The 141,883-nt window shown below is 37.0% G+C and overlaps 8 protein-coding genes, 1 long non-coding RNA gene, 8 other non-coding genes and 6 pseudogenes across 17 annotated transcripts; 10 read left to right on the top strand and 13 right to left on the bottom strand.

Moving 5' to 3' along the window:
• Positions 1–2,331: 2,331 nt before the first annotated feature.
• LOC113325898 lies at positions 2,332–4,793 on the top strand (annotated as a pseudogene).
• Positions 4,794–5,890: 1,097 nt separating this feature from the next.
• Positions 5,891–7,280, top strand: LOC113325899. The gene is made up of 5 exons (XR_003348157.1): positions 5,891–6,040; positions 6,168–6,237; positions 6,514–6,575; positions 6,673–6,731; positions 7,083–7,280. It is a non-coding gene; the product is annotated as an uncharacterized LOC113325899 (long non-coding RNA).
• A 346-nt stretch (positions 7,281–7,626) lies between these two features.
• Positions 7,627–8,322, bottom strand: LOC113325851. The gene has a single exon (XM_026573719.1). It carries the CDS (start codon positions 8,320–8,322, stop codon positions 7,627–7,629), a length of 696 nt encoding a protein of 231 aa, XP_026429504.1.
• An 18,360-nt stretch (positions 8,323–26,682) lies between these two features.
• LOC113325828 (uncharacterized tatC-like protein ymf16) lies at positions 26,683–29,641 on the top strand. The gene has a single exon (XM_026573696.1). The coding sequence runs from the start codon at positions 26,713–26,715 to the stop codon at positions 27,961–27,963; it is 1,251 nt and encodes a 416-aa protein (XP_026429481.1). The 5' UTR covers positions 26,683–26,712; the 3' UTR covers positions 27,964–29,641.
• Positions 29,642–30,414: 773 nt separating this feature from the next.
• On the bottom strand, positions 30,415–32,010 carry LOC113325840 (1-aminocyclopropane-1-carboxylate oxidase homolog 1-like). Its single transcript, XM_026573708.1, has 3 exons — positions 31,329–32,010; positions 30,917–31,238; positions 30,415–30,787 (listed from the first exon to the last, which is right to left on the bottom strand). The coding sequence occupies exons 1-3, from the start codon at positions 31,529–31,531 to the stop codon at positions 30,548–30,550; spliced, it is 765 nt and encodes a 254-aa protein (XP_026429493.1). The 5' UTR covers positions 31,532–32,010; the 3' UTR covers positions 30,415–30,547.
• Positions 32,011–61,799: 29,789 nt separating this feature from the next.
• Positions 61,800–65,025, top strand: LOC113325871 (annotated as a pseudogene).
• A 4,231-nt stretch (positions 65,026–69,256) lies between these two features.
• Positions 69,257–71,054, bottom strand: LOC113325870 (protein NEN4-like). The gene is made up of 5 exons (XM_026573736.1): positions 70,572–71,054; positions 70,147–70,193; positions 69,997–70,060; positions 69,692–69,871; positions 69,257–69,613 (listed from the first exon to the last, which is right to left on the bottom strand). Exons 1-5 carry the CDS (start codon positions 71,019–71,021, stop codon positions 69,572–69,574), a joined length of 783 nt encoding a protein of 260 aa, XP_026429521.1. The 5' UTR covers positions 71,022–71,054; the 3' UTR covers positions 69,257–69,571.
• Positions 71,055–72,612: 1,558 nt separating this feature from the next.
• On the bottom strand, positions 72,613–72,810 carry LOC113325911. Its single transcript, XR_003348165.1, has one exon. It is a non-coding gene; the product is annotated as a U2 spliceosomal RNA (small nuclear RNA).
• Positions 72,811–78,515: 5,705 nt separating this feature from the next.
• On the top strand, positions 78,516–78,618 carry LOC113325919. The gene has a single exon (XR_003348171.1). It is a non-coding gene; the product is annotated as a U6 spliceosomal RNA (small nuclear RNA).
• Positions 78,619–79,898: 1,280 nt separating this feature from the next.
• LOC113325906 lies at positions 79,899–80,062 on the bottom strand. The gene has a single exon (XR_003348161.1). It is a non-coding gene; the product is annotated as a U1 spliceosomal RNA (small nuclear RNA).
• Positions 80,063–80,925: 863 nt separating this feature from the next.
• Positions 80,926–81,106, bottom strand: LOC113325912 (annotated as a pseudogene).
• A 10,129-nt stretch (positions 81,107–91,235) lies between these two features.
• On the bottom strand, positions 91,236–92,171 carry LOC113325850 (protein NEN4-like). The gene is made up of 4 exons (XM_026573717.1): positions 92,125–92,171; positions 91,976–92,039; positions 91,671–91,850; positions 91,236–91,592 (listed from the first exon to the last, which is right to left on the bottom strand). The coding sequence occupies exons 1-4, from the start codon at positions 92,169–92,171 to the stop codon at positions 91,551–91,553; spliced, it is 333 nt and encodes a 110-aa protein (XP_026429502.1). The 3' UTR covers positions 91,236–91,550.
• A 110-nt stretch (positions 92,172–92,281) lies between these two features.
• Positions 92,282–93,028, bottom strand: LOC113325835 (protein NEN4-like). Its single transcript, XM_026573702.1, has one exon. The coding sequence runs from the start codon at positions 92,993–92,995 to the stop codon at positions 92,447–92,449; it is 549 nt and encodes a 182-aa protein (XP_026429487.1). The 5' UTR covers positions 92,996–93,028; the 3' UTR covers positions 92,282–92,446.
• Positions 93,029–94,583: 1,555 nt separating this feature from the next.
• Positions 94,584–94,781, bottom strand: LOC113325910. The gene has a single exon (XR_003348164.1). It is a non-coding gene; the product is annotated as a U2 spliceosomal RNA (small nuclear RNA).
• Positions 94,782–100,703: 5,922 nt separating this feature from the next.
• Positions 100,704–100,806, top strand: LOC113325921. The gene has a single exon (XR_003348173.1). It is a non-coding gene; the product is annotated as a U6 spliceosomal RNA (small nuclear RNA).
• Positions 100,807–101,914: 1,108 nt separating this feature from the next.
• Positions 101,915–102,049, bottom strand: LOC113325907 (annotated as a pseudogene).
• Positions 102,050–103,202: 1,153 nt separating this feature from the next.
• TRNAG-GCC lies at positions 103,203–103,273 on the top strand. The gene has a single exon. It is a non-coding gene; the product is annotated as a tRNA-Gly (tRNA).
• Positions 103,274–104,400: 1,127 nt separating this feature from the next.
• On the top strand, positions 104,401–104,503 carry LOC113325920. Its single transcript, XR_003348172.1, has one exon. It is a non-coding gene; the product is annotated as a U6 spliceosomal RNA (small nuclear RNA).
• Positions 104,504–105,610: 1,107 nt separating this feature from the next.
• Positions 105,611–105,745, bottom strand: LOC113325925 (annotated as a pseudogene).
• A 1,153-nt stretch (positions 105,746–106,898) lies between these two features.
• TRNAG-GCC lies at positions 106,899–106,969 on the top strand. Its single transcript has one exon. It is a non-coding gene; the product is annotated as a tRNA-Gly (tRNA).
• A 2,068-nt stretch (positions 106,970–109,037) lies between these two features.
• LOC113325913 lies at positions 109,038–109,203 on the bottom strand (annotated as a pseudogene).
• Positions 109,204–114,186: 4,983 nt separating this feature from the next.
• LOC113325849 lies at positions 114,187–115,980 on the top strand. Its single transcript, XM_026573716.1, has 3 exons — positions 114,187–114,211; positions 114,972–115,268; positions 115,348–115,980. Exons 2-3 carry the CDS (start codon positions 114,984–114,986, stop codon positions 115,978–115,980), a joined length of 918 nt encoding a protein of 305 aa, XP_026429501.1. The 5' UTR covers positions 114,187–114,211; positions 114,972–114,983.
• Positions 115,981–116,150: 170 nt separating this feature from the next.
• LOC113325847 lies at positions 116,151–120,703 on the bottom strand. Its single transcript, XM_026573715.1, has 7 exons — positions 120,687–120,703; positions 119,114–120,070; positions 118,776–119,033; positions 118,344–118,673; positions 117,929–118,272; positions 116,964–117,399; positions 116,151–116,573 (listed from the first exon to the last, which is right to left on the bottom strand). Exons 2-7 carry the CDS (start codon positions 120,068–120,070, stop codon positions 116,151–116,153), a joined length of 2,748 nt encoding a protein of 915 aa, XP_026429500.1. The 5' UTR covers positions 120,687–120,703.
• Positions 120,704–141,883: the final 21,180 nt, after the last annotated feature.

Here is a 141,883-nt window from a genome sequence, read left to right as displayed (position 1 = left end):
AAAAAAAAAAAAAAAAAAAACATCTGAAAAATAAAAAAGCTAACCTCGCCAAGACTATCAATAAATTTTTTTTTTATTATTATTCGAAAAATAAAGATGCAAACATGTTTGTATAACTAAATAGAACAACATACTAGCAAACCTAGAAAACACACTAAAACTATTAGTGTAACGTTTACTCGAACAGTTGGAAAGCATATATAATTTTATTATTTTGAATATGTAACAAAACTTTAATAAGTTTAGGTTGATTACATCTCATCCAAGACCAAGATTGGCTAGTACAGACGATAATTAAATCCATATTGATCTGAACAAACATGATAATCCGAAGAAAAAATAATCTGATAAATAAAAAAGTTAACCTCGCCAAAATTTTCTCTATATCTTAATTTTCTAACAAGCGACTAAATAAGGAAAAAAATATGAAAGTAGGGTTTGCATATTCTCATCCATGTATAGGAAAATCAAGAAAACCTACAACCTAGTTTTATAGGAAATTTTGTTTATCAAACTTATTACGCCGCCAAATTAATGGGATGTTCCTGCTGCAGAATATATATTTTTTAATTAAATAAAACCTTTGATCAAATCAATAATAAGATTACAGTCAGGCGAAGAGAAAAACAAAACAAAGAACTTGCACAAAACTAACAAGCAAAAGAAGCCTCACTCCGAATGAGATGAACAATACAAGCAGGATGAGAAGTAAACCACACATCTGACGAGTGGTTGGAAATTGCATATATTGTTAAGGAATAACCACATTGTAGGCCTTCTTTTTGATGTATTGAAACTCCACATAATTTTATTTACCCAACTACTTTCTAATTATGATAATAAAGCATTTTAAATTTTCTAAGGGAAAGGACTATCCCTGTACTTAAGAATTGACGATGGTCAAGGACTCCCCTTCAATGACAATATCCTTGAAACTTTTTCTATTAGGTAGTTTCTCTGCCAGTAAAGCCCCATAGGCCTCAGCCTCAACAACAAAAGTAAAGTTCATCATTTTATTCTGGCATCCTTGAAAACCAGCAACACTATCTTCTGCAACACTGGCGGACCTAGAATTTTTTTGATGAGGGGTCAAACACTAATATTTAAACTTGAGAGGGTCAAAGATTGAAATATCTAACTAATTAGCACATGGAAATCAAAAATGAGTGGGATCTGCTGACCCCACTTGAACCCACTGTGCGTCCGCCACTGTTCTGCAACAACAATACACGCAAACTCCTTCGGCCCTGCTGCTCCATCAAATTTGATCTAAACTTTGTTTGCAACAAGAGGCTCCCAAAATCCCTTTTGAGTCTATAAAGTGTCTATTTAGTATGGATCACCTCATTCTCATCACTAACAACTTCTGAGTTACACCAGTATATAGCTTCCTTGATGGCAATTTTTTATATCGAAAACTAGATTTTATCTGCTTCTTACAATTCAAACTAATCACCATATCTTTAGGTAATTGCTTTGTAATATCCGATTTTACTCTCACTTTAGCAAATTTACCCCATATCATCGTTGTTCGAGAATATGGTCAGGTGTACCTATACATTTCACGATGTTGAACACCATGGTCGGATTCATCAATCTCAAAGGAAACCCATAGACATGAATCCAAAAAATAAACAATCTTAAAATCATAATTTTTTGATTATCATGTTGACATCCTTCTATTAGCATTAGATATTCTTTGACAGACAAAGGAGAACCCCGACAGTAGCTTTTATATCCCAAATTAGAGAAAATTTGATATTGTAAAACCACCGCCCAGATTTGTTACGGTTGGAGCCTAGATGGTCTCCAAGCTTTCGATATCCCCTTATTGAAAAGAATAAATTGTATTCTTTACACGAGTTAAACTTCAGAAAAAGATTTTTATTACGTCATATATTAATTTCAGGTAAAGTATCATCGCCAACTTCATAATTATGAGTTTAAGGTTCTTCTATGATATTGTTCATCCTTAAAAGAATCCACTTAAAATCATTAGTACTATCAGATGTGGACGCCAGTGAATATAAAGATCAAAAGAACACATCCAAGAGTAGACAACCACCTCAAGGAACAAATACGATATCATAAAAGAAAGGAAAAGGAAGTGAGAAAAGAAGAAAAACAAAGAAGAATCACAAAGAAGTGATAAAAATAACACGAAGTCAAAGGAGCAACGACCAAAATTGACCATAAAATAATCAGTTGTTCTTGGGCACACCAAAGAAAGGTTTAAAATGCAAGTGTGCTGGATAAAGATTTTTCTTAATTTCTCATCTCACATTCAGGAAAAATGGTTGCAAACTTGTAATACAGGTTTAAAGATGTCTACAAGAGACTACCACAATGCCGCATATGATGCTGACCATACGACCCATAAGAGAAGCTCTAACTGATTTGGTCCTCGACAACGCAAAACTCACTAATATAATTTTTAGCTTAATTTGTGTCATCTTCCTCACTTGATTGCTAAGTTTTGAGACATCTCTCTCGCTTCACACATACTACTGACTGCATCAACAACAATCTTCGACAAACCCTAAAGTTTAATCCCCACAATTTCAGAATCCTAAATCCAATTGGTTGGTTTCACTACACAAGGAAAAAAAAGAAAAATTCCTCACATCAAATCCCATTCAAAATCCAAGTTCAGATCTCAATTTCTCAAGAGATTCAAAGAGACCCAAATCAGGTGCCTTCTTTTTCTTCTTCTACTTCTACATTATTCTCTTCTTTCTCATGTAGAAAAAAAAACACTAAAACCTAAAATAAGATGTGATTGTTAATTGATTGAAGGATAATTGTGCAAGATTGATTTTGGTAAGTGCCCAAATCCTAAACATTTCTTGGGTACTTAATAACATAGGGCAAGAGCTTATCTCCAAATCTAGAGAGACAAGAGTCTGAACTGTGCAACAAATATCACTTTGATCATCAAAATTTCAGCTCCTCTTTCTCTGTGTACGATGGATGAACATCAAAAAGGAATGCTATTAGAATGTGCATCAATATATCCAATTCCAAAAGGTGTGAAGATATCATATGGAACTGCTGGATTTAGAGCAGATGCATCAATTTTATCATCAACTGTATTTAAAGTTGGGATATTAGCAGCTCTAAGATCATTAAAAACCAAATCTGTTATTGGAATTATGATTACTGCTTCACATAATCAGATTTCAGATAATGGTGTTAAAATTGCTGATCCAAGTGGTGGTATGTTGACGCAAGAATGGGAACCTTTTGCTGATTTACTTGCTAATGCCCCCGATCCGCAAAATCTTGTCCAGTTGATCTGAGAGTTTGCGAAGAAAGAGAACATTTTATTTGGAGGAGATTATTCTGCAGAGGTTCTCTTGGGAAGAGACACGAGACCAAGTGGTGAATCTCTTCTTGAAGCTGCAAGACAAGGAATTAATTCTGTAGTTGGCGCCGTGGCTACCGATGTGGGAATTCTTACTACACCACAACTCCATTGGATGGTTCGGTATAGAAATATGGGCAAAAGTTCATTAGAAACTGATTATTTCAAACAACTCTCCAACTCTTTTAGGTGCCTAATGGATTATATCCCCGGGGAAATGACCGCGTCTGAGATGGATGAATTGATAGTAGATGGAGCTAATGGAGTAGGTGGAGAAAAACTTGAAGTGGTCAAGAATACTTTGAGCAATTTGGTAATTCAGGTCCGAAATTCGGGTAAGGAAGGAGAAGGTGTTCTAAACCATGGAGTTGGTGCTGATTTTGTGCAGAAGGAGAAGATTGTTCCATCTGGATTTGGTCAGGCTGATGTGGGAAAGAGGTCTGCAAGTTTAGATGGAGATGCTGATCGGTTTGTTTATTTCCGCGTGCTTCCTGGAAGTAACAACAAGATTGAACTTGTTGACGGAGATAAGATACTATCACTTTTTGCTTTATTCATGAAGCAGCAATTGACTGTTTTAAGCAAGGAAGATGATCGTCAGGTACACCTTGGCATTGTCCAGACAGCCTATGTAAACGGGGCGTCCACGGATTACCTTAAGAAGTTGGGTCTAGAAGTTGCACTTACCCCAACAGGTGTGAAATATTTGCATGAGAAGGCTTACGATTATGATATTGGAATATATTTTGAAGCAAATGGACATGGAACAATCTTGTTCTCTGCAAGTTTCTTATCTTGGTTGGAAACAAGAAATAAAGAGCTTGCTTGTACACCTGAAGGTTTAGAACAGCAACTTTCTGTTAAGAGGCTATTGGCAGTTAGTGAATTGATCAATCAGGCAGTTGGAGATGCTTTGAGTGGGGTGCTTCTGGTGGAGGTCATCTTACGGCATATGGGATGGTCAATCCAAAAGTGGAGTGAGCTTTATCAGGACCTACCCAGTAGGCAGCTTAAGGTTAAAGTCATGGACAGAACTGAGGTTACTACAGCAAATGCAGAAACTGAGGTAGTGAAACCTACAGGTCTTCAAGAAGCAATAAACTGTGAAGTTGCTAAGTACACTATGGGAAGGTCATTTGTACGGCCATCAGGTACTGAGGACGTCATACGTGTATATGCAGAGGCATCAACGCAAGAAGAAGCTGATAACTTGGCCAAATCTGTGGCCCAGCATGTCGATCGTTTTCTTGGATTTGGCAGCAGCTAATACGTAGGTGTATGAGGTATTTTCTGTACATTGACTAGTTTAACCATCCCAAGTTTGAGAGTTGTTTATCTTTGCTATTTGTAATTTGTTTTCGACAAAAAAAAAAAAAAGCTGTGCAAGATTTTTCTTCTGATTTATTGGACATTGGAGTAATATCCTAATTAGTAATTACCCTCCTGGCTGGAAGTTGAAAAGTGTTTCAAGTTTCTGCAGAGTTTTCTAGAGAATCTGTATTTGAGATTAGTAGTGGATGCATTGTGTTGCTGTCCAAGGCCGAAATTAGCGGCTAGGATAATTCAGCCCAAATCTTTTTTTCATTTCAGCCTACAAATTTACAAGCCATGCTGCAACTTCCCAGTTTTAATATTGCAAGTCCTGACTTTTGACTGATGGATAGTACAGTTTTGTTGAAAGCTATGGCTCAAGTTTATTTTGCATTGTTGTTGTGTTTAGTGTGAATACTTGATTTTTACTATTTCTTTTTTCAATTCTTTTCTATTTTAATTTCCATATTTATTTTTTGTTGGAACAAAAGAAAGATTTTATTGATAAAAACAGATTACATAGCATATACATATTTTGCATCTTCCAGCAGTAAAGGAATTACCACCGGAGGTAAACTGTCAAATCAAACCTGATTGAGTTTATCTACTCTAGCTAGTTTAGACAAAGCATCAGCTACTTTATTTCTCTCTTTTAGCTATTTCTCTCTCTTGTCATATAAGAACATTGCTATGAGATATTGTCTTTAAAACATAATCTAATATTTTAACTAAATTTAAAAGTCTCCATTTAATGGAGTAATCTTCATTGTTCACTGCATCAGCTACTACTTTGCGGTCTAGTTCAAACAGAACTCTTTCCAACTTCAACTCCTTTGCCCAGTTTACTGCTTTCCATTATCCCAGGCATTATGCTTGTTCTGCACTTTCCACAGACCTCAGCAAGGCTGCACAGGAACCGTCCCGTCCCATGGAACCGTACCGGAACCGCAGGAACCGTACCGGTACCGTCCCGGAACCGTGATCATACGGGACAGGTACAAGTACCAAAAACTGGTACCGTGCCTAGAGTAGGTACAAGTAACGGTTCTAGGCTATTCCCGTCCCGTCCCGTCTCGTAGTACCGAGGATCTGTATCCGTTGATTTTAGGATTAAATCCTGGCCGTTGATATTAGGGGTTATACCCTTTTCTTAGTCTCCATCGTATTCTCGGACATTCTCCTTGTTTCCTTCTCCTTCTTCCTTCTTCCCTCTCTCGTTTTTCAGTTTCCTCTCAGAGAAGAGAAGATGCCAAACTTTTAGTTTTGATTTCATTTCCATCATCATCATCTGTATAAGACTTCAGTATCCATTTACGTAAATGGATCTGCTCTAAAGAACTGTTTTTCTTTTGTATCAACAAAGAGGTGAAGAATCTGAAGATCGTTTAATCCTCTTTGTTCTTTGGTCTTTGTGTATATTTTTTTTGGGGTTTATGTACTCTGAAGAATAAGGTTCATGTTCTAATAGATTTCGTTTTGAATAATACTGCAGTTGGAAGTAGAGAACGGAGATTTGAGGTCATCTGTCAGTGATAATTCTTCAGTTGCTACTGAAAATCGAGGTAAGGTCATCTTTAATCTCTAGTTTTATGTTTTGGATTCACTTTTGGTTTTTATTTATTTTCGATTTTGATTTTGATTTTGTATGGAACTAAGAAATCATGATAAGCTTCAGTTATGTTTGGGTATGAATGAATTGAATTTTTTGTGAGAAACATATCTCAATTTCAGGCATTTCCATAAGTAAGTCCTTGTTATAATCTAAGGATGTGTAATTTCTTTTGAAATTGAAAGAATGATATACAACATGGTTATGTGAAATTGCTTTTGAAATCCAGATTAGCTTTCTGTAATTCCTTTGAATTTGTGGTGCTAACCAATAGTTTCTTTGAAGAAGACGGTGAGTTTCATTTCAAACCCTAGTTTCATTTACCTAATTTTACTTGTTTATCTCATCTCTCTTTTCTTCTCTAAGTGAGTTGTTGTGATTGTCACAGAATCCCGGCGCCAATTTCCTTCTAGTCGGAGTCTGATCGTGAATTTTCTACTCTATTAGGTATGTTAATATGTTATCTCGTTATTGTTCTTTACTGTAGTCTTGTTACTGTTTTTTCTTTTTCTGATTTTTTTAGTTTAATTTGTTCTAAATTGGTTGATTAATCAGTTAGGAAGAGAAATCTAGGTTACGAGTGAACCTAATTTATAGTGGATTGTTCGTAATTATGATATTTATTAAGTATTTGTGATGATTTTAGGTTTATTTACGGTCTATTGGTCATCTTTGGTTTGATCTCTTGTTGTGGAAAGATTATAGTTCTGACTCATTGTGTTACTCTTATCTGCACTAAGATGCAGGTGGCCCTGGCCCTGTTTTATTTAACACTTTAACTTTTGTTTTTCATTTCAGATGGATGCAAATACAACTCAAAGTGAAGCTTCAACTGAAATTAGTTCCTCTATTCACCCTACATCTGTACCTGCACCTTCTGCTGATACTCAGCAAGCTGCACAATCTGCTCCAACCGAAGCTAATTTAGAAGTTTAAAGATTTTTGTTAATGTATGAATTCAGGTCTTAAGACTCTTAAAAGTTAAAGTTTTTAAGCTTAGAACTTTCAAGTATTTTTGCTTTTTTTTTTACATAAGTAGATATGCTACGGGTAAAGAACCGGACCCGTCCCGTCCCGTCCCGAGTTAAACAGGTACAGGTCCCGTCCCGTCCCGTACTGCACAGGTACAGGTACAAGGTACAAAGTACAGGTACCGGCCATAGGGAGGTACAGGTACTGAGTTAGACAAAAATCCGTACCGTCCCGTCCCATGTGCAGCCCTAGACCTCAGATAGATAGTACTTGCTGCTCTCGGGGTACCTGCACAATTACGCAAAATTAGACCAATGCCACCTGTGTTATCCAAATTCTGGTATGAACCATCACAATTGAAGTAAGCATATTAAGGTGGAGGAATCCAATGAATGTTAGAACGATTCACTCTATGTAGTTCATTAGTTATAGGAGATATCTGTTTAGCATGTTCTTCAATATATAGTGAACTTCTTCTGGCAATCTTTTCTGGAGTAGATTGACTATTCTGAAAGAGCTTATCGCATCTCTCATTCCAAATGCACCAAGCCACTATGCATCTTATAATCAGTATTTGATCATTGATTAGTTTGCCATGAAAATCATCAAACCAATTACAGACCCAGTCACTGAGGTTGTTCAAGTTATTTGCAGTGGAGCCTAGAGTTGAGAACCAAACTGCCCTGGATAAACTGCAGTTAATAATGACGTGAGTTGATGTTTCCAAGTGTTGCTCACAGAAAGGACAAGATTTATCTTGGCCTGTTATAGAAGAACAAAGAACATCTCTTGTAGAAAGTAGTTCAGAGATGCATTTCCAGATGAATTGACGTATTCTTGGCAAGATAGGAAGCTTCCATAGAGTTTTGTGAATTTTCTGCATTCTTGGACCCACTGAGACATTAAGTTGTTTATCTGCAAACATTCTGCGATAGCAAGGCTTGACAGTGAACTTTCCGTTTTTCTCCAGTAAACAAATAAGCATGTCTTCTTGATTGATATGAATGGTAATATTCATAATTTCAACTACAATAGGCTGATCAAAAAGTTCCTCAAGTACTGTCATATCCCAAGACTGAATCTGCTGCAAATAATTGGTTTACATACTGAAAGAGATGGCTCGAAGTACATCCCTGTCTTTGCTGAGGAGGAGAAGGTAAATTTGGGATCCATCGATTTTTCCAGATAAGAATTTTCTTACCATCCCCTAGACTCCAACAACTGTGTTCTTTAATAAACTGCAACTCTAAACTGATGCTTCTCCAGGATTATGTGGTATTTGACTTCTTTTGTAAACTGAAAAGATCACCATCTTGATAATATTTGGCTTGAAGAGATTTTTCCATAATAGAATCTGAATCTGAGCAGGCCTTCCATGCAGATTTTGCAAGAAGAGCTCTATTAAAAGTGGTGAAAACTACAGGGAGACCCATTCTACAGATTTTCTACACCGTGAAACCCACGGACGGAAAAGTTCATGCGCGCACCCAATTTTCGTGAGAAAATTTCTCCCAAACCCACAATTTATAAAATTTGGTTTCTTCGTATATTTTCTTCTTCTTCTTCACGGGAATTTCTTCTTCAATTATTTTTCTTTTCTTCCTCCCAACTGTGACTTACGATCAATAATATTGATAGACAGTATAATCACATGAATATTGGAAACAATAGATGAATGAAATCGAAAGTTAGGGTTTGAGGTGATGTTCTGAGATGAATCGAGATCTTGTTGTTTGTTATTTCCGAAAGATGTATGAATGGGTGTTTTTTTTAATTAGGTATTATGATTGAGAAAATGAAGATTATACTGTCTATGCATAATGCATCATGCAGTCGAGAAAATGGATGCATAACCTGATATGCATCCAAAATACGGTTGCATAATGCATTATGCATCGAGAAAATTGTTGCATAATCTTTTATGCATCGAGAAAATGGATGCATAACCTGATATGCATCCTTAAATATGGCTGCATAACCAATCATGCATCAATTTTTTATGTACGCACTAAAATCAACCAAAACAATGGCTACATAACTCGTTATAGATGCATAACTTTGTTATGCAGTCGAGAAAATGGTTGCATAATTTGTTATGCGTCTGCATAATGTGTTATGCATCTTTTTTGGAGGCTGCATAATGAATATGTAGTCAGTTTTCAAAAATTTCCCTAAAACGATGATCACCTCCGATTTTTCGTGAAAAACAAAATTTGATATTGTTGTTTGTACTCGTTGTGTAGCTCTCTTAAAAAGATTTCCAACGATATAAAATTTGTTAAATTCCAAGGCGCGGTTTTTTAGATACGTTATATCGAAGTTGCGTTGCCAATTATACCTCTGAAAAATTAGGATGCATAACGAGTTATCCCTGAAAAATAATATGCATAACCCGTCATGCGGATGCATAAACCGTCATGCAGACATTTTTAATAATTTTGGATAATTATGGGTGTCACGGTATGTAAAATTAATTGTGGGCCTGACAATGAGAATACCTTTTTTTTTGGGTCTGCGCCTAATTTTCCCTTAAAAGTGTGCATATCTCTTAGACCAAGTCCACCATCTTCCTTTGGTTTTTGAACCCTTTGCCAAGTAATGACATGTTTGCCTTTATTAGTTTTTTTGTTATGCCAGAAAGCTTGCTGAGAAGAGTTCATTTTGTTGATAGTGTTATCTGGCAGTTTAAAGCTGGTCATATGATGAATGGGTGTTGCATTGGTGACATGCTTGATCATAAGAGTTCTTGTTGCTTCAAACATATTTCCAACATTCCATCTTGAGAGTCTGTGATCCATTTTGTCAACAAGGACTGAGAAAGGAATTTTCCTATTTCTGCCAATAAAGAAAGGGAGTCCCAAGTATTGCTCTTCTTTAATATTTAGCTGCCTGACTCTTAGAATACCACTCAAATCTTGACAGCTAGAAGGACTCATGTTTGAACTGAAGTAGACAGCATGACTTGCTGAAATTTATTAGTTTCCCTGAACAAGAGTTGAATTCCTCTATTACTTGTAATAACTTGTTAACTTGAGTAAGGTTTTCTTTGTAGAAAAGTAAGCAATCATCTGCAAAAAGTAGGTGGTTGATTTTTGGTGCAGACCTGGAGATCTTCATGCTTGTGAGCTGTTTTGTTGATTCACAATGAGCTAAATGTCTTGAGAAGGACTCCATAGCAAGAATGAACAAGTAAGGTGATAGGGGATCACCTTGGCGAATACCTCTAGTTGGATTAAAAGATTTAGTAGGTGAGTCATTAAACTGTATTTCAATCTGCGTGGTGCTGATACACTGAGAAACTAACTGACAGAATTTTTGACCAAAACCAAACTTGTCCAAAATATCCAACAAGAAGCTCCATTCCATCCTATCAAAGGATTTTGACATGTCCATTTTTAATGTTAAATGACCTCCTCTACCTTCTTTACGTTTCATAGCTTGCACAATTTCCTGAACAAGGCATATATTCTCAGATATTAACCTTCCTGACGCATAAGCTGCCTGGAAAGGAGAAATGATTCAAGAGATGTGCTTCTTCATTCTTAAAGCTAGAATCTTAGAGATTATCTTATAAACTATATTCCAGAGTGCAATTGGTCTATAATCTATGGTTTATGTGGAGTCTGAGTCTTTGGTATGAGACAAACTCTTGTATGGTTCAGCTGCTTAAGTAAGAAACCAGAATGGAAGAAAGACTTGATAATTTTGCAGACATCTTCCTTAATAGTGGACCATTGAGACTGGTAAAAACCTGGTGGAAATCCATCAGGACCAGGTGAAGTCCATGGATCCATAGACATGAGAGCTTGGTGTATTTCTTGATCTGAAGGAATTTCTTCAAGTTCAATGCTGTCCTCAGCAGTGATACAGTTTGGAATATGTTGCAGGAAATAGTAGCTACTTGTTGCAGAAGATGAAGACATGATTTTCTGGAAATGCGACTTGAGAAGATTCTCTAGAGACTCTCTAGTAGAACACCATGAGCTATCTGGAGCAAGAAGTGAGTCTATGCAAAATCTGGATCGTCTTCTGTTTGCTCTAATGTGAAAAAACTTTGTATTCTTGTCCGTATCATTGTAGAAGTGGTCCTTTGATTGATGTCTGTAAGAACTTGCTAGAACTTCATTTAATGCACTGATTTCCTTCTCAAGAATGATGACAGCATTAGTGTTACTACCATTAATATCTGAGGACTGGAGATGAGTCATATCTTCTTGTAACTGCAGAATTCTATTTTGAATATTCCCAAAAGTGGGCTTACTCCATTTTGAGAGAATATATCTAGTGTGAGACAGTTTATTAGCAAGAATAAATGCATTACAACCAGAAAAAGTACCAAGCATTTTCAATTTCTTTACTACAGTTTTCATGTTGTAACCAATGCTCAAAGAATTTTCAAGTTCTCCCAGCTATCCTATTAACTTTATAGAGATCTAACAAGATATGAGTGTGGTCTGAACCATTTTGGGGTAAATGGGTCAAGATAGAGTCAGGGAAAACTAATGACCATTCACTATTAACCATGGTTGTATCTAGTTTGGACTTAGTTTTACCTGTACCATGTTTATTGCTAGTCCAAGTAAATGGGTTACCACTAAAACCTAAGTCAGATAAATCTGATTCCCTAATTAAAGTGACAACTTCAGGAGAAGTACTTTGATTGGAGGTATTTCTTTCTTCAGGGGAAATGGTTATATTTAAATCACCTATCACTACCCAAGGAATTGAAACAGATTCACTTAAACTTTTAATATACTTTCATTGACCAGCTTGTTCATCTCTGTAGGGTGTTCCATAGACACAAGATAAAAACCATTGACCTTTACTAGCATCATTAGTCACAAGAACATGAATCATCTTATTAGATTTATTAACTATCTCTAAGACAAAACCATCTTTCTGTAATAGTATAAGGCCACCAACAACACCTATAGAAGGAACATATCTATTGTTTGGAATTGAAAGAAAAGTGAGCTTAAGAATCCTACTATCATTTATCTTGGTTTCAGATATAAAAATGATGTCAGGAGTATAGAAAGCATTTAGATGATGGAGATGATCTCTTGTATCTTTGCCTAAAAAGCCTTGACAGTTCCAACTTAAGATTTTCATGGTTGAACACTAAAAAAAAAAGTATTGTAAAACTTCAAGATTTCTAATTCAGGAGTTAAGACTAAAAACAGGTAGTTCTGTTTAGTTAAAAAACTAAAATAGAATAAAGAGTAGAGGTTAGAAAAGGTTACCAAAGCAGCAGAAGCCTCCTCCCTTCCATGAAAGTTCTCTCTTGCAATTTGTTCTCCTTCTTCAGCCAAGTCATGTTCCATATCATCTGCACCTTGGTTTGCAGTTTCAGTACTATGATTCATGTTAGTATTATGAGTAACCACAATTTTCTTTTCACTGCTTCTTGATCTCTTAGCTCTTCTAAGTTCCTCTTGGCTTTCATTTTGTTCCATGATACGCCTTTGACTAGATTCACAGATTTGCTTCAACATGAGATCAATACCATTAGATATTTCCACACCATATTGTGCTGCTAATTCATGAATATAAGCTATATACTCATCATTAGTATATCTCCTTATTTTCAAGTCTTTTGCCACATTTTCACACTCCTCATCATCATGATCTATTGTAAAACATTCTTGGCAAAGTTTGTGAGGTTGTTTTTCCCAATGGTAGCGTACCCAAGTGACACCACCAGCTGCAGTATTCCACCAGCCACCTCAAAAGAGAGGTTTCTTTAGATCAATCTTGACTCTGGCTGTAATCATACTCCCACCTCCTGGTCTACAGTTTTCTGGGTTAATCCAGATTTTTGGACCCAATTCTACAAGAGCTTCATCAATGACTTGAATTGAGTGATGTTCAAGAAGCAGGTTCTTAAATTGCACATTCCAATCTTGATGAGAGAATTGTTGATCTTTTAGAGCAATAGTCGCATCATATTTTTTCAGGTTGAGAAGACACTTATTAACATTCCAAGGGCTTTTCCTTAGGATAGCTTCAACTACCTCCATCGAGTTAAACTTAAAGATAAAAATATTTTTATCTAGAGCTCCGACTTCTTTTGTTTTATAATTTTTCCATAAAAGAGTGACCTCCTTTCTCACAACATCAGTTTCCACTAGCTCTTTGCAGAATATCCTGCCAATAAAAGTATTCTTCCATTCATCTATATCAACTGAGATTGCTCTGGAAGTACCAACTGGACGACGAATCTGTCTAACACTAAAGTCACGGATCTTAGCATGTTTTAGTTGAGAGATGATTTCAGAGACTTGATTGCTTGAAGATGATGCCATATGTTTAGGTTTTGAGAGAATCGAAGATGGTATAGCAAAACGTATCTTTGGAGGTTTCAGTGTTTGTTTCTTGTAGGAATGATAAAATATTTTGTAACTGTAATTAATTACACCGGAATAAAAGTGATTGGAGATATGAGGAAAGAAGATAAGTTGATAATTAAGAGAATTATTCTTACGAGAGAATAATGGCAGAATCAACTGAGTAGTAACCAAAATAAAACTGCATGGACACCAATTACGCTTCAATCTAGGGGGAAGTTTAATTTTTTGAAATTTGAAATATGCCCTTCAATGCGCTGGATCGTCATCCCTAAGTCTCGACTAGGTAACTCATAATTAACATAGCGATCATATACATGAACAAAATCATAATACTGGAACATACTATTAAACACTACCATATTGGTAGTTTGCAATACTGCTTCATAGGGTGTTGTTGAGACAACATGGGACTGCAACAAAACCGTTGACAGAAGAAGATAAGATTGGACAAAAGCCCAATACTGAGTGACTTTCATGGTAGGTTTAAGGCCATGCACAGAGATTTAACAGATCATTAGAAAACTAGCCATCAAGAATAAGAATTATTAAGAAAACCAAGGAAAAAGAATAGGATAGTCGATAGCTAATAAGAGATAAAAAAGAGTAAAAGTTAAAAAAAAGATGGTGAAAGAGATTGAGAAGATCATAATTAACATATCATAGTCATAGAAAACAAGATTGGAAATCAGAAATAAGATTTAATTAGGAAAAAACTATCAAAGAATCATAAAGAATCATAAAAAAATCATAAAATTTTTCTATTGAGTTAACTCAGTTATCTCCGATTTGCAGAGCTTCCACCTGGTGGTCTTTTTTCAATTTCCATATTTCTGCTGGCAATACAGCCAAATATCAGTTAAGACTACAAGTCGATCATTCGATTCATTCCTACTGACTACTGGGTCAGGATGTGTAATGTAAGCAAAGTCCTCTATATTGCGTGTGCACAATCACGAAAGATGTTATATACTTCAAAACTTTTACTATTTAACAGGCGAAATATTCTCTCGGCAGCAGCAGTAAGCCCCTGTTGTATAACACCGATTCCGACACCTAAAATCCTCTTCCACTGTTTTTTCAGGTCGAAAAATACAATTAAGTAACTACTCCCTCCAATTATGGGAAAGGGTTCCTATTAAATTTTCAATTTGGCTTATTTTTATGCTAAAATGAAAAAAAATAAAAAAATATCAACTCTTTTGTAGAAACGGAGAGCATATACTTGCAAATATGGCAGTTGTACGAGGGAAACAATAATTCCATTGTAAAAAAAATAAAAATATCGGTACCCACCGCCAACTTAATCAGTAATTCCATTGTAAAAAAAATAAAAATATCAACACCCACTACCAACTTTACCGATTTAGATTAATTTACTTGAAAACAAATCCCAGAAGTCTTAAAATATTCAAAGTCATGGTGGAAAAAATGAAACATAGAACTAAAGGATCGAAAGGAGAAGTCCTATCCCGGTCCAGTAAAATGGACCGGTACAACTACCTTTCAGATGGGATGCTTTGTTTTACCTATAAAAATTACCAATAAATTGATGCAATACAAAGAGATTTCTGGTTGAGGGAGGAATTGAATGCGAAAGGTTACTATCCGAAAGCATGCTCTTGTCTATGCAAACCATTACACAAAGGAGGGTTAGGATTTAGAAATGCCCATTACATGAATCTAGCTTTGATTAATTGCTAAGTTAGCATGGAGACTTTTAATTGAACCAAACTCTTTATGGGCATCTCAACTGAAACCAAAATATTTCTGGAAGAAATATGCATTTAACTAAAATATCACCGAATAGCTCCTGGGTTTGGAAATGCATTGGAAAAAGCATTAAACTCATTGAACAAAGCTTTATATATGGGAGGTAGGAGACGGAAATAACGTAAACATTTGCGAAGATAACCGGATACCAGAATTAGGTAGTTACCTCATACAGCACTATAACAATACCAGCTACCAGTTAACGCTTGTGGCAGATCTTTTAGATCCACACACTAAAAAGTGGAATGAGACTTTGATTATTTTGATGTTTCCCAATATCATAGCAGAAAGATTTTGCAACATTAGAATTTTCCTTTTAATATGAATGATAATCCTAAACGGCTAAACCAGATAGATTACGATGACTATTAACTAAATCTGGGGAATTTTAGTTAAGACTATGTATACAAAACTTCACGAAAACAGAGTTAATGACAATAACTTAGACATGAATAAATGTATCCCAAAGAATTAAGATTTTTACTTGGAAATGTGTGCAAGAAGTTGTTTCGACAAACTTCAAACTTTATAAAACAATGAAGGATGTATCTCCTAGATGCCCTTTTGGATGTGCAACAGATGAAACCATAAAGCACCTTTTTTTTCCATTGTCGTTACGTTTAATCTATTTGGGCATTAGCCCTAAACCTAGTCGAAGTCCAATTCGATAATTCTGTATTGTTTATAGATATTTGTAAAACTTGGATAGAAGCACGTAGTTGCATGATAGCCTTAGAAGTTATTATAACGAAAATGCGGTTCATATGGAAATAAATATTTAACAGAGTATTACCAGGAATACTCAAAACAACTTTCGAATTAGCAAATGAAATTCAGAGACATATGCAATTTTGGTAAAATCATAGTAAAAACAAAAAAAATAAAAATAGTAGGCAGGAAACTTTACAAAATCCTATCGAGGAATGTAAATTACCAAATAAATACCGACACAAAATAAATGTTTATGCAACTTGGATTCTCAGCTGGTTATGTTATAATCTCTAGAGATGATGCATGTGATTTCGAAGAAGGAAGAGCAGGACCTTGCACAATAACAACACCGAAAGAAGCAGAAGCAATATGATTGATGAAGGCATCCAAGTGGGCTAAGGAGCATAATCTCAACAATTTCATCATCAAAGGAGATTGCAGGTCTTAATGGAATTCAAACTTTCATAACTTGCAAATCAAGCGATAATGGAGGAAGTTAAAAAGGAAATTAGTTTTTGTTCTAACTTTCTAGGCTTTTTTCTTTATTTCCAGATTGTCAAACAAAGTGGAAGACATTTTAGGCCAAAATCAAAAAATTGTACACTTCACTTAGAGACAAACACTTAATTGTATGTTTCTTCAAGAAAAAAATACTGTATTGATTGGCAACCAACAAACTTATAAACTAAAAGAGTGAAATTAGAATATCAATTATTATTTAAAAGATTACGTTAGTTTTATCCTAGTAACCATGGAGCTACTTCATCGACCCATGAGATTACAACTCTGATAAAACATGGTGTAAAACATTAAATACTTCTACTTAGTATGATTGTCCTAAAGGCGATAAATCTCTCTCATTGGTGGATCAGTAACATTTTTACTGTAACATGTAACTAAGTTTACTCCAACATACCTGAAAAAGCGTGGGTCTAACAACCACACTCAATATTTCGATTAGCAATCTGTATGAACTAACTCCAATATACTTTTAAGAGAATCAACTAAACAGTCAGACTTAATCTTAATGAAAGTATATCAAAGAGTTATATCTCTGTTTCTTGATTCAATACTTTACTCAAGCAAATAGAAATCTGCGAGTATAATTGAACACAAGATAAATCACTTGAACGGTACCAGAGACCAATGTTCAAGTATCAATCAATTTCAATCAACAACCAAAGGTTGGATTTCCCAATTGATTGATTCAAACGCACAACCTGTGATATTTCAATTACATAACAAAATATAATGCGGAAAAGAAATAATATAGACACCAGAAGTTTTGTTAACGACGAAACTGCAAATGTAGAAAACCCCCGGAACCTAGTCTAGATTGAACACACACTATATTAAGCCGCTACAGACACTAGCCTACTACAACTAACTTCGGTCTGGACTGTAGTTGAACCCAATCAATCTCACACTGATCCAAGGTACAGTTGCGCTCCTACGTCTCTGATCCCAGTAGGATACTACGCACTTGATTCCCTTAGCTGATCTCACCCACAACTAAGAGTTGCTACGACCCAAAGTCGAAGACTTTAATAAAAAAATTTGTATCACACAGAAATTCTACGGTAATAGATAAATTTGTCTCCCACAGAAATACCTACGAGTTTTTGTTCCGTCTTTTGATAAATCAAGGTGAACACGAACAAATTGATAAACCGGACTTATATTCCCGAAGAACATCCTAGTATTATCAATCACCTCACAATAATCTTAATCTACTAGCGAAAGAAGATATTGTGGAATCACAAACGATGAGACGAAGAAATGTTTGTGACTTCTTTTATATCTTTCCTATCGGAGAAATCAATCTCAATCCAATCCTTACGATTGTACTTAGTACGATAGAAACAACAAGATCAAATCACACAACTACAAGAAAAATAGTATCGGTCTGGCTTCACAATCCCAATGAAGTCTTCAAGTCGTTAACCTACAGGGTCTCGGTAGAAACTTAAGGTTAAAGGAGAATCGACTCTAGCTAATATAACTAGTATCACACAGGAGGTGTGGGGATTAGGTTTCCCAGTTTCTAGAGTTCTCCCTTATATAGTCTTTCAAATCAGGGTTTGCAATCAATGTTATCTTAGTAACAAAGCATTCAATATTCATCGTTAGATGAAAACCTGATTAAATTCAAGCTAATATCTTTCAACCGTTAGATCGAAACTTAGCTTGTTACACACAAATGAAATGCACGTTTATCTAGGTTTGTGTAACAGTACCCAAACATGTACATCTAGTTGGGTCAACATTAGTTAACCAAATGGTTATCCATATGAACACTTTCATATCAACCATATTCTTCTTTACCACAACTAGTTCAAATGACTCAAATGAACTAGTTAGAGAGTTGTTCAATTGCTTAGATCTTTATAATAGACACAATTGAAACAAAAACGATTTGATTCACTCAAATCGATTCATGAACTTTATAGCCACGGTTTGCAAACTTGCATTCCTTAGTTTATATAAGTTTAAGTTCACGTATAATCGTTTTAAAAAAATAACCAACTTAAGTTCGCGGACTGGTACGCGGACTTAAGTACCCGGAATAAGTTTGTTTTCAATTCACAAACTCCAGCAGAAATTCTCGGGATGAGAACCTCCGACAGTACGCGGATTGGGTACGCGGACTCTAGTTCCGGTTTTCCTGAGCAGCAAAGTACGCATACTTTGGTTCAAGGAATAAGGAATTATACATGTATGAGTTACCACACAATGCTTATATCCCACAATGGTTATATAATCTAAACTCTCATTTCAATCATTGAAACATTCTTAGAGGACGTTATATAGTTGTTGTTCACAAACCATTTTTCGTCAAAGCCATTTTCAAGTGATTGAAACTTAACATGACTTTCGTCACTAGTAAAGATGAACTTGGACAAATCAAAAGCTTACCAACACATATTTTGAGAAATAGATAAGCGAGATAAACTCGACTCGGAATAGCAAATGTGTATAATCAAAGTCTATATAGCAAAACGACTTTTGTCTCAAGATAGGAGATATAGTAGATAGACTTTTGAGTGATAGATAAGTTCAAGTCTCCACATACTTTTTAGTCGATGAAGTTCCACCAGTTCCTTGAGTATTTCTTCGTCTTTGTATGATGATCGTCATGGAGTCTTGAAAACAACTACACTTTCTATCTTAGTCCGAGACTAAGCTAATAGTAGACTAGAAATCAAGACTTGTAGTTTTGATTACTAACATTGACAAACATGCTTGAGATAGCAACGCTTGCGAGTTCGACCGAGCAGTGCTCTAACAATCTCCCCCTTTGTCAATTTTAGTGACAAAACTATCAATACATATGTGAAAAAGTAGGGGTCTAACAACCACACCCAATATTTCGAATAGCAATCTGTATGGACTAACTCCAATTAATATACTTTTAAGAGAATCAACTAGACAGTCATACTCAATCTTAATGAAAGTATATCAAAGAATTATATCTCTCTTTCTTGATTCAATAATTACTCAAGCAAATAGAAATCTGCGAGTCTAATTGAATACAAGAGAAATCACTTGAACGGTACCAAAGACCAATGTTCAAGTATCAATCAATTTCAATCAACAACCAAAGGTTGGATTTCCCAATTTATTGATTCAAACGCACAACCTGTGATATTTCAACTATATAACAAAATATAATGCGGAAAATAAATAACATAGACACCAGAAGTCTTGTTAACGAGGAAACTGAAAATGCAGAAAAACCCCGGGACCTAGTCTAGATTGAACACACACTGTATTAAGCCGCTACAGACAGTAGCCTACTACAAACTAACTTCGGTCTGGACTGTAGTTGAACCCCAATCAATCTCACACTGATCCAAGGTACAGTTGTGCTCCTACGTCTCTGATCCCAGCATGATATCATTGGAATTTAATTACCTACCAGTTTCACATTCTGGTGCACATATATATCTATACAACACAAGATTAACGAGCTATTGAAGCAAGGCAATAAAGACGGGAGCTAAACAACCCACTGAGTCAGAAGTATATGTTGATGTTTGAAGAGAAAGCGAAGGAGACGATGACGTGCTACAACCACTCCTGAATCCTGATTCTAATAGTGAAGCACTTCAAGAATGATACAAGCTCAAGATGACCAAATAGGCGCACAAAATGAGGCTATCAAAAAGTTGAAAGAAGATAATGAAAAGTTCACACTAAACATGATCCGGAATACAACAAAATCTGGTGTAGACTCGGGATGTAGTCTTGGTATTATATTGTTAGTGGTGGCAGTGTTTATTTATTTATTAGTAGAGTATATTTATTAGGTGTTTTTCAGTTTGGATATTGTTTCAATTATTTATTTTAATGGTTAATTATTTTTTATTTAATTAATATTATTATTTAAATGTTTATTTATTTATTGTGTAATAAATCTCTTTGGAATGATCGGTGATGATATATGCTAGTCACCAAATAAAATTTAGTGACAAATTTGGCACGTAGTGAAAATAGTTAGAGACAAATAATTTTGTCAGAAAATAATTGTGCCGAGGGCAGTGTTGTGTCTCTAATAATTTTTGAGACGATTGACTTTGTCAGAAAAATTATTTTGGAGACAACTATGTTTGTAGGTAGAGTTGTTTCGGAGACGATGTTATTAGTTGGTGGAATAATTATATAGAGACAATCCTAATTGGTCATTATACTTTTATTTTGAGACGAAAAATTTCGCGGCTAAAACTATTTTATGTGACGAATTTGTATCCTTACTAAAAATGTATTCTGAGGCAAACAAATTTTGGTGCTAAAGCTATTTTAAGTGCTAAAGTATTTTCCTCACCAAAAATACCTAGAGTGACGAAATTCTTCATTACAAAATTAGTGAACAATGTCAATTTTATTTACTCACGAAAAGATAGTTTTGGTGGCAAAAAGGCTTATGTCGCTAATTAAAAAAATTCGGTGACTATTTTTTAAGGACGTCACAGAACACTTTCAACGACTCACTATAGGTGATGATTTTTTTTGCGCCGCTGAATTCTTTTTGCAACGAAGAAATTGGTTTTCGTGACACAATATTTTGCCACTAAAGGCGACTTTTCTTGTAGTGGTTACAGCAAGACCTTTGTTCCCAGTGTATTTTCTACGATTTGGGCACTCGTTTGCAAAATTACCAAAACCTTTACACTTAAAGCATTGTGGCATATCCTCGTCATCAGCCTCGTTAGCATCCCTGTTTTTAGGAGGAACACGATTGTGAGGTTTATCTGATGACCTAGGTTTGTCTCTTGAAAACCGTTTACTTCTCTTCAATAGAAGATCCCTAAACTGTCTTGTGATCAAGGAGACTGATTTGTCAAGATCTTCATCTGAAAAATCACTCTCATACTGATCATCCTCAGAGACATAAACACTTTTACTCTTATCAAGTAATTTAGTGTTCTTTTGTGCTTTAAAGGCAACATCCTTTCCAATTTTCGATGTATGCTCATGGTCAAAGATCTTTAGCTTTCCAACCAATGTATTTCTGGAAAGATTATCAAGGTTATTTCCATCAACGATGGCATGCTTCTTAGACTCGTATCTAGATGACAGTGATCTGAGAATTTTCATCACAATGTCCTTTTCAGGAATAGTCTTACCCAATGCAAAAGATGCATTAACAATTTCAGACACTTTGTGATTAAACTCATCAAATGTATCTTCATCTGCCATACGAAGGTTCTCCCAATCGGAATTAAGGTCTTGAAGCCTAGCTTCCTTTTCACTGGAGTTACCTTCAAATACGGTTTCTAAGATATCCCAAGCATCTTTAGACCTAGTGCAATTAGACACATGGTGCTGAAGATTTGGGGTAATGGCATGTATGATGGCATTCAAACCGTCGGAGTTTTGCTTTGCAGCAAGTATCTCGGCAGGACTGTATTCACCAATATTCTTGGGAACGTTTACATCTCCAACTGCCACAACGGGAGCATCATAGCCATTAACAACATATACCCATGATTGAAAATCACGTGTTTGAAGAAAAGCTCGCATAGAAATTTTCCACCATAAGTAATTAGATCCATAGAAGATTGGTGGTACGTTAATAAAGATATCACCTTTGTCCATAGAGTCAGATCGCCACAAACATAGACTTGTAAGGTCTTAACCGTGTTTGCCTGCTCTGATACCAATTGAAAAGGAGGGGGTCTAACAACACCACCCAATATTTCGCTTAGCAATCTGTATGGACTAATTCCGAAATACTTTCTAGAGAATCAACTAGACAGTCAGACTCAATCTAGGTAAAAGTATCTCAACGAGATAAAATCTCTCTCTTGTTTTGATTTACTCAAGTTAATAGAAATCAGCGAGTCCTAATCAAATACAAGGAATAACTCGGATGGTACCAAAGACCAATATCCGAGGATCAATCAATGACAATCAACAACCAAAGGTTGGATTAACCTAGTTGATGATCTAACGCACAACCTGTATTATTTCAATTATAAAGATAAAACAATATAATGCGGAAATTGAAATAACACAGACACCATAAATTTTGTTAATGAGGAAACCTCAAATGCAGAAAACCCCCGAGACCTAGTCCAGATTGAACACACACTGTATTAAGCCCTACAGACACTAGCCTACTCCAAGCTAACTTCGGACTGGACTGTAGTTGAACCCCAATCAGTCTTCCACTGATCCAAGGTACAGTTGTACTCCCTACTCCTTTGATCCTAGCAGGATATTGCGCACTTGATTCCCTTAGCTGATCTCACCCACAACTAAGAGTTGCTACGACCCAAAGTCGAAGACTTGATGACAAACAAATTTGTCTCATACAGACAAGTCTATCGAAGGATTAATCTGTCTCCCACAGATAAAACTAAAAGGTTTTGTTCCGTCTTTTGATAGTAATCAAGGTGAAAAGGAACCAATTGATAATCTGGTCTTATATTCCTGAAGAACAGCCTAGAGTTATCAATCACCTCACAACAATCTTAATCGTATGGTAGAGAAACAAGATGTTGCGGAATCACAAACAATGAGACGAAGATCTTTGTGATTACTTTTTATATCTTTCCTATCGAAGATATCAATCTCAAGACAATCAATATGATTGTACTCGTACGATAGAAGATGCAATATCAGATTACACAACTACGATAAAGTAGTATCGGCCTGGCTTCACAATCCCAATGAAGTATTTAAGTCGTTAACCTGGTTTTAGAAGAAGAAAACCAAAGGTTAAAGGAGAACCGACTCTAGCACGCAAACTAGTATCACACGTAAGGTGTGGGGATTAGTTTTGCATTGATGCTAGATGTCCCCTTATATAGTCTTTCAAATCAGGGTTTGCCATTAAGTTACCTTGGTAACAAAGCAATCAATATCCACCGTTAGATGAAAACCTGATTTAGATTCAAGCTAATATTTCTCAACCGTTAGATTAAAAACTTAGCTTGTTACACACACTTGAAATGCACGCTTCTAGGTTTATTAACCGTACCCAAAAGTATGCACTTGCTGGTTCAATAATAGTTAACCAAAAGGTTAGCCATATGAGCATTTCATATCAACCATGTTCTTCTTCACCATAACTAGTTCACATGACTCAAATGAACTAGTTAGAGAGTTGTTCAATTGCAAGGAATTCTTATGTAACTACACAAGACACAATTGAAGCAAAGATGATTTGATTTGCTCGAATCCGTTCATGAACTTTTATAGCCACGGTTTGCAAACTGCGTTCCTTAGTCTTTTTAAGTTTAAGTTTAGAAATCATCTTCAGATATATAACCTTCTTAAGTTCGCAGACTTGGTTCGCGGACTTAAGTTACCGGGCAGAGTTTACAAACTCCAGCAGAAATTCTCGGGATGAGAACTTCGCTGGTTCGCGGACTTAGCTTCACGCACTAGTTTGTCAACTCCAGCAGAAATTCTTGGGTTTGAGAATTTCGGCAGTTCGCGGACTGAGTTCGCGGACTTGGCTCACGCCATTCTTCCGGTTATCTTGATCAACAAAGTTCGCAAACTTTGGTTCAAGGAATAGGACTTATACATAAATGTGTTTCCACAACAATGCTTATGTCCACCATTGGTTATGTAATCTAAACTCTCATTCCAATCATTGAAACATTCTTCGTCAAAGCAATTTTCAAAGTGATTGAAACATATCATGACTTTCGTCACTAGGTAAAGATAAACTTGGTCGTAGCGAAAAGCTTACCAACACATATTTAGAGATATAGATAGGCGAGGTATACTCGGCTCGAAATAATAAATGTGTATAATCAAAGTCTATATATAGCATACGACTTTTTGTCTCAAGAAGTAGGAGATAGAATAGATAGACTTTTGAGTGATAGATAAGTTCAAGTCTTCACATACCTTTTTGTCGAGAAGTTCCATAGGTTCCTTGAGTAGTTCTTCTTCTTATATGATGAATCGCCATGAAGTCCTTGAGCTCAACTACACTTTCTATCCTATTCCGAGACTTAGCTATAGTAGACTAGAAATCAAGACTTATATTTTTTATCACTAACATTGACATACATTCTTGAGATAGCAACGCATGCGAGTTCGACCAAGAAATGCTCTAACAGAAACTATGTACATGGCACAACCTCCAGGTTTTGTTGATCCTGACAGACCAAATCAAGTTTGTCTTTTACACAAAGCTAGCTATGGATTGAAGCAAGATCCAAGAGCTTCGTATGACAAACTTAGTGCAGCCTTGCTATCTCTCAAGTTTGTTCACCCTGTTGCTGATTCCTCTCTGTTTGTTCACAAGGATGGCTCTCAACTTACAGTTTCTTTGGTGTATGTTGATGATATTCTGCTCACTGGCTCTTCTTCTGCATTTCTGCAATATGTGATTTCTCAGTTGCAACTAAAATTTCCAATAAAAGACTTGGGTTCCATAAATTATTGTTTAGGACTTGAAGTGAAAAGAGATTCCAACTCTTTGTTCCTTTCTCAAACTAAATATGCAGTGGATCTGCTTACAAGAATTTCATATGGAAGGAGCTAAGCCTTGTTCAACACCAATTGCGGCATCTACAAAACTCAGAAAAGATGATGGTGCTTCGCTAGAAAATCCCACTGAGTTTCGATCACTAGTATGTGCACTTCATTATCTGACTTGGACTCGGCCTGAGATTGCTTTTGCAGTGAATATAGTCTGCCAACACATGCAACATCCAACAACTACACACTATGCTGCTGCCAAGAGAACTTTACGCTATGTTAAAGGTACACTTGACTTTGGTATTACTTTACCAAAGGAGCTTCTTTTTTGTTAGGATTCTATGATGCAGATTGGTCTGGGAATGCTGATGATAGACGCTCTACAGGAGGATACTGTATTTTTCTTGGTCCTAACATCATTTCGTAGTCTTATAAGAAGCAAATTATTGTTGTTAGGTCCAAACTGAGGCAGAATATAGAACATTGGCACATAGTGTTGCTGAGATGGTCTGGATTTGTTATATTCTACAGGATCTTCACTTTCCACTACCTGCAATTCCTAAACTGGGTTGTGATAATATCAGTTCTATTGCTTTGCCATCAAACTCAGTTTTACACTCTAAAATGAAGCATGTTCATTTAGATTACCATTTTATCAGGGGAACTGGTGCAGTCAGAGGCCTTGGATGGTCTAATGTTTCAAACATTGATCAGCTGGCTGACATTTTCACAAAGGGACTCTCTGCAATTCGCATCTCCTTACTTCAATCCAAGCTTCAAGTTGTTGTTGCACCCTTCAGTTTGAGGGGGGATAATAGGGCAGTGCAGGATAAGCTGTGCAGTGGTGCAGGTTCAGAAGAATTCAAATTATTTTCCTCTGATGTCTCACGTGTTGTGCATGTGTTTCGCTCACACAAGTATTCTGTATGTGTGTCTGTAATAGTTTTGTCGGCTTAACCATACTATAAGTATGGGTTTGTATCAGCTGTAAAGTTAAGGTTGATTTTAACTCTTTCTGTAATGAATGTGTGGTGTTAATTGATTGATGATGAAACACTCTGTTAGGAAAATTTGCTATTTTTTTTACCATTGTTGTCGCTTAGCAGACATGGATGTCTCTGCAGCAAATTCCCGGAACAGGAAGGTCGAACCAGCTAAATCCATATTTTTTTCAGCTTACGCCTACAACAAACCATGGTTGGATTTCCTTTCGGTTAATTTATGTGCATAAGCTCGCCAATTGTTTTTTATACTGCAAACTTTGCTGAAAGCTGTGGCTCAAGTCAGTGAATATTGGAAGCCTTTTGGACAACATTGTGATAATCACTGTTAATTCTGCATTTCCATTCTCAGCAAAAACTTACCATACGACTGACCACGTGATCTCTCGGCCGGCGACAACATTAGCTCAATCGATTATAGCTCCAAAGTGTGGCAACTAAATATTCCCCATCATTGTTTTCAACTCGAAAATTAGTCTCACCAATGTAGACTCTCCAAAATTACGTTTTTGTCAGAGTCTCTGAGGATTCGAACCTCGGGCTTTGGACGCAAGTAAGTGTCGGGCCGACTTGGGCCATGGAAAACCGATTCTTTTCTCATCCTCCGTCGAACCCCCAGACTAAGAAGCATTTTGTGATGCATCATCATTCAGGCTTATAAAAATCGGAGATTGAAAGATGCTTAGGTTGAGAAGCAGCAGCAATGGCTTCCCAAAGCAATTCATCACATCATCAATATCTACCACTATCAACCATCTACTTCAATTCTCAGATGTTGCATCAACAACATCCATAAACCCTAAAACCCAAAACAAATCACCCTTAAGCAGCTCAATTGGTTTAACAACACGTGGAGCAATAGCTGCAACTTCAGTTCTCAATTTCTTAAGAGAAAGTGGATTCAAAGATACCCAAATCAGGTGCCTTCTTTCTACTCCTGCATTATTCTCTTCTTCTGATGTAGAAAAAACACTAAAATCCAAAATTAAAGTTTTTCTAGATTTGGGGTTGTCAGTTCCAGTTATTAAGAGATCAAATTTGTTGATTCAACCCAATATATTGTTCTTAACTAAGAAATGTGGTGGCAAAAATCAGAAATTTCTATTAAGTAATGCAAGACATTTCAAGAATAAGCCTGATAGAGTTGATGATGATGAGAAAAACAGTCTTAAAGAGAAGGATTTGATAGAGAAAGGTCCAAATTCACCTATGGAAACTATCCTAGGAGAAGTTAGAATTCGTTTCATGTGGACATCGTTTGGTCTTGGTATGACATGGTTTACGTGTTACTGGTTTTCAGAAGAATTCATTTTCCTATTAGCTAAACCATTTCTGACTTTGAATTCGGATTCACATTTTGTTTGTATACAATTGACGGAGGCATTGTCGACGTATCTTGCTACGGCGTCGACAGCGTGTGCTTATTTTGTGTTTCCGTTGCTTAGTTATCAGTTGTGGAGCTTTTTGATACCAAGCTGTTATGAAGAGCAAAGGATGAAATACAATAGGGTCTTTCGTTTAAGTGGTTTTTCGTTCGCTTTCTTCCTGTGCCTTACTTTTTCTTATGTGGTTCCGAATATTTGGCACTTTTTATACTCCATGTGTGCAACATCTACCAATTTGCTCATGATCACGTTACAACCTAAGATTTATGACTATATCATGTTGACTCTTCGAATTTCGTTGATTTCGTCGGTCTGTTCCCAGGTGCCTGTTCTTTTGATCTCTTTGCTAGAACAAAAGGCTCTTTCTGTGGAAAGCTTTACGAACAATCGTCGTTATTTAATGCTTTTTTCTCTTTTCACGGCTGCTCTTTCCACACCTCCGGATATCTGGTGTCAGATTGTCGCCTGTTCTGTTCTTTATTCGACCATAGAGTTGGCTATGTTTGTGGCATTGGTTAAACAAGTTCGCGAAGGAGTGGAATGAGGTTGTTTACTGGCTGATCTCGTCCTTCAAGGTTGTTTACTGACTCATATGCTCTACATGTGATGAATGGAGAGGTACTTTCTGTCAGCAATAAAGAGGAGATTTGTCTTGTTTATTTTCTCATGCTCCCACTGTTCTTTATTTTAGAGCCATTGATAGACTCACTTGTTACTTGACTATACTCTCATCATGTATTCACAAAGTTTGATATTCATTAAATTGACGTTTGGAACTTTTGTGTTAATCTGAGAGCTCCATTATTGAATTATTTGGGTTGGATTTGAAAGCTGAAGAGTGTTTTTCAGTAATTCTTTTGGATCTCTATCAAGATCAAAAATGGAAATGGGGTTTTGTTTCTGTTAGGAGTATTGGATGATCTTTTTGGAATTGCAGTTTTGGCAAGGATACTTGGAGATGGTTGTGTAATGTGTTCCACTTTTAAATTCCTGGTGGCTTTCTGGCATCTTCTCTGTGGCTAAGAATAAGAGTCCAGTTGTTAAGGAAATTTGGGTTGTTGCTGCCTTTTGTACAATGGTGGAGTTGTTTTCTCGTAAGTAGACTTGTTCTTGAGGAGTCTGGTAGAAGCTGAACATTAGAATATGTCTTTTAACCAAAGATTGTGGGTTGAGATTGAAAGGTGATAGGTGGTCTGAGCTTTATGATGGTCAAATTCTGCAATTCTTTGGGATAATGAGCAGGAGAATGAAACTTGTGAGAGCAATTCAGTGTGCTTGGGATCATCCAGTTGAAGGCTTTATTATTATTTGCTACGATGATGCAGAAAAAGAGAATCCAGGCACATCAGGTTTTGGTTTTATTGCCAGAAATCAATTTGGTCTTGTGTCAAGAGCTGTAGCTGGGGGTTTGGGTTGTGCTACTAACTTCATAGCTTAAATTCTCACTATTATGTTTGCTTTGGAGTGGGCCTAATAGTCAGGAATCAGAATTGAAGATGGTGTTGATTTCGTTAGACTCAAGTGCAGCTATTCTTTGCATGCTTTCATGGCAAGTAAATTACTTTGGTGTGTCCCAGCAAGATGGAGAAGAACCGGGAATCAGTTTGAGGCTATTGTTTCAAACATTGCTACTGTGAAGTTAATTTTTCAGCAGATAGATTGACCAAGAAAGGGGCTCAGTTGACAGAGGGAAATTTCTTACTTTTGATTCCATTCCTCCTACTCTGCCTTACTTGGAATGGCCTGATCAAAATTACTTTCGTTTTGTATAGTGTACTCTGTTGTAACCGGTCAGGTCTTTCTAGTTTGTTGATTGCTTTGCAACGTCTTTTGGCTGCTTTTGGCACTAAAAATAAAAATAAAAATCAAGGGAAGTTATTCAGTATTCTGTTTAGAAGTGCCAATAGTCCTGTTATATTAACTTCTTACTTGTGACTTACTAGTTTGGGTAGTCACTGAAAATATAAACTTTTTAAATTTACAATTTTTTATCGTGCTTATTGATAATTCAGGTATTGGCCAGGGAAGGTCACCATGCACAAGTTTATCTGGGGGATCTTCAGCTGTATGTTTTGCGGAGCGCTAAGCAAGGTTCTGTGTTCTCATTCTTGTTCTTCTCTTATTCCACTCTCTTTTGTTTTCGTATCAATGTTTACCATGCTTATTTATATCTCTCTAGTAAATTACTGACTTCCTCGGAATCCCATTGCTTTGTTTGAGAATGAAAAACCACCTTTTATGAGATGTTTACTGTAAGAAAAATTATTTTTGAATTGAAAGATGAATGTTAGAACCGAAATTACATTGACTGGAAAATAATCTGTTAAGGAGCCTGCCATGTTTCTAACATGGATCAGTTCATCACAGCCATGATAATAGAAGACTATAATCCCAAGTCCTTGAGTTAGTGACTGTACAAACATGCTTTATGCTACTAGTGCCTGGGTTAATTAGGAAATTCCAGTTTCCCTCGCCAGTTTCAAAGTTGAAATGTTTTCACTTTCCTTCTTTCCTCATTCCAACCCACATTGAGATCGGTTTATATGAAAGTTGTCTATTTATTGGTTTCCATTACCCTGCCTTGCAGAGAATATCAATCTGTTGTCTGTCATCTGGTAAATATTTTTCTAGAAGTGATTAGTATTCTTCATTGATAATATTGATTCAGATCTAGTTTGTGATTCTCATCAACTAATTTATATTTGTTAAGGAGACAATTACCTCAGTAAGATCACTAGCGTTCACTATTATGGCTCTAGGGATGGTTTGATAGTAATTGATCCGGTGATTTTGATGTCCACCAATATGAACAAAGCTTAGAAATAGTCAGGTAAACTTATCCTAGTTTCTCGAGGAACTTGAATGTCTCAATATTATATGGTTGTTTTAAATTCCCATTAAGACTACGAAGTGACCGCATTAATTACTCTGCATCAGTGTTAACTTATACCCTGAAACTAGGTAAAACAGTTCAGAAAGAAAGAGACATGCATCCTGTTTCTCGAATGCCTGATTTTATTCCTTGGTGATTAGTTATTACAAACAAACAGTAGTAAACATTAACAAAGGTTTCAGTCCGCCATAAATAGTAGTTTGTCCTCCCTATTTCAAGGAACTCCACAGTCACTTCACAGCTTGAAGTGGTTTAAGGCCGAATCTCTGCTAAGTCCTTTAGAGTGGTAATGTTCTGTGTAAGCTTTAACTGTGGTATGCTTGTATATAGAAGAGTTTTCATCAGACAGCTCCTCTATAGGACCATATAACCTTGCGGTACTTCCTCTGAAAAAACATGCCACTGATACCCTTGGTCCAGCGCGATTAGCAAGTACTCGATGGACGGCATTTTTAAGCTTGCCATTACTGATAAGCTGATCAAAAGAAAACGAAGAGAGAAATTAAACCAATATTGTAACCTTGATTAGTATGTAGTACTTGCTCAAATGTTGGGATCGATTCTTGCATGAGTAACAACATATGGATTGAAGGAGACAAATTACCTGAAGAAAATCGCCGATATTTACTATTAGAGCATCGGGGATAGGCTTGACAGCAACCCAGCAGTTCTGATTAAGAATTTGTAGTCCACCAAAGCAGTCTTGGAGAAGAATAGTGAAGAAACTTGGGTCTGAATGCTGAGTTGTACCTAGGGTCAGTTCAGGCTCTGGGCATGCTGGATAATAATGACAATTAAGTGTTAACCATTGAGCAAAGTCCATGCCTTTGAGGTGGTCTTTGTTTAGCCCCAGAGCGTCTGAAAATAACTCAGACAGAGTATCTCCTAGATTCATAATATGCTTCCAGTAATCGAGTACTATATCCCTGTATGAAGAGTAGAAATAAACATCACTGAGATTGAAATAGATCAGTGCTTTATGTACTCTGTATGTAAAATTTAGTAGTGAAGATTACCTGCAGGTGTCTGGCAACTCCTCTGGATTCATAGGATCATCAGTTAAAAAAAGACAGCGAAGGGTATCCCTCCAATTAGCAGATCTGGATCTGTAAAGATCGAAATTGCTATCGAACTGCACTTTTCGACTGGTGTCTTTGCTGTACAACTGTTTCTTGAGCTCTAGATCTTCCTCATGAAATCGTCGTACGCCTTGGATCATCTCATTAGTTACACTTGAAGAAATTCCATGATTCACCAGTTGAAAGAAACCCCAAGTCTCTGATGCCAGTCTAACCTCATCGATTATCTCCTTGCGTCCTTAATCAATTGAAATTCCCTGCAGGTCTATCAGAGGAATATCAATTTTATTATTATCATCCTCATTTTTGAATGCTAAGTCCTCTGCGACCTCATCAGGCGTTCGAACAAATATTCTAGGGATCCTTTCTGTTCCTGCATCAACTAGCCCCTTGACACCAGCTTTCGTTTCGTCAAAGGCCTTCAACTCTGTATTTCGATCATAAATGGGAACTTCTCCTCCAGCAGGAATCTCCATTCTATTGAATTTGTACTACTGGGTCAGAGTTTCTACAGATATCTGACTGAACTGGTTGTAAGATCTGATTCTTTTTTGAGGCAAATATCCTTTATTGAAAGTTGTTCTGCTTCATCTACTACTGATTCTATTCTTTATTTACACTACAAAACAATCAAAGTCTGACAGTCTCTCTCAACTACCGGATGATTAAATATTCCCTGCCACATGTTTTCTCCCACTCACACTGGCTCTGCAGTCTATTTCGATGGCTGCTATAGGACTTTCCTGATTTGATGGGTATATTTTTTAAGGAGAAAAAGATATACTTATATAGAGGAGGGATTCCCTGTCATTTTTATTCTCACGCTATCTCACACGTTTGGATGTAATTTTTGCTAATAAAAATTATGGGGATATATTCCTCTTATGAAGTTATACGCTCCTACTGAAAATAAGTGTATTCCTAGACGTATAACACCACCCTCTACTACTTTGAAAATGAGTCGTTGAAAATCAACGTATTTTTAGCCATTGAAATTAAGACCGGTAAATTGAGAGATTTTATATTTCGGAATGTGCTCATTTTTTGTAGGCATGTAGAGTTTTGTAAGAGGAATATATTCCCAAAATATAGCTTCACGTCCGTTATGGTTTGGTTTTTATTAGCAAATATCATGTCCAACGTGTGAGATAGTGTGAAGGGATCCTTCCTCGTAAAGAAAGTCTAAATTCTTTTAAATAATTTGGACGAGTCTTTGATTTAACGAATATTTTTGCAGGTATTATTCTAGCCAATCATAGGTAAATTGATTGGCCGTGATACTATTAGATTAAAAATGATTATTTGGCAACTCCGTGACATCTTTTTCCAACTTCTCTTAGCTAACTAGAAAGAGTAAGCAAACCTTCTCCTACCATGTGTTAGAAGCATCGATTTTCATTTGAGATGCATCACCATTCCATAAGCCTAAATTTATCATTTACTGGTCTTTCTGAAAATTGGACCAGAGATTGATTTATATGAACTGGATACTAAGTTGTTGTATCTCAGTCAATTTAGACTGTTATTACTAAGTTAGGTTGTTGTAACCAAGTCAGTTTTCCTTTTAGCTCCATAGGTATGGTCTTCCTATTCTTTCGATTTTTTGTTGTTTATCTTTGTAAACCTATGTGTATTTTGTGTCTAATATTATAACTAGAAAGAGTTCGGTTAGATTTTCTTTTTATCCGCATCTTCGAAGGCGAGCTAACCTCTTCGATGGCGACTCCTAGCATCATTACATCTAACAAGAATTCAGGTATCCCCACAACCAGTCCTTACTATGTTGATCCTGTTGATAATCCTACTATACTGTGATCATCACTCCTTTAGGGAAGGGGCATAACTAAAGCCCTAAGTGCAAAAGCTAGGCTATATAGATGGTACAGTCAACAAACCAACAGCCAAATCAGATATCCCTGCTTGAACACGATGTGATGATTTGGTTGGCAGCTGGATCTCCAACTCTGTTGATCCAGAAATCCGACCAAGTGTCATGTATTTTCTTTCGGCTCGTGATATGCGGTCGGATCTCAAAGCGTGCTTTTCTCGTACAAATGCTCATAAGCTTTATGCTTTGAAATAGTCCATTTCTTCGCTTAAAAAAAGACAACCTAGGTGTCGCAATGTATGTTACACGTCTCAAATATCCGTGGAATCAATTGGATACATTCAGAACTAGGGGTGCACAACCGGTAGGGTGGGTAGGATATGGTCCATTTCGCCACCCTACCCGCTAACTGGCGCGTAAGAAATTTTTTATCCGCCACCATACCCGTCATTAAACGGGTAAGATCCTACCCGACCCATTAATTGGCGGGTCGGGTAGGATAGGATGGCGGATATAACCGTTATTATTATTTTTTTCCGGGACTTTCTGGTCAGCAGTAAATACTTCCGAAAAACAGAAAACAAAGTATATGGTCAGCAGGACTTTCTGGTCAGCAGTAAATACATAAAATACTTCCAAAAAACAAAAGAAATAAATCTTGCAACAACAGAGCAAATATGATCCAACTTATCTAAATATGTACCCAATGGTACTGCCAATATAACTAGGGAAAAATGAACAAACAAAAGTCTCCTGCTAGGCACAAAGCCATTTATAGTCTCAAGAAACGAGTTAATCGACGATGAATCCCAACCCAATTCCATGTTCTTCACGTGACCTTGTTCTTCATATAATAGTATATCACCAAAAGCTCTTCATATTGACCTTCTTCTTCAATCATCATCTGCGATGATCGAATAAGTACTAAGATCACCAAATAAATCTGCTGAACATATCAGTTCAATTTAATGGAATCAGTTGCAGTTGCATAACAGATAAATTGTATCAAAAATTCATTTATTTTATTTAGAATGATCTTTGATTCTATATGCAAGTATAAACACGTAGAAATACAAAGTGTGGAATATCAATATGTACTTTTCAAGTAGACAAAAGACCAAGTATCAATTTTAAACTAATTCCAGATTATAGTCTTGGACAGTTATAAAATTGATACATAATTATGCAAAAAGTGTTTATGCACTAAAACCTGCTCTTTGGCCATCTATATAAAGAAGTATTACATGAAGTACTAAAAGAAAGGTGGAGTACCTCTAATCACTCTGAACTAAAGAATTTCATGTCTCAAGGACTGATACCATTACCACCGACTCCAATGGCTTCTTAATTATGGATTAATAGGATTCTCAAGCTACGGTACGGAACAAATTGATTTCACAGCAAGGGAACAAGATCTCAACTAAGTCGGATTTGTTGGACTGCTTTGTCCTCACAACTAAGAGTCATAGTCTAAGACATGAAAATTTAAGGATACACAGCTATGAGCTTATAAAACAGATCCTCCGCAAGTAAGGTCACACTCAATATTAGGACGAGCTAAGGAACAAGTACTCAACATATAACTTACTTCTGTAGTTTGAACCGAATATTAGGACGAGCTTCTAGTGTGTGCCTCAAGCTATTTCTGAAAAATAGACATAAATTTTAGTAGGTAGTTCGCATATTAAATGCTAACAAATTCTTAATATTGAGCTTGGAGTCCAATGGTTTACATTGTTTGCTTAATATTTAGAAAACTTCGGGTGGGAGGCCAACTGAAGCTAAGTGGATTATTACAGCATCATACGCACCAACAATTCTAAACTGGCTTGCAAGAGCTGCAAGCACCAATTTTGGGCATTATGTCTCTGCAAGCAATGGTTTCAACCACTCACAAATCAACATGTCCGCTTTGCAAGTTACAATTCTAATTCAACATATGTAGGCAGAAATGCATTATTTAAGTGCTTTAAACAAAACCATTTTGAAAGATATGTGTACATCACGAATTCAGAGTTGTACTGCAGTAGATCATTATTGGAGTAAATAGTGATTAGGTACTTGATATAATCTGTTGTCCATGTTGCATCATTTTCACCCCATGTTTCTCACAATTAATTCTAAACGAATCAATTTTGTATGGATGCGTATATAGTGCGAAAATATAGACTGGCTCTCCAATTCAAGCAATGAGTAATGAGTTGTATATAAGCAAGGGAACAAGATCTCAACTAAGGCATAGCAAAACAGTTTATGTTCAACTATACATCAATTTTGTTGATTCCTAAAATTCCATCCAAAAATAGTAACACTATTAGAAAAACCAAATGTAAATTAACTATTCAGTAATAACACACATTTTACTTGAAACTGATCAACCACTAATGCCAATTAGTAATTGATGAAAAAACGTTCCACTTAAAAAGCTAAAATAGAGAACAAAGAGAGATGGCATGGATCATGGACTGTGTGCTCACATACTTGTATTAGCTAGTGATGAATTGGACCCCAATACTACATAAATCAATGGAAGAAGAATTAAGAAAACAGCTGCACTCATCAATACACCAACTCTCCACTGATAATCCTTGTTTAGATTATCCATAGTCAAAAAAATTACAAACTACAGACGACTGAAAATCATATATATGTTAACGATAAATCTTTCCTCATACTCCTTATATAAGTTAAGCTCAAAAGTTATTCAGAGAGGAACAATCCAAGCAAATACGTGTACTTGTTAGGCTGCCTACAAACACACTGACTAATTCCAAATACAAATATGTAAATTTTCGTTCAATCTAAGTAGCTTAACTTCCTAAAAACAAAATGAGAAACCCCACATAAAAATTACTTCAACTACACAAAATCCTCCTAGTATTTGGATAAAAAAAGTGGAAAAGGAAATCTGGGTTTAGTGAATTTTCACCTGAAAATTAGTTTGGATTTCAAATCAGGAATTAATTGAGGAGGAGGAGGAGGAGGAAGAACCACTTATTAAACCCTTCATTAGCTTTGCACACTCAGATTCCTCGTATTATGCAACAAATTCATATCAAACAATGTACATCAGGAATCTCAATTAAGATTAGCTATGATTGGAACTATGTCTAATCAATCATATATTGGAACTGTTCTAATCAATTAAGATTACCTAATATCGTATCCTGCAACATGCATGAAATCGTAAAACTCTATGATTTTTCAATCAATTTAACACAAAATTTTTTTTTGAAACAAAATCAACTTTGAAGTTAGATCTTACCTTGAATCAACTGATTAAAGGGTTCTAAACGAGATCCGTTAATAGATTTGAATTTGATATGTAACTTGAGAGGTGTGAGAGGTACTGGTAAATCAGATAAAGAAGGGTTTTATGCTTCTGCGTTATGGCTTCACAAGAATCATCCTAAAACCCTAGCTATTAATCTCAAATCCATGGATGATTTCGGGTACTTCAAAGATTTATCTGAGAATTATTGAAGAAATGGTTGAAGGAGAAAACGATGTGGAAAAAAACGAGAATTGTTTACTTCTGTGTTACTGATTTAGATGGATTTGACAAAAGAAATGGAGTTCACATTTTACCCCTTGCTTGTTTTAAAATAACGGATCAATGGGCACGAGACAAAACAAAGGACATGGATTATTTGGTCTTTTACATATATGAGGCGGGTAAGCGGGTAGGGTAGGATAATCTAGGGTTTTATCCGTCACCCTACCCATTTAACGGCGGATAAAATAATATTTATTCGTCACCCTACCCGTCAATAGCGGGTAGGATAGGATACGGGTAAAAATTCTGGCGGGTAGGATAGGGTGGCGGGTAAGGGTAGGATATGTGCACCCCTATTCAGAACACATGAACCATGTATCTTTGGAGCAGGAAGATATTTATGGATAATCACAGTCAAGACAAGTCCATGGAGTTTCTTCAGGGACTACATGGTCGATTTTCTCCCCTACGAAGCCATTTTTTCTTGATGGAGCTTATGCCCCCTGCTGCCAGGTTATATCATCTTGTTAGACAAGAAGAAGAAGAACAAGGTATCAACTTTTCACCTCTTACTTCAGTTGAATCAGCAACATTGAATGTATCCCGCAGTGATCCAATAAATCAAAGGTCTTTTCCACACAACGCCAACAATGGCAACAACAAACGTCCTCGACCATTTTGTGAGCACTGCAACAAGCATGGACACACCAAACTTACATGTTGGAAGTCGATCTCAAAGACTAACCAAATATAAAAGATTTAGAATCACACACTCTTGATGTTGTTGTTACTTCTGCATCTGTTGCACCCGCTATCACCGCTGCTCAATATGCTCGTCTCATCTCTTTACTTGAACCGGAAACTGAAAGCAGTGACATAACCCCATATACCAATTTTGCAGGTATTGATTTATCATGTTATACTAATATATGGATAGTCGATAGTGGTTCAACTCACTACATTTTTTCATCACTTTCATTTTTTACTTCTCATACCTTGGTTAATAAACTAATCATTGTTCAATTATTAAATGGATCTCATACATCTGTGACTCATATTGGAACTGTTACTTTATCACCACTATTAAACTGTTTGATGTGTTTCATATTCCAAGTTTCAAGTACAACTTGATCTCCTTCACTAAATTGATTAGAACAACTAATTGTTGTGTCAAATTTTCACACGAGTCTTGCATCTATCGGGACTGTCGAATGAGCAAGGAGATTGGATGGAGTAGGCGAATTGCTGGCCTCTACCATTTCAGCTTTCAACCATTTACTTTATCTCTAGCTGCAAATAAGCCAGTCGATACATTGCGCTGCCGTCTCGTCCATCCAAGTGCAGATTGTTATAAATTTTTATCTTGCAAATCTGATTTCATTCATTCTCAATTCGGTCACTTATGTGATGTATGCCCAAAAAAATAAATAGTCTCGTCTTAATTTTAATATAAGTAATTTATATATGCATCCATTTCAATTGATTCATGCTGACATATGGGGCCCCTCTCAGCTCCATCTCTTACTGGTGCAAAATACCTTCTTTTTTTTATAATTTTAGATGATCATTCTAGATGTACTTAGGCATATTTGATGAAGGTAAAGTCAGAAACTTTGAAGTTTCGTAAGTATTTTTTTTTAATTTTGTTATTAAGAAATCCGGTCACAAAATATCCAACACCTCATCTGGTATCAATTCATTGATCATTTCATAACTACATACTTTCAGGTCTGACAATAAATATGAGTTCAAATCTAATGACCTTCAGTCTTGGTTTCACTAAAATGGTATCTTACATCAAACTAGTTGCCTGGTACTCCGCAACAGAATGTCTTTGTCGAAAGAAAACATCGACATTTACTGAATGTAGCAAGATCATTACGCTTCAACCCAATCTCCCTCTCCATTTCTGGGGAGAATGTATTCTCGATGCTATATACATAATCAATAAAACGTCAACTCCAACTTTGTTTTATAAGAAACTATACGAGATGCTAAACCACCAGATTACTCTTCTGTGCGAGTATTTGGTTGCCTTTGCTTTGCGTGAAACACAAAAAATTTCTTACAAATTTGACCAACGTGTCAAGCCAAGAATATTTGTTGGTTATCCTTTTGGACAAAAGGGATATTTGATCTATGATCTTCAATCCAAGTCTATGTACATCTCACTCGATGTGGTGTTTGTTGGATTAACTTCAACATAGGAGTCACTAACAAGCTGGTTAGGACAAGATTAGGAAATTGATGTAATCCTAAGGGAATTAGAAGTCATCTAGTTCTAAGAAAAGGAAAGACATGTAATAAGGTAATAGGACTAGGAAAATGAATTCATAGTTCTATATATATATGATCACCAAAGTTGTGGTTGATCATATGAGAAAGATTAGAGCTTGTGTTTAGTTTTGAGAGATTTTCTAAACATCAATAAAGAGAGTTGTCTTTATATAAGCTAAGTTTCATCTTGCAGTTGCCATTAATTGGTATCAGAGCTTGTTTCTGAGCCATGGAAAACGAAACCACCATTGTGGGTGTAAAACAGTTCACGCCACCATCAATACAAGTTCCAATCCTCAACGCCACAAACTACACAGTATGGGCCATGAGAATGAAGGTACTGATGAAAATCTACAAAGTTTGGGAAACAATTGATCCTGGTATATTGGACCCAGACAAAAACAATGTTGCCGTTGGATTACTCTTTCAAGCAACACCAGAATGTATTGTTCTACAAGTTGGTGAACAGGAAACTTCAAAGAAAATTTAGGATGCAATAAAGGCACATAATCTCGGAGCTGATCGAGTTAAAGAAGCCCGTCTGCAAACCTTAATGTCTGAATTTGAAAGAATGAAGATGAAAGACACTGATACTATTGATAGCTTTGCAGGAAAGCTATCAGAGATAGCCTCAAAAGCTGCGTCACTTGGACAATCCATTGATGAAGATAAACTGGTAAAGAAGTTTCTCAATAGTTTACCAAGATCCAAGTATATTCATATCATAGCTTCTCTCGAACAGGTCTTAGATTTAAAGAAGACTAGCTATGAAGATATAATTGGAAGATTGAAAGCATATGAAGAGAGAATCCTTGATGAAGAAAACAATGGAGAAACTCAAGGAAAACTCTTGTACACAAACTCTTACCAACAAAACTCTGCGACAAGAGGAAGAGGTCGTGGAAGAGGTGGTAGAGTAAACAGAGGCCGAGGAAGGGGAGGAAGGTTTAACTCACAAGATAGAACAACAAGTCAGAATGATCAAAACCAAGGGAAAGAAAAGAAGGATAAATCAAACATTATTTATTACAGATGTGATAAACCAGGACACTTCTCCTCTGTATGCCCTGAAAGAATACAAAAGATGGAAGAAGCAAACAAAAATGAAACAAGGGAAGCAGATACAACTCTTTTCATGCACGAAGTTGTATTCTTAAACGAAGGGAAACTAATACCAAATCAATATGAATCAAAGGATGGAGAAAAAGGAATCTGGTATTTAGATAATGGAGCCAGCAATCACATGACTGGTAAGAGACACTACTTTTCTGAACTCAGTGAGAAAATCAAAGGACAAGTGAAGTTTGGGGATGGATCTTCTGTAGAAATTGAAGGGAAAGGATCAATTCTATTTCAGAGCAAGACCGGAGAACAGAAGCTTTTACAAACATCTACTTCATCCCAAACTTACAAAGCAACATTCTAAGTTTAGGACAAGCTACAGAAGTTGGATGTGATGTTAGAATGCGACAAGATTATCTAACAGTTCATGACCCAAGTGGAAGACTTTTAATTAGAGTCTCACGCTCACAGAATAGACTCTACAAGATAAGTCTCATGATTGGAAGGCCATTGTGTCTGAATATGAGACTGGAAGATCAGACATGGAACTGGCACGCAAGGTTAGGACACATAAGTTTCGGAACTTTAAAGGCAATGTCTCAGAACAAGATGGTTCGAGGACTACCACAGATAAACGATGAATCAAGGATCTGTGAATCATGTTTAGTTTGGAAACAAACGCGTCAAGGTTTTCCAAAAGCAACAACATTCAGAGCCTGAAAGCCATTAGATCTTCTTCGTGCTGATTTATGTGGTCCTATTACACCACAACAAAACGGAGTGGTGGAGAGAAGAAACCGAACTCTAATGGAGATGACGAGAAGTTCATCAAAAGCTATGCAGGTACCTAATTATCTATGGGGAGAAGCTGTACGACACTCCACATACCTAATAAACAGGATACCTACGAAATCTCTGAAAGACATGATTCCATATGAAAGTTTGCGAAAGAGAAAACCAAACATAGATCATTTAAGAGTGTTTGGTTGCAAAGCATACGCAAAAGTTGATTCTGCAACTCTTATGAAACTGGATGATCGATCTCAGACTCTTGTGAATCTAGGCATTAAGCCTGGATCCAAAGCTTACAGATTATTCAATCCAACAACGAAAAGAGTGATAGTGAGCCGAGATGTGGTATTTCATGAAAAAGCAAACTGGAACTGGAAAGAAACTAATGATGAACTAAGTAGGGATCCAGGAATGTTTCACATGAGATGGGGTCAAGTAATTGATGAAGGCGAAGGACCCATAGTCATCAATACCAATGGAAACAATGATGTTAATCAAGAACAAGAAGAGAATAATGAAAACACTGAGAATAACGAAGAAGTAGAGGAAGAAGAAGAAGAAGAAGAGATCGATGAAATAACTCAACCCATTCCACTGCGAAAATCAACAAGACAGATACAAAAGCCACAGTACCTGGAGGATTATGTTCTTCAAGCTGCAGAAGAATGTGAGATTATGCTACTTTCTGTTAATGATGAACCAAGGAATTTTCAGGAAGCAAAGGTCTCGACTAAATGGACACAAGCATGTAGAGAAGAAATTATTTCAATCAACAGAAACAAGACTTGGTTTCTAGTTGATAAGCCAGGTGGCGTAAAAGTGATTGGTCTTCAGTGGATCTTCAAAATAAAATGGAATGCTGATGGTACTGTCAACAAATATAAGGAAAGACTTGTAGCTAAGGGATACGTTCAAAAATCAGGCATAGACTTTGATGAAGTTTTCGCACCAGTTGCTAGACTAGAGACAATTCGTCTCTTAATAGCAGAAGAAGCATCAAACTCATGGGAAATTCTCCACTTAGACGTTAAGACAGCATTCTTACATGGTGAATTGCGAGAAGATGTGTATGTTGAACAACCAGAAGGTTTTGAAGTAAAAGGACAAGAGCATAAGGTTTATAAGTTATCAAAAGCTCTATATGGTATAAGACAAGCTCCTCGAGCCTGGAATACAAAGTTAGGTCAAATCTTAAGAGAAATCAGATTTGTTAAGTGATCTAAAGAAACATCAGTATACAGAAGAGAAGAAAAGGGAACGCTTCTTGTGATTGCAGACTATGTAGATGATCTATTTTTGACTGGCAACTCCCTTAAGGTGATCAATGAGTTCAAGAGAGAAATGTCATCAAAGTTTGAGATGTCAGACCTCGGAAAAATCACTTATTACCTTGGCATAGAAGTTCATCAAGGAGTAGATGGGATTCAGATTAAACAAGAAGCTTATGCAAGGAGAATTCTGAAAGAAGCAGGACTTGAAACTTGTAATCCAACTAAGATACCAATGGAGTTTGGACTTAAAGTTTTAAAGGCACAAGAAGAAGCAGAGATTGATTCAACGAGTTATAAAAGAAATGTTGGATGCCTAAGATACTTATTACACACAAGACCAGATTTGTCTTTCTCTGTGGGAGTAGCAAGCCGTTATATGCAAAGTCCACGCAAGTCTCATGGTGATGTAATAAAGCAGATATTGAGATATCTAAGAGGAACAATCAGCTATGGATTGAAGTATGGTCGAGGAGGATCAAAAGGAATTGTTGGGTATAGTGACAGCAGTCATAATATTGACCAAGATGATGGAAAAAGTACAAATGGTCATATATTTTATCTAGGAGAAGCACCTATTACATGGTGTTCACAGAAGCAAGACACTGTAGCCCTATCATCCTGTGAAGCTGAGTTTATGGCTGCAACAGAAGCAGCTAAACAATAAATATGGCTTCAAAAACTGTTGGGTGAAATCAAAGGAAGAGAACCTGAAAAAGTTCTCATCAAGATTGATAATAAGTCTGCAATTGCACTCACTAAAAATCCAGTGTTTCATGGGAAGACGAAACACATTCACAAAAGGTATCATTTCATACGATAATGTATCGAGAAGGAGATCATCAACGTTGAACACATACCAGGAACTGAGCAGAAAGCAGATATATTGACAAAGACATTAGCTCGGATCAAGTTTGAAGAAATGAGACAACTGATTGGAGTACAAGATATGTCACGGGTAAGGTTGAAGCTTAACGGGGAGAATGTTGGATTAACTTCAACATAGAAGTCACTAACAAGCTGGTTAGGACAAGATTAGGAAATTGATGTAATCCTAAGGGAATTAGAAGTCATCTAGTTCTAAGAAAAGGAAGACATGTAATAAGGTAATAGGACTAGGAAAAGGAATTCATAGTTCTATATATATATGACCACCAAAGTTGTGGTTCATCATATGAGCAAGATTAGAGCTTGTGTTTAGTTTTGAGAGATTTTCTAAACATCAATAAAGAGAGTTGTCTTTATATAAGCTAAGTTTCATCTTGTAGTTGCCATTAGTGTTTCATGAAAATCTCTTTCCTTTTCGTGAATTAACCATAACTCCAAATCCATCAGGCTATGTGTCACTACAACAATCTGAGTACACTGATTATGATTCCCTTTTTTATCCACCTCCATTTACTACCGCACCTTTATCCTCGACTGACAACCTCTCCCAGTCTCATATCTTTCATTCACAGCCAAGCTCTAATGACTCAAGTCCTGATTTTAGTTTAGGATCTTCTAGTTCAGCAGTCCCACCTAATCACTATTCCCTCAAATCATATATCTCCTTCAGACTCTTCGTACGACACCACCAACAACTCAGTGGTTTCATCAAGTGCATTATCTCCAGTGCAAACCATAATACGTTGCAATTCTATTTATCCATCTGAACTGCCTTAACACCCTCTTGCAGTTTCATTATATGAGTCTCATAGATCCTACAGACTCTCGACCATCTCATGTTAGACACCTACCTACATACTTAACGATTTTTCAATAACTGAATCTAAATCAACTTCCGTTTATCCAATGACTAATTATCTATCATTTGATACATTCAAACTATCTCACAAGGCATTTCTAGTTGTTGTTATTCTTACACAAGAACCTAAGACATCCTCCTAAGCAATCAAATACCCTAAATGACGAGAAGTTATGGCTAAAGAAATAATTACTTTAGAGGCCAATAATACTTGGATCGTGGTTGATTTACCACCAGGTAAAATGAACATTAGCTGCAAATGAGCTTTTAAAATTACATTTAACACTGATGGCACTGTTGACCGTTCCAAGGCCCTCCTTGTTGCCGAAGGTTATACTCAATATCAAGGTATTGATTATTATGAAACTTTTTCACTTGTAGCCAAAATCGTCACTGTACATTTTTTATTGTCTATTAATTATAGCCATCAAAAGTTGGTCTCTACATCAACTGGATGTAAACAATGCGTTTCCTCCAAGGAGATCTTGATGAAGAAATATACATGAAAATACCCTGGTTTGGCACGTAAAGGTGAGTCTCAAGTTTTTAAACTTAATAAATCTCTCTACGGTTTTAAGCAAGCCTTTCATCAATGGTTGCAAAACTCTTTTCAGTTTTGTTAGCTGAAGGCTTTCAAAAATCATTATGTGATAACTCTCTTTTCACATATCATAAAGGTACAACTTATGTGTTGGTTCTTGGTTATGTTGACGACATCATTATCACTGGCATATACGATAATTTCGTTATCTCACTTAAGCTACGTCTTGCATCTCATTTTTTTTTATTAAGGACCTTGGTCGTTTACAATATCTTTTAGAAATTGAGGTTTCTCGATCTCCTAAAGATATTTTTCTATTTCAAAGAAAATATGTCATGGACATTCTTAAAGACTCTGGCTTCACAGGGCACGTGTCTTATCTTCCAATGAATACACATAAAATTACTTCCTACCGATGATAAGGACTTAATTGATCCAAGTTCTTCTCGTCGTTTAATCGGTCGTTTGTTATATCTCACTACCACACGTCCGGATATAACATATGTAGTCAATTATTTTGAGTCAGTTTATGCAACACCCTCGCACTGCTCATCTTGATGTTGCTCTCGTGTATTGTACGTGTGATCTCAAGGGAACAATTGGGCATGACATATTTTTATCTTTAGCCAGTTCACCATCTCGACAAGGCTACACCGGTTCTGACTGGGCAGGTTGCCTATGACACGGCGTTCTACTACAAGCTCCTTTGTTACAATAAGAAATAGTCATATCTCCTGGAAATCAAAGAAACAACCTATCATAGATCGCTCATTTGATGGAGCTGAATATTGTGCATTGGCTAATCTTACAGCCAAACTTCAATATCTATGATATCTTTTCAAGGATACGTGCATCCATGTCCTCTACCTATCACTGTTTCTTGTGACAGTTAACCAGCAAATCACGTTGCTCGGAATCCTGTCTTTCACGAGCGTACTAAACATATCGATATTGATTGTATTTTGTTCGTGAAAAATTACTGAATGGATTAATTTTACCAAAGCACCTTCATTCCTCTAATCAACTTGCAGATATTTTTACTAAGTCGTTAGGAGATTCATAATTTTGTCGTCTGGTTAGCAAGACGTTCGTTCTGGCTCTAAGGCTACTCCAACTTGAGGGGGTGGGGTGGTGGTGGTGGTGGTGTTGAGGTGTTATATCTCAGTCAACTTAGATTGTTGTAACTATGTTAAGTTTTTGTAACCAAGTCAGTTTTCCTTCCTTCCTTTTAGCTTGATAGGTATAGTCTTCACATTCTTTCAATTTCTTTGTTGTTTATTTTTATCTTTGTAAACCTATGTATCTTGTATCTAATATAAATATTAGTGAATGGAACCTATCACTACACATTTGTGAGAGAAACAATATTTTATCTAAATATTTCCATACTAGACTTTAAAGCTATCTAGATGTTGATCATAATCGGACGGTGGCCTTGGTATCATCAACCACAACCAGGGGATGATGTTGGTCTGCCTTTAGCAATCATCCATGTTGTGGCTTAAGTTTATTCGGGCAGTTCTTATCGACTCAAAAAATCAAGGATTTGTTTATTTTGGTCCCATTATGGACTCAACAAAAGAGGGAAATGGCTGGGAAAACGGGAAAATTCAATGGGTTGATTGCGGTCTCAAGGTGTCACGCGTCTCTTCTTAAACCGCGCGGGTCATTAGCTGCCGCCAGCGGCCTTTCGCCATCCGCGCGGTTCAAATAAATCCGTTGGCGGCTTATTGCAACCCACAAGTCTCTTTTCTACCCGCCAATGACTATATCTCATTTTCATCATCCAACGACTCTTATTTTTGTCCATATAAATTCAGCTCCTCTCAAACTTAAAATGCACGCCTTCTATACCTCTACCTCTAAATTTCTCAATTTCATACCATCTCAATATCCGTTTTTCCTTCATTTCAAGCACAAAACTCATACCATGTTAATCTGTCAGAAAAAATCCCCCAAAACCCTTTATACAACAACCATGGCAACCCCTTCGCAAGAATCACAACAATAAATGGAACAATCACAACAACAAACGCAACAAGATCTGGTAGAGTCCGTGGTGTCAAGTTTACGATGGATAAACATGAATCAGTTTGTAGGAATTATGTATTATTTACGGTAGATTAAATCAATTGTTTCCAGCAACCGAGACCACACTTTATGGAAAGATATTTGAAAAATTTCGTAAATAAACCAGTAACATTTATTGGTGTCGAGGGGTTGTCTCATTGTTTTCATGCAATTAGCCAAGATGTTACTGAATACGTAGCTTTGATCATGCAAATGTTTCAATGCAAAAAATGTGGTGAAGGTGAACCTGATGTGGCGCAGAGATGTCGAGAAGTGGCAACGAACCCAAAAAACTAGTTTCCAACATGAAAGTTGTTTCAACATTCCGAGGGTACTTAACAAATTTAATACATACGTGTTGGAAGGTAATCAAATTAGATGCCAACAAGATCACCACATGGTCCAATTTCGCAGGATTTTCAGAATGGTGAATCTGTTTCCTCACTGGAAGGACATATATTCCCGCATGTCGGGTCTCTAAGTAGTCAGGAACTGATTATGATTTTTTTGATTGTGGTTGTAGTAAATAGGATTCAAACTCTAAGACTTGTTAAGATTAATTTTAAAGGAATAAAATAGAGAGTTACTGGGTCTAGGATTCGGCCAAACTCATATCAATAGGTTCAATTATTCATTCTCAAACAATTGTCGCTCGACAAATAAAACAACATCGACTCTTATTCTTGCCAAGGTAGATTCTCCAAACATTAATTATAAATCGTAAGCATGGGACATCAAACATCTAAGCAAGCATGACCCATCTTAATAAAATAATAACTAATTTTTTCAAATCATAATTCTATTTTAATTAAGTGAAAAAGTCAAATAGAAAATAAAACAAATTCACCCAAGTATGAAGTCCGGCTTCCTCCGTCGACCCAGTGTTGGGGTTTAGCTCCACATGGTGAAAAAACTCTCAAAATAATATTTCATTGCTCAAAAAGGTGTTTACAAGGAGAAAAGGTATAAAACAGGGATTTTGTAACAGTTATAATTGTTACAGATACAACAATAAACTGTTACTGACGTTGTAGCTTCTACGACCGTCACTATGTGTGGCAACCACTGTAGATATACGACCCACTCCTAAGTGTCGTTGTCACTGTTGGAAAACGACTGTCTTTGCCAGTCTGTTCTTCGTTCTTCACTGTTTTTCTGCTGCTGCTTCTGCAGATTTCTCTGCAGCAATTCTCTCGACTCTGTAGCCTCCCTAATCACTCGATAATCTTCCCTTCGACTCCAGAAACTTATTTATACCTCTTCTGACCAAGAAAACTTCTCATTAATCCAAAATATCTTTTTATTACTCGGCAGCAAACACAAAATATTCTCGGCATATTTTCATCCATTTTTACGTAATTGTTTATTTCTTTATCACCAGAACACGTCACCATCTCTTCTAATTATGTAGAGAAAATATCTCGACATAATGACCCTTGAAAAATCTCCAAAAATAAGCAGAAGTTAACCACAGAATACTCGGTATGTTTTTTTCCCCTGTTTGACGAGATTAAACCCAAATCTTCCTTATCTACTCACACGCGTGTTCTGAGCTGGAATTCCTTGTTTAACTTGGCTTGATTTGTCGAATCTTGTTGAATGAAGAAGAAAATATTCTCCCATGCAATACGTATCATCCAAAAATCTCATGATAATCTCCCATGCATCAACTGCTCTGATTTCGTCTGCCCGACGATGTAGCCTAAATAAATCCAATCCAAAGCCCTTACCAACCCTGTTTGGGTCTAATAAAGCTATCACAAAGAAATCAGCGATTGAATCTCTCCCTAGAATGCCCAAAAATCAACCCCTAAATTTTGTTCTTCACTGCCATATTTTCCTGCCAAAACTGTTCTTGCTATTTCCATCAATCGTTGATTATCCAACCAAATGTAACTGAAAAAAATCACATTACCACCTCTTTTTAGGCCCTAGGAACAAACCCATTTGATTTCAGCGCTTTAGTCTCTTCCTAACGCCTTCAAATCTTCAACCCTAATTCTGCAGCCATTTTCCCGCCAAAAATCGAAATTCAAACGAAGAAGATGATTGACCCTTATCCAGATCCAGCTTCCCTTTAGCAATTTGGGGTATATTTAGTAATTCTTGGGGTGCGAATAGTAATTGGGTTACCCCTTAGTAATTGAGGTGCCCCTTAACCAGCGATGAGAGTCCGAATAACATGCGTCCTCAGGGGTAAAAGACCACTTTTCGAGCAACTTTCTCCATAAGAGCTTATTTCACAAAAACACCTACAAACAAGTTTATTAGTGATAAAATGAGTCCCAGCTAATGTATTTATGGGTGAAAATGTGTCGCACTTTCGTGCTCATCAGGAACAACACAACACCAATCTGGATGTTAACACTAATTTCAAAAGAAAAAGAGGATGGGGTCAAAATGTCGGAAAATAGCGAGAGATGCAACCCAAAGAGCAGCAGAAGGATGTCCAAGCGAGTTCAACTACGCCGAGTACATGGAAAACAACCAAAGGGTAGACCAAGATAAAAGAAGTTGAAAAGACGAGGATACCCAAATATACCACAATCTTAAACTTTTCCACCTATAAGTCCTCTTACCGAAATTTATAGACTGAGTCGAGACAATACAACGAATCGGTATTCACACTTTGTATGATCGCCTATGGATACTAGATCGAGACAATACAATAATCAAAGTGTGATTACTTGATAATAGATTCAGACTTAACCAAACTCTATAGGATCACTATCAAGTAATACGGAGTTAACGTTTGTGTAATTTTCTTTAAATTATAATAACAATAATTATAATTGCAGAAAATAAAAGTAAATGACACAACAAGATTTAGTTAACGAGGAAACCGCAAATGCAGAAAAACCCCGGGACCTAGTCCAGAATTGATTACTCTCAGAGTTAAGCTGTTATATAAAATCAAACCAACTTCGTATAGTTGAGACCAAGCAACTAAAACTGTAGTTCACCTAGTTTCTTCAGTTTCCCTGCGCTTCCGACATTCGATAAGTGCACGCATTGGAACAATTCCTTTGGATCTAATTCAAAACAGTAAAGGAACAACAAAGCTGTTCGGTAGCAACTCTATTCAATCTCAGTGATATAAGTTTGACAAAGGCTCTTCTGTTTAATCCAATAAACTCCTTTGTCGGGTTTAGATCTACCTATCCAACACCTACAAAAGTAGCAGAGTTTAGATTTTGGAATCAAAAATAGGAGCTATCAAGATACTGTATAGTGATCCATATCTACGCACCTAATCAATCAAATCTATCAAGGATAAAGCGATTATAGTTGGATCCCATCCGATCAAGTTTTGTGCACACCAAAGATTATGAAACCAATAAGAAATCTTCTTTGTCTTCAAATCTTCTGTAATCTTCAATAAACACTTGCACACCACAACTTGAATCTCTTGTGATCAATCACGCACAGAATGGAGTCTGTTAATAATGGATTATCACAAGATGTCTTTAGATCTACAAACAGTTCTAAAGATCCCGTCGACACTTCGATCTAGTTTGAATGAATCTTAAATCAGAAGAGAAGATTCTCAAGAATAAACAAACTAGGTGCAATCAAAATTAAACAACCGTTAGTCAATCAAATATCAAATCAAATCGAAAACTAATAATACTGTAATTATCTAGTTTCCCACCAACGGTACTCTTAGAGCTTCTTGATCCCACAGAAGTCTTTAAACGAGCAGTCGTAAGAGATTTCGCCTAATTAGGGTACTTTCCTCTCCGAATAGACGGCTCCACTAGTAACAACACAACAAGGTAGTTTTGTTGTCTCTTAGGATAGTTTGCACGCGAAAGGTTGAACCGGTTTTAACTAATGCGTGTGATAAGCACGAAAGTGCTACATTTTATACCCATATTTATATTAGCTAGGACTCAATATTTTGACTAATGACACTATTTTAGTGCTTTTGCAGAAAGTACAAGTGAATTCGATCATCCAGCGAATAAACATCAAAATGTGAGACTTAATGGTGAAGCGATTCGATGTCAGCACACTAATGCCACCTAAGATTGGTCAAGAGTGACTTTATTATTGTTAGCATAAGAATGGAAGAATATCACCTCCATGACCACATGCAAATGAAGAAAAAGGAAAGATTAATATATCTTGTCCTTACATAAGTTCTCTTGCTATATTTATATAAAGAATCTGAAGGAATATTTGAAGCCAACTGACATCATTCTGCAAATACAGTTAAGGTGGGACCCAACACATGTAAGAAAATATAATGCTTTCTAAATGAAATTCATATACTATGGAAAGTGGAGATTCAGTGATACTTTACAATGTCTCGTCATATTATGACACGCGGCACAACATCATTGGGTGAATTTATATTTTCATGACATGTGGAAGACTTCTATTGGGAGGTGATGTGGCGACGAAGAAGAAAAATATACTAGGGGGCTCCCGGCCACAGAGCTGGAAGAGAAAGAGGAGAAGGCTTTTAGAGTTTTTTTTTTCGATTCTTTGTTTTTCTTTAGCTAAAGTTTGATGTTAATATGTTTATGGTTTTAGAGAAAGCCATGTCTAGCTAGATTCATGTTAGGGTTTTGGTAGAACCCAATTTTGTTATGAAAACTCTACATTTATATGCTTAATAATGAGTTGATTGATTAGTATTTTTTCTTCATTTGGCTTGGTATTCTATTGTTGATGTGATTTTCTAGATTACTTATGCTTTTGAATTGATACTGCGTACTTCGGTTAAATCCCTAGACGTGGTATGCAAGGATAGATAGGCAATGCTTTAGAATCACTACTCATGAAGCGAAGACAACTATAGCGGAGAAACGGTATTTGAAAAAGCATGGAATATACTTTTAAAGATTAGTAGAGTTTGCATAATTAATTGGTGGAAACCTAAAATCCTAATAACCCACACTCGTTTTTTTTATCTTTAAATTATTTATCATTTCATTTTGTTCCGAATTTCTAAAAATCCTTAAAACATTATCTTGTTGATTATTTAATTTTTGGTATTAGTTGGTAGAGTATTTCACACTCCTTGTGGGAACGAACCGCATTTGCTATCTATATTACTATTGACCTGTGCGCTTGCGGATATAACTGGGTTTCATTTAATCATTAATTTTGGTTATCTAAAATCTATACCAAGTTTTTGGCGCCTCTGCCGGGGAGTGATAGCAAAATACTCGCTAGTTGATATCATTGTATATAGCTTATTTTTAATTTTTGTAAATAATTTATTTTTATTGTTCTTTTAGTTCTTTTTACGCAGTTTGTTTGATTTTTTTTTAGGTACTTTAGTCTGAAGTGCGGGCGAAAAGAAAGTATGCACTCGCAAGATATTTGCAAGAGCCACTTGGGAGATCCATTAGAGGTTTGCTTAGCTCATTTTGGGTATGATTTTGATGACGATAGTGTTATTTGTGAAGTAAATGTCTTGTTAGACTCCACACCGCTGTTAGACACAATAAATGGAAATCCAAACTAGAACCTCTAGTTTTGTTCGAGTCTCGACTAGTTCCATCATTCGAGAAAGTTTCGACCATGACCTTTAAGCCATTAAGTTAAGAATTTTTTTGTCTTGATGATATTGATAATGAAACCGTTCTAGATGATAACGGGTCTATGAGTCATGATATTATTTCTCCATTTGAGCCAACATATGTTCGTGTGCCCTATTTTGCTCAACTGGAACCAATATCAGCCATAAAAGTTATTTCCGCTGATTTAGAACCTGATTTAGGGCGTGCACCTCAACTAGAAGCTATTGAAAAATTTATACCTCTTTGTGTGAATGATTTACATATCCTTACAATGCATGGATTGATTACTAAGGATTGTTATTTATGGGGAATGGATTCACATATATCTTTGGATGATTATAGTTTTTGCAGGTGCATATTTTCAGCTGACTGGATTGGTTGGGTTGATCCCCAACTTTTCAGACTCTATATATATGATTGGAAGCTTACTTTGGGGTATCAACCTCATTTTGTTTGAGATTATGTGCTATTAAAAGCAGGGAAACAATACATTTCGCTTCGTGGGAGTCAACCCATCAGATTTGTTCCCTTTTCTCTATCTTTTATTTTTATTTGTTTATTTATTTTTTTGCAATTTATAATTTCCCACCTTGATTTCTACGTTGGATGACTCAATTACATTGAGGAAAATATAATATTTAAGTATGGGGGAGTGGCACTTTGGTTAGGATTTAAAAAAAAAATTATGACCAGCTATGTAGCGGTAGCGGGTCTAAAAAAATGATCAGTTGTGTAGCGGGTCTTAAAAAAAACATTATTATCATTATGGTTTTTAGAGTCATGACCAGTTGTGTAGCGGGTCTTTTGTATGGTATTTTCTATGACCAGCTGTGTAGCGAGTCTCTCTCTATTTATCTTATTATTTGACCAGCTGTGTAGCGGTCTAAAAAAACAAGAAAAAAAATGATACGACCAGCTGTGTAGCGGGTCTCTATATTCATATGACCAGCTGTGTAGCGGGCCAATTCTTTTTTTTGCCCGAGGACTAGCAAAATATAAGTGTGGGGGTGTTGATAAGCACGAAAGTGCTACATTTTATACCCATATTTATATTATCTAGGACTCAATATTTTGACTAATGACACTATTTTAGTGCTTTTGAAGAAAGTACAAGTGAATTCGATCATCAAGCGAATAAACATCAAAATGTGAGACTTAATGGTGAAGCGAGTCGATGCCAGCACACTAATGCCACCTAAGATTGGTCAAGAGTGACTTTATTATTGTTAGCATAAGAATGGAAGAATATCACCTCCATGACCACATGCAAATGAATAAAAAGGAAAGATTAATATATCTTGTCCTTACATAAGTTCTCTTGTTATATTTATATAAAGAATCTGAAGGAATAGTTGAAGCCAACTGACGTCATTTTGCAAATACAGTTAAGGTGGGACCCAACACATGCAATAAAATATAATGCTTTCTAAATGAAATTCATATACTATGGAAAGTGGAGATTCGGTGATACTTTACAATGTCTCGTCATATTATGACACGCGGCACAACATCATTGGGTGAATTTATATTTTCATGACATGTGGCAGACTTCTATTGGGAGGTGATGTGGCGATGAAGAAGAAAAACGTGAATTCATTTGTGAGCTATATTTATGTGTTGTTTCAAAATATACTGGGGGGCGCCCGGCCACAGAGATGGAAGAGAAAGAGGAGAAGGATTTTGGAGTTTTTTTTTTCGATTCTTCGTTTTTCTTTAGCTAAAGTTTGATTTTAATATGTTTATGGTTTTTGAGAAAGCCATGTCTAGCTAGATTCATGTTAGGGTTTAGGTAGAACCCAATTTTGTTATGAAAACTCTACATTTATATGCTTAGTAATGAGTTGATTGATTAGTAGTTTTTCTTCATTTGGCTTGGTATTCTATTGTTGATGTGATTTTCTAGATTATTTATGCTTTTGAATTGATACTGCGTGCTTCGGTTAAATCCCTAGACGTGGTATGCAAGGATAGATAGGTAATGCTTTAGAATCACTACTCATGAAGCGAAGACAGCTATAGCGGAGAAACAGTATTTGAAAAAGCATGGAATATTACTTTTAAAGATTAGTAGAGTTTGCATAATTAATTGGTGGAAACCGAAAATCCTAATAACCCACACTCGTTTTGTTTATCTTTAAATTATTTATCATTTCATTTTGTTCCGAATTTCTAAAAATCATTAAAACATTATCTTGTTGATTATTTAATTTTTGGTATTAGTTGGTAGAGTATTTAACACTCCCTGTGGGAACGAACCGCATTTGCTATCTATATTACTATTGACATGTGCGCTTGCAGATATAACTGGGTTTCATTTAATCATTAATTTTGGTTATCTAAAATCTATACCAGCGTGCTAATGAAAAAGTTGAAAACCCGAAACACATATGTTTTTATGTTAAACACAAATCGATTCAACATATCGTTACTTTTCACATATGAGTTTCAATCGGAACACCTTATGATCCTCTGATAAAGCCTACCAACACGGGCTAGAACTTAATCCTGCTAATTCAAAAAGCCACACAAACCATAAAGGTTCACACATCATATGAGATCGAATATTAAGGTTAAGAAAACCGAAATCAAACATCCCATAAACGCATAACAATAATATAAAGCATTCAAGCACATGCTATGTAATCGAAAAACTATCACAAGAAAAATTATAAAATAATAATTTTATTCATAAATAATAGATAGTTTTATTCAGCAATAGACCTTACACAATAATTGAAATATATCAAAAATCGATGTCTATTTTCTTGTGGTTGCAGCTTAATCCTTCACATCAGAGGTAGAGGAAGGCAGATTATTACTTTTAGTCTTCAGCTTGTGAATTTCTTCAAGTAGATAACCTTGTTGCTTAACCAGTATTTTTTGCAGTTGAGAAGTTTTTGTGAAGGATTCTGCAAGAACATGTAATTTTGTCTTTGATTGAACACAAAAGTGTGTCAATGCTTCAATACATTGATCTTTCTTCAGCATATTCTCTCTTTCCTTCTTGCTAATCCAATATCTCTTTTTGATTTTTCTCTTTGAATTATCAATATCAAGAGAATGTACAAACTTATTCTTAGAGTGATCTTTCAGATCCAGTACTCTATTAAGAGAAGACATTTGATCCTGACTCATAGTTCGGACAAGGAATGACCAAAGAAGAAGAATGATCTTTTTATATTTTTCATACTTCCGAAAATATAAGTATTCCTATAAATACGAATATCTTAAATATATTGTCATATTTTTAGATTTTTATTCCCATGATATACACATAAGTGCCTTGAATTTTTACTTCCTCAAACACAGATTCAGCACACAAGGTGAGGACATAATACTAATACCGATTAGGTGGTATTATTATGAGATTTTCTGTTTTTCTGGGAGTTAGAACAAACAATGTGTTCTTGATCTAGTATTATATGAAAAACCTTTTTCTTGTTACCTCGAAATAACAAAGTATCTTGAGATTGACTGGTGTTGCATATGCAACTTTTAGCTATTTTGCTCTTTGAGACAGTTTTGCATTTAGTCTTATAATTCCCTTTGCCATTAGATGATTTATTAATACCGGAAGACATGTCCATTCTTAAAATGGTTAAATCACTAATGGAGGAGGAAGGAATATTGACAACTAATGCAATATAGTTGTTTCCTCTTCTTCATAATCATATGAATCAGAGGTCTCGTCTAGAGTTACAGCTAATTTCTTGCTTCCAGTATATTTCCTAAGATTAGGACAGTCTTTAGCCATATGAACAATACCTTTACACTTAAAGCACTGAGGTTGATATTCATCATCTTCTTCTCGATCTTTCTTGTTCATGACAGGAACTCGATCATGGGGTCGAGAAGATCAATGAGTATCTTTTATGAATCTCTTATTTCTTTTCTTCAAGAGATCTCGAATTTGTCTGGTGATCAATGATAATGATTGTTCAACTTCATTATCAGAATTTTTTGCAATCCGTTCATCAGAATCATCCATTAATCTATCCTTTTCCAACTGTGCTTTTGGAAACTTTGGAGCTTTAAAAGCGATTCCCTTAGCTTGAATAGACTGTGATTCATGATCAGATATCTTCAATTTTCCAACGAGAGTGCTCCGTGAGAGAGTTGAAAGATCATTTTCCATTGTGATTGCATGTTTCTTAGATTCGTATCTAGATGGCAACGATCTGAGAATTTTGCATACTATATCTTTTTCAGAAATAGTCTTTCTAAGTGAGAAAGAGCAGTAACTATCTCAGAGAGTTTAATATGAAACTCTTAAAAAGTATCGCTGTCATCCATTCAAAGGTTCTCCCAATCAGACGTAAGAGTTTGAAGTCTAGCTTCTTTCTCTGATGTATTTCCTTCGAATACGATCTGAGGATTATCCAAAGCTTCCTTTGAAGTTTGGCATGTTGATACATGATGTTGTAGATCACGACTTACAACATGTATAATAACATTCAAACCATCTGAATTCTGCTTTGCAAAAGCCTTTTCTTTGTTAGAATAATCTACTAAGCGTTTAAACTCAGTTTATGAATTTTTGATTTTCGGGCGATTATAACCATCGACGACTAATAGCCAAGTATCAAAATCTCTTGATTGAAGAAAAGATCTCATAGCATATTTCCACCACAGATAGTTTTTTTTCGTTAAATCTTGGCGGTACGTTAACTGAAATCGGTTCATGTGAACTCGATTTCATTTCTTATAGGTTGGATCGCACCAAACACAAATTGTTAGATCTTTTCGTGTTTGCCTGCTCTGACACCAATTGAAAAGACGAGGGTACCCAAATATACCACAATCTTAAACTTTTCCACCTATAAGTCCTCTTACCGAATGGGATTATCTATGGACTGAGTCGAGACAACGAATCGGTATTCACACTTTGTGTGATCGTCTACGGATACTAGATCGAAACAATGCAACAATCAAAGTGTGATTACTTGATAATAGGTTCGGACTTAACCAAACTCTATAGGATCACTATCAAGTAATATGGAGTTAACGTTTGTGTAATTTGCTTTAAATTATAATAACAACAATTATAATTGCAGAAAATAAAAGTAAATGACACAACAAGATTTAGTTAACGAGGAAACCGCAAATGCAGAAAAATCCTGGGACCTAGTCCAGAATTGAATAAACTCAGAATTAAGCCGTTATACAAAATCAAACCAACTTCGTATAGTTGAGACCAAGCAACTAAACATATAGTTCACCTAGTTTCTTTAGTATCCATGAGCTTCCGATATTCGATTATTGCACGCACTGGAACAATTCCTTTGGATCTAATTCCAAACAGTAAAGGAACAACAAATATGTTCGGTAACAACTCTATTCAATCTCAGTGATATATATAAGTTTGACAAAGGCTCTTCTGTTTAATCCAATAAAATCCTTTGTAGGATTTAGATCTATCTATCCAACAACTACCAAAGTAGTAGAGTTTATATTTTGCAATCAAAAATAGGATTTATCAAGATATTATATAGTGATGCCGATCTACGCAACTAATCAATCAAATCTATCAAGGATAAACCGATTATAGTTGGATCCTATCCGATCAAGTTTTGTGCACACCAAAGATTATGAAACCAATAAGAAATCTTCTTTGTCTTAAAATCTTCTTTAATCTTCAATAAACACCTGTACACCACAACTTGAATCTCTTGTGATCGATCACGCACACAAGATGTCTTTAGATCTACAAAAAGTTCTAAAGATCCCGTCGACACTTCGATCTAGTTTGAGTGAATCTTATATCATAAGAGAAGATTCTCAAGAATAAACAAACTAGGTGCAATCAAAGTTTAACTACCGTTAGTCAATCAAATCAAATCGAAAACTAATAATACTGCAGTTATCTAGTTTCACACCAACGGTACTCGTAGAGCTTGATCCCACAGAAGTCTTTAAATGAGTGGTCGTAAGAGATTTCGCCTAATTAAGGTACTTTCCTCTCCGAATAGACGGCTCCACCAGTAACCACATAACATGGTAGTTTTGCTGGCTCTTAGGATAGTTTGCACGAAATGCAAACTTGGGTATTTATAGACCAAGGAAGTTTGGACACCAAGGAATTTCCAATACCGAATATTCTCAAGATATGCAATATATTTCCAAAAATGGTTTTCATAATTCCTGGAAATGCTCTGTCCAAAATAACCAAAATCTCATTAGAAATCTCCAATTAGTAAATACACATTACCAATTTTTATTTCCCAGAGATATGCATTTTAATTGCTGGTAATTAAAAGTATATAAAATGAACAACCTTAATTAAAAGATTCTCAACTTATTTTGGTCCGGGATCTCCTTGAGTTATTAAGGAATATCTTTGAACAATAAAAGATAAGAGATACTGAACATGTTCAAAGCATGTCGACATCTTATTTCTTTGTAAATCCTTTTTCATATTTACAATCTTGGAACCGATTATACCACACTTCCAAACAAGTTTAGAATTGGTTCATCTGACTTCCAAGAACTATGTGATTGATCAAATATCAACACATTAATCATGGGTTTACAGTTCTACCAAAAACAAGGATCGGTTCTACCTTAATATGGTTACTGGAACCGGTTACATCAGTTACCAGGATCGGTTACGTCAAATACCAGGACCAGTTACCATATTCTCATGGTATTACTTGTGATCGGTTACAGTAGTCACTAGGATCGGTTACACCAATTACCAGGACCGATTACGCCAATTACTAGTCCAAAAAAAGTATGCCAAAACCAATATCATAAGTAGTGGAAGCTTCCAATATTATTGTTGTTTTTGGATAGTCACCCTTATATCTACCTTCCCCTTCAACTGGACAAGAATGACATGTCCAGTGCATGCAATCAAGACTACGTAGCATTCCTGGAAACCCTTCTGTTTTCAGCAGTGATTCTTTCGACATCTATCTGAGTAGGTTTTTATAAGAAAGTTGGACCAAAATGCTTGATTATTGTTTCTCAAAACATTTTGAGATACCTAAATGCGATTGTTTTTCTTATATGGATGTTGAAAACGCGGGGGTACCGAAATACACCACCAACTTTCTCGCAGGCAATATGTATGGCCAAACTCAACATGATTCCGAGAGTTCAACTTAATGAATCTCAATCAAGGAATAGTGTCGAGATTTATATCTCTATCTATCACAATCAGAAAGTTTACAGAGACCGTGAATCTGATTTACGTGTGAGAGTATTTGGGTGATTTCAAAGATCAATTTTCCAAGTAATCAATCAAGTCTTATCAAACAAACATACGATGATTGGTTTACGTACATGTGATATTTCAATTATAAAGATAAACAATATAATGCGGAAAAAAATAACACAGATACTATGATTGGTTTACGTACATGTGATATTTCAATTATAAAAATAAACAATATAATGCGGAAAAAAATAACACAGACACCAGAAATTTTATTAAAGAGGAAACCGCAAATGCAGAAAACCCAGGGACCTAGTCAAGATTAAACACCAAACTGTATCAAGCCGCTACAAACACTAGCCTACTATCAATTAACTTCGAACCGGAATGTAGTTGAGATCGAATTAAACCCTCACATAAATTCAGTTACAGTCGCGTTCCTCACGCCTCTTGAATCCCAGCAGGACTCCGCGCAATTGAAAGGTTAGCCGAAGCTAGCCAACTGAACTATAAGAAAACTCAAAACACAATCATGTGATCAAATATGTCTATGGTGTTTTATAAATAGAGATTATTCAACTGTTAATTATCTCAGAGATATAATTTTATGTTCATATGAATTTAATCGACATGATAAGTAGGTGTACAAGGTACAAGTACTTAACCTGTTTGTGAACAATTATGTCATGGTTCGTGTACCAGTATGTATACTTTGTAACATAACCGAGTTCCGGAGTTTACATAACTTTTTCAGTACGTGTACCGGTATGTAAACCATATAAACATAATCGAGTTCCGGGGTTAACAAAGAACTATTTCGGTATGCGTACTAGTATGGATACTATTTAAACATAACCAAGTTCCGGAGTTCACAGAACTTTTCTGGTACGTGTACCGGTATGGATACCAAACTGGTTTTGTAACCAACAGTTCCTTTCAAGTACGCGTACTGGTTTGCGTACCGATCCAGATTCAAGAGTTCACAGACTTTTAAAGGTGTGCATACTAATATGCGTACAAAAAATCTGTTTGTCGACATATAGCTATTCCGCTACGTGTACTGAGTACATGTATTATGGCTTCAGACTTACAATAGTTTTCCCAGTTTGTAAGACTGATATGTACATTGTCTTATATCTGAATTTATAGTAGTTATATAATTCTCTAAATCGATTCAGAACATTCCCGAATAATATCAATGACACATATCACTGTTCCAGGCTAATTTCGAATGATAATCTTGAATCATGATTTTGATTGCGAATAATAAATTGTTCTTAACCGAAATTCATCAAGTATGAAATGTTCATTAAGCTTAGTCATATTTCGAGGACTAATTACAAGAAGAGTCTTGACTCGAAATTCTTGATATGATTAAGACAGTCTAATTAGTTATGCGACAACGTTTCAAGGATAGAAAGGTGAATATAACTTGAGAAATAGGTGGTTCAGTCTTCACTTACCTTTTGTTGATGAAGTTCTCCAAAAGCTTCGTTTGATCTTCGCCTTCAAACGGTTAGAACATACTGATGACTGCCGTAATGTCCGTTTCTCAACTACATCTTCTATCCTAATCCGAGACTTAACTAGTTATAGACTTGAAATCAAGATATAGTTTTGACAATTCAATTTGACAACAAGCTTGAGATAACAACACTTATGACTTCGACCGAGAAATGCTCTAACAGATGTACTCATCCATGGAATCCGATGGAACCCCATAATAACATAGTATTCGGAGAGCTGCATTGACCTTTTGTTCATGACTAAAGACTCGTACATGCCGTGAATCATAATGATAATTAAATAAAGCTTGTACCTGACAAAGCTCAACAATAATTCTTTGTGTCAAGTTGCTGCCCATGCGGAATCGACGCTGAAAATCGTCATAGGAATATACACAACCATGATTATATTAATCATGCATCTTGTCGTGGAAAAATTTTTGATCTCGATCTCCACGTCCATCTTCTAGTCAGAACTTCTTATTGCTCTAGAGGCTTTGTTATCATCCCCGAATGTAATTGCAACATAAAATTTCGCCTCCTTCTATCTTGAATTGCGTCTTCATCCATTTGACGCAAAATCTCTATATACATTTCTTGCTCTTCGTCATACAAGGTTTCATCCATTTCCATATTCCTTAGAAGAACCAAAATCGGAATTCATGGTTGAAAATTGAGAGAAATTAAGAAAAGATTGATTGGATGAAAGACTGTTGTGATTTTTTGGAGGATGAAATCTAAAAGTATATATAGGGGAGAAAGTAGCCGTTCCGGTAACCGTTACAAAAGTAGATGTTGGCGGCTCCAGGAAACCCGCCAACGGTTAAAGCAAAACCGTCAACGGAATATATGACACCGCGCGAATCTTTTGAAATTACGCATCTCATATTCGTTCGCCAACATCCTTTTACGGTAGTGGAAAATCTTGTTTGCCTACTGTCACATGCCCATTCTATCACGTGGCTTAACAATTTTTTTTTTATGGTCATTGCCACAGGATTTGCCCTTACCAGACAAATCAAATTCTTGTCTGAGGATTTGATCCTCTGACCTCGGACACAAGTAAGAGTCAATGCTCTTTTCATTTTTTCATTTCATAAGGGCCGTATCTCTTTGTTAAACCCGCCCGGCAAACCCCGGAAAAAACTTCCATTGAAGCATTTGGTGACGCATCTTAATCGGAGATTGAAAGGTGCTTAGGTTGAGAAGCAGCAATGGCTTCCCAAAGCAGTCCATCACATCATCAATATCTACTACTTTCTAACCATCTACTTCAATTCTCATCAACTACAACATCTATAAACCCTAAAACTCAAAAGGAATCACCCCTAAGCTCAATTAATTTCACAATCACTGCACCAAAGGAACTTTCTCATATCAAATCCATTGAAAACCCAAGTTCAGTTCTCAATTTCTTAAGAGAAAGTGGATCCAGGGATACCCAAATCAGGTGCCTTCTTTCTTCTTCTTCTACTACATTTATATTACTTGCTTCTGAGTTCTGATATAGAAAAAACTAGAAAACCTAAAAGTGAGGTTTTTGAAGATCTGAGGTTATCAGTATTAAGAGATCAAATTGGTTGATTCAACCGAATATGTTTTTCTTAACTAAAAAATGTGGTATGTCTGATGACAAAAATCAGAATTTTTTTAAGTAATATGCAAGACATTTTATGATTAAGCCTTGTAGAGTTGATGATGATGAGAAAAACACTAAATAAAGAGATGGATTTGATAAAGAAAGGTCCAAATTCACTTCTGGAAACGATTCTAGGAGAAGTTGGAATTCGTTTCTTGTGGACATCGTTTGGTCTTGGTATGACATGGTTTACATGTTACTGGTTTTCAGAAGAATTCATTTTTCTATTAGTGAAGCCATTTCTGACTTTGCGATTGCAGTTTTGGTAAGGATATTTGGAGACGATTGTGTAATATGTTCTTGAGGTGTCTGGTATTGCCTGAAAATTAGAATTTGTCTTTTAACCAAAGATTGTGGGTTGAGATTGAATGGTGATAGATGGTCTGAGGTTTATGATGGTCAAATTCTGCAATTCTTTGGGATAATGAGCAGGAAAATGAAACTTGTGAGAGCAATTCAGGAAAATGAAGGCTTTATTATCATTTGCTACGATGGTGCAGCAAAAGAGAATCTAGTTGCCTCGGATTTTGGTTTTATTGCCAGAAATCACTTTGGTCTTGTGTTAAGAGCTGTAGCTGGAAGTTTGGGGTTGTGCTACTAACTTCATAGCTGAAATTCTGGCTATTATGTTTGCTTCGAAATCGGGCCTAATAGTCAGGATTGAAGATGGTTTTGATATCATCAGACTCAAGTGCAGCTATTCTATTCATGCTTTTATGGCAAGTAATTACTAATGGAAACAGTGGTAATGATCTATATCATCTTCTTTCATTCATGATAGCCAATTTAATGATGTGTACTTTAATCTGGTTGTCGATTCTCACTTGTATGAGTTTTGTTTTATGTTTCTATAGGGATTGGTGGCCAACATGTTCCAAAGAAGCCTAAGATGACAAGACATTATCCTGATACCTCTGCTGAAAATGTTAATCCTCTTATTGGGTCACTTCCTTCTCCAGTAGCTTCCCAAGTGATAATTTGACGAACCCAAATAAGCACCTCAAAATGCACTTAGCGCAGAATCGTGGAAGGAAGACCAAGGGCGTGAAGGTACGCTATGCAGTAGTGATAGTCTCTCTGTATTCAAGATACCTAATTGATACTGGCGGTGGTTGGATAAGAAAATATAGACTCTTTACTCAGTTTATTGTTATTGGGTTTTGACTGCATATGCAGTTTTTTTTTTCTTTCGGTCGTGTTATATGCAAAGGTTTTCTCTTCGGTCTATTCATATGAAGAATGTCTTTTATTTTGCTTCATCATAAAAGGGTTAAATATCATTGTTTGGGTCACGCGACAATGCATAAAGGATGGTAGCCATTTTCATACATGACATTGACAACATTTTTGATTTCGTGGAGATTATTTCTATTATTCACATTGGCCAAGATTTTATATAATTGTTAACTTCGACACACGTTTCCACACTAATGCATACTAATTTTTCCTATAATTATATGTATTCTGCATCACTGTATGTAGTATTTGTTCTTTCACGCGTATTGTGTTTGGTCAGCTGATTTTTCTGTCTGTTAATTTTAAAACTTATACTGCTAGGGGTAACTTCACTGCTCAGGGTTCATATAAGCATGTGATTGATTGTGACTGATAGGGTGTAAGATATAATATGGATTTGCGCACTTATCTTGTTTGCAGATGACGTCTGGGCTGTTCGAATCAGGAAGTTTATGGATGCAATTTGACCAGGTTAATACTCTTCTGTATAATTATCCTTTTGATTGTTATTGGGTCTGTGAAGAAGTCTGGATGTTATATGTTTGTAACTCAGGCCCTTGTTGTCCTCGTACTCGATATGGGTCCAAACTGGGAACTTGTTAGTGATGTTATAAACAGTATTCTGCAGTTTAAGGTGACTATATGTTAAACTTCTCTTTCTATGTTTTCATGTTAATTTTGAGTCGTCCAGGTTCTTTTGCAATATTTTATAACCAATTTGCAAACCTTTTTACTGCTGACCATATTATGTTCAAAAGATTTGAGATGCTAATGTGTGAATGACCCATTTAAACATCCAGGGCATTTTTCGCCACAAATTTTTAATGGGCAAGAGTGTTGGTATGGGGCAGATAGTGCTCATGATTCCGGGTCTTCCCAACCCAATCCGTCGACTTTACCTGGAATCCCAAAGGTATGATGCTTTTTGCTCCTTGATAGTTTGATTTTTCACATTTTTCCTCCCCCCTTAAAATACTGTATATCTGTTTATTCAACGTAAATTCCTGGAACTACCATCGTATTTTACTAATGTTGTTTTTCTCGGCGCTTCTTTCTACACCAGGGTAGTGAAAGGCAGTTGTTTCACGTTTGCAGGGTCCAGTGGAAGAGGATACCATTAAGGCTCACTTTGAGAATTGGGCAACACCAACATTCTCATAAAATACAGGTTTGTTACATTTTTGCATCATGGAGTTTACTGTCATTATCGAGTGTGCGCTGTGTCAAATGCTATACTGGAAGTACAAGCATAGGATAAACTTGGTCAATAAGCTGGTATAGTTTCTTTTATTCTCTGGAGTCACCAGCTGAATATCTTTTAGTCTTTTATACTTCATTAAACCATTTTTATGTGGTCTGTTATTTACCTTAAGTTCGGAAGCTGGATAGCTACTAATACTCTGCAACTTCGGCGTTTGAGCTCTCCTAATTTTGTATTGGCCATGTAAAATTAATTTATCTATCACGGAGCCTTTATTTTCGATCTTTGGTGGCATCTGCTAGTGCTCAAAGGAAGCTGCAAAATTTGATGTTCCTTCGCATTTATTTTCTATGTGAAGTTTAGTAATATGATAGTTTCTTTTCTCCTTTGATTTGTTTTCATGAAGAATGATAATCATGATTAGAAACAAACAGTGTCAGTCCACAACTCTCATGTTCTTGCTCTCTCTCAAGTCTGTCCAAGTAACCTTACTGGGGGTCCTCTGATGTAAGTTGTGATTAACACACTTTAGTAATTCAATAACTATTTGTATCATTTTTTTTCTCTGCACTGCTTTTCTCTAATACTTCGATTGAATGCTTGTATATCATAAATTCAGTACATTAACTTGTCCCTATTTGACAATGAAGGCCTCTTGATCTCTGTGATGCTGCAAGTCCTGATCTTTCCCATGGATATCAAGGATCTTATAGTAGTAGCTTAGGAATTGCAAATCAAGGTTCTGTTGGTCCAGTTCTTCCCACCTCTGATCTGTTTCTGGTTCTATGTCCGTGCTACAAGGATCTTCTGGTATGGCTCTTGGTAATAGCTTGCCATCTCCATCTGCTGCACATAATGCCTCATCTAGGTTTGCACGATATACTTCTGATGTTTATTATGTTAGCTCATATTTAGCATGATTAAGTGTTTGAACGTGGATGGTTCTTCTGGGATGGTCACAGATATGGTGGTCAAAGACCAACTTTACCAATGGATGACAGCAAAGAATGCATTATAATCACATGCGGTCTGGTAGAAATCTCCAGCCCCCTGGTTTGTCGATGCCTGGGTCTTTGACTGGAGGTGATCGTGGTGTTCACGTGGTACCTGGTTCAAATAGTATAGGAGTGATGCCTGGGATGAACCAATGCCTCGGCCAGGGTTTCAGGGAGTTGTTCCACCATCAATGTTGAATATGGTTTCCTCTGGAAGTATGTATCCTGCCACTGCAGTGGGCATGCCAAACTCTGTAAATATGCACAATGGATCTGTTTCTGATCATGGAACTTCGATGATTAGACCTCATGATACGATGCATATGATGCGGGGTGAGCTTTTCTGAAACTTTTACTGCACGTTTTTCCATCATTCTTCAAGGGGTAGTAAAAATAAATAGTGTACATGGAAATGAGATTGCTTAACGCGTGCACCATTCGGGTGCATTGTTTGGTAGAAAATTTTCATTTGGTAAGTTCTTTATATTGTTATAAAAAAATCATGTCTATAGTATTTTCTCTCTCAAATTCAAGCAGTCGGTATTTTAAAATTATTATATGAGTATGCAGTAATGTTTTATTCTGAAGCTCTTTTACCGGTATTATTTCCTAATGGTGCTTCTTTTGTGCTGTGTCAAAGCCTGGTCAAAATCCAGATGATCAAAGGCAAATGACATGCAAGAGCTTCAGATGCAACAGGTGTCTCAAGGAAATAGCCAAGGTCATCCTGCTTTCAATGGGTTGAGCAGCGATTTTCCAAATCAGATGGCCCCTCCACCTGGTCAAACATTTCCTGTCCAACATCTTCCACAGAAGCAGCAGCAACATTCTCATGTCCCTTCCATCCACCCACAACAACCTCATCACCCTCATCTTCAAGGCAGCAACCCTTGCGTGCTCCGGATTGCTAAAGATAGGCAAGTCCAGCAGCAATATTTCATGCATCTGCAGCAGCAACAACAACAATCCTCCCAGCATCCAATATCAACTTCACTACAAAACTCCTCTCAGGTTCAGCAGCAGGCATCTTCACTGCCTTCACCAAACTCTCAGTTGCCCCTAACATCATCTTCATCCATGAGCCCGGCAACAACGCAGCATCATTTTCCTTTCCTCATGGTCGGAGCCATATTACTGCTGGTAGCTTACCTAGTCAGATAATAAAACAGTGGCAGCGCCAGCAGCAACAGCAACAGAATTTCAACAGACTGTTAGGCATCTTACTTCACAAAGGCAACAGTCTCAATCCCATCAACAACCTAAATTCATTAAGGGAATGGGAAAAGGGAGCACTTCAGTAATGCATCAGAACCCACTCTGCTGATCCCTCCTCTCATGTAAATGAGCTTGCTTCGACTCCAGGAAAACAAGTACATGAGTAGGGTGAGCAGGCCATGCATCATATGATGCAAAACCAGGGTATATTTTCAGGTTCAAACTCAATTCAGTCGAACGATTCGTTGGTGCCTCCTCAATAAACAAATCAATCCTTGTCTCAGCAAATTCTGTTTTCTCGTTCACCACCCTCCTCTTTATCGAAGCAACTCCCCCAGGTTTCATCTCATTCTGATCTGACGAACAACCAAGGCCAGCCCCACCTGTTACTTCTGGTCATGATACACTTCCTCCAGTGGCAATCGGGTCTGGTCAGCAGCAGCAGCCAAATATACACAGAATGCTTCAACCACATAATCTACATACACAATCCACGGTCGAGCAGCAGCCTTCAAACAACAGACCCAGTATAGGGGGTACTGAATCCTCCACCAATTGCATGCCCGTTCTTTCCTCCGCAAGTGATGGTACTCCTCAGTGGAAAGGATCGTCGGAGTATACTTAAGGAATAACGCAACAACGTCAACCATCAGGTTAACAACCTATATCACCATCGCCACCACAACCTCCATCGCCGCCACCACCACCACCTCCACCTCCGCAGGCTCTGCTGCTGCAAAAGCAACAACCACCTCAGCAACCTCAACCCTGTCACAACCACAACAACAACTGCAAGCTGGGCAGAGTGGACTGTATGCCAAACCAAGTAATTCTGGGCCAGGGGGAATTATATAAGCTGGTCTGCAGGTGTTGGGCAGTGGATCAGTCTGATTAGTCTTGCATGCACTGTTGCAGCAGTGTACAGGTTAGTTGATGCACTGTAATTTACTGGCTAAGCATAACAATTCAGATTAAGTCAAAACAAATACAGGTGTAGGCATGGATGTGCATTCCCATCTATGTATACTCCTCTGTATCTTTCTGGGTGATCAAACCTGTTATTATATTTTGAATTCGCGGGGACGAACAAATGTGATACTAATGGAAGGCAATGGGGGTTCCACGCAGATGATGGAAGCTTGTGACTCTCAGACTGTATTACCAGAAATGGTAAGTGGTTTGGAGTGTTTTGTGCAGACCCAATATAGTTGGTGACTGACCTATGGGGGAATAGTGTCTTTTGTACTTTGTTGTTTCTGGCCCTCAAATACCTGTCTACCCAAGTCGATTGAGTTACCTCATTTGGCAGTTAGAGATATAGAGAGGGGAAGTGGGAGAGATAATGGGTCCTTATTAGATTATTTGTACAGGGGTTTGATCTCTTCTCCCCCTAGGCCTTTTGTTTTCAACTTTAGCGGCCTCCCTTCAAATGTTTTGTATAGGTAGACAGGAGGGAGAAATGCAGAAATGGTGTCTTTCTTTTGTTCACTCCACTTTAGTTTTTGTTCTTTCATTCCAAGTCCATCCCACCCCCATAGATAGTCAAGTGTATTACTAAGTTATGGTGTGTCACAGCAAGATGGAAAAGAATAAGAGATCAGTTTGAGGCTATTGAATTCAAACATTACCACTGTGAAGTTAATTTTTCAGCAGATAGATTGACCAAGAAAGGGGCTCAGTTAACAGAGGGCCGTCCCTTACTTTTGTTTCCATTCCTCCTTTTCTGCCTAACTTAGAATGGCCTGATCAAAATTACTTTCGATTTGTATAGTGTTGTAATTGGTCAGGTCTTTCTAGTTTGTTGATTGGTTTGTAATGTCTTTTGGCTGCTTTTCGTAGAAAATTTTGATGATTTATCCAAAAATAAATAAAAATCAAGGGAAGTTATTCAGTATTCTGCTTAAAAGTGCCAATAGTTCTGTTATATTAACTTCTTACTTGTTACTTATACTGCTTACTAGTTTGGGTAGTCTCTGAAAATATATACTTTTCTTCGTATAAATTTACAATTTTTATCGTGCTTATTGATAATTCAGGTATTGGCCAGGAAGGTCACCATGCGCAAGTTATTTGGGGGATCTTAAGCTGTATTTTTGAGGAGTGCTAAGCCAGGTTCTGCATTCTCATTCTTGTTCTTCTCTTATTCCACTCTCTTGGGTTCTCGTTTTAATGTCTTACCATGCTTATCAATTTTCTCTAGTAAAATATAAACTTCCGTAGAATTCCATTACTTTGTTAGAGAATGAAAAAACTTCTTTTATGATATTTACTGTACGAAAATTATTTTTGAATTGAAAGATGAATGTTACAACCGAAATTACATTGACTGGCATCAGTACACAAAAATAAATAAATAAAAAATAATTTGTTAGTGAGCCTGCCATGTTTCTAGCGTGAACCAACTCATTACAGCCATGATAATAGAAGACTATAATGCCGAGTCCTTGAGTTAGTAGTGACTGTACGAACAGGCTTTATGCCACCTAGGTAGATTAGGAAAATTCTATTTTCCATCACCAGTTTCAAAGTTGAAACCTTAGTTTTTAGTTTGCTTCTTTCTTCATTCCAACCCTGATTGAGATTGGTTTATTAGGAAGTTGTCTATCTAATGGTGTCCATTACCCGGCCTTGCAGAGAATATCGATCTGGTTGTCTGTCATCTGGTAAATATTAAAAATGATTAGTTTTCTTATCTTAAAATGCTGTATAGTTAAAAGGAAGTTGTAGAAGATTCAAACCTGTACAGTAGTGTTTCGTGCATAAGGTAGTACTCTATGGTATCCAAGGCTAGGAATAGGTGGAGATTTTCTACTTGTTTCTCCTCCATATGATCTTAACCTCCCGTTGGTTCTACTCCTTGTGGCAACTGTTGGAGACCCCTGACTGGGACAACCCAATATATCCGGTAGACTCGATTCCTGATGATATATAAACCCCATATGTTAGAAATTCAGAACAAAATAGGTTGGAACGGATAAAATACCAGTCTACTTTTTTGCTGCAATAGAAGTGAGCATTAGTAGTTGTGCTATGCATTAAGTACCAGGAATAATACAGTTGCACAGTGCTTAAGAACCTCCAAATTCATTCGAACATCATCCAAGCTCCTGCTAGGCAATTTAAAAACAAAGATTAGTGTTGGCTCTCTGTTGAGTTTCCTATCTGTCATGAAAGTTAGTAGTAAAAACATTACCTGTGCTTTTGCTCTCCCAATCCAAAATAAGCCGCTAGGGTTGCCATCTGAAAAAGAAAGAACCACTTGTTCATTAATTTGCGAATTTGTAATCATTTAGTGTTCCATCATCTTAAACAAACTAGAATGCCCATTAGAGCACATCAACATAACAGAAAAGGAAAATGAATGAGAAGATAAAAAGATCTATAATTCATGTTTATACATATACTAGTCCATTTCGTTTTCCAGTTAAATTGACTTAAACCATGACACAAGGTTACTCTTGTAACCTACAACGTAGTTTGATGGGATTACCATGGCGGAAAGTAATTCCTGCTTCACCTTTAGATTATCCGATATAATGGAACTGTCGGTAAAAGCATTTTTAATATTCTAAATGATGTTGTATCATTTCGTTTTTTAATGATTAGGGTTGTTGTTACCTTCATATTTCCAGCTCTCCTGCCAAATTTCTGGGCCAGAATTCCTAAAGAGTCGATCGTTCCGACAGGTACTGGAGGGGCACGTCCAATGGCAACAAAAGCTTCTCTAATGCGTGGACAGTCAAATCTGTGGATGTTATGCCCTGCCCAAACTTTACCATCTAGCAGACCAAATATCCTGTCAGCGACATCTTCAAACTTGGGAGCGGTTCTAACAGCCCCACGTGTGATTCCATCAACTCTTCCAGATTTGAGGTTAACCACCGATAAGTCTGTGGGTCTTATCAGTGTACAATAACTCTCTAATTCTTCAAGCTTCTGTGGACAAACGACTATAGCACCAAATTCCAAGACCCAAATCCTCGCTCCTGCTTTTCTCGGTACCGTTGTTTCTAAATCGAAAAACACTATTTCAGCAACATTTTGGGAAGACATGTTTGATTTCAGCATCTGTTGTTTCTTGTTCTCAACACAGTTTATTTTTAATTTTCTATGATTTATTTTCTTGTTTGTTCTTCTGACCATGTCAGTTTATACATATGAGGTGACCTCAAAGTAGGGAGAAAGGAAAGACCATTTTTGGGGTCGATTGTCTTGTGAATTAAGTTAAGAGTCAGGGTGAAGGTGTCCTTGACTTCATGGGGTTGTACAGTTGAGATATTCCTGTTGGTATAGGAATAATTACAGCAAAAAAGCTTTCCCTTTATGGTTCTTTTATTATTCTTGTTTTTTGGAGTTGCTTTCGGAACCCTTCTGAATGGAGATTCTGGCCTTGTTTTCTTGCTTTTAAGGTTTTGTTATTTTGACAAGTGAAGCAACTCGGCCAAGAAAAACTGATTCCCTTTTCAATTCATCAAGTGTGACGATGTGGTACTAAACTATTATAACCTAAAAAAAATACCAACAAATTTTAATCCCTGTCTTTCTGTTTAAACTTTTAATTTTCTGTTCAAATTAGGAAAAATATCTTTTATGATTTCTCTTCAGCACAGATTTGGAAGAAAGGGAAATGATTGACTGGATGGGGATTCTGTTTCAGATTTGGAATTGGAGTCATCTTATCAGTTATTACTCACCAACTCAAAGTTCCCCATGGCCATAGGAGAGGAATTGCTCAGCTAAAATGCATAATGGAAAGTGTTTCAGGTTCTGGTTTGAGAGTTGGTCTGTCATTCACAGGCAAGCCAGTTCTGAAATTCGAACAAAACAATTAAATCCACAGGCATCTGAAACCTAAAACAATGAAAAAACTTTCATCCGTGGCACATTTATTTCCAGCTTTTTTCGACACCACCAACAAAACACAAGGTCAGCGAATCCCAGCAGCGTAAGACCATTTCCAGACAATGAATATTCAGAAGACGGACAGCCAAGGCTTGAGAGCAAGGGACAGTCTGCACCTGGGAGCCTTATCCAAGACCTCTGCCACACCAAAAGTCCTCTTCAACACATCAAGATGGTGCAGTAAGAGTATCTCCCTTATCAGACCTAAAAATAAAAAAAAACCAAAGTAAGGGTGACGCAAAGTGCTACAGAGTAAAACATTTCCATAATCCATTCAGATTATAATTAAATCCATTCCATGGTGTTTTAGAGCTAAATGTCAGGTTCTTGAGATTCAATATGTTCACTGTTGCAAGGAGATTAATTTCTAAGCGAAGGAGGGACATTGCTTGCTGCTGGTGCAGTTTTTTTTATATCCAAGGAAATTTGTGAAGCAGTTTTTGTTTTGAAAAAACAGATAATCTATTGACTGGAAAGGAAACCCATTACATAGTTGGTGAAGCAGTTGATCTCACTCTAATTTCAGAGAAACCAATTCGTAATTAGTCACTCTAAGCAGTTGACTAGCTTGTCGCCCATCTTTTATCATCTCATTTCCATTATTATCAAACAACATGCGCCACTCTTCGATTATCACATCCCATATTTGATGGATCAAAGATATACTAGAGCTCAGCTCCTTTACAAGCTGTAGTTTCTTATATACAAATATGCCAGGCCCTTGCAGTAGTGTAACATAAGTTTAATTTAGATTTGGTGGGGGTGCGCCAGGCCTTTGCAGTAGTGCAACGCAGAGGCGATGCATGAGAACCCCAGCAGCAAGCTGCTGTGATGGGACCTCCCCCATGGAAAAAATTAGATTAATATCGTGCCATCCGATGGATGGCATATCAGATATTAAACTGATAAGAACAGATACTACACTTGATCTTAGCCAAAAGGCCGAGAAAGGTATGCTTGGACTAGCTTTTCACTTCTCCTTTTATACTGTCTCGTTTCCATTCCTCTTCTGTAACTAGTCTCTGTGGGACTAAAACTTAAACAATTACGGGTTGTACTTAAAAGTTGTTGCTGTTTTCGAAACCAACTAGGACACGTATAATTTTAACTCAGGGGAAGCTATATAAACCTCAACCACATTAGAGGGATTGGATTTTTTTTTTTGGGAGGAAGAGGAGAAACTGGTGATCAATTAGCAACACAGAATGCAAAATTTAATTTGGTTAAGAAAATCCATCAAGGGAAGTTTAATTTGGTCAAGATCAAGAATATCCACGAAGCCAAGTTTAATATGGTTAAGAAAATCTATCAAGGGGAGTTTAATTTGGTTAAGAAAGTCCCTGAAGCGAAGTTTAATTTGTTTAAGAGAATCCAAGGAGTTGGACCAGCAGGAAGCTGCTGCTGCTTCCTTGAGAAACGATCCTATCGTATTGACTCCAGAGTCTATAAAGCTCTTTGCTGAAGGCATCTCTATCATGATTCCCTCTCGACAGGCACAACTTCAGGTTGGTGTTCCCAACTTTGAAAAAGACCATTTTAACGGGACTAACCCATACTCCGCTTTTAATTTATGATATACTTGTCTTTGCGACTAACCCATACTTTTTATTGCTTGCTTTGGGTTACTTTTCAGGATGATTTCCTTGCACTGCAAAGTATCTCAGACTTACTTGTGTTTATGACATGTGGGAAAGTTAAGCATGAAAAGTAGTCGAGGAAATGGCTGCAAAAATCCTAGCTTTTTTCATACAGCCTCAAGGTATATAGTTTTGGTTTTTGCACTTCTCTTCTTTTCATTGAATGCATTTTGATTTTTGGTGATTCTGATGTTAACTTGGATTTTCTATCTTTTGTCTTCGGGTTCCTTAGATGGCTGCACTAATAAAAAAGTGCGGTGCGGGGTTGAGCATGTGGAATTTCTGCTGCATGAGTTGGTGAGGATTTCATTTACATACACAATTGGGAAATCAACACTGGAGGTATGACGTCGTTTTAAACTCAAACTACTTGTTCTAGAGTTTGTATCTATCATTTGTACTTCAGCTCTTTTCTCGGATGCTTATATATTTTTTTGTGTGATTCTGAGCAGGCGACTGATATAACATTCAAATTGCATCAAGACTTTTTTCCAGGGAAGCATAAGGTAGTTAAAGAACTTGGGGAAACCTTATGTTGGACTGGGAAAGACCACAAGGAAAAATTGAGGAAAGACGAAGAATTGGAGCTGATCAGAGCACATAAAGCTAATAGAGACCGAAAGATGATTACAAGACGCCAAAGCCTGAAATTCCGAGGTTACTTTGTGTAGACAAAAAATTGAGCTTGCTGCCTCTTGATTAACCACAAAAGTAAAGAAGAACGTTTCATCGATGTAAGATCTGTAGTTGCAGGAAATCCCACACTACACCCCTCATATGATTTCATTATTAATCAACTCATTTTAGATTTATACTCTTAATTTTATTAATCAATCTTTGAATATTCTTACAAGAAAAGATAAAGAAATAAAGAATGATTTCTGCTCTACACTTTCTCTCTCCTATTTACTTGTTTCTTACTCAAAAAAGATCTCTCCATTTTCCTTTACAACTGAATGACTTTATAGGGAACTACATAGTGGATGACAGCTAATCTGACCTTACAACTGCTCATTTTAACCATGAGGGAAAGATTTTATCGGAAAAACATATTTTGTTTCTTTCTCTGTCTAGTAAATCTCCACTTAACTCGCAAGACATCATATTTTTCTTTAGAGAAGAAATGTTTCATTGATGTAATATCGATTAAGGTACACGGTGAAACTTTACCGATAAAATCTGTACCCATTACAATTCTGCACATAACTTCTAACAGTTTCCAGGCAGATGTTGTCAGCATCATACAAGAGACACATTACAGTCCAAAAAACTGATTGCACCAACAAGTGCAAATCCTGCTTATCTAATCTCTTAACTAATCGGAACTCAAAGAAGCAAACTCAAAATCTGGTAAATTCCACCAAAGAAACATCAACTCTTGCTGCTTCAGTATATGGCAAGCCAAAGCGATGAAAGAGTATAAACCTGATAATGGGGGCATTTCATGAAAACCAGTGAGATCTTTCGCAGCTGCATGATACAATGAAGCTTATAAGTAGAGAATCCCCAAACATTTTGGTTTTTAAGGCGTGTGAGCATCCTCCTCAAATTCATTCTTTCCCTCCTAATAACAGGACTCCAAAATCTGGAAGAGAAACAGAAAACGCCCAAAATTACCAAAAAAAATAAAAATAAAAATGGGGCAGCATCAAAGCAAGCCTTCCGGCAGACTGCCATCCCTGCAAGGAGCGAACTACGCAATGAAACTACAGATCCTGTACGCTTCACCGGATGCTTGAGAAGTTGGGAGAGGCGGCTATCAACCAAAGCTAAGACTAATCCCTATGGGCTAGATTGGAGTGTTAGATTGGCCAAAAAGCTAATAGACACCGGAAGATTTCAAGACGCCAAAGCCTGAAATTTTAACTTATACAACGCTGCCTCTTGATTAACCCCAAAAGTAAAGAAGAATGTTTCATCGATGTAAGATCTCTAGTTGCAGGAAATCCCACACTACACCCCTTATATGATTTCATTATTAATCAACTCATTTTAGATTTATACTCTTCATTTTATTAATCAATCTTTGAATATTCTTACAAGAAAAGATAAAGAAATCAAGAATGATCTCTGCTCTAGACTTTCTCTCTCCTATTTACTTGTTTCTTACTCAAAAAAGATCTCTCCATTTTCCTTTACAACTGAATGACTTTATAGGGAACTACATAGTGGATGACAGCTAATCTGTCATTTATTTTAGAATATGGCTTGCGACATTCTCGCAACCTTACAAATGTTAATCTCGCAAACTCTCTAATTTTCGCAGGACCATCACATCTTTCTCATGATTTTAGCTGACGTCGTTTATTATATCATTTCTGAAATTGTTCTGCGATGTTGTTGTGTTGTGTTGTTGATAATTTCGCTAAGATATCATTGTTGAGAGATTCTGATCCTACATCTTGCCTCTTCTCATATCTTTTCTGCGAAGTAGAGAATGATGTGAGAAATGCCGCAGATGTTCGTCGTTTCATATTCTGCATTTATCACACGTATTCTTTCTTCCATTTGTTTCTTGACACGTCTTATGTAACCGCTACTTTTCAACCGCTCACGTCTCTTCGTCTTAATGGTGTTTATTTCTTCGAGTAAAAAAAATCTCCTTTATATACTCTTCTTTCCACTTTTCTTTTTTACTTTCTCTTCTATTTTTATTCTCTCATCTCTGCAACTCTGTTTATCTCTTCTTTTCATTGAATGCATTGATTTTTGGTGATTCTGATGTTAACTTGGATTTTCTATCTTTTGTCTTCGGGTTCCTTAGATGGCTGCACTAATAAAAAAGTGCGGTGCGGGGTTGAGCATGTGGAATTTCTGCTGCATGAGTTGGTGAGGATTTCATTTACATACACAATTGGGAAATCAACACTGGAGGTATGACGTCGTTTTAAACTCAAACTACTTGTTCTAGAGTTTGTATCTATCATTTGTACTTCAGCTCTTTTCTCGGATGCTTATATATTTTTTTGTGTGATTCTGAGCAGGCGACTGATATAACATTCAAAGTTGTTGTTGTTTTCGAAACCAACTAGGACACGTATAATTTTAACTCAGGGGAAGCTATATAAACCTCAACCACATTAGAGGGATTGGATTATTGTATTGACTCCAGAGTCTATAAAGCTCTTTGCTGAAGGCATCTCTATCATGATTCCCTCTCGACAGGCACAACTTCAGGTTGGTGTTCCCAACTTTGAAAAAGACCGTTTTAACGGGACTAACCCATACTCCGCTTTTAATTTATGATATACTTGTCTTTGCGACTAACCCGCACATACCTTCTAACAGTTTCCAGGCAGATGTTGTCAGCATCATACAAGAGACACATTACAGTCCAAAAAACGGATTGCACCAACAAGTGCAAATCCTGCTTATCTAATCTCTTAACTAATCGGAACTCAAAAAGCAAACTCAAAATCTGGTAAATTCCACCAAAGAAACATCAACTCTTGCTGCTTCAGTATATGGCAAGCCAAAGCGATGAAAGAGTATAAACCTGATAATGGGGGCATTTCATCAAAACCAGTGAGATATTTTGCAGCTGCATGATACAATGAAGCTTATAAGTAGAGAATCCCCAAACATTTTGGTTTTTAAGGCGTGTGAGCATCCTCCTCAAATCCATTATTTCCCTCCCTCCTAATAACAGGACTCCAAAATCTGGAAGAGAAACAGAAAACGCCCAAAATTGCCAATAAAAATAAAAATGGGGCAGCAACAAAGCAAGCCCTCCGGCAGACTGCCATGGCTAGTCAATGAAACTACAGATCCTGTACGCTTCACCGGATGCTTGAGAAGTTGGGAGAGGCGGCTATAAACCAAAGGAGAATGAGTAACGTATACGATGTGGGACTAAACTGTTATAGCTAAGGCTAATCCCTATGGGCTAGATTGATAGCCTGCTCAATGATAGCCTTCTCCACGCGCTGAAGTTCTAATAGCCTCGACAGACAGACAGACACGCAAGTCAGTGGCAAGGAACATGCCAACCATCATATGTCAACTGACAGAGGAAAGAGCAAACAATGAGGTTTTTGCTCATACAATTGCTGAATATTAGAGAATCGGAGAAAGAATACAAGATGGGAATTGATTTCAAGCTATTTAATTGTGGTAACTTGTGATTTTCGATAACTAAAACAAAGCAGCGGAGCCAAGAAGTTTAAACATAGCTAAGCTCACTAAATGTGTTTTTCTTGCACTCCTATTAGAAATAGTCTTTTTGGAAATTCTCCAGATGCCCCTGACTCTGTATATGTAGAAGTTGTTGTTTTAGTATGTAGAAACCAACTAGGACAATTATCCTGGAGAGCTATATAACTAAACCAAAGATACTTTTACATATACAACATTAGAACTTTGCGTTGGAGAAAGAGGAGAGGTAATCATTTAGGGTACAGGGTAAACAAAAGGTAGTGCTCGTTTAAGTATTCTTCTGCAAACTCAAAAATTTGGTTAAGGGAATCCATCCATGGAGTCGGACCAGCAGGAAGAAGCTCCTGCTGCTTCCTGGAGAGATGAAGTTGTATTGGCGTCAGATTCTATATCGCTCTTGTCTGATGACATGTTCTATGTCGATTTCCTCTCAAGATGAAGAATGTCAGGTGGTGACTGTTGCAAACTTCGAAAAAGACCGTTTTAGTTTGTTGGCAGAGAATCTCAGACACACTTGTAAGGAATTCAAGCAAGAAATAGTCCAGTATATGGCTGAAGAAATCCTAGATTTTTTCATACAGCCACAAGGTAGTTTCTTTTATTTATTTTTTCTGTTTAATTTTTGTTAATTCTCTGATGTTAACTTAAGTTTTCATCTTATATTTTTGGGTTTCTTAGAGCACTGTATTAAGAAAGAGCGGTGCAGTGTCGAGCATGTGGAATATCTGCTGTATGAGTTGGTGAGAATATCCTTAACGGCTACAGAAAAGAAACGCAGAAACTGTGACTAGCGCGTTTTGTATAGTCCCACATTTCCTTGTTTGCAAACAGAGATTGGTTCAAATAGCCGGAGCTTTCCCTTAAGCTTGTCCCTTCGGGGACATCCGATAAAATTGGAACGATACAGAGAAGATTAGCATGGCCCCTGCGCAAGGATGACACGCAAAAATCGAGAAATGGTCCAAATTTTTTGATTTTTTCTTTTTTCGGATGCCTATATATATTTTTTTTGTGTAACTCCAAGCAGGCGACTGATATACTATTAAATTTTGACATACTGCTTCTTAGCAAAGTGGATTCAGTGTTCATTTACATTCCCGACTTTTATTTAGAAACCCTGGTAGGGGAAAACCTATGCAGCTACTCCGCTTTTAATGTAACCCTGGTATACTTGTCTTTGCGACTAACCCATACTTTTTATTGCTTGCTTTGGGTTACTTTTCAGGATGATTTCCTTGCACTGCAAAGTATCTCAGACTTACTTGTGGGAGAGTTAAGCATGAAAAGTAGTCGAGAAAATGGCTGCAGATATCCTAGCTTTTTAATGACAACCAGAAGGTTGTTTGGGGTTCTCTTCTTTTCATTATATGAATTGTTTTTTTTTTGTTAACTCTGATGGTAGCATAAATTTCATGTTTTGTTTTCGGGATTTGCTAAGCGCCGCAGTGTTGAGCATACTACTTAGTACACAATTGGAAAAAGGCAATCAATGCTGGAGGTATGTTGTTTAGTACTTCATACTACTTATCTAGAGTTGGTATCATTTGTACTTGAGCTTTTTCTCAGATGCTTATATAATTTTTATGTAATTTGCATCAAGGTTTAATTAGGTTTTGGTTTGATAACACTACTTATGTATCTGGAGATGTTTCTAGACTATATTGGGATATATCAGAATTAGCCTAGTAAGACAACCATAGGTTGTGAGTGTAAACAGCCTGGTTCGAGATGGTACAATGTGAATGACTGGGCATATCGAGAAATGACAATGAATCTGGAATTGCAATAGGAATCGAACTATTTACCAGCTCCTTGAATTCTTTACTGTAGTGCCTGATGTGAGGTTTTGTGCGTATATACTGGCTGCTAGGCTACAACTTTGGATGACGAGCTTTCATTGCTGCTACAACATTGCAATTTACTGGCTGCTAGGCTACAACTTTGAAATTACCACCTACAACTTGACGAGCTTTTATTAAGATTTCAGGTGGTATTGGGGTGGCAAATTATATTGCTGAGGTGATGGCATTGATTGTGAATGGGCTGTTAGCTTATAAAGGTGTGATAAAATCATAATCCAGTTGTTGGTGATTCTAGAAAAGGGGAGTATTCCTTGGTGATTTAGAGCTAAATGTCAGGTTCTTGAGATTCAATATGCTCACTGTTACAGGGAGATAATTTCTTAATGAAGGACGGGCATTGCTTAGTTTGTAATCAAGAGAAGCAAAGGCTGAAAGGTTTAGTTTAATTGGCAGGGGCCGCGCGGACGCGTACCCCCTCAGGAACAAATTATGACGTAGACTCTCCCTCATTGGGGAGATCTTAGGCGAGCAACCATCCTCAGTGTGCAATGGAGGTCGCTAACCTAGGCCATGGACCTTCTTGATCATCCATTGACCCCGTCCAGGTAAGTATGATTCTACGTTCTCATGTCTCGATTATTTGTAGTAGCTCGTTTCTCGTCTCTTTTGTGGACACAAGCAGTGAGGGACTAATATAATCTGTTTGGGTGTTTCATTTGTGCAAATTTTGAATGTTGTTTGTCTACGGAATGGGTAATGGCTCTGTCTATTGCCTCCCCTTGCCTAGTATTTGGCAACAGCGCTAGAACGAGAAAACTAACACAAAACTGGGATGTTTATGTCTATTGAGTGGCTGAATTGTAATGAGTGAGCTCATTATCACAACTCAGTTCTTTGGCTCAATAACTGAAAGCATTACAAAATAGGCAGTGGAATATGTAAACAATTTGCATGTTATTCAACTTGATAAACTCGAACAAATTAACTTATGAGTCTACGCATTTCTTTATCTAGGGATAATGACATTAAAGTGTGCTTAAAGATCAGATCTGCTATGCAGTATGTTTCGCAAAAATTTATTACTCTTCCATTTTAAACTCACATCCTGCAGAGGCTCTAGGAAACATTTTATTTGTTGATATACACCTGCAGGAATAAGAATACGCAAAAAAAACTCAAATGATATCGTCGCATGTATTATACCCAAGGTCTTGGGAGGTAATAATAATACTATAAATAAAAAACGCGCCTAGAATAAAAAACAACGAAGAAACTAGCTCGATGAAAGATGCATTAACCAACACTACCTGAATGAATTAGTTCAGGGAGTTTGAATCTCTTCAAAAAGACAAAGAAGAATTTTTTTCTTTTTTTTGGGTGGAAATAAATAGTTGGGATAAGGGGGAAAAAGGCTTACACATTTTTACCAGCCTGCACCTAAACCTGGGTGCAACAAATGTTTAGTTTCAGATTTGGTGGGGGTGCACCAGGCCATTGCAGTAGTGCAATGCAAAGGCAACGCTTGAGAAGTAATGGGCTCTCCCCCGTGAAAAAAATTAATTCAATATCGAGCCATCCGATGGACGAGCATATCAGATATTAAACTGATAAGAACAGATACTACACTTGATCTTAGCCAAAAGGCCGAGAAAGGTATGATCATTCTCTTCTTGAACTCCCCCTTTTATACTGTCTCGTTTCCAATCCTCGGATGCAAAGAGTCCGTGTGGGACTAAATCTTAAGCTCGCTTCATCAAATAACTAGAATTCCTGAACAATTTCCTTAAAAAGTTGTTATTGTTTCCGAAACCAACTAGGAAAAGTAATTTTAATTCAACGTACGGCTGCTATATAAAGAGGAGAGGAATTGTTAAGAAGAAGTTTAATTTGTTAAGAAGATCCACGAACCGGAGTTTAATATGGTTAAGAAGAAGTTTAATTTGTTTAAGGTTAGACCAGCAGGAAGTTGCTTCCTTGAGAAATGATCCTATTGTATTGGAGAGAGAGTCTATAAAGCTCTTTGCCGAAGGCATCTCTCTCATGATTCCCTCTCGACAGAAAAAACTTCAGATGACCGTTCCAAACTTCGGAACAAACCGTTTTAATGGGACGGCAGAGTGTCTCAAACGCAAGTCTGACAAATTTAAGCAACAAATAGTCAAGGAAATGGCTAGAAGAATCCTAGCCTTTTTTCATACAGCCAAAAGGTAGTTTTGGTTTTTGCAGTCCTTCTTAGATGGCTGCACTAATAAAAAGTGCGGTGCGGTGTTGAGCATGTGGAATTTCTGCTGCATGAGTTGGTGAGGATTTCATTTACATACACAATTGGAAAATCATTTGTACTTCAGCTCTTTTTTCAGAAGCTTATATATATTTTTGTGTAAGTCTGAGCAGGCGACTGATATAACATTCAAATTGCATCAAGACTTTTTGCCAGGGAAGCATAAGGTAGTTAAAGAACTTGGGGAGACCTTGTGTTGGACTGGGAAAGACCACAAGGAAAAGTTGAAGAAAGACGAAGAATTGGAGCTGATCAGAGCACATAAAGCTAATAGAGACCGAAAGATAATTACAAGACGCCAAAGCCTGAAATTCCGAGCTTATACAATGCTGCCTCTTGATTAACCCCAAAAGTAAAGAAGAATGTTTCGTCGATGTAAGATCGATTAAGGTACACGATGAAACTGTACCGATAAAATCTGTATTCATTACAATTCTGCATGCACATACACCTTCCAACAGTTTCCAAGCAGATGTTGTCAGCATCATATACCATTTTTTCAAGAGACACATCCTCACGATGGTATGGCACAAGCGGAAGCGATGAAAAACAAGAAGAATCCACTCCTTAATGGTGATGATAGAAGACTTCAATCCAGGAGCAAAGACTCTAATCCAAGAGTTAAAAGACAATATCAATGATGTTTAACCAAACAGCAGCTGTTTTACAATGAAAGGGAAATGACTATTTATAGCCCGCTGAAATAAACCTAGATATCTAGAACATTCCCAACTAGCCTAAGGAATATATTATTCTCATAAAAGAAGATAAATCTAATAAAACAAATAATAATCCTAATAAATAAAATACCAAATTGATAAATATCCAAGATATAGCCACATCTTGGAATATACTCTTTACTTTACTAATACGTCCCCTATCAGGCTCCTCCACTGCGAAAAAACTCGTCTCGAGTTTATATTGGAAATGATAAGTGAAAGATAAAATTTTAGTGCTCGCACATGAAACACAACCTGCTCTATAATTGTGCATCGGAATCACCAAATGCTCAAGATACAAATTGAGCTTCAAAATCTTCATATACATGCACCAAGTAGATAGTAAAAGTTTCTTGAACCCACCACTGCAATGTAAAAACTCCCATCAAAATTTCCACACAGTATCCCCTCGGTATCCATAAGAGTTGGATATACTATTATAAAACCTTGTACATGCGTCTTCATAAGTGCCTTTGGGAGCCACCACCGTAACTGCATATATTTGAGGAGGACTATTATCATCATTATCTTTAGCTGCTTGGACTTTAGTAATTACTAGTGTCTTGCCCGTGCGTTGCACAGGGTTAAGCTAATTGAATCATTAACTGTGCTGAAGATAAGATATAGAGACGGGTCTCTCATTGTGTCAAAATGTAGCATCTACTTGCATATATATCGCAGAGTATTAGTAGTCGAAAATTTGGACCCAGCTAATTGTTGGATTATCATTTGAGCTGAAAATGTAGAGATGGGCTAAAAATGTAGAAAATTTGGTCCCACCTCTTTCTCAAATAATGAAACGACCGTGTAAAATGTAGATTGTAGAGACGGGCATAAGTTTATATTTCCGAAGCTTAGGGCATGTTTGGTACAGTTTTCAAAAACAGTTTTCAAAAATAGTTTTCCACTGTTTTAAAAACATACCCTTTTTTCCTTGTTTTCATTTTCTAAAAATTGTTTGGTAAACTGTTTTTGAAAACAAGGAAAACCAACTAAATCAGATCAAATGTAAAGATTCGTCTAAGAGATAGTGATATTAGCCATGACTCACTTGCAGTCATTCCCTATCTCTTACTTTGTTCTGAAAAGAAGAAAAGAATAAAGAAAAGAAAAAAAGAGAAAACACAGAAACAATAATTTGTTGTTTTCATTTTTTTGTTTTTAAAAACAGAAAACAGATAGAAAACATTTTCTGAAAATGTCCTTACCAAACGCGTTTTCTCCTATTTTCTGTTTTCTCTGTTTTTAAAAACAGAAAACTGTTTTTGAAAACTATACCAAACAGGACCTTATATTTCTTGAATCAGATGTTCACTGGAATAGAGTTAATTTAAACCATATATTTTTTCATTTGTTCCAATCATTTCTCCAAATTGATCGTTGATCAAAATTGATTGTTTCTGATTAACAATGTGCAGCCACTTAGCCACGACAACAACTTCCAATTCCCTGACCTTCTAAATTCCGGACACTACTCTCCAAATCCTACCAATTCGTCTACAATTTGAATTATAGCCGTCACTTTATCTTTTCCCTTGTTAATATACTTGGATAAGTATTTAACCAATTCCACACATTGTAAGTCAGTCCTTATATGCTCACGGTTCTTTCTCACCCACATAAGTCGACATTCTTCAATAATGCATAAGCATAAACTCAATATTGCTGAAACAAACGACCACCGCCGATTAAAATATGTCCCTCACAGAGCCGTTGATGTGGCCTAAATGCATAATACCCCATCATGGCGAGCTGTTTCTTATGTTCAAATATAATATCCTTGTACCATCATCATCCGTGGGAGTTTGGGCCATCAAAGATGCCACTTCAGAACACGTTGGAAGGTTATATCACCTAGCATTCCTTTTTCGTCGACTAATGATTCGCAAGCTTAATTCAACTTCAGGTTTCTCTTACAATCTTTGTCTGTCCATCCTGAATGTCTATGCATATGCATTATTAGCATCAAATATAGAGATCAAATTAGTGATCATTTCCGAGTCCAATTCATTGTCATTATTTTTTTGGGTATTCGTTCACTTTTCGACACCTCATTCTTCTGTGCATCATTTTTATGTTCTTGTTCAAAACAGATGTTCTTCCGACGGTTGGCTCCTTGTGCCAATTTTGTATCATATACGTATAGCTGGTTGTAATCTGGTTGACCTTGACGTTGCCATTAAATATGACTTTGTTTGAGGTAAAAGCAAGCATACAATTGCACGCCCTGATGTTTTTCCTAAACTTAAATGACTGTTGTCCACCATTAAAATCCAGCAATCCCTCTAGATAATCTTGAAAATCCCTAAGAAGTGGGAGTACAACATTACCTCTGGAACAACATATGCTAAACTCGCAGTCGGTAATTTTTGATCGGTTAGTCCTCTCTTGGTACCAAACTGTGGCACCACAGTGATTGCATGCATGAGCTGGCTGGTGCGCCAAAATCAGATTTTTTTGACACCTAATCCTGTGAAAATGTCCCAAATAGACAAAGTATTAGAGGAGTAATTAGTAAGAGATACTATACGTAAGTATACACTTAATAATTCATATGCTATATACATTCTCAAGCAAAGCCATTGAATTTGTCTCTAACCATGCATTATATTTCTGTTAGCACAGCCATATGACTTTGATAATGTCCAAGAAAAGTTTCGTCAGAGTCATATGATGCAAGTGTTAATATTTTACTTTAGTGAAACTTAATACCAATGATCATAATCATAGAATGCTCAACATCTATACTCTCGGATTCTAATAGTCCATGTATTGTTTGCCAAGATTCTTGTTTCCCCTAGCACAAACTTGTTTATAACCAAATATCCTGGATAGTATACGATGTTTGACTTGCTCGTCAATACCCGCCACTTAAGCATACATAATATCTATCAACGACCTCATAAAAACAGCATAAAAAAGAACTCAAGTTATTAAAGCTACTTACTCCCGCAAAAACAACAATTCCAGGATTAGGTGCAAGCTTGAGTCCTAATTTGTCATTTTGATTAAAAGCTCCAAACTGACGACATTTTCTGATCAAACCATTGTAATCAATTTTGCGATACTGACAGCCAATAATTCATATCAGTTAAGAAAGTTCATCACCACCTATTCAGAAGTGGCGACCCCATTTTCTGATTTTGTGAAATGGTCATGGGGTTATTTGGTAGTCATATTTTTCATGTTCTTTCCATACGTTGGAAAATAGTAAAGGTATTCTAACTCGCATTTTTATAAGCTAGCAAAGCAAAGGGAGGAAAAAAAATCACATGTATATACCATTTAGAAAAATTATGCAGTGAATACGGTTCACAATCTAGTTAACCTTACGCTATCATCAAAATCTACCCTTCCATTTTACAAAAAGAAAACACAATACGTGATCAAGTAACCATCTGACAAATCAAAAAGAAAACTTGATACGTAATCTAGTAACCATCTGATAAAAAAAAAAAGAAAAAACGTAATCTTTGAATCTACGACTTTCAAACACAAAGTTCAAAAAAAAAAAAAAAAAAAAAAGAAAGAAAAAATACTGAAATGATACCTATCAAGTATAGCAAAGCAAATGCAGGAAAAAAATTCATATATGTATAGTGAACATAATACGTGATTGAGTAACCATCTGACAAAACAAAATAATACGTGAGATGCAAACCCATTTGAATCTACCACTTTCAAAAACAAAGTTAAAGAAAACTGAAGTTTGGATCCATAAATAACCTCGACTGATAACAGATGCCTTGGGAGTTAGATTCGTTTCTGATTGTCATTGCAATTAAATAGGATTATGACAGGCTTCATCTATCGTCAACCATGGTGTAGAAGCAGGTTGTATTAGGAGGGAGGAGCAGAGGGAAGGGAAGGGAAGGGAGGAGCCGATCGAGGAGAAGAGAATTAGGTATAGGTTATGATTTAGAGTTTCAGTAGGGTTTCTAAGAGTTTTAGTATTAGGAGGGAGGAGCAGAGGGAAGGGAGGAGCCGATCGAGGAGAAGAGAATTAGGTATAGGTTATGATTTAGACGTGGTTAGAATTAGGCATATAGGTTATGATTTATATGTGGTGAGTAATCTTCACACCAGGTGCTGGTGAGCGTGAAAAATTAGCGAATAAATTGGAAACCCTCGTTTTCTATTGGTCGGGGGCCAGGAGCTCTAGAATTCAAGCTTTTGGCCTAACTTTCATTGTGAGGCCAGCAATTTCCACTCAAATAATATATATAATGTCATTTGCAACCTCACCAAGGCTGCCTTGAAACTTAGTCTCCTCGTTCAATTCACTCGGCCATGGTTTGCCTGGTATAAGCATGATTTGGTTTTTCTCCACATAAATTCATAAACATTGTCACGACGATTACGAGTAGCATGAACATCAGTTAACCAAGGTCTTCCCAATACGATGTAGCACATATCCATATCAACAACTTCATGAAAGTTTGAGTTGGAATAACACTTACCGATGGATAATGAAAATCTGCAACCACCAGTGCGAGTAATTGTTCTTCTGTTGTTAAACCATTCAATTTGATCAGCATAGGCATACCAATCTATTTCGAGACCCAATAACTCAGCCATTCTTTTCGACATCAGATTTTCTTCGCAACTACCATCGATTACAAAATAACAACCCTTACCATTAAACTGCTCCAACAAACTTGGGCAATTGAACATGAAGTTCCCCCATCATTCTGAAGTCCGAACTGGAACACGATTTGAAGAAGAACACGAGCCCAAGTCTTCGACTGATTTTCTTCTTGTTGATTCTTTTTTTTTCTTTTTTTTTGATAGAAAACCTAGAGATCACAGGAATCCTCGACTGATTCTTCTAGGCGGCCTCACAGATGAACAACGCAGGAAAACATGCTCTGATACCACCTGGTACGGCACAGTGGAAACGATTTAGAATAAACCGACACGCGGAGAATCCACTCCGGTAAACAGGACCCAAAAGATATAAACAACTCCAATCCAGGAGAAAAATAACGAATAAACGATCAAGATGATCAAATCTCTTAAAGAGAGTTAACTGGTTTTAAACCAAACAATAGATTTCATTAACGAGCTCGCAAGGTGGCTAGTTCAAGAACTCGGTTTCGGATAGGAACCCGTCAAAGAATATGATAAATTCCACCAAAGAACCATCAACTTTTCTTGCTTCAAGATATGGCAAGTCAAAGCGATATGTAATACTATAAATTAGCTGATAAAGGGAACTCTATCAGAACCAGTGAGGCTGTTTTGCAACTGCATGGTATAATGAAGCTTATGAGTAGATAATCCTAACATTTTGATTTTAAAGGCGAATTAAAAAAATCACATGCGGTCTGGTAGAAATAGTCGATGCCTGGGTCTTTGACTGGAGGTGATCGTGGTGTTCATGTGGTACCTGGTTCAAATAGTATAGGAGTGATGCCTGGGATGAACCAATGCCTCATCCAGGGTTTCAGGGAGTTGTTCCACCATCAATGTTGAATATGGTTTCCTCTGGAAGTACGTATCCTGCCACTGCAGTGGGCATGCCAAACTCTGTAAATATGCACAATGGATCTGTTTCTGATCATGGAACTTCGATGATTAGACCTCATGATACGATGCATATGATGCGGGTGAGATTTTCTGAAACTTTTACTGCACGTTTTTCCATCATTCTTCAAGGGGTAGTAAAAATAAATAGTGTACATGGATGAGATTGCTTAACGCGTGCACCATTCGGGTGCATTGTTTGGTAGAAAATTTTCATTTGGTAAGTTCTTTATATTGTTATAAAAAAATCGTGTCTATAGTATTTTCTCTCTCAAATTCAAGCAGTCGGTATTTTAAAATTATTATATGAGTATGCAGTAATGTTTTATTCTGAAGCTCTTTTACCGGTATTATTTCCTAATGGTGCTTCTTTTGTGCTGTGTCAAAGCCTGGTCAAAATCCAGATGATCAAAGGCAAATGACATGCAAGAGCTTCAGATGCAACATGTGTCTCAAGGAAATAGCCAAGGTCATCCTGCTTTCAATGGGTTGAGCAGCGATTTTCCAAATCAGATGGCCCCTCCACCTGGTCAAACATTTCATGTCCAACATCTTCCACAGAAGCAGCAGCAACATTCTCATGTCCCTTCCATCCACCCACAACAACCTCATCACCCTCATCTTCAAGGCAGAAACCCTTGCGTTCTCCGGATTGCTAAAGATAGGCAAGTCCAGCAGCAATATTTCATGCATCTGCAGCAGCAACAACAACAATCCTCCCAGCATCCAATATCAACTTCACTACAAAACTCCTCTCAGGTTCAGCAGCAGGCATCTTCAGTGCCTTCACCAAACTCTCAGTTGCCCCTAACATCATCTTCATCCATGAGCCCGGCAACAACGCAGCATCATTTTCCTTTCCTCATGGTCGGAGCCATATTACTGCTGGTAGCTTACCTAGTCAGATAATAAAACAGTGGCAGCGCCAGCAGCAACAACAACAGAATTTCAACAGACTGTTAGGCATCTTACTTCACAAAGGGAACAGTCTCAATCCCATCAACAACCTAAATTCATTAAGGGAATGGGCAAAGGGAGCACTTCAGTAATGCATCAGAACTCACTCTGCTGATCCCTCCTCTCATGTAAATGAGCTTGCTTAGACTCCAGGAAAACAAGTACATGAGTAGGGTGAGCAGGCCATGCATCATATGATGCAAAACCAGGGTATATTTTCAGGTTCAAACTCAATTCAGTCGAACGATTCGTTGGTGCCTCCTCAATAAACAAATCAATCCTTGTCTCAGCAAATTCTGTTTTCTCGTTCACCACCCTCCTCTTTGTCGAAGCAACTCCCCCAGGTTTCATCTCATTCTGATCTGACGAACAACCAAGGCCAGCCCCACCTGTTACTTCTGGTCATGATACACTTCCTCCAGTGGCAATCGGGTCTGGTCAGTAGCAGCAGCCAAATATACACAGAATGCTTCAACCACATAATCCACATACACAATCCACGGTCGAGCAGCAGCCTTCAAACAACAGACCCAGTATAGGGGGTAATGAATCCTCCACCAATTGCATGCCCGTTCTTTCCTCCGCAAGTGATGGTACTCCTCAGTGGAAAGGATCGTCGGAGTATACTTAAGGAATAACGCAACAACGTCAACCATCAGGTTAACAACCTATATCACCATCGCCACCACAACCTCCATCGCCACCACCACCACCACCTCCACCTCCGCAGGCTCTGCTGCTGCAAAAGCAACAACCACCTCAGCAACCTCAACCTTGTCACAACCACAACAACAACTGCAAGCTGGGCAGAGTGGACTGTATGCCAAACCAAGTAATTCTGGGCCAGGGGGAATTATATAAGCTGGTCTGCAGGTGTTGGGCAGTGGATCAGTCTGATTAGTCTTGCATGCACTGTTGCAGCAGTGTACAGGTTAGTTGATGCACTGTAATTTACTGGCTAAGCATAACAATTCAGATTAAGTCAAAACAAATACAGGTGTAGGCATGGATGTGCATTCTATGTATACTCCTATGTATCTTTCTGGGTGATCAAACCTGTTATTATATTTTGAATTCACGGGGACGAACAAATGTGATACTAATGGAAGGCAATGGGGGTTCCACGCAGATGATGGAAGCTTGTGACTCTCAGACTGTATTACCAGAAATGGTAAGTGGTTTGGAGTGTTTTGTGCAGACCTAATATAGTTGGTGACTGACGTATGGGGGAATAGTGTCTTTTGTACTTTGTTGTTTCTGGCCCTCAAATACCTGTCTACCCAAGTCGATTGAGTTACCTCATTTGGCAGTTAGAGATATAGAGAGGAAAAGAGGGAGAGATAATGGGTCCTTATTAGATTATTTGTACAGGGGTTTGATCTCTTCTCCCCCTAGGCCTTTTGTTTTCAACTTTAGCGGCCTCCCTTCAAATGTTTTGTATAGGTAGACAGGAGGGAGAAATGCAGAAATGGTGTCTTTCTTTTGTTCACTCCACTTTAGTTTTTGTTCTTTCATTCCAAGTCCATCCCACCCCCATAGATAGTCAAGTGTATTACTAAGTTATGGTGTGTCACAGCAAGATGGAAAAGAATAAGAGATCAGTTTGAGGCTATTGAATTCAAACATTACCACTGTGAAGTTAATTTTTCAGCAGATAGATTGACCAAGAAAGGGGCTCAGTTAACAGAGGGCCGTCCCTTACTTTTGTTTCCATTCCTCCTTTTCTGCCTAACTTAGAATGGCCTGATCAAAATTACTTTCGATTTGTATAGTGTTGTAATTGGTCAGGTCTTTCTAGTTTGTTGATTGGTTTGTAATGTCTTTTGGCTGCTTTTCGTAGAAAATTTTGATGATTTATCCAAAAATAAATAAAAATCAAGGGAAGTTATTCAGTATTCTGCTTAAAAGTGCCAATAGTTCTGTTATATTAACTTCTTACTTGTTACTTATACTGCTTACTAGTTTGGGTAGTCTCTGAAAATATATACTTTTCTTCGTATAAATTTACAACTTTTATCGTGCTTATTGATAATTCAGGTATTGGCCAGGAAGGTCACCATGCGCAAGTTATTTGGGGGATCTTAAGCTGTATTTTTGAGGAGTGCTAAGCCAGGTTCTGCATTCTCATTCTTGTTCTTCTCTTATTCCACTCTCTTGGGTTCTCGTTTTAATGTCTTACCATGCTTATCAATTTTCTCTAGTAAAATATAAACTTCCGTAGAATTCCATTACTTTGTTAGAGAATGAAAAAACTTCTTTTATGATATTTACTGTACGAAAATTATTTTGAATTGAAAGATGAATGTTACAACCGAAATTACATTGACTGGCATCAGTACACAAAAATAAATAAATAAAAAATAATTTGTTAGTGAGCCTGCCATGTTTCTAGCGTGAACCAACTCATTACAGCCATGATAATAGAAGACTATAATGCGGAGTCCTTGAGTTAGTAGTGACTGTACGAACAGGCTTTATGCCACCTAGGTAGATTAGGAAAATTCTATTTTCCATCACCAGTTTCAAAGTTGAAACCTTAGTTTTTAGTTTGCTTCTTTCTTCATTCCAACCCTGATTGAGATTGGTTTATTAGGAAGTTGTCTATCTAATGGTGTCCATTACCCGGCCTTGCAGAGAATATCGATCTGGTTGTCTGTCATCTGGTAAATATTAAAAATGATTAGTTTTCTTATCTTAAAATGCTGTATAGTTAAAAGGAAGTTGTAGAAGATTCAAACCTGTACAATAGTGTTTCGTGCATAAGGTAGTACTCTATGGTATCCAAGGCTAGGAATAGGTGGAGATTTTCTACTTGTTTCTCCTCCATATGATCTTAACCTCCCGTTGGTTCTACTCCTTGTGGCAACTGTTGGAGACCCCTGACTGGGACAACCCAATATATCCGGTAGACTCGATTCCTGATGATATATAAACCCCATATGTTAGAAATTCAGAACAAAATAGGTTGGAACGGATAAAATACCAGTCTACTTTTTTGCTGCAATAGAAGTGAGCATTAGTAGTTGTGCTATGCATTAAGTACCAGGAATAATACAGTTGCACAGTGCTTAAGAACCTCCAAATTCATTTGAACATCATCCAAGCTCCTGTAGGCAATTTAAAAACAAAGATTAGTGTTGGCTCTCTGTTGAGTTTCCTATCTGTCATGAAAGTTAGTAGTAAAAACATTACCTGTGCTTTTGCTCTCCCAATCCAAAATAAGCCGCTAGGGTTGCCATGTGAAAAAGAAAGAACCACTTGTTCATTAATTTGCGAATTTGTAATCATTTAGTGTTCCATCATCTTAAACAAACTAGAATGCCCATTAGAGCACATCAACATAAAAAGGAAAATGAATGAGAAGATAAAAAGATCTATAATTCATGTTTATACATATACTAGTCCATTTCGTTTTCCAGTTAAATTGACTTAAACCATGACACAAGGTTACTCTTGTAACCTACAACGTAGTTTGATGGGATTACCATGGCGGAAAGTAATTCCTGCTTCACCTTTAGATTATCCGATATAATGGAACTGTCGGTAAAAGCATTTTTAATATTCTAAATGATGTTGTATCATTTCGTTTTTTAATGATTAGGGTTGTTGTTACCTTCATATTTCCAGCTCTCCTGCCAAATTTCTGGGCCAGAATTCCTAAAGAGTCGATCGTTCCGACAGGTACTGGAGGGGCACGTCCAATGGCAACAAAAGCTTCTCTAATGCGTGGACAGTCAAATCTGTGGATGTTATGCCCTGCCCAAACTTTACCATCTAGCAGACCAAATATCCTGTCAGCGACATCTTCAAACTTGGGAGCGGTTCTAACAGCCCCACGTGTGATTCCATCAACTCTTCCAGATTTGAGGTTAACCACCGATAAGTCTGTGGGTCTTATCAGTGTACAATAACTCTCTAATTCTTCAAGCTTCTGTGGACAAACGACTATAGCACCAAATTCCAAGACCCAAATCCTCGCTCCTGCTTTTCTCGGTACCGTTGTTTCTAAATCGAAAAACACTATTTCAGCAACATTTTGGGAAGACATGTTTGATTTCAGCATCTGTTGTTTCTTGTTCTCAACACAGTTTATTTTTAATTTTCTATGATTTATTTTCTTGTTTGTTCTTCTGACCATGTCAGTTTATACATATGAGGTGACCTCAAAGTAGGGAGAAAGGAAAGACCATTTTTGGGGTCGATTGTCTTGTGAATTAAGTTAAGAGTCAGGGTGAAGGTGTCCTTGACTTCATGGGGTTGTACAGTTGAGATATTCCTGTTGGTATAGGAATAATTACAGCAAAAAAGCTTTCCCTTTATGGTTCTTTTATTATTCTTGTTTTTTGGAGTTGCTTTCGGAACCCTTCTGAATGGAGATTCTGGCCTTGTTTTCTTGCTTTTAAGGTTTTGTTATTTTGACAAGTGAAGCAACTCGGCCAAGAAAAACTGATTCCCTTTTCAATTCATCAAGTGTGACGATGTGGTACTAAACTATTATAACCTAAAAAAAATACCAACAAATTTTAATCCCTGTCTTTCTGTTTAAACTTTTAATTTCTGTTCAAATTAGGAAAATCTTTTATGATTTCTCTTCAGCACAGATTTGGAAGAAAGGGAAATGATTGACTGGATGGGGATTCTGTTTCAGATTTGGAATTGGAGTCATCTTATCAGTTATTACTCACCAACTCAAAGTTCCCCATGGCCATAGGAGAGGAATTGCTCGGCTAAAATGCATAATGGAAAGTGTTTCAGGTTCTGGTTTGAGAGTTGGTCTGTCATTCACAGGCAAGCCAGTTCTGAAATTCGAACAAAACAATTAAATCCACAGGCATCTGAAACCTAAAACAATGAAAAAACTTTCATCCGTGGCACATTTATTTCCAGCTTTTTTCGACACCACCAACAAAACACAAGGTCAGCGAATCCCAGCAGCGTAAGACCATTTCCAGACAATGAATATTCAGAAGACGGACAGCCAAGGCTTGAGAGCAAGGGACAGTCTGCACCTGGGAGCCTTATCCAAGACCTCTGCCACACCAAAAGTCCTCTTCAACACATCAAGATGGTGCAGTAAGAGTATCTCCCTTATCAGACCTAAAAATAAAAAAAAATACAAAGTAAGGGTGACGCAAAGTGCTACAGAGTAAAACATTTCCATAATCCATTCAGATTATAATTAAATCCATTCCATGGTGTTTTAGAGCTAAATGTCAGGTTCTTGAGATTCAATATGTTCACTGTTGCAAGGAGATTAATTTCTAAGCGAAGGAGGGACATTGCTTGCTGCTGGTGCAGTTTTTTTTATATCCAAGGAAATTTGTGAAGCAGTTTTTGTTTTGAAAAGACAGATAATCTATTGACTGGAAAGGAAACCCATTACATAGTTGGTGAAGCAGTTGATCTCACTCTAATTTCAGAGAAACCAATTCGTAATTAGTCACTCTAAGCAGTTGACTAGCTTGTCGCCCATCTTTTATCATCTCATTTCCATTATTATCAAACAACATGCGCCACTCTTCGATTATCACATCCCATATTTGATGGATCAAAGATATACTAGAGCTCAGCTCCTTTACAAGCTGTAGTTTCTTATATACAAATATGCCAGGCCCTTGCAGTAGTGCAACATAAGTTTAATTTAGATTTGGTGGGGGTGCGCCAGGCCTTTGCAGTAGTGCAACGCAGAGGCGACGCATGAGAACCCCAGCAGCAAGCTGCTGTGATGGGACCTCCCCCATGGAAAAAATTAGATTAATATCGTGCCATCCGATGGATGGCATATCAGATATTAAACTGATAAGAACAGATACTACACTTGATCTTAGCCAAAAGGCCGAGAAAGGTATGCTTGGACTAGCTTTTCACTTCTCCTTTTATACTGTCTCGTTTCCATTCCTCTTCTGTAACTAGTCTCTGTGGGACTAAAACTTAAACAATTACGGGTTGTACTTAAAAGTTGTTGCTGTTTTCGAAACCAACTAGGACACGTATAATTTTAACTCAGGGGAAGCTATATAAACCTCAACCACATTAGAGGGATTGGATTTTTTTTTTTGGGAGGAAGAGGAGAAACTGGTGATCAATTAGCAACACAGAATGCAAAATTTAATTTGGTTAAGAAAATCCATCAAGGGAAGTTTAATTTGGTCAAGATCAAGAATATCCACGAAGCCAAGTTTAATATGGTTAAGAAAATCTATCAAGGGGAGTTTAATTTGGTTAAGAAAGTCCCTGAAGCGAAGTTTAATTTGTTTAAGAGAATCCAAGGAGTTGGACCAGCAGGAAGCTGCTGCTGCTTCCTTGAGAAACGATCCTATCGTATTGACTCCAGAGTCTATAAAGCTCTTTGCTGAAGGCATCTCTATCATGATTCCCTCTCGACAGGCACAACTTCAGGTTGGTGTTCCCAACTTTGAAAAAGACCATTTTAACGGGACTAACCCATACTCCGCTTTTAATTTATGATATACTTGTCTTTGCGACTAACCCATACTTTTTATTGCTTGCTTTGGGTTACTTTTCAGGATGATTTCCTTGCACTGCAAAGTATCTCAGACTTACTTGTGTTTATGACATGTGGGAAAGTTAAGCATGAAAAGTAGTCGAGGAAATGGCTGCAAAAATCCTAGCTTTTTTCATACAGCCTCAAGGTATATAGTTTTGGTTTTTGCACTTCTCTTCTTTTCATTGAATGCATTTTGATTTTTGGTGATTCTGATGTTAACTTGGATTTTCTATCTTTTGTCTTCGGGTTCCTTAGATGGCTGCACTAATAAAAAAGTGCGGTGCGGGGTTGAGCATGTGGAATTTCTGCTGCATGAGTTGGTGAGGATTTCATTTACATACACAATTGGGAAATCAACACTGGAGGTATGACGTCGTTTTAAACTCAAACTACTTGTTCTAGAGTTTGTATCTATCATTTGTACTTCAGCTCTTTTCTCGGATGCTTATATATTTTTTTGTGTGATTCTGAGCAGGCGACTGATATGACATTGAAATTGCATCAAGACTTTTTGCCAGGGAAGCATAAGGTAGTTAAAGAACTTGGGGAAACCTTATGTTGAACTGGGAAAGACCACAAGGAAAAATTGAGGAAAGACGAAGAATTGGAGCTGATCAGAGCACATAAAGCTAATAGAGACCGAAAGATGATTACAAGACGCCAAAGCCTGAAATTCCGAGGTTACTTTGTGTAGACAAAAAATTGAGCTTGCTGCCTCTTGATTAACCACAAAAGTAGAGAAGAAATGTTTCATTGATGTAATATCGATTAAGGTACACGGTGAAACTTTACCGATAAAATCTGTACCCATTACAATTCTGCACATAACTTCTAACAGTTTCCAGGCAGATGTTGTCAACTCAGTTTGAATCTCTTAACTAATCGGAACTCAAAGAAGCAAACTCAAAATCTGGTAAATTCCACCAAAGAAACATCAACTCTTGCTGCTTCAGTATATGGCAAGCCAAAGCGATGAAAGAGTATAAACCTGATAATGGGGGCATTTCATCAAAACCAGTGAGATCTTTCGCAGCTGCATGATACAATGAAGCTTATAAGTAGAGAATCCCCAAACATTTTGGTTTTTAAGGCGTGTGAGCATCTCCTCAAATTCATTCTTTCCCTCCTAATATCAGGACTCCAAAATCTGGAAGAGAAACAGAAAACGCCCAAAATTACCAAAAAAAAATAAAAATAAAAATAAAAATGGGGCAGCATCAAAGCAAGCCCTCCGGCAGACTGCCATCCCTGCAAGGAGCGAACTACGCAATGAAACTACAGATCCTGTACGCTTCACCGGATGCTTGAGAAGTTGGGAGAGGCGGCTATCAACCAAAGCTAAGGCTAATCCCTATGGGCTAGATTGGAGTGTTAGATTGGCCAAAAAGCTAATAGACACCGGAAGATTTCAAGACGCCAAAGCCTGAAATTTTAACTTATACAACGCTGCCTCTTGATTAACCCCAAAAGTAAAGAAGAATGTTTCATCGATGTAAGATCTCTAGTTGCAGGAAATCCCACACTATACCCCTCATATGATTTCATTATTAATCAACTCATTTTAGATTTATACTCTTAATTTTATTAATCAATCTTTGAATATTCTTACAAGAAAAGATACAGAAATCAAGAATGATCTCTGCTCTAGACTTTCTCTCTCCTATTTACTTGTTTCGTACTCAAAAAAGATCTCTCCATTTTCCTTTACAACTGAATGACTTTGTAGGGAACTACATAGTGGATGACAGCTAATCTGTCATTTATTTTAGAATATGGCTTGCGACATTCTCGCAACCTTACAAATGTTAATCTCGCAAACTCTCTAATTTTCGCAGGACCATCACATCTTTCTCATGATTTTAGCTGACGTCGTTTATTATATCATTTCTGAAATTGTTCTGCGATGGTGTTGTGTTGTTTTGTTGATAATTTCGCTAAGATATCATTGTTGAGAGATTCTGATCCTACATCTTGCCTCTTCTCATATCTTTTCTGCGAAGTAGAGAATGATGTGAGAAATTCCGCAGATGTTCATCGTTTCATATTCTGCATTTATCACACGTATTCTTTCTTCCATTTGTTTCTTGACACGTCTTATGTAACCGCTACTTTTCAACCGCTCACGTCTCTTCGTCTTAATGGTGTTTATTTCTTCGAGTAAAAAAAATCTCCTTTATATACTCTTCTTACTCTTCTTTCCACGTTTCTTTTTTACTTTCTCTTCTATTTTTATTCTCTCATCTCTGCAACTCTGTTATTCTTCTGTAAGTTCTGCTGCTGTAATTTTTTCCTCCTTCAATCCTCTTACTTTTTATTCATTCCCATACTCTATATTCAAACATGGCTCCAAGTGGTCATAGATATGAGAAGAATTTACAATATGTCCAAAAAGATCTTGCTGATAAAGGTTTCACACTCTCCACCATTCCTTGTGAAAATTCCAAATCAATTCTTTCTGTCAAACTTTTCTCTGATCAGTATTGTGATGATCAGTCAATCATAATTTCGCTAGGTCAGATTCTCGCAGGTCTCCCTATTCCTCTTTATAACCCAGATCTTCCTTTATTTTATGAAATTCTTTCTCACTTGGGATTTACGCGAGCTATCTTCCAACTGAGTGGGGACTGCATCCGTCTGATGCTAGAGTTCGCTAATCCTGGTGTTGGTAGAGGATCTCTGTACTCCAAAGAACTTAGGGATCCTAAATTCGCAAACCTAGAGATAGTTGCTGAGAAATACACAGTAGCGAATTTCTTTGAGAACTATGAACTTATCTCCATAAAGAAAGAGAATACTCGCTGGGGTATTCGCTTAAAAAGGAAAGATAATATTGAAGAAGCCAAAATTCTCATGCAAGATATTGACTGGCATTCTGGTAAGAACACAACTCCTCGCCAATCCAAAGATGATAAATGGTGTGTTTTTCCTTTAATGCTAAAAGGACCCTACATTGCTGGGTCAAATGTTCTTCCTGCGAATCTCTCTGCTTATCAACCTTGGATTTTCTCTTGGCCTGAAAAGGAGAAAGAAGTATACTATTAAAGTAAACTAGTATACTAGTAGTAACTAGTAGTGATATGTAGTAACTAGTATGTAATAACTAGTAGTAATATGTAGTAACTAGTATACTACTAGTAGTAACTAGTAGTAATATGTAGTAGTAATATTTAATATCAATATGTAGTTACTAGTATATAGTAGTATACTAGTACTTTACTAGTAGTAACATATGTAATATAACATAAGAATATTAATATGTAGTATCAATACATAACATAACAATATTGATATGTAATACATAACATATTGATATGTAATATCAATACATAACATAAATTATGTATTTATATGCAGTACATAACATATTGATACTACATATTGATATGTAGTATCAATACATACTACTAGTATGTAATAACATACTACTAGTAACATATGTAGCATGTGGTAATATATGTAGTAATTTTCTTTTTAATTAACATATTTATAAACTGCTGCTGGAAATGTTTTGGGATTGTATTTAGAAGTTAGTTGTAGGATATGTAATGTCAACCAAGGGCTGCTATATAAACCCTAATCACAAGGATTTTATTTAGAATGATTGAGATTATCTTGGAGATCAGAGTAGTGGTGTTAATTAATTAGCAGGCCGTATAGAGAAAACAAAGTTTAAGTCTTCTTCTTCAGACTCAAAAAATTTGGTTAAGAAGATATGCAGGAGTTGGACCAGCAGGTAACTCCTGCTGCTGGTGCTGGAGATATAGAGTACTTGGACCAGCTGGAAACTGCTGCTGGAGATATAGAGTTCCAAGATATGGAGGAGTTGGACCAGCAGGAAACTGTTGAAGATATTATGGAGTACTGGGACCGTCAGGAAACTGCTGCTGTTGGAGATATAGAGCGCTTGGACCAGCGGGAAACTGCTGCTACTGCCGAAGATATGTCACATTTCAAAAAAAGAGAAAAAAAAAACTACTTGCTTGAAAGATTGTGTTAAATGGGGGCGAAAGTCTATATTATTCGTTGTTGATGGTATCTCTCTCGTGATTAAATCCGAACGGGAAATGCTTGAGGTGACTGTTGAAAACTTTGAAACAAACCGTTTTAAAGGGATGGCAGAGTATCTAGGACGTTTTTGTGAGCAAGTTAAGCAAGAAATAGTCGATAAAATGGCTGCAGAAATCCTAGCTTTTTACATACGGCCAGAAGGTAGATTTGGTGTTGCACTTGTCACTGTATCTTCATTGATTTTGGTTAAGTTCTAATGTTAACTTAAATTTTCATCTTTTCTTAGAGGGCAAAAAGAAAAGAAGGCGTTGCAGTGTTGAGCATGTGAAATTTCTGCTGCATCAGTTGGTGAGGATTTCCTTTACATACACAATTGGAAAAAATCCATCAAGCTTGGAGGTATCCATGGCAGTTTTGAGCTAAAAACTACTTGTTCTAGAGTTTGTAATATTTGTACTTCATCTCTTTTTCGGATTCTTATATTTTTTTTTTTGTGTGTAATTCCAAGCAGGCGACTGATATACTATTCAATTTGCATCAAGACTTTTTTGATTAAAGCACATAGAGCTAATAGACAACGAAAGATATCGAAAAGCCGAAGGATGAAAGTCCGAGCTTACTTTGTGTAGACCGAAAAATTGAGCTGGCAAAGGCCAGTGAATTTCTGCAAAGAAGATAATACACGACAATGTCAAAGGCAGAAACCCTGCTAACACAACAATGCTATTCATCTCTTAATTGACCAGTGATTAGTTGGAAAATTTATGTCTAGCTTATTGAAGTTTGTAAACTGAAAGCAGTTTTTCAATGTAATATATTTGTTACTTCCATTAGATTTCTATGTAACCAAGTAGTTCTTAGGATTCAATATGCTCACTGTTACAGGGTAATAAATTTTCTAAAAGAAGGCATTGCTTGCTGCTGGTGATAAAAATGTGAAAAGAAAGTCAAGTCAAATTGAAAAGGCAAAGGATGCAAGGTTTAGTCTTAGCGGAATTGGCAGGGGCCGTGCGAACGTGTACCCCCTCAGGAACAAATTATGACGTAGACTCTAACCCGTAGGAAGATCTTACACAGAACTACTATGCCCATAAATATTGAGGCTTGTGCCTTGTTTGTGACTGTAGAGATTCGAACTCTTAACGGCTACAGAAAAGGAACGCAGAAACTGTGACTAGCGCGTTTTGTATAGTCCCACATTTCCTTGTTTGCAAACAGAGATTGGTTCAAATAGCCGGAGCTTTCCCTTAAGCTTGTCCCTTCGGGGACATCCGATAAAATTGGAACGATACAGAGAAGATTAGCATGGCCCCTGCGCAAGGATGACACGCACAAATCGAGAAATGGTCCAAATTTTTTGATTTTTTCTTTTTTCGGATGCTTATATATATTTTTTTTGTGTAACTCCAAGCAGGCGATTGATATACTATTAAATTTTGACATACTGCTTCTTAGCAAAGTGGATTCAGTGTTCATTTACATTCCCGAATTTTATTTAGAAACCCTGGTAGGGGAAAACCTATGCAGCTACTCCGCTTTTAATGTAACCCTAGTATACTTGTCTTTGCGACTAACCCATACTTTTTATTGCTTGCTTTGGGTTACTTTTCAGGATGATTTCCTTGCACTGCAAAGTATCTCAGACTTACTTGTGGGAGAGTTAAGCATGAAAAGTAGTCGAGAAAATGTCTGCAGATATCCTAGCTTTTTAATGACAACCAGAAGGTTGTTTGGGGTTCTCTTCTTTTCATTATATGAATTGTTTTTTTTTTTGTTAACTCTGATGGTAGCATAAATTTCATGTTTTGTTTTCGGGATTTGCTAAGCGCCGCAGTGTTGAGCATACTACTTAGTACACAATTGGAAAAAGGCAATCAATGCTGGAGGTATGTTGTTTAGTACTTCATACTACTTATCTAGAGTTGGTATCATTTGTACTTGAGCTTTTTCTCAGATGCTTATATAATTTTTATGTAATTTGCATCAAGGTTTAATTAGGTTTTGGTTTGATAACACTACTTATGTATATGGAGATGTTTCTAGACTATATTGGGATATATCAGAATTTGCCTAGTACCGTAGGTTGTGAGTGTAACAGCCTGGTTCGAGATGGTACAATGTGAATGACTGGGCATCTCGAGAGATGACAATGAATTTGGAATTGCAATAGGAATCGAACTATTTACCAGCTCCTTCAATTCCCAACTGCAGTTCTTAAATGATGTGAGATTTTGTGCGTATATACTGGCTTCTAGGCTACAACTTTGCAGGACGAGCTTTCATTGCTGCTACAACTTTGCAATTTACTGGCTGCTAGGCTACAACTTTGCAATTACCACCTGCAACTTGACGAGCTTTTATTAAGATTTCAGGTGGTATTGGGGTGGCAAATTATAATGCTGAGGTGATGGTATTGATTGTGAATGGGCTGTTAGTTTATAAAGGCTGAAAGGTTTAGTTTAATTGGCAGGGGCCACGCGGACGCGTACCCCATCAGGAACAAATTATGACGTAGACTCTCCCTCCTCAGTGTGCAATGGAGGTCGCTAACCTAGGCCATGGACCTTCTTGATCATCCATTGACCCCGTCCACGTAAGTATGATTCTACGTTCTCATGTCTCGATTATTTGTAGCAGCTCGTTTCTTGTCTCTTTTGTGGACACAAGCAGTGAGGGACAACTAACACAAAACTGGGATGTTTATATCTATATTGAGTGGCTGAACCGAAAAATAATTAGTCGATTGTGGGAAGGAATAGTTATCCTCAATCCATTCTATGAGAGAATTTTGTTCATTTAACAGGACTACGGGAAAGATTGATGATGCAACTGCCTAGATAAATACAGATGGTGAGTTTTAATGTATGTTTCGAGTCTGTAGTGTATTTCCTTTTGCATGACTGGCATAGGTAAGTGCTTGACTTAGTATGTGCAGGTCATAAGATCAGCTGGGAGGTGAGATTCTATAAAAACTGAGTGGTTCATAAGGAAGTTCGAATTTAATTTGGTGAGTTGCGGTATTCTTTAGTAAAAGGCGAAAGAATAATTCGCTCTGTGCTTACGGCACACGGCTGCGTGAATCAATTGGAAGTTCATGTTTTCTCTGGGATGTTTCCAACTAATCTCCTTACTTCTTGTTGTGATTTCTTCATCATCTTTGGATTTTTTATTAGTTCTGAGTGACATAGTCCATATACCATGACCATTGCAGAGCTATCATTGCAAAAACTTCCATTATGAAGCCATCCCTTAGAAATGAAAAGTTTCGTTTTGAAAATTATTCTCGGAAAACAAGCGTACCCCATGGTATTCTAAGGTGGAACAATAATTCGATTTTGTGCTTACTGCCTATGCAAACCCCCCAAAATAGGTTGTACAAACCATTTTGAGCAGAGAACTCTAATGTGGACTAGTCCACGTTTATTTCTGGACTTGCTACCCAAAGGAGGAATATTGCGCTTCAAAGTTCCTACTTCCTAGAATGTACTCATTCTGCTTCTAAGTTGCAAGGTGACGGTGAAAGAAAGGTTACCTTCCTAATGAATCATGATTCATCGCTGGAATAGTTTAATTCATGAGGTATAGCTAGAACCTAAAAAAAGACTCCGCAAGAATATCTTAAGACTTTTGATTGCACCACTGTTTCATATGATCAAATTCACCTTGTTTGTTCTAGCAAATCAAATAGCTTTCTCTGTACCATGAAGGTTCAATTGGGTACATTAAATAGAATCTTGAATGTTAGGTATATTCAGCACCAGTGGTCTAGTGGTAGAATAGTACCCTGCCACGGTACAGACCCGGGTTCGATTCCCGGCTGGTGCATTCTTTTTATCATTTGTTTTTTTGCAACGTGGTCTCTCTCTCTAGTCGATTTGCTGGAAGGAGATAAAGACCAACTCTTTTAGTGTGTGAACTGATCAAATAAGTAAGCAGTTAAGCACATGATGAGGTTCAAATTTTGTTCCTTCACTTTGATGGACGCTTTGTTAATATTGATATCCATGACTGTTGTACATGTTCTCTTTTAGAAGGATCAAACGGAAGCAATTATGCGCAGTGTACTGAGCACAAAGGTTATTTGATGAATTTGAAGAGAACCTCATGGAAGCCAGCCAGGCCTTTGCAACGTGCGCCAGGCCTACTGAGATGAGAACTTCCCCATAAAATAAATTCAGGCCTTTGCAATTATCCTCTATCTTAATCTCAACGGCCTTGGGGTATCGAGGAGGGGGTTTGGAATTAGTGATTAAAGCACATAGAGCTAATAGACAACGAAAGATATCGAAAAGCCGAAGGATGAAAGTCCGAGCTTACTTTGTGTAGACTGAAAAATTGAGCTGGCAAAGGCCAGTGAATTTCTGCAAAGAAGATAATACACGACAATGTCAAAGGCAGAAACCCTGCTAACACAACAATGCTATTCGTCTCTTAATTGACCAGTGATTAGTTGGAAAATTTATGTCAAGCTTATTGAAGTTTGTAAACTGAAAGCAGTTTTTCAATGTAATATATTTGTTACTTCCGTTAGATTTCTATGTAACCGAGTAGTTCTTAGGATTCAATATGCTCACTGTTACAGGGTAATAAATTTTCTAAAAGAAGGCATTGCTTGCTGCTGGTGATAAAAATGTGAAAAGAAAGTCAAGTCAAATTGAAAAGGCAAAGGATGCAAGGTTTAGTCTTAGCGGAATTGGCAGGGGCCGTGCGAACGTGTACCACCTCAGGAACAAATTATGACGTAGACTCTAACCCGTAGGAAGATCTTACACAGAACTACTATGCCCATAAATATTGAGGCTTGTGCCTTGTTTGTGACTGTAGAGATTCGAACTCTTAACGGCTACAGAAAAGGAACGCAGAAACTGTGACTAGCGCGTTTTGTATAGTCCCACATTTCCTTGTTTGCAAACAGAGATTGGTTCAAATAGCCGGAGCTTTCCCTTAAGCTTGTCCCTTCGGGGACATCCGATAAAATTGGAACGATACAGAGAAGATTAGCATGGCCCCTGCGCAAGGATGACACGCACAAATCGAGAAATGGTCCAAATTTTTTGATTTTTTCTTTTTTCGGATGCTTATATATATTTTTTTTGTGTAACTCCAAGCAGGCGATTGATATACTATTAAATTTTGACATACTGCTTCTTAGCAAAGTGGATTCAGTGTTCATTTACATTCCCGAATTTTATTTAGAAACCCTGGTAGGGGAAAACCTATGCAGCTACTCCGCTTTTAATGTAACCCTAGTATACTTGTCTTTGCGACTAACCCATACTTTTTATTGCTTGCTTTGGGTTACTTTTCAGGATGATTTCCTTGCACTGCAAAGTATCTCAGACTTACTTGTGGGAGAGTTAAGCATGAAAAGTAGTCGAGAAAATGTCTGCAGATATCCTAGCTTTTTAATGACAACCAGAAGGTTGTTTGGGGTTCTCTTCTTTTCATTATATGAATTGTTTTTTTTTTGTTAACTCTGATGGTAGCATAAATTTCATGTTTTGTTTTCGGGATTTGCTAAGCGCCGCAGTGTTGAGCATACTACTTAGTACACAATTGGAAAAAGGCAATCAATGCTGGAGGTATGTTGTTTAGTACTTCATACTACTTATCTAGAGTTGGTATCATTTGTACTTGAGCTTTTTCTCAGATGCTTATATAATTTTTATGTAATTTGCATCAAGGTTTAATTAGGTTTTGGTTTGATAACACTACTTATGTATATGGAGATGTTTCTAGACTATATTGGGATATATCAGAATTTGCCTAGTACCGTAGGTTGTGAGTGTAACAGCCTGGTTCGAGATGGTACAATGTGAATGACTGGGCATCTCGAGAGATGACAATGAATTTGGAATTGCAATAGGAATCGAACTATTTACCAGCTCCTTCAATTCCCAACTGCAGTTCTTAAATGATGTGAGATTTTGTGCGTATATACTGGCTTCTAGGCTACAACTTTGCAGGACGAGCTTTCATTGCTGCTACAACTTTGCAATTTACTGGCTGCTAGGCTACAACTTTGCAATTACCACCTGCAACTTGACGAGCTTTTATTAAGATTTCAGGTGGTATTGGGGTGGCAAATTATAATGCTGAGGTGATGGTATTGATTGTGAATGGGCTGTTAGTTTATAAAGGCTGAAAGGTTTAGTTTAATTGGCAGGGGCCACGCGGACGCGTACCCCATCAGGAACAAATTATGACGTAGACTCTCCCTCCTCAGTGTGCAATGGAGGTCGCTAACCTAGGCCATGGACCTTCTTGATCATCCATTGACCCCGTCCACGTAAGTATGATTCTACGTTCTCATGTCTCGATTATTTGTAGCAGCTCGTTTCTTGTCTCTTTTGTGGACACAAGCAGTGAGGGACAACTAACACAAAACTGGGATGTTTATATCTATATTGAGTGGCTGAACCGAAAAATAATTAGTCGATTGTGGGAAGGAATAGTTATCCTCAATCCATTCTATGAGAGAATTTTGTTCATTTAACAGGACTACGGGAAAGATTGATGATGCAACTGCCTAGATAAATACAGATGGTGAGTTTTAATGTATGTTTCGAGTCTGTAGTGTATTTCCTTTTGCATGACTGGCATAGGTAAGTGCTTGACTTAGTATGTGCAGGTCATAAGATCAGCTGGGAGGTGAGATTCTATAAAAACTGAGTGGTTCATAAGGAAGTTCGAATTTAATTTGGTGAGTTGCGGTATTCTTTAGTAAAAGGCGAAAGAATAATTCGCTCTGTGCTTACGGCACACGGCTGCGTGAATCAATTGGAAGTTCATGTTTTCTCTGGGATGTTTCCAACTAATCTCCTTACTTCTTGTTGTGATTTCTTCATCATCTTTGGATTTTTTATTAGTTCTGAGTGACATAGTCCATATACCATGACCATTGCAGAGCTATCATTGCAAAAACTTCCATTATGAAGCCATCCCTTAGAAATGAAAAGTTTCGTTTTGAAAATTATTCTCGGAAAACAAGCGTACCCCATGGTATTCTAAGGTGGAACAATAATTCGATTTTGTGCTTACTGCCTATGCAAACCCCCCAAAATAGGTTGTACAAACCATTTTGAGCAGAGAACTCTAATGTGGACTAGTCCACGTTTATTTCTGGACTTGCTACCCAAAGGAGGAATATTGCGCTTCAAAGTTCCTACTTCCTAGAATGTACTCATTCTGCTTCTAAGTTGCAAGGTGACGGTGAAAGAAAGGTTACCTTCCTAATGAATCATGATTCATCGCTGGAATAGTTTAATTCATGAGGTATAGCTAGAACCTAAAAAAAGACTCCGCAAGAATATCTTAAGACTTTTGATTGCACCACTGTTTCATATGATCAAATTCACCTTGTTTGTTCTAGCAAATCAAATAGCTTTCTCTGTACCATGAAGGTTCAATTGGGTACATTAAATAGAATCTTGAATGTTAGGTATATTCAGCACCAGTGGTCTAGTGGTAGAATAGTACCCTGCCACGGTACAGACCCGGGTTCGATTCCCGGCTGGTGCATTCTTTTTATCATTTGTTTTTTTGCAACGTGGTCTCTCTCTCTAGTCGATTTGCTGGAAGGAGATAAAGACCAACTCTTTTAGTGTGTGAACTGATCAAATAAGTAAGCAGTTAAGCACATGATGAGGTTCAAATTTTGTTCCTTCACTTTGATGGACGCTTTGTTAATATTGATATCCATGACTGTTGTACATGTTCTCTTTTAGAAGGATCAAACGGAAGCAATTATGCGCAGTGTACTGAGCACAAAGGTTATTTGATGAATTTGAAGAGAACCTCATGGAAGCCAGCCAGGCCTTTGCAACGTGCGCCAGGCCTACTGAGATGAGAACTTCCCCATAAAATAAATTCAGGCCTTTGCAATTATCCTCTATCTTAATCTCAACGGCCTTGGGGTATCGAGGAGGGGGTTTGGAATTAGTTTTCAACCAGCAATTGACGCGCCTTGGGTATTACCGCTTTAGTTGCGTCATTGCTGCAAGTAACCTAGCTACTATAAAGCTTTAGACTAGGACCTCAAAAAAATTTAGAAACTGCAATTTGGGTTGAACTTATTACTAGATTGATTATACAACATTGAAGCATTCAACAAATCAAATAGGCTTGATGAAAATTTCCAAATTCAATCGTCCAAATAGATGTTTGACAGTTACAACAGGAGGTAATAATGTGTTACTGACAAGCGTAAAATCTAGAATGAGAATGAGGCAGGATATCAAAAAGTTCAAATTTTCAGTTACCATCTTGCAAACTTGAAACCGCAACTTGAGCAGAACTAGTTATAATAGGAGGTATTAAGGTGTTACTTTGAGTGCCAAAGACAGCCTAGCCACCCAAACTTGAGCTGAACTAGTTACTAAATTGTTAACAGAGCTTCGATTTTTCATAATTGTTCGTACGAAATTCATAAGGTCCAACCATTTTCCCTTGGGCAACTCCTGCTGACCTGTTCAGGGAAGATAGATACTTGCGGCAGGAAGTAATTTTCATGTAGCTTACTCCAGTATGTGCTTTTGGTTTGCTTGGGAATAAAGAGAAACAAGCGATGTTTTGGTTTGCTAAAAATCCAATCACGCCTTTAGTTTCCAGGTTGGTGTACGCAATTTGCTTTGATATTTGACAGGGTGTGCCGGGCCTTTGCAGTAGTGCAACGCATAAGTTTCATTGCAGTCTGCAGCTGAACTTTCATTTTTAAGATTTGTTGGGACATAGGTTTCGTTTTAAGATTTGGTGGGTGCGCCAGGCCTTTGCAGTAGTGCTTTCAACCAGCAATTGACGCGCCTTGGGTATTACCGCTTTAGTTGCGTCATTGCTGCAAGTAACCTAGCTACTATAAAGCTTTAGACTAGGACCTCAAAAAAATTTAGAAACTGCAATTTGGGTTGAACTTATTACTAGATTGATTATACAACATTGAAGCATTCAACAAATCAAATAGGCTTGATGAAAATTTCCAAATTCAATCGTCCAAATAGATGTTTGACAGTTACAACAGGAGGTAATAATGTGTTACTGACAAGCGTAAAATCTAGAATGAGAATGAGGCAGGATATCAAAAAGTTCAAATTTTCAGTTACCATCTTGCAAACTTGAAACCGCAACTTGAGCAGAACTAGTTATAATAGGAGGTATTAAGGTGTTACTTTGAGTGCCAAAGACAGCCTAGCCACCCAAACTTGAGCTGAACTAGTTACTAAATTGTTAACAGAGCTTCGATTTTTCATAATTGTTCGTACGAAATTCATAAGGTCCAACCATTTTCCCTTGGGCAACTCCTGCTGACCTGTTCAGGGAAGATAGATACTTGCGGCAGGAAGTAATTTTCATGTAGCTTACTCCAGTATGTGCTTTTGGTTTGCTTGGGAATAAAGAGAAACAAGCGATGTTTTGGTTTGCTAAAAATCCAATCACGCCTTTAGTTTCCAGGTTGGTGTACGCAATTTGCTTTGATATTTGACAGGGTGTGCCGGGCCTTTGCAGTAGTGCAACGCATAAGTTTCATTGCAGTCTGCAGCTGAACTTTCATTTTTAAGATTCGGTGGGACATAGGTTTAGTTTTTAGATCTGGTGGGGGTGCGCCAGGCCTCTGCAGTAGTGCAGGCGACGCGTGATGGGAACTCCCCCATGGAAAAAATTAGATTAATATCGTGCCATCCGATGGATGGCATATCAGATATTAAACTGATAAGAACAGATACTACACTTGATCTTAGCCAAAAGGCCGAGAAAGGTATGCTTCTTTTCCTCTTGAACTCCCTCTTTTATACTGAATCGTTTCCATTCCTCTACTCTAGACTACTCTATGTGGGACTAAATTTTAAGTTCATTTTCTTCGACAAGATGAGTTTTACTTGGGAGTCGGGACATATTTGAACTGAGATGAGTCCATGGGCATGGGATGAGCTTTGCTGTGAGACTAGAACAACTTGAGAATTTCATGTGCCACCGCAAAAGCAAACCAGATTCGACGGAAGCCAGTGTTCCTATTCGGATTCTTTTGTCACTTGAAACTTAAAGAAAACCCAAGGATGAATATGGGAGAAAGGTAAAGGTTGGTTGCCTAATGGTGCAGCACTAGAAACAATTCAGCGGCTTGAATATGAATACCATTCCCATCCAAGTATTCTCATGTTTCCTAGCAGATGCATATTGCAGCTGAAAATTTGAACTCAAAGCACTTCTATATTAGCTGAACAATTGCTGAAGATTTTGCAGGAGTAGAGCTTGTGGCCATTCCATAAGCAAAGGTTGCAAAGTCCAATTTGGTGATATCGGCAGGAGTAATTTCTGCAGCGAACAAATCTCAATTAAAGTAAAAATGTTGTAATTTCAGCAACTAGAGAGCTTTTAAAATGAACACAATTCGACTCAACATAGAACTTCAAAACAAAAAACAAAAAAATATATAATAATAATCAATTTCACCAAACAACGTAATGTTAACAAAAAAAAAGAAATGTTCAAGACAACGTAATCAATACCATTTCGTTCATCCATGACCAAAGTTTCAAATTCCAGTTTTCTCCTGTTTATCAATCTCTTCTTCATAAATAGTGCAGGCATAGAAGAGCGACAGCTCTGAAGATTATAGTTTCTTTCAAAGTACGGATCAGATATCAGAGACAGCCATTGTTGTGATACGATTTTAAACGCACACAAAGATTTCACTGGTAAAAAATATAGAATGTTTACTAAAAGATCACTGTTGTGGCCTATAGTTGATGCTGATGATTTTATGGTTTCGTTACACAATTTCTTTGTGGAAACGGAAAGCATCTTTGAATGGTGAAAAGAAAAGAGAAGGTTCTTACCTGATATTTGAAGGTCTGGCGGCCCGGCCTAAAAGTTCACATCATAAACCCTAACGTTGTGAGAGAAGTACTCCGACTATACTTCCCTCTTCCAGGTTAAGTTGAGGTTGGGTAGGGTCTGTCACTTGGTCAAAACCTTTATCCTCAATATTTGCAGCCTAGTACACCTTGGGTGCTTAGCTTATAAATAATAATCAAGTCGATTGCATTGCGACCAAGAACAGATCCCAAATATGGACCAAACACACACTTTTTGTTGTACTTCTTGCTGCCAATTACCATCCTTTAGCATAAAGCTACATTTTTTTCTTTTGGGCAGAAAGGGTGCACCAGGGACTTGCAAGGGTACAACAAAAGTTTAGTTTTAAGATTTGGTGGGGTTGCGCCAGGCTTTTAAAGTAGTGCAACGCAAGGGCGACGTGTGAGAACCCCGGATGGGAACTCCCCCACGAAAAAAAATAATTTAATATCGTTGTAGGGGAGAAATGTCGCACAAGATAAAGAGGCAACTTCGCTATAATCAAAACAATCTTAAGCACGAAGATACAATAATTACCAGGAAGTAAGGCGAAGAATAATCACACGACAATAGAGGGAAAACGCGAAGAATAGCTACACGATAAAGACAACGCGGCTACTAACTCCATCAGAAGAAGCGCGAAGGACTAAGCAGCAGCGCGACAAATAGAGACAGCTTCTAAAAGTCGGACGAATAAGACAAACTGAAACAGGGATCAGTCAACTATGATCTTGCACGTGAACCATGGTTGTCTTCTATTGATCTATTTTCCTATATAAGGATTGAAAAATGATAGAGAGAGAGATCAGTTGAGATAGATAAGCTAAGGAAGTTATCAGAGAAGAAAGAAATAAGTCATTAAAACTCAACCTTCATCCTTGTATTTCTCCATTGTCGTGTACAATCTCAACTTGAATCCACTATAAGAACAATATACATTTGATATAAGGTGTTTGAGAAGATAATATTAGTGTCAAAGTGGTGAATAATATCATTAATGTTTGAGTTGATCAATACATTTTAAGCTTTGTGTTATTATTACAAAGGGTGTAGTTGTGGAATTTTACACAACTACATTTTGGCGCTAGAAACAGGGAGGATTTATCCTCGCCTGCTAGTCGATAATTTGGAATCGTCGCCTTTAAAATCTATTTTATCATCTTTGTCCCTTCCCTTTCCTATCCACCATGAAATCTCAATAAAATCCACCTGTGTTTTGAATTTGCGACCCTTGAATGATTATTCTTTGGGATCTACCTGTTAACCTTTGAACCAGCACGGAAAACACACTTGTACTAAATCATAGATCTCAAATCTTGAATCATACAATTCGGGATTTAGTATAAAGAGATTTATCGGAACAATACCATTACGGTTAGGCGACACCAAATACAGATCATGACAAGAGCACCAATAAAGGTGAAACGCTCAACAACTATTCTGAGGGATAGGAAAAGGACGGAAAAGAAAGGACTAAAGTTTCATGTCGGTAAAAACTCTATAACAGGAAAAAGGCGTAATCCCGTCTGGCGATCGGACGCTAACACTAAGAGAACCATTTACGAAGAAGAAGGAACCAGAGAGAAAGCGGAAATCGACAAAGATGTTGTAAGGAGAATATCGAAGAAAGAAATCTGCAGAGAGCCCTAGAGCAAAGCATACAGGAACACAAGGATTGGCAAATGGTAATAAGGCAGGATCAGATGGAGGAAGAGAAGAGACGGACCGAATTGATAAGCAAAAAACGTCTGAATCGTGCGACAGCGAACCATTTAGTCACACCGAAAGTCGAATCTTTGTTTAATATGAAGATAAAACAAAAAGAAAGCTTAAAAATATTAATAGCGCGTTGGGAAGTTCTGTGCGAGGATCTCGCCGATCGGACATCAGAAGACGACTTGATTTTCGCATTCGTGAATGCTCTGAATGCGACAGATCACTTATATGCACAATTATCCAAAATCAAGAGCACCTTAAGAATGAAAAAGGCAAGAGAATATCAGAACGAACACGTCATTCTGGAAGAAAAGCAGGAAAAGGTGATGGAGTTTCTGGGGACAAGATAGAAAGGGAATCAATACCTCAGATTCTTGCGAGAGGACTTTGAATAGATGGGATTACTATGGAAATAATCTTAGCTGGACTCAAAAGGGAGAGTATGTGTCACATTTGATTTATCATGCGAAAGGCATACGCGAAGAAACTACGTCTACAACGTTGAAATGATGTAATGAAAAAACCAAGTTATGCATCAATCAAAGAAACATTAATGCGAAGCAAAGTTCTTTCTATATGTGAACAAGCCAAAGGCGAAAAAAGTCTATACGACAATCAAGTAGGACCTCAATAGGCTCTAGCAAAGTTACATATTAAAACCTCTACTTATGGAGGTGATTTAGCACAATTATGTAAGAGGCGACCATAAGCCCTAACGCGCGTCATGTTAGGAAAATCCTGGAAAAGTCACTAATATAGGGGTAAACAAAAGCCTATCCGTGAGGCCACCATGAACGAACCACCTAGCGAATAAGTTCTCCGGCATGGGGTGTAGAAACATGACCAGTGGAGTAGAAGGAGTTCATGGCTTGGATACACTCGGTCCCGAGTAAACCACCTAGGGTGTGATCTTGTACCCATAAGCCACATAGGCGGAAGGAATGAGATCACGAAAGCAACTGATTGTCGCATGACCATAGGGGAGGAGCCCAACTGAAATGGTTAAGAGTGACCTCCTTGAAGGGGAAACTCGGAGGGAAGTAAAGGGACGGCACCCTCCACTAGGGAGCTGAATTGTGTCAAAGACGGCAATGTGTGGGGCTTGTACTCACGGAAGTATCTAAGGCCTGGCATATTGTCGCCAATACAACCTGAGGAGGTAACAATACTAACACGGATAAGACGAGATCGATGGCCAATGACTCGCAAGAACACATGGAACTGAGATTTCGTCGCCCAATATTGAAGACCTTGCCCAAGGCGATCATAAGTCCTTTAAGTTCTCTATGAGGGGGAAGGCAATAAGACCTTACTTAGGAGGCAAATAAGACCTATAAGAAACTTCATCAAAGTCACGCGGATACAAATCACAAAGAAACGCGAAGGAAAGTGAAGCAATGAAAGATCGCGCTGAGGCGCGAAGGAGCAGTAACGAAACACACCCTCGCCGAGCTAAGTATTACTAAAATTGAATAAATATTCTAGTATTTGGCATATTTACTTAATATAACATGCTAAGTAGTACCTGAATATATATCCATGTCACCATGTTCATCCAATTTCTATACGATACACACTATATCCAACTGGAATTACAACATCATAATATAGTAGTAAAGATTCACTGAGCATAAACATCAAACCTCAAGACTATGATATAATTTTGCATGCTCGAATAGCCCGATAGGCAAGTAAGAGGAAAATATGAATTTAGTTTTCGTCCTAAATTATTGTTCGCACCATTCTAATATTCGCATAAGCCATAAGTAAGTATTTGCATTCTATTCCCTTTCGCAATATCATTTAGTTCACATACATAAATATTTGCACCATCCACATGACAAACTCATATTAGACTAAGCATAGTATTTAAGGCAATAACCCTCATTCGAAGGTGGAAAGCAGAGGCAAATATGGGAATATTATAATTTACATGCTTCTCACCTCCTCAGTCGGATACCTTGAATACTATAGAGCATGCCTTCATATAGCCGAGACACATTCAATAGGTCGACATAAAACCACTAATATTATATAAAAATAATTAGATTTTATATACTTGTTTTAGTCCCAAACTTTTTAAATAACAGGAAAGAAGATGCAATTGAGAGTTATGTTATACCCCCTAAGAGCAACCACAGTCATGACCAAATTTGGGGACTATACCCAAATTTGGTCCCAAATTCAGCCGCAGTGGTACTGACTAAAACCATATTTAGTCCAGTTAATTAGGGTTTGCGACCAAATGTGGTCGCCAACCGAGACTAAAATGATTATAGTGGGACGGAAGTATAGTGGGCGTATGATTTCAGACGGAAGTATAGTGGACGCTCCACATCGGGCGTACTTATAAATAACGTATGATAATGGGGCGGATGTATATAGAGCGTTTGAGTTAGGCGTTATTATAAACACCGCCGGGCCATACGTAGATAAAACCTACGCCCCATAGCAGACGCAGTTATTAAAAACGCCTGGTTTGGACGCAGTTACTAAAAGCGCCTGCTCCGGGCGCATGTATTATGACCGTATGCGGGAGACGGACGTATTATTAACGTCTGTGTGAGACGCATGTTTTATGGGCGTATGAGTGAGACGCATGTTTTATGGGCGTATGAGTGAGGCGCATATATTACGACCGTATGGAGTGGGCGCATGTTTTAGAAGCGTCTGGGATGGGCGCATATATTAGGACCTTCTGGAGTGGGCGCATGTTTTACGAGCGTCTGGGACGGACGCTCGTATTATGAGCGTTTGTTCGGAGCGCATGTATTACGAGCGTCCGTTACCAGGCGCATGTATTACGTGCGCCAACGGTTATATTTTGGAATTCTGATTTTGGTTTTCTGATTTTCCGACCGTTTGATAGATTGCAACGGCTCTTTCGTATATCTATATATAGCATTTGACAAACTTATTTCTGCATAATCTTATCATTTATAATTTCTATTTCAAGAAATATAGAAATATGGCACCACGAGGTCCCAATTTTACAACAGAAGAAGATACAATGATATGTAGAATCCATTTAGCCATATCTCAAGATTCTGCTACCGGAACCGATCAACCAGAAAGAGTATTATGGAGTCGGATCAAAGATAAGTTGGAAGAAGCCCTGCCTTGTAAACCAAAACGTACTTGGACTTCTATCCAGAGTCGATTTCAGGGAATCAGTAAACAGGTTTCACTTTATTCTGCAAAAGTGTTGGAAGTTGATGGTGAATATCATAGCGGATGGAATGAAGTCTCGAGGGTAAGTAATCGTCAATTTTTGCACCCTTAATAATTATATACATGTAATTGGAACTGATGAGTATTGAAAATAATAACAGGTTGAAGAGATAAGAAAGCGATTCAAAGAAAGTAATGGTAACAAAAAATTTAAGCACGAAGAGTGCTACGAAATTCTAAAAGATAGTATCAAATATTCAGGACGGTCGACGTTTGTGTTTGATTCAGGCCAAGAAATGGAAGATTCTCAGAGTGGTGAGGAAAACGCTGATATTGAGGAAACAATTCCAGGCGAGTCCAGTGATGATCTAGATATTGGAGATATAGAGAACACACGTAAGCGTCAGTTGGGGAAGAAAGCATCGAAACAACTAAAGAAAACAGGGAGAGCAAAATCCAATGCCCAGGAGGAAATGCTAGGGGATATAATTAAGGAGCAGCAAAGTTTCAATGAACATTACAAAGCACAATCACTAATGAAGATGGGACAGAGACAAGCTGAGTTTGAAGCAATACAAGCTAAGTCTGCGGCAAAGTTTGCGGCGATACAAGCTAAGTCTGCGGCAAAGTTTGCGGCGAAACAAGCTAGGCAAGAAAAACTCGATTTAAAGAAAGAAGCGGACGATGACTTGGCCATAATGTTGAAGGATGTCTCTACATTGGACACTGTAACAAGAGAGTACTTCGAACTTCGAAAGATGGAAATACTACAACGCAAAAGAAACCAATCTTAAAGCATGACCGAATTAGTTGAACCTTAATATTTATCATTAATAAAAAAATTAGTGAGTTTTAGTCAATTTTAGTGAATTTTAATTTTTATATGATAAATAGTACATTAGTAAGCAACGTTACAACATATTTTCCGATGAAGAAATACGATACAACATATTTCCATCCCAACTTAATAATTATCTCCAAAATTTGACCATATGTGTTCGATTAAATCTTGACGCAAGCGAAAATGTGTTTCTTTATTGTGTATAGCATGACGCCGATGTGCAGCTCTCATTCTGGAAAGTTCCTCAGTACCTACCCTCGATATATTCACCGGTGCCGACCTGCTACGTGAGTCATATTCATGTGGCCAATCACCGGGAAGACGCTCATCCTCCACTATCATATTATGTAAAATAATAACCGTTTTCATTATATAGGCAAGCACATCCGGGTTCCACATTCGTGCAGGTTGTTTGACAATGGCAAATTGTTGTTGCAGTACACCAAATCCACGCTCTACATCTTTCCGTGCTCCCTCTTGCATCGATGAAAATTTATATTTTTTCGGTGAATCTGGTTGTTTAATGGCCATCACAATAGTAGCAATCTGTGGATAAATGCCATCACCGAGATAATATCCCATATCATATGCATGCCCGTTTACTTCAAAGTTCACCGGTGGTGTTTTCCCGTTGATAAGTTTTCGAAAAATATAAGAACGATTCATTACATTAATATCATTGCAGGAGCCGGGCATACCAAAAAACGCATGCCAAAACCAGAGATCATGTGACACCACTGCCTCTAGCACAATACTTTCACTCCCTTTATACGCGGTGTATACTCCTGATTCTGCTGACGGACATCTATCCCATTTCCAATGCATACAATCCACGCTCCCCAGCATCCCAGGAAATCCCCTGTCTTTGTTTTCTTTCAGCAACAGTTCAACATCACCCGCAGTTGGTGAGCGTAAATATTCTTTCCCATATAATACCACAATCGTCTTGCAAAACCGACGGGTTGCTTCTAAAACGGTGGTTTCTCCAATGCGTAAATACTCATCTATTGCATCTGCTGCACATCCATAAGCTAACATTCGGATTGCTGCAGTTACTTTCTGATGAGGGGATAATCCAAGAATGCCACAAGCATCTCTTTTTTGAGCAAAATAAGGATTTCTAGACACCACATCTGCCAATATTCGGTTGAACAATTCTCGCCGCATTCTGAATCTCCTACGAAATATGTTAGCTGGGTAGGTGGGGTTGTCAGAAAAGTAGTCATTCCAGAGAAGTATATCTCCGGCTTCACGATTTCTTGGTATTTTTATACGAGTATGAGACCATGTCATACTTGTAATGGCAGTTCCCAAACTAACTGCTAGATTATTTCGGCTCAATGCAACCGCATCTTCATCTGATGAGTAAAAGCTGTTATCAGAGATCGCAGAAGAAGAAGTAGAAGAAAATTCGGAGTCCGAAGAAGAAGAAGATTCAGCGTTATTGTCACAGTATTCCATTGGAATGTATAGTTTGAGAAGTGATTGGGAGAGTTCGAAGAAGAAGAATATTTGCAGTGTTGGTTTGTATTCACCGAGATATGTAGTATTGGTTTTATAGACACATGATAGACACTTATGGCATTGCAGATTGAAAATGCGAGTGAAAAGAATTGACACTGCAAAGACTAAGACTATAGCTAAAAAGAAGCGACACTGACCGATTGAAAATGAAGGCTTAAAAAGAAATAACACTAATTAAACTACAAGTACCGAAACGGAGGCTGAAAAGAAATCAACATGTCAGAATGAAAATGGAGTCTGAAAATGGAGGCTAAAAAGTAACCCTATATAGAGATAACATACGCACTTTGTAGGAGTATCCAAAGTGGAGGCTAAAAAGTACATATCCAAAGTGGAGGCTAAAAAGTACATATCCAAAGTGGAGGCTAAAAAGTTACTTATTCATCAGTAGGAGTATGCGATGGTGTTTGCCTCGTGGTGGGATAAACGTCATTCTCGGATGGGGGTTAACAGACGACATTGTTGATGCTTGACTCACTGGAGCCCACACCGCTGGTGGGATAGTTTCAGAAAAACTGCCGAATCCAATAGGGGGACGCGGCGTTTGTTGCATACGGAATTGCATCTGATCCTCCAGGTAATTGTTACGAGCTGCAAGGCCTCGTATTACTTCATCTTTTGCCTTTAAACGTATCATCCTGTCTTCCGTTTCATATAATACAAACTCGCGAAACGCACGATTAAAATCGGCATGTTCTTGAACTAGATTATAAGCTTCAGGCTGTCGTTTAAAAAAAAATAATTAAGAAATGAGATTACCATATTTTTAATATAATGACGGGATGTACTTACGTATGATAATTGTTGTGGTGGTGGAATAGGTACATGCTGAGCAGGTCGTTGAATAAGGTGTTTAACACGGTCACCATCAACCCCGTGTAATTCAACTACCCAATCGACTTTGGTCACGAATTGATGGAAGTTAGTTACATGTCGCCAATATCGCAGATACATATTATATGAAACAGCTTTCACAAACATATTTGCATCTACCCATCCAGCTTCTTTCACAAGTTTTGCTTTCTCATGACTGACCTCGCCAATTTTAAATGGTGGATTTCTAGGAATTCCAAAAGTAGGATGATTTTGCCTCCAAGATCGTTCTCCTAGGTACCACATATTCTGTCAAATTACCAGTAATCAGAGAAAATAAGTTCTTCAACTGAGGATAAAATGATAACTTTGAAGTAATAATGTTCATATAAAAACAAAGTACTAACTGACCTTGCCAATCCAAGTAAATATAACCCTTTTGTTTGAAAGCTCCACAGCCCTGCGACCAACATCAGAGTCAAGAACACCAATGGCGGATTCCCACGGTCTCCATGTCACGATGTCTGCAGTCAACTGATTAAGCGCATTCCTACAGTGAACAATATCGATAGTCTTTTTCTTCGCTTTCCACCGGGAAGTTCTTGGCCATTTTTCTTCACTAGTTGGGTCGCACGGTCTACATATGCCCAGATATTCATATCCCCAAAACTACTCCATCATAACCAACCAAATAAATCAACTGCCAAAAAATATACATTTAAATGAAATAAAAATAAATAATAATTTACCTCTAATATTTGGAACGGCCCAGATAATGACTTCTGTCCCCTACCAGATGCGTTGAGTGCCACATACAATTTTGCAAAAGCAGGACCACCCCAGTCATACATATCAACTGCATTTAGATCCTCAAAAGCAGCTAACCAAGCCGCATCAATGTAGTTCTTTGCATTGGAAAAGAAAAAATTTCCCAAAACATACATAAAAAAGGCCCTCGCCACTTTTTCTGCAAGTTTGTCATCCAAATTAGCTGCAACCAAGATATCTTCTTTGAAATACGTAGTCAAAAATTTAATTGTGATTGCATCTGAAATCCACTGTGTCGGGGGGCGTTTTTTTCCAGAGATTGGGGGATCTTCATAATCTAAGGGTTCTTCTATTTCTGGAAAAACATGCTCACGGACATAATCAAATTTGTACTTGACTGGGTTATACGGAACATCATCCCCAATTCCAATACTCAATCCTGTCAACACTACCCAATCAAGCGGCGTGAATCCCATTTCACCAAAAGGGAAGTGAAAAGTATGCGTTGTATCCCACCAACGTTCAACAAGATAATCAATCACTGGGTGTGATGCTTCTCCTATTTCCATGGCTAATAAACGTCCCCATCCTGCCTTGTCGATAATGTATTTAATTTTTGGACTATGTTTTGTTATCTCCTTATAATAAACAATGACCGAAAAGAGTGAACCACGATGTTGGTACCTGAATTTTGGATCGCTTGAATATGTAATATCTGTAGAAGCGTGTTTGTCACTATCTTCCAGGCAATTGTAGTTATCTAGGGATACCACGGACGGTGTTGTTTCATCTTCGCTATCTTCATCGAACCCGGTATCTGGAACTTCCAAATCTCCAACATTAGGGTCTATTTCAGGCTCCATTGGACCTTTACCTTTGCGTTTCTTATTATTCATCTTTTTTCCTTGTGCAAATCTCGACGTTATTCTGCTCAACATCTGAGCACGATATAAATACAAGTTAGTAATTGTTTTTTCTGAGTTTACAACATCCATAAAAAGTTCTATTCTATATTATAGAAGATCAAAATTTACAGTATAGAAAATCCAAAAAATTTACAGTAAATAAACCCCAAGATTATATTTTATTTACTTACAGTATAGAAGATCAAAAAAATTTACAGAAAAAATCTAGACACCGTCTTTATAATACAACTGTTTAACATTTTGTATCTCCCCTTTGTGAGCAACAACAATTCATGTTTAATGGATTTCAGTGAACTTAGTCTATCAGTAAAATTATTCTATCAGTGAAGATCAACAACAACATTTTGTATCTCCCCTTTGTATTCTATCAGTAAAATTATTCATACATAATCAAACAAACAAATTATTCATATTCTATCACTCAAATCATTCTATACATAATCAAACATAATCAAACAAAGAACAGTAACAGTAACCTCATGTTATATGGTTAATGAAATCAAACAAACACGGTTATGCTTAATGAAATCAACATGCAATCCACTCATTCCACCCAAAAACAGCCTAATTAATCATACCTTTAATCTTCAATCCAACCAAAAACAAATTACCCAAAAACAAATCATACCTTTAATCTTCAATCAAATTTCCCCGCACCCAATTAACGAATAAGATTACTCGTTTCTTTCGCAAGAACTCGTTTCCCCGCACCCAATCAAATTTCCGTCACATTCGATTTAGGTTTTGCCCTAGATTTTTCGTCTGTTTTCGTCTTTTTTTTTTCGTCTTTTTTTTTTCTTCTATAAAAACTGTTTATAAAAACTGTTTATGTAAAAGGAGGAGGAGAAGAAGAGATAATCACGTCTATATCCAGACGGATTTTCCGTGCACGCCTCACTCAGACGCACGTATTACAAACGCTTGATTCAGACGCATGTATTACAGACGTCCCACTCAGACGCTCGTATTACAACCGTCCCTCTCACACGAACGTATTACAAACGTCCCACATAGACGCAGGTATTACAAACGTTCCACACAGACGCTTCTTCTATAAACGTCTCACCCAGACGCATAATCCATTAACGCCCGAAACATACGCATAATCCATTAACGCCCGAAACATACGCACTTTATATCTCCGTACGAGTGATACGCACTTTCCATCTCCGTCCCAGTAGACGCACTTTCCATCGCCGTCCCATATCCGGCGTTAGTTATACTTGCGCCTCAATCAAGCGGGCATTATACCTCCGTTTCATTCAAACGCATAATAAAAATCCGCTTCATCAACAGACGTGAGTATAAGTTACGTCTGGCATCGGGCGTTAGTGTAAGTTACGCTTCACCAAATTTGGTGTTATCCCACTGCGCTTGGGTCACCCAAAATACCAAAAATTTTTGGTTTTTAGTCTGGCTTTTGGTATTTGGTCCGTTTCATGACTGTGGTTGCTCTAAGCTTGGGAGCGCCCAGAAACTATTCAGATAATGAAAAGATGTTTAAAAGAGTACAGCTAAAGATGATCCCAATCATGCGAAGGAGAAACAACTTGGGAGGAGTACCCAGTTTCGTTTCATGAAATATCAGGAATGTCGCCCTTAGGAGATGAATCAAGTTCTTGATAGCTAGCCTCCTGAGCATTCTCCGCCTCACCAGCAACCTGAGATACTTGACGTTCGCCCTGGCCACCTTCAGCAACAGGTTCATTAACTTCGCCCTCAAAAGCGACATCCTCCTCAAAAAACTCATCCTCAAGACCAATTAACATTATCCTCATCAGTTTCGCCTTCCTCATCAGATTTCTCGCTCTCAGTGACCTCTTCTTCATCACTAGATCCAGGTTCCGCAGGTTCATCTTTAGTCACGGGAACAAGAAATAAATCTCTGGTAGGAAGCTCGTTCTCAGCGATAATCAAATCAGCAGGCTCTCGAGCAACTTGGTTGCACTGCCTCTGCGCTTTACGATTAGCATTAATGAGAAGAGCCCTTAATTTTGCGACGTTTCAACAACGCATACCTAGCCTTCATGCCCTCCTTGTACCTCTCAGCTTCATTCCTCGTTCGGAAAAGTTCGTTATTCGCCAAAGAAAGCTTGTCAGTAAGTTCAACCACTAGTCGCGAAGAAGAACCATCACCTCCCTTGAGCACCTCCAACTCATGTTGCGAATTCTCAAACTTCTACCTAATTGAGATCAGCTCAGGGTTCAGGTTTTTCTCATTTTTCTATGAAAAACAAAAACAAGTCATAAACGGTAAAAGCATCTAGAACGACGACGAGTCACAAAGGTTAATGCAGACTATTAAAGAAACCTTCTTTCTGAACGAGTACAGAGTCTAGTTATTTTTCGTGGTGCCTCCTGCCAACTAGCATATTTAACATCCGTGACCCTATTCTCCTCAATTTCTCCCAAGGCTTTCTCAAAATCATCATCACCTTCAATCTTAAGACGATCCCGAATTTTCTCAATAATCATATGAAGTTCAAGATTCTCGTTGCGACAATCTTGAAGGGCTTTCGCTCCATCCTCAACAACCTTATCCTTCTCAGCTAAAAAAGCCACTTTATCTTCCTTCGGCCTTTTAACATCCTCTTTTAGAGTACGAACGCGAAGCTTAAAAGTCTCAATAAGTGCAATCGATTTCCTGTTCTCATATCTAGATTCAGTGTCATCTACATCAAGTTCAAAAATTTCAGATTCCTCTCTAAGGAGATTGAAGTTCTCAAAGAGGGCTTCCTTATTTAAATTTGCAGCAACCGCGAGATCAGAAAGATTGAAGACTTCTGCAAAGAATCTCATGTCCTTTGACTAAGAAAATTATCCCTAAAAAACCAAAGCTGAAACAGTATGAAAGTAAGGGGCGAACGAAAATAAGTGCAAAAACCTACCAAGGACCAAATCATTCTTAGTGTGAGCCGCAGTCACCAAATTCTCATTAGAGATCGATTCTTGCGCGAATCTGTCACGATCATTTTGGAACATAGAAACATTGCTTTGCAAGCTTGAAACTTCGGCCTGAAGAGAAGAAATTTGTTCGGCCTGAGCGCGAATCAATCCTACCGCCTTTCCATAATTCTCAACCTGAGTGACACTACGACACATATTTTGAAAGACAAAACGAAAAAATATTAGACGAGACGATGAAACCAACCAAGAAGAGGAATGCGAAAACATTAACTCACCAAGTAGTCAAGCGCGGGATGCTGATTTGGGGAGAGTGTTGAAGCAACTTACCACTCAGAATAAGTACCACCAACATAAGATTGGGGAGCGAGATTTAGCATCATCTCGCGAACTTGAGAAATACTGGGATCCGATACAAAGAGCTGGGCCAGAGAAGAAATCTTAGAAGTAAAAACTGCAGCAACATTCTAAAGGGAAGGCGAATCTCCAAATATCATCGCGTCAGGAAAATAAACGGGCGAACCACTCACCCCCTGTATATCATCAACACGAGAGCTCTTTCCCTTATAACCACCAACAACAGAAGATCCCACAGCTGAAGAAGGCATGGCAGGAAGACCAGGCCCAACTGAGGCAGAAGGCACTTTCGCAAAATCGTGAAGAACTAGAGTCTAAGGGATTCACCACATTAACCAAAGGCTTATCCTTCGGATCTCCTTTAGATCTACTTTTAGGATGGCTATGATGATATTTGGCAAACTTGGCCTTTTTTGGTTTTGGCAGAATGGGAGAACTTCTGCACCCAAAATCTTCCTCCTCATCCTCGTCATCTTCAGCCCGTTCCTCTTCATATTCCTCATTTTCTTCATCACTCTAAGTTTCCTCATCTTCCAAATCAACCTACACAAACTAATATACTAAGAAAATTGAGGCAGCAACAATAAACCAAGGGCATAGCTCAGTGGTATCCCATCAACTCCAGTAAGGAGGAAGTCAGGGGTTCAATCTCCGCCGCCGTAAAGGTTTGTTTTAGTTGTTCTAGATTAGTTGTTTAGTTGTATAGTGGGTTTAACGGTATTGGGTCTGGTATTGGGTTTGGTAGTGGGGTCAGTCCAACTGGTTGCGTTTGGGTAGGGGCCTGGATCCGGCTTTCGCGTATTAAAAAAAAACACTAAACCAAGGGTGAAAAGTACGCCTCACCTCTTTGGAGCGGGAAGATCTCTTCACGACTTCCTCCTTGGAGGATTTCTTCCTCTTTTTATCTGTACTTTTCTTAGCAGCAGCAGCCGTCACCTTCCTCTCAAGAGAAGCAACCTCTTTCTCCATATACCAATCAGGAAGATCACAAAATGGGATCTGATAAACTATGAAGCAGAGAATGAAAAATAGAACATACCTCATTCGCCCTGTCAGGCCAGTTGAACTCCCAAGGGCGATAATCAGAACACAAAGTAAAATACTAGAGTCGATAAGTGACTCATCAGGGCCAGCGCGAGGATGATCGTCAACACAAATTTGGACTCACATTTTGGTGATAAAATCCAACTACAAACAGAAGCTAGACACTTTTTGAAACTGAAACAGATAACGAAAATTAAAAAAGAAAAACAAAGGAAGTATAATTCATTTATCAAAAGTCATCAAATACAATTACTACTATTATTTACTTAATAGTGGATATTAAAGAAACATATTTAATGGTATCAACATGAAGCAAAAAGCTTACGACTAATGTTCAAATGTGTCGACATATATTTCATATTGTTTAACTGTTGCTAACATTAGCTTGATATTACAATTACTACTATCTTATTAAGAATCAGATATAAGCACTCAGACATTGTGAGAAGAAGATGCATTCATTACCATCCAATAACCTCAGTTCCTTGATATAAACTTGTTGTTTGAATTATGTGTGGAAAAAGAAAAAAGGGTAAAACTATAATCATAAATGCAATCCCACAATTCTAAATCATCAAAGAGTTTGTTTTCTAATGTTTCTATGTCGAATTGCTAAAATTATAATGTTTGTATCTAGCTTTTGGATAAATTATATATTCAAAAGAAAAATAAAAAAAACACACATGCTTGCGCCTACTGCAGCATGCTAGCGAACATAACTTGATTGGTCTGGATTAAATATCTCTCAAACCCGAGGCAAGGCCTCGTTGGGCAGTCACATTCGAGCACGTTCATAAACCTCATGTTTAATTACGGATAACTTCAAACAAACATGGTTTCCGAGCACACCAATATGATGACATCCTTATACCTCTAGAAAGGATTGTTAGAGGAATCATGGATGGATTACTATGAAGCACTATAACTGCTCGGATCTCTATAGGTTGAGTATTGAACTTAGACATGGTCTGGAAAAGTAGATAAAGAGTTTGTTAAACCATTTCTTAGTTAAACCCACAAGCATTGGTACGTCAAGCTTGTTTTCAATGTTAGTTGACCAAATTACGTACTTCATGATTTATCATTTACTAAAGTCAGTCTCGGACTAGGATTAGATTTAGGTAGTTGAATATCATAAATCACAACCTTTGAAGATAGAAATCATGAATATATCAAAAAGAACTTCATTAACAAAGGTATGTGAAGACCGACTATCATATTTACTCATTGTTTCTATCATTCTATCTTTTAGAACGATGTCGTAGAATATGATGAGATACAATGAAGAATTTTTGAGTTCAAAATTTTATTTGACTGATCTCGAAACACAAATTCAAACAATCTATGTTCAGGGAACTTTCGCATTTGAGGTTGAAAATAATTCTTTTATTCAACAAACTATGATTGAGAAATCGATCTTGCTCTAGAGTTCGCAAACTGAAAAATGCTAATTCTAGAGGTTTTCTGTTGACATACAATTTGTACTAGAGTTCACGAACTGAAAATGTTGGTTCATAAACTATACAAATCCGGTGGTTTTTAGTTGACATCCAAATTACGATAGAGTTAGCGTATTGGAATCGTTGGTTTGTGAACTACGTAATTTTATGAGTTTTCTGTTGAATCCAAATTGTACTTGAGTTCTCCAAAAAAAAATCCACATTAGCAAAATGCGCAATGCTAGATAAGTTCGGTAAAAAACTTGGATATTGATGGTGTATATACCATGTGGTTAACTTGTGAGCTACTCTGTGCACGGTTCTTAATTGACAAATATGCAATTGCGCATTCTTCTTTGTATTACAAGCTAAACTTGTCACACGCTTAATGATTTTTTTTTTGGTACCATGCTATTGTGAGTAAGTTAATTATTTTCCTAATTGAGTAGAAAATATATTTCAAAAGAACCTTTCCTTCATAAGTACTTTGTTTCCATTCTTATGGCTTTTATCAAAGGTAAAAAATTATTGCTAGAGTATTCTAACTAAGAAAACAAGTCTTAATTACTTGGAAGCAAAGTAAAAAAGTTATTCTAAGTAGTAAAGATATTATTTGGGATCAAAATAATTTTAAAGATGAACAAATAGTTCATGAACTTGCTTTGATTGTAAATAATAGTTACTTGAACCTTAAACAACATAGCTTTATTCATCATTATTAATAAAGGACTCTTTACAACTAACATTCCAAATCCCCACACAATGTGCATCTTGTTAATGCAAGAGTCCTCCTCCAGAAACCTAGGTTTCCTCGAGAAACATAAATAAGTTACGACTATGAAGTTCACTTGGGATTCGTGAAGCCTGGTCATACAACCTTTTATCTGATAGATATTTGTTATCCATAATCTTATCTTGATTATCATGGTTCTTGTCTATTCTAAAGGTTCTTCTCTTGTGTTATTCGACCATTTAAGAACTATTGATTAATAAACAAGATTGTTTCAAACTATCATATTTAACCTTCTTAGTTCCACAAGATTACGATCTAAACTTGATTTAGATAGATCTTCTGAGGTAAAATCAAGTAGGCATCTCTATAATGGTTTAAGAGATTAAGTCCTAATTATTTGACGTTTGGTTTTTTACCTGAAGATCCCTCAAAACAAATAGATTTCATCTAAAGGAAATCAAATAGGTGTCATGTAGGAGCAAGGGTAGCACTAGTTTTCACGAAGGATTATGGATAAACTCTTAGACCTATAAATGACACCAGTTAAATGAATTAAGTGTGTAGGGTCTTGTGAGATCCAAAAGATGTAAGGAACACGACTACAATTGTCCGATCTCAACTACATCAAGGTCTGATAGTAGGTTAATGTTTGTACATAACGGCTTAATACAGTTTGGTATTCAAAATAGATGAGGTACCAGAATTTTTCTAACCAGCAAGTGTCCTCGTTAACAAAATTTCTGGTTCCTTGTGTTATTTGTTTTCCGCATTATACTGTTATCTTTACAATTAAAATATCACAAGTAGTATACGTTAATCAACCTAGATAGTAAAGATTTTACAAGGCTATCTCTAGTTTAATTCAAATCTTTAAATATGGATCAGACTAGACTTTGTCTTTTTTGAATTCGGATCTTAAAGGTTCTATTACATACTAGGTTGACCTGGTAATTACAATCAGGAATAAGGATCTTATTTATTAAAGACCTAAACATATTGATTGTACAAGGATTGTACATGCAGGTCAGTAGGCGGAAAAGTTGGTGGTGTACTAAGTACCCTCTCATTTCCAAAGCTTACTAGCCAAACATATACAATAACTTCATAATCATGAAACTTCTTTAACAGATGTGATTGTGCACTGTAACCACCACATGCTGACCACCTAATATTAGTGCCAACTCCCTCACTTTTCCACCATCAAAAACAGTTATTACATCGTTTTACTTTATTTCTCTAGTGCTCAAATCTACATTAACTTTTTATGAGCATCATGTTACCATTTTTAATCTTGAGAGAGATCCATCAAACTGGCAATATAGGATCATCATCAATCAAGGAACTCTTCGAAAAAAAATTAAAACTTGTCATCGATCTCGAAGGAAACCTAATTTTATCTTGGGCTAACTGAGCTGGGTGTGCAACTGCGAATCCATGTTACAAACTGCTCCACCTCTAACTTAAGTAAAAAATCATCCAACTAAAAAAAAAGTAAATCGCAATGTTGATTTTTTAACACTTAAGAATAAAACGTGTTGGTATTAAGAGAACCCAAAGAAAGAGAAAGCGCTTCAGTCAATAGACTGGTAACAATCAACAATCACAATGATATGAAATTAAATGACCATTGCAGCAATACATATCCAGATGTAATATTATTATTATTACGGCAAAAAATGTGTCACAACGGAGTTCTTGTTATTTTGTCTGTTGCTAACACTGGTCAAAAACTACTATAACCTTATTAAGGATCAGATCTGAACACTCTGACCTAGTGAGAAGAAGACAAACATTTTGCTTCGTTCTTCATATATCTCGATATTGCTCTGTCATTCGAATTTTGTGTGAAATAAAAGAGAGTGAAACTACAATTGTCAATCGAAGAAGTTTTCCACAAAAGAGTCGTGCCAGAAAGACTATATTTTTTTACAATAAAATATTATAATCCTCAACATCATTACTAATAGTAAATCATTTTGCTGATCAAGAAAAATAAATAATTAATCATTTTTTTCATTACCTTTAACCTGTGTTGCAACGATACGGATACAAGATACCAATACGCTATGATACACTAACTTGAAAAACTAAAATACGGCGATACGACATACTCAGTATATTTAACATAAATATATTATATATAAGATAGAAACTTAACAAAATACTATATGTGTTTGCATGATTAAAACATCTATAAGTTAGCAAACTTAGCAAAATACATGCTTAGTTGTATGGTCAGTACAAAAATTCAAAAAGCCATTACGTAAACTTCAACTATCCACTTATCCTCTTGGTCTCACTGAAATTTAGCTGTAGTTGCAGACATGTAGCTCAATTGTCCATAGTTGTATTTCAATTTCTGAGATAAATAAGGTTTGGGTGGAAGAATGATTTTGTATCTACTGGTTTTGGAGGAGATAAATCAGAGAAACTTAGAGAGAGGAGGTGGTAAATCAGAGAAAGTTAGAGATAAGTATTGAGAGTAGGTAAAGACAGTCGTTGCTAAGAAAAGATTTGATAAAAATATATCACTTTTTATTATTAAAGTATAGGATCTATAGACAGCTTTTGCTTCCTTGTGAAGCTTGTCTAACTTTTGGATTATCAACTTGGGATTGAGACGTATTGGCCTTATGGATACACGTATCCCTATAAATATGTATTGATACGTCAAAAAAAATTAAAAATGACATATTGTTGTAACACAACCTTTAACATATCCATCAATTGTCGCATGAAACATGCAAGGGGAATAAGCAGCCTCAACCGCAGTACGTACAGCTTCAACAATGGTGTTGCCTAGGAAAAAACTAAAAATAAAAGAAAACAAAGACATTTAAAAATTAACCACTAATATCCATGTTAAACTGATTCTAATATTATTGTTTCGTGTTTTTATCTACGAGTCAATTAGAAATAATTAAAGGGCTTGATTAAAACGGAAATGATAATGAACACTCACTTATGCTGCCGTAGGTATGATAGGGCCTGGTCCTTTCCCGAGCCAATACAAAGGGTCCAAACTCTTTATACGTCATATGCTCCAGTGGAATCCACGTGACTCATGCTCAGTTGTATGTTTTTGTCTGGAGAAATCAGAATATACTCTATCCATGTTGATGGGGTACCGTTTACAAATATATTACTCGAATGTCTGAACAGTTCACCTTTTAAGAATTCCCGGTCACCAATACGAGCATTATAATATTTTATTGTAAAAAAATATAGTCTTTCACAGTTTTAGGATCAGCTGTCATAACCCTGTAAAGTCTTCTAGCGTAAATTGTTGCCTGTAAAGTCTTCCTAGGATTAATTTGAAGGTGTTCTCTCTGTCACACATATATCCAAACTACTTAAAGTTTGTCATATATCACAAGCCGTTCTCTGTGTTAACTTATTATTACTTGATTTATAAGTTTTGAGATGTTCATGTGTTTTGCTTTTTAAACAATAATGATATCATTTTCTCCCCTAATACGTCAACAAGCAAATTGCGAAAAAAAATCATATATATATATATATATATATATTATATTTTCTTTTAAGTTTTAGTCAATAATGAATAATTCGAATTGACATATAGTAATCAGGGTAACTTATCTATTGCGAATATATATATATATATATATATTTTTCTCCCCTAATACGTCAACAAGCAAATTGCGAAAAAAAATCATATATATATATATATATATATTATATTTTCTTTTAAGTTTTAGTCAATAATGAATAATTCGAATTGACATATAGTAATCAGGGTAACTTATCTATTGCGAATATATATATATATATATATATATATGACCAATACAAATCATGATAAGTTATTAGATTATTCAAAGTGAAATTTATTAAATAACCCCTCTCCCCCACCCCTCACCCCCATTTTCAGGATTATTCACAAATACAGTTAAACAATTCTCCCTTATTTTAATATAGTTATCATGCACATCACAATACCAAATTAATTATGAAATGTGTATCATAAGTTAAAAGTATAGATACATTTTATTTTATTGTTGAAAGAGATATACGTCTGTATTATTTACTTTACTGCACAAACATAAAGATTCAAGAAATTATTAATTAGCTCGCATTACGGTGTCTGTCACATAATTGCTTAGTGGTATCCTAATTAAATTTAATAGTGTTTCAGATTGAACTTCATTGCGAAGTAACATTGTCACTACATTTTCTCATGTACATAGTAAAAGTGAGTGTCCCATATCGTATCTGGTCAGTCGGTACGTACTAATATAGTCAGTGGTAATTTAGACAATTCAGTCTAGTTTATCGAATTGTAATTAGCTGGAGTATTGCGAGCACTTTAAGAAGATAAACAAAAATTACATCAAACTAATTGGTAAGGATTGTTTCGCTATTCCCTTTGATTATACTCAAATGTTATTTGATCATGGAAAAGATTCTGAAATTATATTGGGTTCTTATGATATTGTTAGTGAATAAGAATTCTGTTTTGATACAATTACTTCTTCTCTGGTTGTTCTTAATGAGTGTATTTAATACATGGGTACATTTAATATGTTGTTGATGAATGGATTTCAAAACATGCGTATCATGGAGAATTATTGCTTGCAAATTCGATGGTGTTTTTGTTGGTTAAAGATGTAGACAGACATGTTGCTGGTAAGTTATTTGATAAATTCCTAGAAAAAGATTTATGCAGCTAAGTTATTTGGGGAAAAAGGTAATAGTTCTCGAGGAGTTTAGTTTTTTGGTTTACTTATCAGAGTTTGAATAAACCTTGGATTCCTTTGGTATAACCAAATATGATTAAAAGAAGGAATTTAATGGCTTTTAGGGGAAAAAAAAGAACTTTGTGGTGTTTTTAAATGTAGGGTTTGATTAATCAGTACTTATCTACATACCGAGAAAACAAAGTGATAGACGCATTTATGTGTCTATTTTGTTCTCAATGTTCTGTATTGTTATACTCGATTAAATACTTATTGTGTTATTTTATGTTTTTCTAGATGTTTTTGGAAAAATAAGCTCTTGCGGCGAAATTGGCTCGAAAAGTGGTGTTTTACACTCCAGGAGAGAGACTAAAAACACCCCAGCAATGCGCCGGAGGAACCCAGAAAAAATGCTGGAAACACCCCAGAAAAATTACTTATGGCACCCCAAAGGACATGTGTTATTCGGACTCCAGCAACGGATAAGGGGCGACCACTGGATAAGGGGTAACCTTCTTCACAAATTCAAAAAAAAATTTGGCGGGAAAATATTTCTTTTCACAGGCATATTTTTCGATCGGATTTTGGAGAAGTTTTTGTGCGATTCAATCGCTGAAACTTCATGGGTAGTTGTGATATGTCCTAACAAAGCTAGTATGGGTGTTTGTTTCGATCAAATTTGTTTGGATAACTTGGTTTAATTCAAACAGGGAGTTGGAGGAAAAACATGAGCTTACACGACTTGTGGTGAATCTAAACGTGTAATGCACGTGTTTGGAAGCCTTAATTAACACTTTGGAACGTGAAGAAGATTTATAAGGAATTTAATCCAGCTGCAGATGCGTAAAAATCAAAATCATTGATAAAAAAGAAAGAAAATATCCCGAGTAAATGAAGATTATTTGGAGTTAATGGAGGAGATTAAATGTCGCAATCACGTATAAATATGTTCACAAGGTATCATAGAAGGGGTGTCGAGAGTCTGGGGGGCTGAGGAGAGCCAAAGAAGAAGAAATTCGAGTTTTCCCAAACTCGGTTTCTGTTGTTGCTGCTGCTGCACCAAGAACACAAAGAAAATAAGACCCACAAGAAGCAGTCTTATTTTTCTACAGTTTCAGCGACTGACCTACGAAAATCTTATTCGTACAGTGACAGTCTGATTTGTTACTGTAGCTGGACAGTCTTATTTGCTGAGGGTCGTAGTTCTCTGGTTTGTAACAAATATAATTGTTACAAACTCGGTTTTGAATTATTTCTTCCTTTTCATCATTTGTAAACACCCTTTGAGCAATAATAATGATTTTTGAGCGTGTTTCCAACATGATGAGCGGCTAATTCTCCCACAACCAAGGCAATGAGGAAGCTATTTACGCATGAATAATTGGTAACTATTTTATTTTCTCTAATATTTAATTATAATTCACTCAATCACTGCTTTTGCAGAGTTTTAAATTGTTTGCGTAATTTTCCTAATCAGTTGTGATTCAATTAGATAGGTTATGCTTTGTTTAGATAATCTATGCTTAAGGAATACAATTGATGTTTGAGAATTTGCTTGATTATTAGTGAGTTAAGATATAAAAGACTTAAAAAATAATTAGAGTTTTGGATTATTTACCATCATTAATTCATGTGTAATAGTTGAATCAATGTTTTGGTTGTTTTCTCATACCTCTCGGCCACTTTGTTAATATTTTTGTATATAATTTTATTAAATCTTTAAATTTAATCTTCACAAGTCCGAGAGTTTGAACCTCATTACTACAACCACAACCAAAAATTATTATCACTTTGGCGCCGCCGACGCGGATTTGTGCTTAGGTAGAATTTTTAGGTTTTTTTTATTTCATTTGTTCTTTATACGTTTCTTTGGGTGTGTCTTCGTATTACAGGTTTGAAGTTGGATACAAAAGACTTGGAATCAAAGCTTAAAACCAAAAGAGAAGGAAAAATACAAAGCAAAAAAAAAAAGAGCGAAAGAAAAATTAAAAAAAAAAAAGAGAGAGAATTTTTTTTTTAGAGACCTTCCATTTTTTGTAATTATTTTTTTTTATTTCTTTTCTTTTGCACTTTATTTGGACTTTGGACTTGGACAATTTTTTTTTTAAACCCTAAGGAAGGGTACATTAAATATAAAACTGTTTGCAGGGAAGGACGACGATTACAATATCGTCTCGGCCCCTCGGGTTCGCACATGACATAGGAGTCGTGGCCCGAGTCGACTTCAGCAGTTCTGCGCCCGTCTGGTATGGGAGGTAAGCTTTCGAAACACCCGTGAATCCCCTGTCAGCGGGTTTATTGTATGCCTTAAGGTGAATATATGCTGAGGACTTGAATACAGTTGTTTTAATTTCCTAGTAAAGGGCAAGGCATGGCCAAATTAAGATAAGGAATCGGATTTCATCACCGTTTCCTTCTTGCCCGCCTTAGGAAAACGAAAGCAAACGCGAACCTAAGCTTAAAATTTTGACTAGAACGAGACCTATAGGGTAACGAGCTTAATAGGAAATTCGTTCGAAAACTATTGGTTACTCTTTTGAGCATACTTTGAAGTTCATGATGGTTTCTGCGAGTTGAATGCGTGACTGCGCCGCCTTATAATACCGGTGAGACCTTGGGTATCAAAGCTCCTCGTAGCTTCCCTCGTCTCAATTCAACTTACTTAAACTCGTATTGATTCCATAGAGGTTTGCTCATATTGTAAAGAATTCCTTTTCGAAATATTAGAAGTTGGTCTAGAAACAATCTAAGTGGAGCCATCATGCTTGTTGTTTGCTAGATTTTATAGGTTTGATTTGGTCGAGTCAGCCTTGTTTGTGATTGTGTAGAATTCCCTTGCGGTTAGGATGTCGAACTGGTATTATAATAGCCAATACAATGAGTATCCGACTGAGCAGCTTGGACATTATCCTTTTTATGACCATAGTGATTGGGAACGCGAAAGTTTTGAAGGTTATGGTCCATACCATTGTGAGCCCAATTACTATCCATATACCCACAGGTCATACGAGCAAAACAATCCTTCTATTTCTCTAGAAGAGTCTCTCAAGAGTTTCAATGAGTCAACACAGAAGTTATTTATGAAAGAGACTTATAATATTCTTCTCCCAGAAGAGTCCGTAGAGCGGTCAACTAAGATATCTCTAGAAGAGACCCTCAATCAATTTACTGAGAATACAAATAGGATTATGGAAAAACTTGCTCAGGATAATCTTAATTTCTAGTGTAGTTTTCCCAATACCACCCTCGAAAATAAGGATAGTTTTTATTCACATAATCAAGGTGACGAGGTTAGAATTGGTAACACTACTTGTTTTGATGAGGTTCGACCTTTTTCATGTTATTATAATGAGGACTGTGATGAGGATAATATTGATGAAGAATCTGAAATATATAGGCATAGTGATGAAGAATTTGTTACTCCCAATGAGCTCTTTAATGATAATATTATTTCTAGTTCAAATCCAAATAATTTTAATAATTATTCACATATTCAAAAGGACGAGGATTTGACTAGAGATACCCCCGTTTTAGACGATGTAGTATTTCCTGTTTACAAAGCCGATAATGATTTAGAGGAAAGAGTTTACCCTGAGAATACTGTTTTAGAATCTAGCAATTTAGAAACACTAGTCTTAGAAGATGATAAACTCGTAGAAATGAGTGAGGATGAACCCAACTTAGAAGAATCAATTGACCATTTCCAGGAATCTGATGACCTAGAAATTAGGGAAGTTGTGACTAGTCTTTCTAGAGACACAAAAAACTCTAAGTTTGGGGGTGATTATCATTTTCCGTGTGCTTTAACTCTTAAGTACCCTCCTATAGGACTTGACATTTGTGCCTCAACCATCTCACAAGATTATCTTCATACACGTTTTCCCGAACCTAATGATGTCCAGAAAGAAGCTCAGTTGTTAGAAACCCATCCTCTGGTTAACCCAGGCTATGATACCAAGATTGACTTTGTTTTCCCACCAAAAACTTTTCTTCAACTTTTGATTTTAAGATGTGTCGGTTATTAAGTTTTGAGACTAAACCTAATCACTTTAGGATATTAGGGTCGACACATTTTCTTAAGGAAGACCACCTCTTTCATTGTGGTCAGCTGTGTGAGTCGAATCTAATTGACTTAGAGGATCCCCAATATTCAGGTTGTTGTTATGTGCTTCTAAGTTCTTAGTTGAGTTTTTCCAGACTCAAATACATGAACCGGATCTTAGCTTTGAGGAAATCCAACCGATGAAAACTTGTTATCTAGACCCAGTTATAGAACCTGAACCTGAGCCACAACTAGATGTAGTTGTCTTAAACAATGGTATGTTCGGTATATTTTTGGTCTGTTGCAGTTTCCTCTTCTTGTGGGTAATACTTTTTGATCCAGATGACCCACAGTTATTCCGACTAATTCTATATGATTCTATGAGGTAACTAATTCCTTCTGATGTCTGGATGAAGACATTAAACTTAGCACTTCTTGGGAGGTAACCCAATATTCTTGCGACACGGTAATATCTTTCCTTATCTCTTTTGCTTCAAGTGGTAACAGTTTCGCCTTGTTCATGCTTTTAATTTTATCTTTAGAACATTGAGGACAATGTTAGATTTAAGTTTGGGGGTATGGGAGAAACATTTTAGTCACATTTTTGAAACTTCTAGCGTCACATAGTACCCGGTTAGCTAAGTTTACATACTGTTTCTCACCGAAAAGATAGAAATTGGAATTCTAGAGATAACAATCTATTGAGACATTATAGAAAAAGACATTGAGATCCTTGAAATTCAGGAGAGAACTTGTTCCTTTTAGAGGGTAACCGTGATGGACCTAACCATCCATAATGGAAAGGCAAATAGGTCGGGAAATGCCAGAAAGACAAAACAACCTCACAATATAGTCTTAGTTACTGGATTACGACTCTCTCTCAGTAGAAACTTATCATCATCAACAAGCAGGGCGACATCAAAATCTATGAAGAAAGTTGAAGACGTTTTAGGTTTAGAAGCAACAATAGAAAAGAATAATTCAAAAATCGAAGTTGAAGTTATAAGAGCAAATGATATAAGCTGTTAGAATCCATGATACCAAGACATCACAAGTTGCGAAGATACAAGTTTTGAAAATCCTTCTCTCATGGCCATGTAAATTGTTGTCTTGTAATTTTTGTTTCAAAAAAAAAAAAAAAAATCAAATGAAATGAAATGAAAAAAAAATGAAAAAAAAAATGAAAAAAATGAAAAATGAAAAAAATCATCGTTACGTTTTGTTCAATAAGGCCAAAGGGAAGTAGAAATTTTTAAGTCAAGGAAGAAATCGAAGAGAAGAGTTAATTGTCAAGGTTCTATGAGGTTCGATAGTTTATCATCAACATTTCAAGACCGAAGAAGATGTTGTTTCTACTGAGCACTATGAGAGAGTCGAAAAAAGATACATTTGGTTGCTTTGTTAGTCCGCTTTCAATCTGGCACAAGATCTTTCTAGCACTGGTTTAACTCGTCACACGTAATTAGTCCAGCTGTGTAGCAGATGTCCCTCTCATCTTTATCTCTCTCCTAATCTTATCCAGCTGTAAAGCAGCGGACACATCTTACAATGTTTATCTAGCTGTGTAGCGGATATCTCTTTATCTAGCAGTGTTGCGGATGTGTCTCCCCTTTTCTTCAGTCAGCTTTAGAGCTGACACCTTTAATTTCTCTGGCATTCTAGTTACTTGGAGATAGGTCGAGAATATGTATGTGCTCATAGCTCTTTGGATACTTGTGACCAATTAGAAGTAATGGTTTTGTGGGTACACCTCTGGTAAACCCTCCCGAGATTAACTCGGTTTTATTTTTCAGTTTTGCTCGAGGACTAGCAAATAATAAGTTTGGGGGTATTTGATAGACGCATTTATGTGTCTATTTTGTTCTCAATGTTCTGTATTGTTAGACTCGATTAAATACTTATTGTGTTATTTTATGTTTTTCTAGATGTTTTTGGAAAAATAAGCTCTTGCGGCGAAATTGGCTCGAAAAGTGGTGTTTTACACCCCAGGAGAGAGACTAAAAACACCCCAGAAATGCGCCGGAGGAACCCAGAAAAAATGCTAGAAACACCCCAGAAAAATTACTTAAGGCACCCCAAAAGACATGTGTTATTCGGACTCCAACAACGGATAAGGGGCGACTACTGGATAAGGGGTAACCTTCCTCACAAATTCAAAAAAAAAAATTGGCGGGAAAATATTTCTTTTCACAGACAGATATTTCGATCAGATTTTGGAGGAGTTTTTGTGCGATTCAATCGCTGAAACTTCATGGGTAGTTGTGATATGTCCTAACAAATCTAGTATGGGTGTTTGTTTCGATCAAATTTGTTTGGATAACTTGGTTTAATTCAAACAGGGAGTTGGAGGAAAAACATGAGCTTACACGAGTTGTGGTGAATCTAAACGTGTAATGCACGTGTTTGGAACGTGAAGAAGATTCATAAGGAATTTAATCCAGCTGCAGATGCGTAAAATCAAAATCATTGATAAAAAAAAGAAAGAAAATATCCCGAGTAAATGAAGATTATTTGGAGTTAATGGAGGAGATTCAATGTCGCAATCACGTATAAATATGTTCACAAGGTGTCATAGAAGGGGTGTCGAGAGTCTGGGGGGCTGAGGAGAGCCAGAGAAGAAGAAATTCGAGTTCTCCCAAACTCGGTTTCTGTTGTTGCTGCTGCGGCACCAAGAACACGAAGAACATAAGACCCACATGAAGCAGTCTTATTTTTCTACAGTTTCAGCGACTGTCCTACGACAGTCTTATTTATACAGTGACAGTCTGATTTGTTACCGTCGCAGGACAGTCTTCTTTTCTGAGGGTCGTAGTTCTCTGGTTTGTAACAAATATAATTGTTACAAACCCGGTTTTGAATTATTTCTTCCTTTTCATCATTTGTAAACACCCTTTGAGCAATAATAATGATTTTTGAGCGTGTTTCCAACATGATGAGCGGCTAATTCTCCCACAACCAAGGCAATGAGGAAGCTATTTATGCATGAATAATTGGTAACTATTTTATTTTCTCTAATATTTAATTATAATTCACTCAATCACTGCTTTTGCAGAGTTTTAAACTGTTCGCGTAATTTTCCTAATCAGTTGTGATTCAATTAGATAGGTTATGCTTTGTTTAGATAATCTATGCTTAAGGGATACAATTGATGTTTGAGAATTTGCTTGATTATTAGTGAGTTAAGATATAAAAGACTTAAAAGATAATTAGAGTTTTGGATTATTTACCATCATTAATTCATGTGTAATAGTGGAATCAATGTTTTGGTTGTATTCTCATACCTCTCGCCCACTTTGTTAATATTTTTGTATATAATTTTATTAAATCTTTAAATTTAATCTTCACAAGTCCGAGAGTTTGAACCTCATTACTACAACCACAACCAAAAATTATTATCATTTTGGCGCCGCCGACGCGGATTTGTGCTTAGGTAGAATTTTTAGGTTTTTTTTATTTCATTTGTTCTTTTTACGTTTCTTTTGGTGTGTCTTTGTATTACAGGTTTGAAGTTGGATACTAAAGACTTGGAATCAAAGCTTAAAGCCAAAAGAGAAGGAAAAGACAAAGCAAAAAAAAAAAAAAAGAGCGAAAGAAAAATTAAAAAAATAAAAAAGAGAGAATTTTTTTTAGAGACCTTCCATTTTTTGTAATTATTTCTTTTTATTTCTTTTCTTTTGCACTTTATTTGGACTTTGGACTTGGACAATTATTATTATTTTTTTAAACCCTAAGGAAGGGTACATTAAATATAAAACTGTTTGCAGGGAAGGACGACGATTACAATATCGTCTCGGCCCCTCGGGTTCGCACATGACATAGGATTCGTGGCCCGAGTCGACTTCAGCAGTTCTGCGCCCGTCTGGTACGGGAGGTAAGCTTTCGAAACACCCGTGAATCCCCTGTCAACGGGTTTATTGTATGCCTTAAGGTGAATATATGCTGAGGATTTGAATACGGTTGTTTTAATTTCCTAGTAAAGGGCAAGGCATGGCCAAATTAAGATAAGGACTCGGATTTCATCACCGTTTCCTTCTTGCCTGCCTTAGGAAAATGAAACCAAACGCGAATCTAAGCTTAAAATTTTGACTAGAACGAGAACTATAGGGTAACGAGCTTAATTAGAAAGTCGTTCGAAAACTATTGGTTACTTTTGAGCATACTTTGAAGTTCATGATGGTTTCTGCGAGTTGAATGCGTGACTGCGCCGCCTTATAACACCGGTGAGACCTTGGGTATCAAAGCTCCTCGCAGCTTCCCTCGTCTCAATTCAACTGACTTAAACTCGGATTGATTCCATAGAGGTTTGCTCAGATTGTAACGAATTCCTTTTCGAAAGATTAGAAGCTGGTATAGAAACAATCTAAGTGGAGCCATCATGCTTGTTGTTTGCTAGATTTTATAGGTTTTATTTGGTCGAGCCAGTTTTGTTTGTGATTGTGTAGAATTCCCTTGCGGTTAGGATGTCGAACTGGTATTATAATATCCAATACAATGAGTATCCGACTGAGCAGCTTGGACATTATCCTTTTTATGACCATAGTGATTGGGAACGCGAAAGTTTTGAAGGTTATGGTTCATACCATTGTGAGCCCAATTACTATCCATATACCCACAGGTCATACGAGCAAAACAATCCTTCTATTTCTCTAGAAGAGTCTCTCAAGAGTTTCAATGAGTCAACACGGAAGTTATTTATGAAAGAGACTTATAATATTCTTCTCCCAGAAGAGTCCGTAGAGCGGTCAACTAGGATATCTCTAGAATAGACCCTCAAGCAATTTACTGAGAATACAAATAGGATTATGGAAAAACTTGCTCCGGATAATCATAATTTCCAGTGTAGTTTTCCCAATACCACCCTCGAAAATAAGGATAGTTTTTATTCACATAATCAAGGTGACGAGGTTAGAATTGGTAACACTACTTGTTTTGATGAGGTTCGACCTTTTTCATGTTATTATAATGAGGACTGTGATGAGGATAATATTGATGAAGAATCTGAAATATATAGGCATAGTGATGAAGAATTTGTTACTCCCAATGAGCTCTTTAATGATAATATTATTTCTAGTTCAAATCCAAATAATTTTAATAATTATTCACATATTCAAAAGGACGAGGATTTGACTAGAGATACCCCCGTTTTAGACGATGTAGTATTTCCTGTTTACAAAGCCGATAATGATTTAGAGGAAAGAGTTTACCCTGAGAATACTGTTTTAGAATCTAGCAATTTAGAAACACTAGTCTTAGAAGATGATAAACTCGTAGAAATGAGTGAGGATGAACCCAACTTACAAGAATCAATTGACCATTTCCAGGAATCTGATGACCTAGAAATTAGGGAAGTTGTGACTAGTCTTTCTAGAGACACAAAAAACTCTAAGTTTGGGGGTGATTATCATTTTCCGTGTGCTTTAACTCTTAAGTACCCTCCTATAGGACTTGACATTTGTGCCTCAACCATCTTACAAAATTATCTTCATACACGTTTTCCCGAACCTAATGATGTCCAGAAAGAAGCTCAGTTGTTAGAAACCCATCCTCTGGTTAACCCAGGCTATGATACCAAGATTGACTTTTTTTTCCCACCAAAAACTTTTCTTCCAATTGTGGGAACTTTTGATTTTAAGATGTGTCGGTTATTAAGTTTTGAGACTAAACCTAATCACTTTAGGATATTAGGGTCGACACATTTTCTTAAGGAAGACCACCTCTTTCATTGTGGTCAGCTGTGTGAGTCAAATCTAATTGACTTAGAGGATCCCCAATTATTCAGGTTGTTGTTATGTGCTTCTAAGTTCTTAGTTGAGTTTTTCCAGACTCTAATACCTGAACCGGATCTTAGCTTTGAGGATATCCAACCGATGAAAACTTGTTATCTAGACCCAGTTATAGAACCTGAACCTGAGACACAACTAGATGTAGTTGTCTTAAATAAGGGTATGTTCGGTATCTTTTTGGTCTGTTACAGTTTCCTCTTCTTGTGGGTAATACTTTTTGATACAGATGACCCACAGTTATTCCGACTACTTCTATATGATTCTATGAGGTGACTAATTCCTTCTGATGTCTGGATGAAGACTTTAAACTTAGCACTTCTTGGGAGGTAACCCAATATTCTTGCGACACGGTAATATCTTTCCTTATCTCTTTTGCTTCAAGTGGTAACAGTTTCTCCTTGTTCATGCTTTTAATTTTATCTTTAGAACATTGAGGACAATGTTAGATTTAAGTTTGGGGGTATGGGAGAAACATTTTAGTCGCATTTTTGAAACTTCTAGCGTCACATAGTACGCGGTTAGCTAAGTTTACATACTGTTTCTCACCGAAAAGATAGAAATTGGAATGCTAGGGATAGCAATCTATTGAGACATTAGAGAAAAAGACATTGAGATCCTTGAAATTCAGGAGAGAACTTGTTCCTTTTAGAGGGTAACCGTGATGGACCTAACCATCCATGATGGAAAGGAAAGTAGGTCAGGAAATGCCAGAAAGACAAAGCAACCTCACAATGTAGTCTTAGTTACTGGATTACGACTCTCTCTCAGTAGAAACTTATCATCATCAACAAGCAGGGCGACATCAAAATCTATGAAGAAAGTTGAA

Source organism: Papaver somniferum, unplaced genomic scaffold, assembly GCF_003573695.1.
Source record: "Papaver somniferum cultivar HN1 unplaced genomic scaffold, ASM357369v1 unplaced-scaffold_0, whole genome shotgun sequence".
Classification (NCBI taxonomy): domain Eukaryota; kingdom Viridiplantae; phylum Streptophyta; class Magnoliopsida; order Ranunculales; family Papaveraceae; genus Papaver; species Papaver somniferum.
Note: the sequence above shows the minus strand (reverse complement) of the source record. Positions and strands in the feature narration are given on the sequence as shown.

Bases quoted from the DNA above. Each gene is read 5' to 3' on its own strand.
- LOC113325851 (XM_026573719.1), bottom strand. From the start codon at position 8,322: ATGACAGTACTTGAGGAACTTTTTGATCAGCCTATTGTAGTTGAAATT.
- LOC113325828 (XM_026573696.1), top strand. From the start codon at position 26,713: ATGCTTAGGTTGAGAAGCAGCAGCAATGGCTTCCCAAAGCAATTCATC.
- LOC113325840 (XM_026573708.1), bottom strand. From the start codon at position 31,531: ATGATCCAAGGCGTACGACGATTTCATGAGGAAGATCTAGAGCTCAAG. The intron at 31,239-31,328 runs GTAATCTTCACT...CTCTTCATACAG, and splicing joins GAGTTGCCAGACACCTGCAG to GGATATAGTACTCGATTACT. The intron at 30,788-30,916 runs GTAATTTGTCTC...TCTTTTGATCAG, and splicing joins ATATCGGCGATTTTCTTCAG to CTTATCAGTAATGGCAAGCT.
- LOC113325870 (XM_026573736.1), bottom strand. From the start codon at position 71,021: ATGCTGAAATCAAACATGTCTTCCCAAAATGTTGCTGAAATAGTGTTT. The intron at 70,061-70,146 runs GTAATGTTTTTA...ATTGCCTAGCAG, and splicing joins TTGGGAGAGCAAAAGCACAG to GAGCTTGGATGATGTTCGAA. The intron at 69,872-69,996 runs GTACTTAATGCA...ATATATCATCAG, and splicing joins GTGCAACTGTATTATTCCTG to GAATCGAGTCTACCGGATAT.
- LOC113325850 (XM_026573717.1), bottom strand. From the start codon at position 92,171: ATGGCAACCCTAGCGGCTTATTTTGGATTGGGAGAGCAAAAGCACAG. The intron at 92,040-92,124 runs GTAATGTTTTTA...AATTGCCTACAG, and splicing joins TTGGGAGAGCAAAAGCACAG to GAGCTTGGATGATGTTCAAA. The intron at 91,851-91,975 runs GTACTTAATGCA...ATATATCATCAG, and splicing joins GTGCAACTGTATTATTCCTG to GAATCGAGTCTACCGGATAT.
- LOC113325835 (XM_026573702.1), bottom strand. From the start codon at position 92,995: ATGCTGAAATCAAACATGTCTTCCCAAAATGTTGCTGAAATAGTGTTT.
- LOC113325849 (XM_026573716.1), top strand. From the start codon at position 114,984: ATGGCACCACGAGGTCCCAATTTTACAACAGAAGAAGATACAATGATA. The intron at 115,269-115,347 runs GTAAGTAATCGT...AAATAATAACAG, and splicing joins GATGGAATGAAGTCTCGAGG to GTTGAAGAGATAAGAAAGCG.
- LOC113325847 (XM_026573715.1), bottom strand. From the start codon at position 120,070: ATGTTGAGCAGAATAACGTCGAGATTTGCACAAGGAAAAAAGATGAAT. The intron at 117,400-117,928 runs GTAACTTTTTAG...CTCTGATAACAG, and splicing joins ATACTCCTACTGATGAATAA to CTTTTACTCATCAGATGAAG. The intron at 116,574-116,963 runs GTATTATATGGG...ATTTATCCACAG, and splicing joins GGTTTTGCAAGACGATTGTG to ATTGCTACTATTGTGATGGC.